This window comes from Ictidomys tridecemlineatus (assembly GCF_052094955.1).
Source record: "Ictidomys tridecemlineatus isolate mIctTri1 chromosome 12 unlocalized genomic scaffold, mIctTri1.hap1 SUPER_12_unloc_4, whole genome shotgun sequence".
NCBI classification, from domain to species: Eukaryota; Metazoa; Chordata; class Mammalia; order Rodentia; family Sciuridae; genus Ictidomys; species Ictidomys tridecemlineatus.
The window spans coordinates 947,426-1,091,604 of record NW_027520962.1 but is presented as its reverse complement, the minus strand read 5'-3'; the positions used below and the strand labels follow the sequence as shown (position 1 = coordinate 1,091,604).

Sequence of the window (144,179 nt, the reverse complement as noted above, 5' to 3'; positions counted from 1 at the left end):
CTTTTCCCTTTAAGTCATGACTTCTAGCATTGTGCTTTTCTGTTAAGTGTGTCACTCTGTCTAGTAACAACTCTGCCATCTCTTATGCACAAAGATATTTTCAATTGGTGCCACCAGACCTGCTCCTGCTGGGGAATTGCTTGAGCCAGTGAAACTTGACTTCTAAAAAATCTTCTTGCTTTGGCTATATGTGATTCAGTGGACTCCTGAAATGAAGCTTCAGCTGATGTTCCTAAAGTTGATGTGGATTCCCTCATTTTTTTTTCTCTTTTTCAATATCCTAAGCCTGTACTTCTCAAAGTGTGGTTCATGAGCATCAGCCATCTCTAAGGCTATTTGTGGGGGTCCATGAGATAAAAAATATTTTCTCTTTAAAGCTAAAACATATTTGTCTTTTTCATGGTGTTGACATGTGTAGTGAAGGTGTGAAAGCAATGGAAAACTAAACTCACACCCTCGTGCAAATCAACACAGAGCCACTAAACTATAGCAGCAGAGTCCCTATTTTTTACCATAATGCATTCACAGAAAAGAAAAATAAAGGCAGTTTCACTAAAGAATGTCCTTACTACACTGTAAAATATATTAATTTCTTTAAATAGCAACCCTCTGATGATGCATTTTTTAAAAAAGATAAACCATTGGGAAACACAAAGTACTTCTATTCCATACTTAATTGTAACAGTTGTCTGAATAGAAAAGCTGTTGTGTGACTGAATTGTGAACTAAGCTAGCTACTTTTTCCATAGAACATGATATTTACTTGAAAAAACAACTGACAAACTATGGTTGTGTGAACTTAGATATTTGACAGATATTTTCGTGTGAATGAACAAGAACATGTGTCATGTCAAGGTGAAAAACTCAAGTTTAATGCCAATAATAACTTTGAAACTTTTAAGCTAAAAAATAGAATTTTGGAAAACTTATATCAACCACAGTGATCTTGGCAGCCACTAAATATATAAAAATGCATTTTTCTAATTAAAATATGGTTTTTGATAATGTATAATGCTATATATAACATTTGGAAAATCTGCTAGCTCAATGAACTAGTATTTTTCCAAATGAGCAATATATGATTCCAAAAAATCATGCATGGGTTAAAATATCCATGCAAAGTACAACATAGATCAAAATATTTTAATGAGACAATGAGAAATTCATTAAAATTGAGCATACTTGCCTATCATAAATAATCTTTAAAAAATTAGCACTTTTTGAATTTTGTGTAATTTCAAATAAGATGCATGCTTCAAACCATACATAAAAACAATCCAAAATGTCTTATAGAGATTAATGTAAAATATAATTTCATCAAATTTCTAGAAGAAAACATAGGAGAAAATCTTCACAACCTTTACATAAAGATTTCTTTAATAAGACATCCTTAAAAAACATGATAATTTGAACTTTGCCAAAACTTAAATATCTGCTCTTCTCCAAACATGAGAAAGTGAACAAATGAGAAATATTTTCAAATTAGCCAGACTATATCATGAATTCTCAAAACTCAAAAATAATAAAACAAATGCCAAGATAAAAAGTGAACAAAAGATTTTATCAGATGCTTCATCAGAGAAAATATACATGGAACAAATAAGCATATGAAAGGTATACAAAATTATTAATCATTAGGTAAACAAAAATTAAAACAGCACCCTTATTAAATGGTTAAAGTTTTTCTAAAAAAAGAAAAATCAATAATGCTAAGTACCAGCAAATATGAAAAGGAAATAAAACTCAAACATCAGAATGTAAATTAGTATGTTCACTTTGAAACAATTTGGCAGTTTCTTATAAAGTTTAATATACTGTCACCATATGACCCAGCAATCCTATTTATAGGGTATTTACTTTAGTAAAACTAAAAGCTTATGGTCATACAAAAGTCTGTATGTAAATGTTTATAAGAGCTTTTTTTGTAATCACCAAAAGCTGGAAACAACCCAAATTTACTTTGACTGATGACTGGATGAGCTGTAATACTTCCTTTCAATTGAATGTAACTCAGCAATAAACAGGGACAAACTGCAACAATACAGATGACTCTCAAATGTATTATGCTTAGTGAAAGAAGCCATACTAAACATTCTGTGGTTCCATTTTTATGATTTCACTTCTGAGAAATTCTGGAAAAGGCAAAACCACAGAGATGGAAAGCAGATCTGTGATTTCCAGGAGGTAGAGGGGAAAGAAGAGTTGAAAGGGGAAGAGAGAAATTTTAGGGGTAAATGGTACTTGTCTTTTTATTAACTTGAGTACTTCATGCACTTGTCAAAACTTACAGAAGTATACAATAAAAAAGAAAAATTAGGGCTGGGGTTGTAGCTCAGTGGTAGAGTGATTGTCTTGCATGCATAAGGCACTAGGTTCAATACTCAGTGCCCCACAAAAATAGATTAGTAATAAAGGTATTGTGTCCATTTACAAACTGAAAACATTTTTAAAAAGAAAACAAAAAAATTGCTGCATGTAAATTATGCCTTAAGAATAATTTTGGAAAGAACAAAATATTTTGAAAGGAATGGATAAGAACCAAATTCTTCTTTTATTACTGGTAAACCAGGTACCAGAGAGTTAAGTGTCAATCTGTGAGCAAGTTATTAAAGTCACAGGTTGTGCCCAGCCAGAGCAGGCCTCATGCTCAGGGCCAGGTCTCCCTCCGTGCCTAAACTCCTAGCATAATTGAGACCAGTCAGAACACATGCCCTCTGCAGGTAGGCTACAAAGAGAAACTAGCTGCATGTTCTTGATCTTCTCCTAGTCCTCCAATAAGACAGCTTATTTCACCTCTATTAGAGGCATAGAGGTGAGGAAAGAGGATGGGTTGGTTTGGGGGGGTGGGGGAAACTCTCATGCAGAAAACAGAAATGGGAAGAAAACTCTGTTCCCATTGCCAATCAACTTTTCTTTTAGGAAAAAAAAAGTTAAGCATATTGGAACCTGATAAGCATAGGTAGCAGGACCTTTAAAACAAAGCGCATTTTTGCAGCAAGTGACTAATCCTTATAATAACACCACCTTTTAGAAAACTCCTTTTCCTTTAAGAAATCACTAATAGAGCATGCTCCACTGCCTATAAATGTTCCAAATAAATTATGTAGGTTCTATTGCAGTACCCACTTGACTACATGTCATTTAAATTCCTATAATTTCTCATAGGTACAAATTATATAGCAGCCAAGCTGGATCAAGTCTGTTTAATTATTGGTGCATGCTGTTTAACATAGCATCATGGAAAGATAATCAGTTAAAAATTACCTCTGATTAAAATGATGATGTGTACATATAGCTATAAGTATAAATTTCCTGTAACTTAGTTTTCTTACCCATCACTTCTCTCTGCTCTCAAGAATTTGCCTTTTCAAAGATTTTCATAATTTAAGAAAAACTCTTATTTAAAAAAATAGTCATGAACAATTAGAACCTGGAGATATTAATATAAGAATGTAAAAATCTGAGGCTAATATTAATAATTTGTTTAGTGATTACATTGACTTATTCGCTGAACATATTTATGTTTTCTTTGAATTCACTATTTTTGAACTTCGGCCACCATTTTAAATGATATGTCAGGTTCTATAAATGATCCTGTAGGACAGGTCAGGTTGATAAATGAAATTCACTTTCAATTACATATACTAATAATTGGGTGAGCTATGGTAAGTTATTTGTGACTTTAGGCCCATATATTCTTCTCAAGAAAGTGAGCCCAGAGATACTCAGAGGTGCTACCAATTTGGGTTTGTAATGGAGCTCTTGATTCTATTACATGCATCACAGAGTTTCTGGTGTACCCCCAACTGAAAGCTCCTTTGAAATAAGCCTCAGGGACCATAGAGAGATTGATCATTTATCTGAAATAATGTTATTTCTGTGGTTTAGTCTGTTTGTGCAACCTCTGGAAAATATTTCCTGTCTTAACTTAGAATAAAAAAAAATATTGTTCACAATTGGGAGAATCTACATCAGGGACCTATTTTGGATATTTTCCCATTATGACAAATAATGTATTATACTTTTTAATATACTCTTTATAATGATGTTATTCTTTATTCATCTGTAATACAGAATAAATACATGTCTCTGGTATATTATCATTTAAAGCCAAAGGGCAAAATATAAACTCATGAGCCAGAGAAATATATATTTATGTAGTTAAATATAGCATGCTAATCTTTTTAAACTCAATTTGAAAGGAACAGAAACTGTTGGTGCAAAAGACATATATGCATTATTAACAGAATATAGGTCATTTTGCAGAGTGTTTCCTTTTCACTTGTTAAGGGAGAACAAACACAGAAGCACTAGGTTTTATTCAGAATCAAATTTCATTTTTCTGCTGCTATTTGAGAATTCAATAAGTGAATTTTCCAGATAACTGAACTATAATTTCAACATTTTTCAAAGCCACTCGTTTGCCTCCTCCTCTCATAGGAAGTATTCTAATGTGTATTGAATATTGTATGATCTTCCTAAGTAAAAACTTTCAATACAATTTAAGCTTTTCTTGATTATCTGAGGACATTGTTAATACCATATTTTCTCAATTATAAGATTTCATAGTAGGAAACACCACTGTTCCAAAAACAATTCTTCCAGAAAAAACAAATAGGGCAATTTTCAATATGCTAATTGATAAGTTATGTACATCTCAACTGCAGAACTGTAGAGGTGGGTAGGGGGAATTATATTGGAGAATGTAGAAACCATGTTGATAAGTTCCTCAGGTGCAGCAATATGCCTTTGGGCTCTCTCCTTACTGCTTTCAGATTTTCAGTTGTCACTTTCACCCACATTACCTACAGTGTAAACTTCTGTCTATTCCCTTCCATTTTGCTGCTGCCCTGAGCTGCTAGCTGTTAGATGGGAAACCCAAATGGCAAACTAGTCAATAATTATGTGCTAAATAATAGCAGTCAGATTCCTCCCTGAGGCTCTAAGGCCATACCTCTGTGCTGAAGTTTTTTGACAACTGCTTCTGTGCTTAGAGGTTTTGCTTTACATCTAGTGTCAGAACTGTGTTCCCACAAACTAGAATTGCTAGGAACTTGCATTTTGGGTGAATGCTGTGCTACCTGCATTAGGAATTTTGAGATGTATTTCATGTATAGACAACTACCTGAAATTTCTACAATTCTGCATTCTTATAGCAGGAAAGAAATACATGAAATGTTGATACCTCTATGGCCTTGTTTCAGAATTGAGTCCATCAGGAAACACATTGGGATCTCAGGGACAAGAGCAGATGGGCAACAGGGCCTTAGGAGCAGGATGGACACTACCCTCATCTTGCCATCAAAGCCAGTGGTCTTGAGGCACCTGGCAATATGAGTGCCCCATGTCTGCAGCAAATGTTAATGGTGGTATTTCTGGAGGGATACGGAAGAGTGAGAAATTAAGTCAGAGGAAATATTCATGTCTTGGGTGATTCTTAGTCATAAAGAGACCACAGGCGTGGAGTCAGGACTTCAGTCAGTGAAGAAAGAAAGACGCAACACTTGGCAGTCCAAGGAAAGTCCATAACAAAGATGACTAGGATCTTAATACTCCAGAAAAGAAACTGAGTTTCAGAAGTGCCTGAAGGGAAACTTCTGAATGGCCCAGGATTTCTAGGTGGATCTACAGGATAGGAGTAGAGACTAAAGTCACTCAAGAGGTATACAGTACTGAGTTTCTCCCTTGTATCTCCCAACAACCATGATCAATTCCAGCCTTCACCAACAGGTGGGGCTTAGAAACCCTGATTTACTTTTCTGAGGAACTTGATAGAGATGAGCCTGATGATGAAGGACATTGAAGGCCAACTTCCCTGTGGGAATGTAGGAAATCCTAGAGAAGTCAAGCAGAGACAAACACATCTTGTTTTCAAAGTCCATCATGTCCCCCATTGGACTGTACCATCATTATAAGGAAAACCATGGATATAGACAAAGGTCTGTTTATAAGTCAATTTTTTGTAGCAGTAGATTGTTCTGGCCTGGACTAAGGAACTCAGAGAGGAAGGAAGACATAAATATATATGTGATAGGAAAAGAACCCATCTGACCAAGTGCAAGGAGTAGAGAAAAAAAAATTCTGAAGCGTATAAAATATAATGTGGAAAAGATAACAAGAAGATGAAAGAAGGAGAATCTCTGACAGCAGCCCATCTGCTCTTCAGGGTAGACACTAGGTCCACCAACCCCAGGCCTTTTCTCTCCCTGAGATTGATTTATCTGCTCCCTTTCCATCTCAGTGCTTGTCACTGCCAGCTGCTCATTGCTCCTACAATTGTCACCTTCTTTCTGTTACCAAATCCATTTAAAAGAGATTTTTTGATTCTGTTGGTTTTGATGCAGTTGTTGAAGAAAGGAATGGAGGAAGGGAAGAAAAAAATAGAAAACCAGATAAGTAATATATATTTCCCTCTTTTTTCCTATTCTCTATTATCATTGTATATCCCATAGTTATTTCACATATTCTATAAGGCACTCTGCCAAGCTCAGAGGCAAAAAAAAAAAAAAAAGGAAAACGATGGCAGTGTTATCATAGAATTTACAATGTAGGAGAGACATGCATAGAATCAGAATGAGCACACAATAGTTGTTACCATTGAAGTACATTCCTGGTATGAGGGAAATCTAAAGAAAAAGCATTGATCAGAGTTGGGAAATCAGTCACATGTTCTTCACACAAAAAAAGGAAGATCTTGGGTGAAAACCAAACCTTCAGACCCCACCACCATCACCACAACTACCCGAGCAAGCAACAGCAGGAGTCGCAATGTATCTTAGGTCAAGTTCCTTGAGAGTAGAGTCTATGAGAAGGATAGAATGCTGGGATTTGGAAGAAGGAGGGTACTTCAAGAAAGACCTGTCCTTGAGGGAACCAAGTAGAAGGATGAGACAATTACTGAGCAAGGATGGGGTCTCTGGTAAGGTTCTAATCACTGAGAAATTGCAGCTTAGAATTTTAGTGAACTCCCTGAGGTTGCATTGTTAGTAAAGATTAAAACTAAGGTTAGGCCATGATGAATCAAAAATCCATACACTTTCTACCGCACCAACCTTTATGCTACAGAAAACAGATGCAGGAAAAAAGACTGTCCTTCTCAACTTTGATGAGGATGGAAAAAGGCTACACTAATGAGAATGTCCTTGAATATAGAGTTAAACTAAACTTGGAGTCTGGTAGAGGTTATAGTCATTAGCCTCGAGGACAAAAGAAATAGCAGCAATAATATTTTAGGAGCTAGCCAATTTTCAGAATTTTTGATAATTGTTTTTATATGATCGTGTACTCATACACATTATATTTTCTTCACTAGTATCTTTTAAAAGAAAGAAAATGTTTCAGTGAAGGTTTTCATTAAAACTTGACTTTGTGTCATTGGGAAAATGCAGGAATTGAGGAACTTTTAACCCTAGAAATATATAAGCTACTACTTAAACCATAGTAAAGTCAGTTTTGCATAATTATTTTGATTTCCTAACAATGAACCCTTGCAAGGGCATACACTAACTCTGAGGAAAACCAGAGTTTGTCAGAGCTGTAAAGCTTTGAGGACCTCTACTTTAAAAAATTTAAAAAAGATCTTTCTGACTGTCTTTGTTCACTCAGAGCTAAGAACAAAAGAGACAATGAAAATTCATCAATAAATGGACATAAATGATGCTACCCATATCCTCCCTTCACAATACGGTTCTCTTATGATGCAGTGGTTTTAAGCGTATACCTGGAACTTCCATATTACAGCTGTGTATATTGTGGTGTGTTGCTCTCCCTTGTAAAATGGGAGCATAATATTACAGGTAAAAGTTTTTGTCAAGACACTTTAAGGTCATGAGAGTAGTGAGAACTCAGAAAATGCTGAGGTCACTTGCTCTGAAGTTTTGGTGAGGTATTTCTCTACCAAAGACCAAAAGACAAGTCCTTCTAAAGATCTTCAATTCTTAAAAGCCTATCAGCAAACCATTAGAATTTTCCTTCTGCTAACATCCTCCCACTGTTGTGCATTTTCCACATCCGTGGCCTGTTGGATGCCCAGTTAGGTATCAATACACAAGAGGCAGCAGAGAAATACTTTAACCTGGAGCTATGGATTGAAAGGTCTCCTGCAGTGAAAGTCATGAATTTAAGTTACAAAATCTATTTAAATGTAAATAGAGGTAAAATAATGTTAAGGACAAAACCCAGAGTAAATTGGCATTTAGAAAGGAGAAAGAGAAGGGTGTGGGGAGGATCTTAAGAATGGCCAATATAGGTAGACCAAAATTCAGATTGCAACCATAGACATAAAGAGGAAAGACCAAAAAAGGGGAGAGAATATCAGCATTGTAAAATGGTGCAGAAAGTTCAATTAGAATGGAAATATGGATTAGGTCATACAGAGAATGTCGGTTAATGTATCTAGAAATAGTTCCATGTCCTAATAGGTTTTCATACCTGATTTAGCTATTGGGATCTGTGGAAAAGAGAAAATGAGAGCTCACTTTTTCCAAAGTTTGGTTGTGAAAGGAATGAGAGAGAGAGAGAGGAGTGTACCTAGAGGAAAATGTGGATTTGAGTTTGTTGTTATTACTAATAGTAATGATATTTTAATGAGTGGAGGAACTTAAGTAAGTATACTTATGCATAGATGAGGAAAAAGAGGAGCAAGAAAGAGGAGATGGAATGGGCATAGGGATAGAGGAGAGGAGAGAGAGGACTGAATTTGAGGGCTTTTCAGAGGTGCTGCATGGTGGGCTTCAGAGAAAGAGGGAGGGGTTACTTTAGGAAAGTGAGCAATTCCTCCCCAGGAGGGAGGGAAGGTGAACAGACAGGCACAAGGAATGATGTGAAGTTGTTTCTGGGAGAAAATTGAAGTCATTTCTCCTAAAGAGCTCACTGACTGGAGTCAGAATTATCTACTGAGAGCAGGGGAAAGGTGGTTGTGCAGTTTGTTTGAAGAATAATCTAATAGTTTCAAGTTAAAGCAGAATAAAAGAGCTGTCTAGGTTTGTGTAAGATTCTTTGCCTGCCATAAGGACTCTAGTAGGATTAGAAATTAGTGGTGACTTCTTTAACAGAGTTGGTTCATGTACACTATGAATCTTTCTACTGCAGATACCCTGGGGTGATTATTCAGATACCCTTCCTAGATTCTGACCTGGGGCTTTGCCACTTTGCCTAGACCTTTGATTAATCCCAGAAACAGGTCTGCCTGCTCTTTAATAGTGCTTCAATGGAACTCTAGACCCATTCTCTGGCTATATACACAGAATCTGGACGTTCTGTCTTTATTAGGCTCATATCACAGGACCTGAGGTATAATGCACTTGACATTCTGATAACTGCTGAGTCTAGTCCAAAGTCAGGAGAACACTGATGTCCCAGATTGAAGATAGTCAGACAGAGAGTCAACTTTCCTTCACATAGCCATTTGTCCTATCAGGCCTTCAACAGCTTGGATGTGGCCCACCCTCATTGGGATAGGCAATGTACTTTTATTCAGTCTTCTGATCCAAATGTCAGTCTCATCTGGAAACAACCTCAAAGACACATCCAGAAATGTTTTATCTGGGTACCCTGTGACCTGGTCAAGTTGGCACATAAAATTAACCATCAAACCATCCCAAAATAAGAAGGTAAAAATGAAAATAATTTATCTTCCTAATTAAATATTTTTGTAGCTGGTGATGACTGAAGCCTCATTTAATCAAGCCAAGTGATTAAATTGCATGTTAAGGAAGCCCTGTGTTATTTGGGATATACCTACCATAAAATGCTATTTATTTTCTGAGATTCAAATATAAATGGGCATCTTCTATTTTGTTTCAAAAATCTTTTGTCCTCTGCTATACTAGAATAAGTTATAATTTGAGCTAGGAAATCAGACATATTGATTTCATTCTTTTGACAACTCAAAGATGAAAAATATACTGTTTATTTGTTTCAAAGGAAATAAATTGGGAAAAACCACCAATAATGAATGTGTTAATGTATTAATATTTAAAAATGAGAGTATAAGATGATTTAATTCTCTACCTCTAAGCCGCCCCCAAAATTATAACGGATTTTGATAACCAGACTTATAGTTCAGAGTGAAATCACAGAACTCAAATTCCAGCTTCCTCTAACCCTGAACAAATGGTTCAAGCTCATAAAATCATAGGTTTCAGAGCTGTAAAGGATATTAGGGATCATTTGATTAAAACTCCTCTCTGCTTTTAAATGAAAAATTGCTGGTTTTAAAGAAGAGAAGTTATTTGGAGGATCTTTCAGTTCTGCTGCCTGACATTCAATAAAGCAGAACATCTAAGTCTTACTCTCAAACAGCCATAACCGTGCTGTCAAGTATGACTTTTTAAACCTGTCAAGCAGTCATTAGTTCTCCCTTCTTAAAACATCTAACTTTGAAGCTGTCTAACCTTTTCCTGAGAAAATTCAAAGCATACATTCATTTCATGAAAAATTACCTAGATAGAGTGATTTCTTTTTAAACTGTACATCTGAGCAACTGCAGTTGAAACCATTTTAATTATTACGTTTCTAAGAAAAACTATTTGTGAATCTGGCATATTAGAATGTCTGTTTATTAATTAGAGTCCCCCAAATGAAGAATATTTAAAATTATAATAATCAGCTTTCTCTTTCATAAAGGATTAAGAACATAAAGGTTTTTGGTTTTATCCTGAAGCATCAAAGTATCAGCTCTACATCACTTTCTGAATTAATAAATGACCAAAGTCCTATAAGTTTAAAAGTCAAGAGGCTAATTACTAGGCTTGATTGACATCTCTCTTCTTCTTGATTAGTACCCCCTTTTTGGGATATGAAGTTCTTGATGCAGTGGGAAAGGAGTAATGGCTGAAGGATGCAATGGATCCTAAAGCTTCTGCTTGCATGAAAAAAAAGCACATATCACTTCCTTCACATTCCATTTCCCATAGCAATTCACAGGGAAAGCTTACATCATGGGATTGGAAACATACTTCTTCCATGGGGAGTGCACTGAAAAGGAGGCTACAGGGAGGAGTCTAATAGAGAAGTCCAGTTCACATTTTGGAGGGAAAAAAATACACTATTTAACAAAGAAAAGAAAACTAAAACCCTAAGAAATTACTTTGTTAAACCATATGAACAACTTAACAAAACTGCTAACAAAGCCATGCTTAGCACACAGCCTCCTAACTATGCATTCACTGAATTTCTATTTTTTATGGGTGTCCTCTTATGGGTATGCCCTATGTATATATGTTCCTAAACACCATAACTTCTCAAATCCCTTTTCTGAATTTCTTCCAACCTGGTTTATTAGTATAGGAAGAAAATGAATCAAATATTTCTAGAACCACTTTAAGGGGACTAATATTCAAATTCATGGATCATTAAAGGAAATGAGTTGCATTAATCCATTTTTACATACAATCCAATATCCCACTCTAGTTTTTTAAGGACCTAAAAATCTCATCACAGGAAGTGCAAACAACTTCTTGTCAAGTGATCTTGGCTTGGAAAATCTAAGGATTGCTTTATGTCTTTGGCTCCTCACCAAAACCCCTACAGTCATAGAAGTTTCATTTTTTTTTTCTAATATCAGTGATGAAAAAAAAATGAGAGAAGGAAAGGAGATGATGAAGAATGAGCAAAAGTAAGGGTAAATCAAGTAAAATAGGTTTGTATGTGAATGATCTCTGATTTTGAACCATGGAGATTATGAAAATAAAAATCCGTTTACAACTGAAGTGATTGTGGATTTTGCAAAACATTTTACATTGGAGCAAGACATCATCATTGAAATAATCTCTTCCCTGAGCCTCACTATGAGAAGCCACAGAAATCCCCTGCTGAAAAAGAGCACTTGGTACTGCAACTCTAAATAGAATGTAGTTTCAAACTCTGTGTGTAGAGAGGAGAGACACAGCCATGAACTTTGTACCTGTGGTACCTTTCAAGACTGAGCAACTATTAAGATGGTGGCTACTTCTTTGGGTGAGAGCTTAGAATAAGATAGTATATTTGAAGTGCCCTTTGTTATAAAAAGTGCTCCTTGCTCTTCTTTGAATATCATTGACTTGCTAAGAAATGGCCCCCAATGTGTCAAGGAACTTTCTTTTATAACCCAAAGGAAGCCTTTTTGTGAATGGCAGAGCACATCTACCTCCCCTGTTCTTTTAGTCCTGCAGAACCAAGAATGGAGATTAGTGACATCCTTAGGGTATGAGGAAATAGAACAAAAGGCTCTGGAGCTCTGAGGTGTGCTCTGTTTGTTTCAGAAGCTCTTTTTTTTTTTTAAGAGAGAGAGAGAGAGAGGAAGAGAGAATTTTAATATTTACTTATTTTAGTTTTCGGCAAACACAGCATCTTTTGTTAGAGTCTGTAAACAAGTCAGGCATTTTGCCAAAGGGAGTGGTTTGTGAAGTAACTCCAGTGAGCCATTGAATGTGGAGATTCCTTATTGGTTGACTGCTGTATCTAGTTTATGTTAATTAAGATAAGTTGTGTGGAATGTATATATATATATATATATATACCCCTCCTGTCCTACAATAAACGGCTCCCACTCCTGCTGTATCGAAGTACACAAGTTGTTCCTCACCCCCCGCCCCCCGCCCGACCCCCGGTTATTTTGCCCAGCGAGCCAGCTGCAGCAATCTCTGTTTATATGTTGTGCTGAGGATCAAAGCCTGGCCGCATGCATGCAAAGCGAGTGCACCAGGCTTGAGCCACATCCCCAGCCCCTCAGAAGCTCTTTCTAAATCAAAAGTTAGGCAGAGCATCACATAGCCTGTCAAAGGGTTTAGCAGCACAGTTTCTCCAATCTCTGCTGGTTAAGGCTTGCAGGGTTCACAAATGTACTTCATCATCTTTGGGAACTTATGCAAAAGCAGGCCTGGATGACTGCATAAGAACCATGTTACAGAGAACAGAAAAGAGAGTTAACATTGACTTCAGAAAACCAATAGCTGCAATATGGCTACACACCACCACTTTTATTAGGGTTGTTGTAATAGTGATTGCTTATGGACATTCATAAATATATTGAGCATTAAGAGACAAACATCCACCTAGGGTTAGGGTTAGACCTATATGCAGCTTTTTCAAGTGGAAATAACTATTTCCAGGGCAGCTCATAAAACCATCTGATACCAACAGCATATACATGTGCACTTGTAAGCAGTTGATTTGATTAAACCAAATTTTATTTTTGCAAAAAAAATTAATTTTGATCAAAATTTATACCATATTAAACATTGTGTGACAGTAAGCTGTCCCAGAACCCTACTAAAAACATGTATAGTCAGGAATCTCTATTCATGATTCATTATTTATATTTTCGTTTTTGTTTTTTCCTTTAAAAGAAGATCCTTTGCTTTGATGGTATTTCAGTATTTAAGGAATCTATGAATAGCAACAGAGATAACTCAAAGGGTTAACTGTATCTGACACATATTTGGATTTTTTAATTGCAGAACATTTTGATTAACTCTATTATTATTTATCACAGAAAAAATGTCATGTAATCCTCCTGTAGATTATAACTCAATTATACTTTTTTGGAAAGCAAATGTTTTCATGGTTAAAATTGCCTTAGAGTGGAAGAGTAGGAGGTATTATCTCTATTGTGACTGAAAATATTTAGTGTACAACAGCATAATGCACTTTAACAGGACTTTTGTATTTTTTTCTTAAATGAATCAATCAAGGAGAACCATCAGACAAAGTAATGATCTAAATAAAATATTCCAAATGCCATTACTACTGGCATATGAATCACACATTGAAAGCATTGACTTCCTACTGCAGATATTTTTTAAATCCCCACTGAGTTCCATTTTGAAGGACCAAGTCATTATCATATAGGTAGGAAGGATAATAGGTACTCAGTTTACATTAGAGGGAAGAGAAGAAATTTAAGTCGCTCTGATCAATTCAAGCTCTTTACAGAATACTCTGTCAATAGACACACTATGAGGCAGCTCTAGTTGCATGTTAATCCTTCCATTTTTAAAAGGTTACCTGGCATGTTAGCTTCATGACTTCCATTAAAGCCCTTAGGAGTTGTACCATTACCATGCTTTGGAAAGAATGCCCTCTAATGCTATTGATTTTGATCTTTTGAACTCAAGCACTGTTGTCCCTGTCCATGGACAACTACCCTGCCAAGTTCTAACAGAATTCTGTGTTACTGAAGTGCAGGATTAGTGTGTAAGCTTCTTTTTCAAATTAATCAGCTTGTCTGAGACAAATGTTTTATCTTAATACTGTTAGGAATGTCCCATGTCACGCTTATTTCCCATAATTAATGTACATAGATCAGAAATGCCAACCATAGGTTTTGCTAAAGTAAATGGAAAGCCAAGCCCCCAAACAAAGGGGGCCGTTGGGACATGGTCAAGTTTATTGCAGGAAGTGCAGTGTATCTGAACAGTGGTGACTTGACTAGGACATGGGAGTGGCAGGGCAAGTCAGGAAGCCAAGGGACCACAAAGAACGTTGCTGCACAGTCTAGGATATAGGCAACAGACATGTAGGAAAAATTAAGGAGTTCAATTGATGCCTAGTTTGTAGAAATGTCATAGAACAAGCCTATAAAGCAAATAAGGGGAAACTGTGTCATTAACTCTCATATGAAGGGCATTGATGGGCTATATAGCAAACTGGAGAACCCAACTAATGAGAACAGCAGTGACTTGAGTCCAGATACTTGTTCCTAAGCTGTGAGTCTTTCTAATTTTAAAAATGTACACTTGGGTATTTATATGAACTCTTTATTTTTAGGTACTAGTATCATTGTATAGGCATCAAAGGACATATCAAGGCTAACTCTGTCCTTAAATGACCCTTTGGAGTCCTCTACCTTGGAAACTAGCACATGATTCTGGCTTGAATGAATGTATGTATGCTGGATGGATGAAGAAAATAAGTGAGTGAATTAAGTAGAGAGGCTCTAAGGTGTTATGTGGCCTCAATTATTTATAATTGTAAGCTGAGCTAATATCATTACATGCTTCATGATAACTACATTTGAGAAAAATATTCCTATTTGATAGTATGAAGACTTGAATAGTTTTGAAGCTTTATTTACATACAAAATCATGCTTTTATAAAAAAATATTTTATTCCTGGTCCATTTACTCAATTTTGTATTTGCAACCTGTATAAGTGACAATTATTTAGCAGGTAACACCAAGGTTCTCATAGAAATATATATACTTTTTTAATTCACAAGTTATTTTAGAAGGACTTTGTGCATTGAAACAAAAGAATACTTAAATGAGTGCTCTGTATAAAAATAAACATGAATTATGTATGGAAGGTCAAAAAAAGAGAAAGGAAAACAAGATAGTACAAGGTAGAAGGAAAGAAAGGCTAACAAAGAGCCCAATTACTGTACCTGCAATAGAAAAGTTTTTGTTGTTGTATTGGTTTTTAGGTGTTTGTTTTATTTTTTTGTTTTTGTTTTCATCTTTAATTATTTGTTTTGCTTTTAATCTCCTGTTTTAGAAACTTCTTATTGATCCAGATTTCTTTTTCTAATACACCAGTTTAAGGTTAAAAATGTCCTTGTGTGCATTTCTTTATATACCTCCCCCATGCATGTAGAACTTTTATTCTCTACAAGCTCAATGAAAACATACTTCCTCACTTTACATGGCCTCCTCATGTATAATTTTACTGCTAATTGCCTGATCCAAAATCAGTAAAACTAAAAAGAATCTCCAACTGCCGTCGTCATACTTCATTGAAGCATCTTATCTAGTGACAAAAAGGCAACTTGAACAATTAATATAATAGGTCATGGATGTCTGTCATATGATGGGCATTGATGGGCTATATATCTCAGGCTTTGAAGTTGAAATTCATAGATTATTTATAATAATGCCACTTTATTTTACCGTCATAATTTAGTCAATACATTGAACTTGTTAAGAGATGTTTCTCCATACACCTCAGCAGAAAAGGAGAGTCACAAAATTAAATAAGGAATCCAAAACCACATAGCTTTTGTTCCATAAGAATTAATAACCTCATGCATACTGATATTTTTCCTCCTTCTTGATACTGAAAATCAGTCTATATGGTGACAAGTCATGTCTGTCTTTACAGCCAAATAAAACTCTTATCAAAATATGAATATGCTCATATTAATACTGTCATTTGAAACCATGTTTTTGATAGTCAACTTTAATATTAATATTCCTTAAATTTCTGTATCTCTATTTTCATCATATTAAATTAATAATTTTTAATTCTCTTCAGAAAAATAAATTGAGAATTTCTTGCTTCAACTGTCAGGATCTCATGTATGTAAAATTAAGGAATTACCTCATTCCTTTAACTCATATTCTGTACCTATATAGCAGCTCAAAAATATTAAAGTTATAAAATGATAGAACATTGGAATAATTAAACTACATTGCACTTTACTCTTCTTCATTGAACTGTGCTACAAACTAGAATTTTCCATTTCTCTTCCTCTCTGTTATGTTTAAATAGAGTAACCATTTAATTTAGTGTCCAAACTGATGCACTTTGTGAATGTAAAGAACAAGAAAATGGGACTACAGAGCTCACCAGGTTGTCCTGGGAAAACTCAGATTTCAGTCAGATTAGACCACATGAGTGTGGTCCTTTCCTGTAACCTATGCTGAAAAGGATCAATCCGAGTTAGTTCTCAGTGATGCTGGTCTTGGGAGGTGAACTGTCACAAAACTGTAACATCACAGCTTAGTACTTTCTCAAAACTATCTCATATATTTGGGTTTTGTTGCCATTGGAAAACAGCAATGTCACTATTATATCTCTGAGATATAGCAAGTATGAAAGGACACATTTTTTCTTTGAGCATCAAGATGAAAACATCTCTCTGAGGCTAGAACAGAGCAAAGAGTTAAGCAGTACTTCCCATCATTCTCTCTAGCCAAAACCTGTTGTCTGATTCCCCAAATCCACTCCATAACCACTGATAAGTCCTATGAACATGAAGTTTCAACCAAATCCATAATGGTTCATGTACATACTATATTTTGAGAGTCAGTGATTTACATTAAGTATAAATACTAACATAATGTAATTTCTAACTGCTACTTTCTTAGCCCTTTCCTTGGCTCATTTACTATTTTAACAGGTGCAAAAACCCTCTACTAATTTGCATTTTATTTACAAGTTTAGGCTAAATTAAAGTACTTTCAAGGCTTTAAAAAGTATTTTCTTGGGCTGGAGTTGTGGCACTTGCCCGCCATATGTGAGGCTCGATCCTCAGCACCACATAAAAATAAAGTATTGTGTCCATCTACAACTAAATACATTATATTTAAAAAATTATTTCTCTCCCAGCATCATTGGCTCTGTCTCTCCCTCCCTTCTGTTCTATCCCCCTTCTGTTTATTGTTCTTTCTCCTCTTAAGAAAAGATAAATTTACTAGCACTTTCCTTACATGCTTGATCATTTTTTCTCATTATCTCCACTAGAAAAATATAAAATGTGTTTTCAATAAATTGAACAGTGACAATACATACTCATTTCACCAATTAAAAAGTTTTCCTCCAAGCATTTTATCTGAATTGAACATGCAAAATCCACACTCCCTCACTTACTTTATTCTTTGCATGCTGTGCTGTAAGAAATCTGTCGGTTACAGATTTCAGGGCTTCAGGCTCAATGGCCTTACCACCTGGCTTTGACAGAATTCCTTACAACAAAGCATCATAAGACTTGAGAGCAAGATCTCTGCTGATTCATCACTGTATTCCAAATAGCTCCTAGCAAAATGTCTCACATGGGGAAGACACCCATTAATATTTGTCAAATGAATGAACACAAAAAAAGAAAAACCTGAGCTTCCGATTGTCACACTGGCTCATCAGTGAATCAAACAGATGAAGAAACCCTTTCATGGCATAAATGAGAAAAACAGCTTTGCTCTGTATAACAATATAACATTGTATTTAGGAACTAAGTTGGATTCTTGTAAGTGTTATGATTTTGAAAGTGAAAAAGAATGTTTTGTGGAAATCAATCATTTGAAATACTGCCAGGAAACTTTCTGAACTAGTTATTGTTACTTTTATTACCCAAATCCATGAGAAGTTAGGTGGTATACCTAGAGATATCTGAGGGACATGATTAGCAAGCATTTGTTGAAGTTTTACTGTTTACATGGTGCTATTTGAAAATGGCATAACAAATTTAAAAGATATAAAATGCATAAGCATTTCCTTCCCCTGTAGCATACTACCTTGATGGAAGGCAAGATTCAGAGCACAATTAGAGAACAATTTAAGACTCTGTACAACAAAGTGCTAAATTGAATGTAATTAAGCACATTTTCCATTAAAATTCCAAACAATGAGAAATCAGAAGGGAAAAGATTGATGTTGGCTGCCAGCAAAATGAAGCATGCCAAAATTAATTGAAGATGGAATACATAGGATTTCAAATTCTATTATGAGTGATATCATGGGGTATGTCCCCAATAGATTTTCAGCTTGAATTTTCCCTTGTAAAATGGTCATAATATATAATTTTATATCAGAATTTTTTTGTAGGCCATTTTGAAGAACTCTTACTTTATAAATTTAAGACAGACAACCACAGTTACTTCAAAAAGGAAAACAAAACAAAACAAAAATAACATTTTCTATTGTGCAGCATGATTTCCTTGAAAATATTTGTTTGCTGACAATGTTTACATAGTATAGAAATTCGGTTTACAGACATTGGTTAATGAGGGTTAATTTACAGCTATTAGAAAACAGGGACACGGTCTTTTTAAGGGAGTTGCTTCAGAAAGGAGCACATGGCCACCTGTGACTCCAGTGGTTTTATTGCTGTGTTGTGTTTGTAATGTCAGTGTCTTTTCTTGAGAGGAACTCTTAGGAAATGAAGACTTTTGAAAGCTCAGGTTTTGTTCAAAGGTTAGAATCATACATTTTCTTTCATATGCTGAAGCTACAGAGGAAAAAAACAGGAGAAGAAAGGAAGAGGGATCTCATGAAAGTCTGAGGGAGATCAGTAGAGGAAAGTGAACAAAGGTGAGAGGTGGGAAGGGAGGAGGGGAGTGCTGGGGAGTGACATTAGCTAAATTACATTATTATATTGTGTTCACATACAAATATGTAACACAAATCCCATCAGTATCTATAGCTATCATGCACCAATAGAAAAATGTGGAGAAAAAAAGGAAAGAAAACAAAAAGATGCAACATGTTCTATATTTCTGAGGAAACAAATTCATGCTATCTTAAAGTTAAAAAACAAAATTAAAAAAAAAAAGATTAGTGTTTGGACTTTAGCAAAGAATTTTTTTGAAGGAAGGTCTCAAGTTTAGGTAATTGCTACTTTTCATTTAGCTTATGTACATATTTAAATTTTCAATTTGGCCTCTATTTTAAAGCCTCACAAAGTGATAATACCTCTTTGCACCTCCCAAAACTTTATATTCATAAATACTTCTTGGAAATACCTTGATCTCAGAGCAAAGGAAAGCTTTTCATGTCTGTCTTTTCCCAAGAGTCTTCAGTTTTGTTGTTTTTTTTGTTTTTGTTTTGTTTTTTAATGTGGATCACATTATCTGCCCAAAGGAGAGTTGAATTATACAGGTGAAAAGAGCAGAAGTGAAAGTTTGAGTAAGTTGAGAATCACCCCTCTATTTGTGTTTGCCTTTAGTTACTAGAATGTCAGTACTATAGTCCCTGACGCTGCATATTTTTTAAAATGCAACTTCTGCTAGAGTTTTTCATGAAGTACTAAACAGCTTCATAAAATTGACCAACATCCTCTTTTATTGTACATTCATTAGTGATATCCAGAGGGAAGAGAACTTTTCACTAAAGAAAACAAAGTCCACAATCTCTAACATTTAACCTAGGTGATAGTGCTTAATGATAATAATAGAAATCATATTGACTTTTTAAAAAAATGCTTCTTTAAAAGCAGACCTTAGAGACATGGAGAAGTAAAATGAAAAAATAACTTGATAATTTCATCTTCACTAAATAACATCCATGCTCACTCAAAGATTTGGCAAATCAGTGAACCTATCATGAAGCGCTCTGCTCACATCACCAGCCCCATTCTTGCTCCTTCCAAAGAAGGAGTTAGAATCCATGTTTATGATTTTGTACTATATTTCAAGGAAAGACCATAATCAATCTGCTAATGATTAAATATTTATGTAATTGTACCACACAAATAGGAAATTAATAATTTCTAATGGTATTTTGAGGTCATTCATAAATGTAAGTTTGAACTCTCAGCAACACAGAGAAGTGACATCATGGAATGGAAAATTTAGGGTTTCTTGGAGTTAGAGTTGATACTAGAAAACAAATTAAGTGGTATATAGAAGGAGAAATTGGAATTCTATAAAAACCTGTCATCAAGCTTATCATTTATATTGGTTTTGGAATAATTCAATTAGTCTATGTGAAGGTACCAGACTTAATGCTCATTTGAAATACTGATGCAGTGTGATTTAACTATATATTATTGAAAGATTAGACAAATTTAACAGAGTTGATTTGAGAAAAGAAAAATTTATGAATCAAAAATAAGGGGGATATTTTTGAAAATAGGTTCAGAGAACTTTTATAGGCTAAAAACAAAATCAAGTAGCAAAATCACTTGATTGGCTACAACTAGCATCTGCCTTGATTTGGGAATGGTGTTGCATGATGATTTAGTTACCAGTGATTGGCTAAAACCCAGCTACTTGTGATTGGCTGAAATTTGTTAGAATCTTAAGTGTTAAGTGACAGTTTGTTCACATATAGTTAGGCTATAATTTCTCAAGTGGAAACTGAGAGCAAAGACACAGTCTCAGGCTAATGGACTCTTATTTAAAAATATTTATGATCTTTGGCTTAATACTACCCACTGTATTGAAGAAAAATCTTTCTAATACATACACATGCAAATATATATGTACATGTGAAATATGCCTGTCTGTTTATATGTTTCTATTGGTATATATAAAGTAGATCTATTAATAGATACAGATCTCTTGCTAACAAACAAATTAAAAAGAGCTAGTTGTGATATTTCCTTTTCCATATCAGATGAATCAACTTTGGGCTTTCTTGGATCTCTTTCAATGCTGCAGATTTTCTTCTATAATTAGTCTTTAAGAGATTTTATGTTTTGGATATGAGGTGTGCCCCTGAAGCTCAGGTGTGAGACAATACAGGAATTTCAGAGGTGAAATAATTAGATTATGAGATCTGCAACCTAATCAGTAGATGAGATTAACCCATTTGATGGATTAATAATTATAAAGGATTACTGTACTGGGTGAAAACTGTAGGCAGATAGAGAATGGTTGGAGGAAGCAGATCACTGGGGGCATGCTCAGAGGCTCATATGCAGTCCCCTGGCTCCCCCTCCTCTCTCTCAGCTTCCCATCCTTAGTGAGTTGAGTCACTTGCTACATCCTTCCTCCATCATGTTCTGCCTCACCTCAGGCTCTGACATACTAAACCAAAATAAATGTTTTCTCTTCTAGTTTGTCCTTGTCAGGTATTTTGGTCACAGTCATGAAAAGCTGTGCCTTGTTACACACATAAGGGTAAAGATTGCTATTTATTCCTGGTAACTTCTACCCCCAGCACTTAATATGTAATTGGCATAATCAGGGACTTCATAACTGGTTCATAAATTGAAAGATACTGTCTTCCACATCATTCTCTTTATGAAGATGGAGATGATGGGTGTTAATGTATGTGCAGAGGAGGGAAGTATATCTGTATGGAGTAGAAAAAGCCCCTGAAGACAATAATTCAAATATCTACTAAAACTAGACAAGCAGTGTGGTCATGAAGGGGGATAGTGGTGAAAGCAGGAGTGTGCCATCCCACAAAGCACACAAATTATTACAACAATTTCCTATGGAACATGGGCTGGCTCTTCTTAAATCTTCCATTTCCAAAGCAAGAAATACAAATATTTATGAGGAAACTTCCAATTTTTAAATACCGGCAAACAATTTGGAATATGTTTTAAAACACTGTACCTGACATTCACCCTACCACTCCACCCCCCCCAAAAAAAAAGGTTTCCTGTAAATCACATTCAGCCCAGGGCTGACAGATATTTAGACCTCACTCAGAGAAATGGAAAAGCTGAGGAAGAGGGTCAAGATGTTAATTAGGCAGCACTGTTGGCCACAGGCAGGTTCCTATAGGGTTTATTTCTTCACCTCACTGTCACCTCGATTCTGAGTGGTAGTTTTAATGACAGTTGAGTGAGAAAATATGTGTCCATGCAGTCTTGTCAATCTGTGGTAAATGATAACAATCTGCAGCATCTAATCTGTTGTGTTGTGGTTCTTTGGTTGAAACAATGGGCTTGGGAGTATTTGTTAGTGGTTTAAGAGCTTGGAAACCTCAATGTAAGTGAACATAGAAATTGTTCAGGAAAGGGATATACGGGTGAGGCAGGAAACCAAAATGCCACCTCTGATTTCAGTTATTGTCTGGGATGCGAACTATGCGCCTAGTTACCTGACCAATATTTCCTCTCAATTTCAATGATCTGATGAAAAATAAATAAACACTGTTTCTAACAGCTCTAAACTAACACAAAAATCCTCTTACAGCCATATTTGGAGAGTAAAATGAAAAAGAAAAGGGAAAGGAAGTCAGCCAAGATGCTCATTACAAAGCTTGAGGCTAAAGTCAGTTTTACTTCATTTTTTCATCACTCACTCTTAAATAGTTTTACAGGATGGTTTGAAAGAATCTGGGAGGAAGAGAAACCAAAGCTTCTCCAGATGTTAGAAATTGTATAATAGAATATCTGTAAACTCATTCAGTTGTAGAATCCCTAGAAGTCATGATATGTGGGAAATTTTAAAAGGCATCTGGAAGCTGTAGCATGGAGGAGTGGGTGGGAAGCACGGAGATGATGAACATGTCCCCTGCTTGGTCCCCCACCTCTGCCCACCATCTCCTTTGTGCTTCTCACTAACATGCGCACAGTATTCAGGAGGCTCACATTCTTTCTTTGCTTTTCTTTTTGTTTTGTTTTTTAATAAACATACTACTCATCGTTTGAACTCACAGATTTTACATCCACGTTTATGAGGTCATTTTCCACCTGGAGAGTCTTTTATTCATCTTTAAAAATTCTTCTTCAAAATGAACTTAAAAGAGCCAGATATGGGGGTGGCCTAGAGCTTAGACACTGAGACCAAGCCTCCTGTGTATGTCTCTATTTCCCAACTCTCACTACATGCATGACTCTGGGTCTCATTTTCCTTATCTTGAATTAAGGTAGAAATCTACCTTAAAGTAAGTAATCTACTTTAAAGATAGATTTGAATTTTGAAATAATAATCAGTAGATACAGAGTGCATGGAAGGGTTCTAGTCATATAGTAGCACAGTGTAATATTAACTGTTGTTATTATACCTCATGTTTTAACCGCTCCTCTGTGAATCTAGACATGAGCCCTAGAAAAATCCTAGCATTTTTTTTCATTTTAAAATATTTGTTCTAAATAGTTATACATGACAGTAGACTAAATTTTGACATATAATACATAATGGAGTATAATTTCTTGTTCTTCTGGTTGTGCATGCTGTAGGATTTCACTGGCCGTGTAATCCTATATGCACATAGGATCATATCTGATTAATTCTATTATCCTTCTTACCCCCACATTCCCACCCCTCCCTTTACTCCCCTCTGTCTAATCCAAAATACCTCTATTCTTCCCTAGCACCCCCATCATGAATTAGCATCCACATATCACAGAAAATTTGGGGCCTTAGTTTCTTTGGAATTGGTTTATTTCACTTAGCATATTTTCTAGTTCCATCCATTTACTGGAAAATGCCATAATCTGATTCTTCCTTAAGGTGGAGTAACATTATATTGTTACATTTTCTTAATCATTCATCTGTTTAAGGACATCTAGGTTGGTTCCACAGTTTAGCTATTATGAATTGAGCTGCTAGATACATTGATGTGTACAGTTTAGGAGTATGTGATCTGGATCATAGCATCTTTAGGCACCTGTTCTTTAAAACAAATTTCTATATTTGACTTTTTACTCACAAATGCCTGAGCACTGTATTATGATATTTATTTACATATACTCATAAGCTCTAGGCTACTCAATGGTTCAAACAAGATCATACTCTTTTCTTGTATTATCTAGAACTTACTCTAGTGCCATGCATTATGCTCAAAAAATATCAATCTAATGGTTGAATGAACAAAATGCATATGAGAAGTTGGTTTTTGTACTACTTTGTACCTTGCATCTCAATTAAATATGCATTAAATATTGACTTATTGTGGTTTGAACTTATTGTCATGGTAAAAGGTGAGCTAGTATCTTTCCCAGACTGATAGTTTATTCTGGGTAAATATTGTTTCTATGTTACCACTTCACATCACTTCTCTTAGTGAGCCCTGAGTTTTCTGATTTTAAATTACAGCATTATCACATACTTTTCTCTGTACTCATAAAATTTCTGTTTGATACTAGTTCTTTTGGATCTCCCAAGAACAATTTTGTCCTGTTTGGGTTTATGTTCAGGAGGGATCAGATAATAACTTTACCAACTACATTTCTGTGAGGTCTTTAAATTTGACCACAAATTTAAAATAAACAATGAATAAGGGGCTGGGGTTGTGGTTCAGCCATAGAGTGCTTGCCTATCACATGTGAGCTGGTGGGTTCCATCCTCAGCACCACATAAAAATAAATAATTAAAATAAAGGTATTGTGTCCAACTACAACTAAAAAAAATGAAAAAAAAAGAGAATGAATAAAATTCTAAGTGGCACTTCTACTGGCTTTTTTAAAGGCATTTGACCACAAAAAGAATATTTATAATGCAGAAGAGCTGACTCACAACAAGTTCTACCACAACCTTGTATGTCATCATTGTTCTATTTTAATAGTGTAAGAATTGGGAAAAGAATTTCCTTACCACTATTGAATTCCTAACTTCAATCTGAAAAATAAATTACGTATTCACAATAAATAAAAATTCACTAGGGAAAATTAAGGAAGCGCGGTTTTGTGCTAGAAAAGTTTCAACTAAACACCTTTTATTATTATATGTTTTATCATTATTGCTATTGGAAATAGCTCATTTAACTATTACCCAACTTCTACTTCTTCTAAAATATTTTTCTTCAGATTTTTATTGCCTTTATTAGTTTGGTCTTCTTTGGTGACCCTAGAGTATCAGGATTAAAAGGCTGCAAATTTAGCCTAGAATATTAGTTGAAGGAATGGAAATCATTTACCTGGGAAAAGAATAAGATTAAGAAAATTAATAAGGGGCTAGGGAAGTAGATCAGTGGTAGAGCATTTTTGTAGTATGCACAGGGCCCTGGGTTCCATCTGCAGCACTGGAAAAAAAGGAATAAAAAAATAAAGTAAAAATTTAAAAGTTAATAGGATTAAAACAAAGTGAGAGTTAAACAGTTAAGCACTTACTTTAAATTGTAGACACATATAAGTAACATATAGATTTACCTGGGTCTTTATAACATATGTACTTATTTCCAGATTGCTTGAATATGACTGTCCATTGAGGTAGGCATTCAGGTGAGTCCACACCTGCCTTTCTCTCCTAACTAGGAAACTAGACTCATAATGTGACTAAGACTAAAGATATAGATAATTTTGAACACTTTGCTGTCAGTACTATTTAGAAGATAAATTATTTCTTTTATCAACTTTAAATTATACAGTGTGTGTAGGCATCCACTGAATTTCAATCTCACTTGTAGCTGAGAAACAAATAGTGAAATTTCCACAAGGATTCCAGTTTCCTTCACTTCTTAGAATTACCATTCATTCTTAAACTTCATATGAAGGTCATGTCATTTATATTTTTAAATATCCAACTGCTCCACATAGTGTGTATATATATTTGGGTTTGATTATACAAATTGTGGTAAGTTTCATTTGAATTCCTGTATTTGCAGTAGAAGGTGGTCTTAGTTATATAATCAGAGTTTTCATGTCACAATTGCTAGAGAAAAAATCTAGAATCAGATAACACAGATTACTTTTTAATAATTAAAAGAGAAAGTCTCCCTTTTTAGTATTTGTGATACAGTGGTAATTTATTTTTAGATAAATTAAATTCACATATAAGTCATACTGAATAGCATTCACTTATTTCTTTTTATATGCTTGCCTGATGGTAGAAGTAATAAAAACAGAAATATTCAAACAATGAAGTTACCAGCCTGAAAATTACAAAAGAATTCCATGTGAAGATTGAATTCTTGAAGTCTTGTACCCCTAAGGCAGCAGAGAATAGGGGAGGCTGAAAGTCAGTGGGCCCTGACTTTAGTTACCACTATGTATAAGTTACATATTGTATGGTTTAAAAATCTCTGGAGCAGCACTTTCTTCCCCTATGATATGAAGCTTTTGAGTCAGATGATCTTTAAGGTCACTTTTAAGCTTTATGAATATATGGATTAAAAATTTTAAATACAAAGCCCAGGAAAGATAAAATGACAATACCTAAAAGTAAGTAGAAATATTAAAGAGAGTAGAGCTTCAAATCATTTCCAACCACGTGTCTCTAATGATGATTACTGATGTGATTATTATCTGTTATTTGAATGGGAGAGTCTGGATGAACATTTGACTTTTGGGCACTCCAACTATGAAAGTGAGGGTCATAAGATCACTGATGGGAATTACACTGTCAAACTGGCATGTTCAAGAGCCAAGAACTGAAAAGACACCTAAAAAAAAAAAAAAAAGCAGGTGGGTCTTATATCAGCAGGATTACAATGTACCTCTTTGAATGTTTCAACATATCCAAAGCATGAATGGGTTGAAAAATAGTGGAATTTATCAATCTCAGAAGAATAGAAAAATGAGAGTTTGTTCCAGAATGGGGGCAGAACCCATGCAAGTATAGTCCAGTGGGAAGTGAGGCTGAGTGCTTTTGGTATTTCCATGTCAATAACAATACCATTGTGAGATGAATACATCACAGTATCTTAACTGAGGCTATTAGACTTTTCATTCATCCAACTCCCCTTGTTCTGGCTTCCTGCTTACCAAGCTACCTTCTTATCATAATCTCGCATTTCATGCATGTCTGCCTACTGGGGGAAAGTGAACTTCAGCTATGTACTTTGAATATTTTCTGTCCTATCACACTGATTTCTTATGGAAAATTAAAATAGGTTTCTGATTATGAATTGGCTTCCCATAAGCCTGATCACAGGGAGATCATGCCAGTGTGACTATTCTAGTCCATAAAGGTATTATTTTTTATTATAAATTAATAAATAAATACCCTGATCTCATAGCCATTTTGTTAACATAAAACCATACTCAGGACATGAAAAGTCAAGGATGCCAAGAAATGCCTGTTCTTCAAAGCAGAGGGTTGAGGTGGTTAAGGCACTACCTCGTGAGGTCTTACCTTGACCCATCTGGCTTGTCTTCAAATGACATTGTGTTCCTCAACCTCTTTCAAAATATGGAGAGAAATTCGACCAAGTGAATCTTCTTTTGTAGGTTGTAGACAGTTAATTTGGGAGTAGATGAATATCCAAATATGAAAGTACCTTAAATATCTTTCCATTGTACTGACCCAGCATGTATAAGGTCTTCAAGAAGAATTGCTAAACAATGAATATTTAACTTCTGGTTCTTTCTCATTCCCCACAAATATGGAAGATTCAAAAAAAACAAAGACTTGATGTCCAGTACTTAGTACACTGCCTTAAAAAAAAGATGCCACTAAATACATGTTAAATAAATGGGCTTATTCATACTTACTATCACCTCAATCATTCATCATTGTAATTTTAAGCAGGTAACCACAATTTATATTCTATTAAAAAGATCAGGGATATTTCAGCTTGAGAAAATTTCTTCCCATTTTACTTTTTTCATTTTTTTAATTTATTTTTTTTATTATTGGTTGTTCAAAACATTACAAAGCTCTTGACATATCATATTTCATACATTTGATTCAAGTGGGTTATGAACTCTCATTTTTACCCCTTATACAGATTGCAGAATCACATTGGATACACATCCACATTTTTACATATTGCCATATTAGTGACTGTTGTATTCCGCTACTTTTCCTATCCTCTACTATCCCCTTTCCCCTCCCCTCCCATCTTCTCTGTCTACCCCATCTACTGTAATTCATTTCTCTCCCTTGTTTTTTTCCCCTTTCCCCTCACATCCTCTTATATGTAATTTTGTATAACAATGAGGATCTCCTTCCATTTCCATGCAATTTCCCTTTTCTCTCCCTTTCCCTCCCACCTCTCGTCCCTGTTTAATGTTAATCTTTTTCTCATGCTCTTCGTCCCTGCTCTGTTCTTGTTTGCTCTCCTTATATCAAAGAAGACAAAAATAATGATCTAACCATTTGCTTTATCATAGCTTCAGGACATACTTCATTACTCAACTATTTAACTTTACACCTTAAATTTCTCCATCTCTGCGTCTTGTCTCCTCTGATTTATATGCTCAAGTATCTTCCAAATTCGCAATGTAATTCCTTGCATTATTAGTCTTTCTCTCTCTTCCAAACAAACTTTAGTTTCTCAAACACAGCCACTCCCCAGTCTGGAGTGCTGACCTTATTCACCCTACACTCTCCTTTTTACTTACTGTTTTGATAAAAGGCCTGAGTTCATCTTCGCCCTTTCATTTCCACTGAAGTCAGACCTACATTTCTATTAGCTTCCTGGAAATCAGATGATACCATGCAGACAACTCCTGTACAATTAACTTGTCTATAACAGATAGAAGAACTTTTTGGTTTTTAATCTTCTGTTTGTTACATTTTCCACTTTAGTAAAGAATGACAACATTTTATCATTTGCTTGGTTTAGAAAACTTGAATATTCCTCCTCCCTAAAGCACCTTGATGTCAAGCATAGCCACTGTTACATATACCATGGTATTAAAAAGCATTTCTTCAATCTGTCTTCAAAGAATTGAACTGAGCAGGTGAACTTTCTTTAGAATTCCATTTTAATTATCTATTGAATATTTACTTTTACCCCTTTACTAGTTTTTTTTTAAAGTTTTCATTGTCTATATAAATGAATTTGGCAATTTACAGTGTAATACTTCACATAAAATCTTGGTATCTCACCACCATGTAGATCTATTACCTATACATCATGTTTTATGAAACGGTTATCATATATATTTTAATTACTTACATTATAAACTCCAAAGCACAATGGTTACATTTTAACACTAAAGTCATAAACAAATTAAAGAAATTAGGAGGAAAATATAGTGCTTTACATTTACCCAGGTGTTCATCATTTGAATGTTCTTAATTCCTTCCTAAAGATCTGAATTTCCATTTTTCTGTACTTAATTTCATCTTTAAAATCTTCCTATGCTATTCCACATAGGACATATCTTCACTTCCCCTCTATTCTAAAAGAATGTTTTCACTGAATACAGAATTCTGAATTATGGCTCTTTTCCTCTTAGTACTTTAAAAGCATGATTTCAGTGCCTGCTGTCTCCACTGTTCTTGATACAGTATGCCAGAGAAATGTCTTTAGGTTCACATTTTAGTTGCTTGTCTGTAATGTCCTTTGATTTGATTTTCCTCATATTTATCCTACTCAAATTTGTAATTTTATACCTTTCCTCAGATTTGGGGTAATTTTAGCCATTATTTCTGCAAATATTTTATCTGATCCAATCTCTCTTTTCTCTCATTTTATGAGTATAATTACATAGATATTAGACCTTTTGATATTGATTCCCAAGATTCTGGGCATTTTCTATTTTAATTCTTTCTATTCTTCAGATTGAATACGTTGTTCTCTCTTCATGTGTACTGATTCATCTCTCTGTCACCTTCAATCTGCTATTGAGCATATCCAGTGATAATTTTTAGTACTAGAATTCTGATTTTGTTCTTTTTTATACTTTTTACCTCTTTGTAAAAATATGCTATCTTTTCGCTCATTAAGAGTATGAGTGTGTTTGTGTTTGTTTGTGTGTGTTCATCCCCATGCTTTAATATGATATACGATGCTTTAAAATCCTATTAGTTCGAAAATATGTTAACACATGGTTGATTGTTTTTCACTTGAGAGTATTCAAGTTTTCTTGACTCCTAATATATGGATTTATTATGAGCTGTACCTGAACATCATCATTTTTACGTTGTGACAACAGGATTCTGTTATCTTTCTCTGAAGAGTGTTTGCTTTTTATTTTTTTTATCTGTTAGTTTTAGTAAGCATTGAATTTGGTTGAATTCAAACTACAAAACAAACTCTTAAAGGGTTGTTGAAATCACCATTTGATTCTTTAATTTTTGTTTGGAATCTTTCATATGTGTGTGTGGTTCAGGGGACATCCAGAGATTTAGGAAGATTCATAAAGACAATTTGAGTTTCTTCCTCTCTATCTTCTTTGCTGCATTTGTGCTTACTTCCCAATACTTGTTGTTGCCCTGAACTTTGTGCTCTTGTTCTTCTGTCCAGGAGACTATGGGGTTTAATTAGAACTATACACACTACAAGCAGTATGCTATTTCCTCTAGTTGTTAACTCCTCTCCACTTCCTGCCTGTACTCCACTTCCTGCCTATGCTCCACTTCTTGCCTGTGCTCCTCTACCTTTCATTCTGCATTTCACTTAGATATAAGGTAGGTCATTATGTGCAGGAACATTAGTCTGACACTAGCTTACTTGATCATATAAGAAACTGGAATGTGTTTTCATTAATTGAATGTATTAAATACAGATGTCCTATTTTTTGCAGTACGTACTCATTACTTCAATAATCTAGTCTCTGCTGTCACTTTCTGGGTAAAACTCTTCTTTTTTATGTATTTATTTAGGCATCTTCCTTCTCCTCCTGAAAAGAACTGACCAGGATGTATTTAGTTGAGTATATTTGTTTACAGATCTGATTATGCTACTTCTTAAAGAGAATGGCTTGACATAGATATGCTTTTCCTCACTAGAGTTCAACAGCTCTCCCTTTCTCAAAGAATAAAGTTCCAGATTGTGGTGTCATGAAAGGACATGATCTTGGGAGGCAGATAAATCTGAGTTTGATCTCAAGATATGTCATGGACCACCTTTATAGCCTTAGTCAAGATGTTTATGGATACTAGGTTTGTCACTTATTAAATAGGGAGAATAATATTTGTCTCAAAGAATAATTGGGGGAATTGATAAGTAAGTTACAAATGAAGTAGCTCTCCAGTACCTGGTAATTAATTAGTTAGTGCTCAATAACTGGTTATTATTTTAAAATATAAAATCAAAATCTTTTCCTCCCTTATTCAAGATCTTCCTGGATCTGGTTTCAAATTAATTTCTCATCTATTCTCATGTTTTTCCTATTCATCCACACTATTCAAGTCACTCAGTTTCATAAAAAAATATGTCTCATATTTTCCCAGTATGAAGGTGTTGTTTAAGCCATTCTCTCCTTCTCTCATTTCTGCTTGATGAATTTCTAAGTATCCCTCAAGGACGTCTTAAATATCATATCTGCACTGAATCTTTCCAAGACCTTCTAGCCATATAAGTCTCTTTAGCATAATTTGACCTAATCAGGTTCTAGTCCATATTATATTACTTCATAGGCTTATGTTAACTTACTTATTTGCTGAATTATCAACTTCTTCAGTAAAAGTAATCATTCATACCCAAGATTCATACCCAAGATATTTGCTACATTGAAAGAATAGGATATATACTATAAAAATCATAACTGGATTTATGAGTCTAAAACATTTGTGTGGTCATACAGATAGTTACTATGATAGCACTATACAATTCAATTATCATAAATTAGAAGATTGATTAGAAGTGGCATACTAATAAAAATGGATTTGACAAAAGATTGATTTTTGGCACATTTACAATTATCTGTGGATGATTTAAATAATAAGTTGAATCAGACATCCAGCTGGTGGAATTCTGAGAGATACTAAGGCATGCATAAGGAACAGTTAAAGACAACTTCACAGTGTAGGAGGCAGAGGGTGAAATATATTTCTAAGAGTTGCACAGTTGAATACAAAAGTGGTATTTTATTAAAATAATGAATGTAGTGAATAATAGAGCACAATTCTGTGCAAATTTATATCAGCAATAGCATCAATTTTAAAATTACTAATTTCTCCCTAATTTTTATTTAAAGGTTCTGGTACTAAGGTCATTAATATCTTATTTTAGATTGTTTAAGTAAAGAACATATTCTTTTTTAAAAATGTCCTATAAATTCCTCTCTCATGACCATATTTATATACTTAGAGATTTATGCCTATATATTTTGCTTTATTAGGTTGTTTTTCAATAAAAGAGACAAGGCATTAAATCCAAAATCCTTTTAGTAATGTATCTAAATCTAGAAAAGAAATATATATATATATATATATCCAAAAGACAAATATATTCATCAGGAAAAATGTGGTGGCTATAAAGAACAAATTCATAAATTATTTTAATGCCTTGGTGGATAGGGAAAAGAAACCATTAATGGAAACCATATTTTGAGACAGTGGCATGTAGACTCACTAAATATAGCAACAGAGATAAAAGTGGTTCATGTGTTACCTTCATAAACCACTTCTTTTATATAGTGTGCCTTGATATAGTTGATATCTTAATCATGTTCTAGACCAGGTATTTCTATGAAAATGAATTTTTGAAACAAAATACTGGTTTATTTTCAATGAATTTAATAGAAAGACAAACTATCTAAGTTCTTTTTACAAAATTTTTCTTTTAAAAAAGAAAAACTATTCTCCTAAAAGTTTCTGGAAAGGTTTTCACTTTAATCATCACATTTAAGAAAGAGAATTACATAACATAATTAGAACATGTCATGAAAACCAAATTATTTTCAATTTTGATTCATTATTGGAGAATCAAAGAGACATACTTGTGCACAAAGGAAAACACACACTTGAACAGTGCACACCCACATTGCCTGAGTTTTGCAAGGATCCTCAGCCTGAGCCATGTTAGCATTATAATTCCATTTCTATTAAAAAGGAAGAGGGAGTTTTCTACCAATATTTTTTTTCTTCTTTAGATGTAGGTAAATAAATGTTGATATTTAAAGATTGTGGGTAAAGAAATGGTTTTAACTACTTCTGAAAAATAATTGCTGCAAATGAGGTATCATATTCTTAAAGCTTCAAGTATCATTGTCATAAAACTGTGAAATAATTTTAACAGATGTTTTCTAAATAAACTTTGATAGATTCGAAAATCATTCAGTTCTTCCAAATAGTAATTGCACTTCAATTGCGGAGGGAAAAATCCAAAATTCTTAAAGTAAGTAATTGTATGCTGAAACTGGAATGCATCTATGTTTGGCAAATCCTGTCCTTTTACTGAGGCCAGTTCTCGAAAAAGTGCTACTGCTTTGGTGATGAAAGCATTGGAGGTTCTAAGATGGCAAACGAAAATCTGACAAATGGCCTGGCTAGGGAAACAGTCTGTACCGGCACTTTTTCTGCATTGAATTGTACCTTCCAAACTTACAGTGTGAAAAATAATTGGTATGGAAAATGTGTAATGATTGTCAGTGTTACATATTCTTTTTTACAAGAGAAAAAAAATGTCTTTCTGCTAGAACTAGGAATCAGTGTGACATCATTGAGAACACATGGCTATAGAGGTAGACTTTATTTAAAATTCTACTTGTGCCATTTATTTGCAACATAGTTTTACATTTCTTAAAAACACTAGGCCCAGGATCCTAACTGGCTTATTGTGAGGGTTAATAAGACAGTGCCTGCTTCCAATCAGGCACTCAAATAATGTTAAATTAGAAAATGGTATTTTAAGGCTGTGTGGTTCGTTATAGATGCCTACAAATATTGGAATTATTTTCCTCTGATGTGACTTTGTGGAAAGGAATACATAATACCAGAGAACCAGATGATTCTCCAGGTTTCTGATTTTTCTGTGATACATGAGAGACACCTTTTGGATAAGTGTTACTTTAGAGTTTGTTGAATTATCTTTCTTCTTCAGATCATTCATGCAAAACTCATGTATATATAATCCATTTTTTAAAAAATCTAATGTTTCATCTTTATTTTTGGTTTATAAACCTCATCTACTTTTAATGACAAATAATTAATGTGTTCTCATTCACTCATTTAAAGCTGTTGAGAGCCTTTCAATACAGAGCACTCAACATTATAAAATCTTCACTTCAGAATGAATTTTTCACATTTGTCTTTAGAGTCCATATAATATACTGGCATAAATGTCAGTTACTACCAAAGTCTTAGGTTTTACTTCTTGGTAGTAGTTGGCTAGAAAGTGGCTCTCCGTGAACAAATACAAATTTAAAATGTTCAACTATTACTACAGTAGCTCAACTACTGAAAGCATGCATAAAGACAAGTAGAAAAGGAAATTAAAAAGCAGTTGAGGACTTAGAATATTTATTTTTCTTGTTTTTACTTATATCTTGTTAAGATATATGAGTTTTAATAGAACAAATTGATTGACAACTATAAATAATACTGTGTTAAGACAGAACTGTAAATAAATGTTAAAGTAATAGCCTCTTCCCTTAAGAGATCTCTAATTTTAATAATATTAATAAAATGAGAAAGAAAACTAATAAGCAGGTATATTTAGAAAATGCTTTCATTTTATACTTTCAGTATAATATGAATAGAGAATAAGCCAAAATATGTGTAGTTACATAGCAGTGTGGGGTGATTGTTCTAGTTAATCTCTTCCTAAACTTGGCTTTCAAGAGTCAGGAATCTTGCAGAAGCCATTAAAGATCATTTGTGGGATCTCTCTGTTTTGTAGATGAGAACACTGAGTACACAGCTAAGTCATTTCAGGGACAGGATTAACAGCATGGTCTCCTGAGCTGTTAGTCAGTCCTTACTTTGAATTTCCATATGTTACTAACTTAATCAACAACTTCTTTTATCCATCACATAGAAAGAAAAATATATCTTTAAAAAATTTTTTAAGTCTTTTCTTTAAAAAAATAAATAATGACAATAAAACTCATATTAACTGTAGGAAAAGTTGGAAAGTGCACAAAATTGGCTTTTAGAAGCTTCACATTTCCTCCTTCAGGTTTCTTTTTACCCCAACACCCCAGTGACCATTCTTCCTCTTGTTTCCTTCCAGATGCTGCAATAAACATCTGTATTCAGGTTTCTCTTTTGTATGCTGACTTCATTTCCTTCAGATATATTACAGCAGTGGCATTGCTGGATCATATGGTAGTTTCAATTTTTTTTTTTTTTTGAGGAACCACCGGGATGGCTTCCTAGTGGCTGTTCTAATTTACATTCCCACCAACAGTTTTATAAGGGTGTCATTTTTCTACATACTCATAAGCATTTGTTATTTTTTGGTTTTTTTTTTTTTTTTTTTTTTTTGAAATAGCCATTCTAACTGGGGTGAGATGGAATCTCCTTGCTGTTTTCATTTACATTTCCCTGATGGCTAACTAAAGTAAAGATTTTTTCATATGCTTACTGGCCACTTGTATTTCTTCTTTTGAAAAGTGTCTATTCAGATAATTTGCTCTTTTCTACTGGATTGCTTTTTATTAATTTCTTGAGCTATTTATATATTCTGCATATTTGTTCTGTTAGATATTTTCTGCCATTCTGTAGATTGTATCTTAACCCTGCTGTATTCTTGCTGTGTGGAAGCTTTTTAATTCTTTTGATCCATGTTGAGCCTATTTTAATATCAAGTGAGAGACAGGTGTCCAGTTTTTTACCTTCTACATGTGGATATCCAGTTTTCCCAGAATCATTTGTTGAAGAGGCGATCCTTTCTCCAATGTATATTTGTGGCACATTTTTTGAGAATCAGTTGATTGAGAATGCAGGAGCTTATTTTTGACTCTTCTATTCTGTTCCATTAGTCATTTATGTATTTTTAATGCCAATACTCTGCTGTTTTTGATACTATGGGTCTGTAGTATATTTTGAAATCAGAATCATGGTGTTTCCAGTATTGTTCTTTTTTGTTCAGGTTGTTTTGGGTATTCAGGTATTTTGTTCTTCCATATGAACTTTAAGATTGTTCTATTGCTGTAAAGAATGTCATAGGTACTTTGGTGAGGACTGCATTGAATTTATAGTTTGTTTTGGAAAATACAACCATTTTAACCGTGAACACAGACACTCTTCCCATCTTTTAGTTTTCTGCAATTTCTTTTCAGTGCTTTGTAATTTTCATTGCACAGGACTTTCCTATACTTGGTTGGGTTTATTCTTTGAGAGTTTATTCTTTTAGCAGCTACTATGAATGAGATTGCATTCCTGATTTTGCTCAGTCATTATTAGTGGATAGAAAAATTGTTGGGTTTGTATCCTACTACAAATTTTTCTGGTTTTTCTAAACTCTGCTAATCCAAAGATCAACACTAATTTCAATATTCGAGTTTCCAAGATGGAAAACTAGGAAAATGTGTTTTTAAAGACTCTAATGTTTTTAAAGACTCTAATGTGAATTCACTTTGATTTTTATAATCTTATGTACCCTTTCCTTGAGTGTACCATCAGTTTCACCTGTTGGATAAGTTAACAATACTGTGTAAGAGTGAAAAACATAGTGTTTTGGATCTGTAGACATGGGTTCGAGTCTTCTTATTATCTTGAGACAGTACATCATTTTTCTGTGCCTCAGATTTATTATTCATAAATCATGAATAATGACAGGTGCTCTCTTTTTAGTTTTAGAATGAATTCATGAGCCAGTAGCTGTAAAGATATTATTAGTACATCCCAGAATACATTGAGCATTTCAATAATGGCAGCTTTTTTTTAGTTTTATTTATTTTTTTAAATGCACGACAGTGGAATGCATTACAATTATTATTACACAGATAGAGTACAATTTTTCATATCTTTGTATATAGAGTATGTTCACACCAATTCATGGCTTTATACATGTACTTTGGTTTTTGCATTACAATTCTTATTACAGATATATACCATAATTATCTCTGTTTGTATATAAATTATGTTGACACCCAATTCGAGTTCTTCATACATGCACATTGGATAATGATGTCCAGCAATAGTAATCATTTTCCTATTGCTTTCTTCCTTCCATCTGTAACCAGGATATGAATGATTGACTACATGATTGGCTGGTTTTGAAATTTAAGCATAAAACACATGATGGTAGAACACTTTCCAAGCATGCTCAATATCCTGGTTCAATCACCAGCACCACTAACTAGATGAATAAATAAGTGTGAAACACACAAATAATTTGCAGCTTTTTGCAGTTTGTACTTTCCTAAATGATATTAGTCATGTCTTATGTCACCAGCAATTATTGAAATACTTTTATAATGAGGTATTTTGCCCAATTTCTTTCACCCTCATATTGGCAATAGTTTATGAAGAAGATGTATATGACGGGGGAGGAAACTCAGATGAGAAAGAGACAGTGAAGAAAACCAATCATAGCCAAGCTCCAACTCCAAAATTATTCAGTCCAACTAGATTATACTGCTACACATGGGCGATGTTGACAGGGTTTGTAAGTGGCCCTCTGATTCAGAATTGTGCCTCTTAAAATTTCTTTGGGAAAATAAAACTGGTCTTGAAATATATGTGTTCCCAAATTCACATCTTATTCCCTCTGGGAGTTCTTACTTCTGTTACCACCTTCACTTTCGTTCATCTTCCATGGCCACAAATTGCAGCAAGTGGTTTGCTTCAGAAGCAAGTTTCATTGAGTGCCACATAAAATACCTTTTCATAGCTCAAAAAGCTTATTCCCACAGATGTCATGGCAAAGGGACCAATTGCTCTAAGATTGCTACTTAACTGTATTTCCAAAACCCTAATAATATTGTAACATTTTAAAGCAACTTTTCTCTCTAGCTGATTTCTTTGGTATTTCCTTTTTACTTCATGTTTTGTTCAGTGAGAGCATTATTCATATTGGCACCATTTTCATATAATTAATAATGTACATTTTTAACTGACAAATTATTTTTTATAAACCATAAACAATAGCTACTGTCCTATAGAATTCCTGGACAAAATCAGTACATAACTCCTTTGAGTTATGATGTGCTGTCTCAAGATAATAAGAAGACTGGAACCCATGTCTACAGATCCAAAGAACTGTTTTTCACTCTTACACAGTATTGTTAACTTATCCAACAGGTGAAACTGGGGTGGTATACTCAAGGGAAGGGTACATAAGATTATAAAAATCAAATTCATATATCATTTAACACCTCTTATGACACTCATTATATTGCCAAAAGAAGAAATACCTTATGAAGATTCACTCAGGTGAGATAACAGTGTTTTCTTACATTCCACCATAAATCCAATCAGCCTAGGGCAAGAATACTGGGCTATGAGAGGTTGGAATGAGCTTCCAAGCCACAGGAACATCCTAGCTGACCATGCCCAAGCAACAACAGAGTCAGCAAGAATGTCTGAGGTCAGATGTATAGTTTGCCTTATAAAATTTCTAATTTGCAAGCTCATTTCTTGACTTAGCTCCTGTTTTGTTTTGTGTTTTGAACAAACACTTAAATGGAAGTCAACTTCTAGTCTGGAAGATAACAACAGAACAACAGGACTATTCCAAGGATAGGTTTCTAGGGGTTTGTAGCCTCCTTGGTGTCCTTGGATCAAATTGGAAGGAACAACTTGTGCTTACACACAGCCTTATAGCCACATATATGCATCTGTCTTATTCTAGGAATACCAGATGGTTCCCAGAGGTGTTGGATCTCAGAGACAAAGTCAATGTCCTATTTATCATCACTCAAATATAAAATAAGCTACTATATTTTATCACAGTTACTTTAACATGGACAAATGGAAGTATATTTAATTATCATGGAAGGATGTTCACTTTTTCCTTTTAAAAACATTAGTCTAACATTTTATTTGCATAGAAAATATCTGAACAGACTTGTGATTTCCAAATTTTTATTACTCAACAATGATAATTTACTCCTATTATTAAAATCTCTACGAGGAAGTGCACAGAGCAGTAATGTGGTTTTTAATCTTGTTCCCAAGAAGCAGTCAACCAAAAACTGGCACTGGAAAATCCACCACCCAGTGTTTGTTGAGAACACTCTGTGAGCCAGAAACTACACTCATAACAGCACGTTCCCCTAGCTCCTTTCATAGTGTGGTCACAATTCTGTTTAGTGTCTCTTCAGTTGCAGTACCAGGATTGAGCACATTTCTGCCAGCTAAGACTGGCAAGTCTGGAATTCAGTGAGGCAATTCACCTCCCATCTTCTAAATAAAGTAATTATTTTTTTCAGGACTATATTGCTTGTTTAGAATCCTTCATACTATTACAAAATTTTATCATCAGATCATTGTAGTTCTTCAGGAATTTTTAAATGTCATAAAGGACAGGACATAAGGTGAGATACCTAAGCATTCCTGTGGAAACTGCCTTCCCCTTTCTGCATTAGTGCTCTTTTCAGAGCCTCTGTATTTAATCAGGTAGAGATCCAGTATATAGTCTCTGCACTATATTCTCATGAAGTCATCTCATTTAGTTTCTTGAAATATACCTGTGTAATACATGTTGAAATCCCAAGTGCATTATGTATTCTACATTTTCCTTATGTCCAACTCTTGCATCTCTAAAAAAATTTAAATTTTATTTTAAAAAGTTGATTTATTTTAGTATCTTTCGCCTATCCAAGGAACATACTTAGTGCATTATTTCTGTAACTTGAATTATAATACAAATAATCTACTCTCCTGATCCCTCCTGATTCCTTAGGAGTAATTTGGCCTAATACCCCAATTGTCATCACTAGAACAGCACACTCATGCCAATGAAATATTCTGATCATTTTTATCCTTATCTATTAATGTTAGCATAGCAACTTGTGCTAATGTATTTTTGTAAATGTCTTACTTTTCATCCAACTAATTTTGCTATAGTTTTGTTGTTAACTGTGAGAAAAAATATAATGTTTCTTGTACCATTTGCTTCTAAAGGAGTTATGTACTGATTTTGTCCAGGAATTCTACAGGACAGTATTGATTGTTTTACATTTCATAGAAGATTTTGAAATTGTGCTTTCTGTTTCAAATGATTCATCATAAGTAAATCAGGATTCCCTTTGCATATTACTGAAATAAAATAAAAACTTAGCTTTACTATTAAAATAAATAGGTGTTGTGACTAGTTGATTTTTATGTTTCCCAATTATTTTCAATTAAAAGTTTTGATCAAGACTCCCTTTTGTTCCCTACCACTAAAACTGAAGGCATATTGTGGCAGAGTCATTTCTTTGACCACCTACCAGTGGGCGCATGTATAGAATATTTTAACTACTACTTGATAGTTTTTAAAATTAATTTGATATTTAATATCCGAAAGAAGTGATAGCCATGATGACATTTAAATTTTATTAGCCATCATTCGCCTTTCCTGAATATTTTCTGCTCTGCCAACTGTACTAATATGTTAGATTCATTTGAAATTGAGTAACTTTTTGGTAAGTTTGAAGAAATGAAGAAATCTACCAGTCTCCAGAGATCAAGTTATAATGGGAGTGGTTGGTTAAGCCAGTGTTAGCATTTGGTTCAGTCCATTGCCCAATCTTAAGTAGATAGTACAAGTTTGCATGTACGTCTAGTTGTATTTAATCTTTCAAAAGGTGTTGAATACAGTCATGCTTGGTGATGCAACACAATACCTAAAGGCTGGTATTAAGATATGTTTCTTATCCTCTGAAAAGCTTTTCTGACCCAGTAGGCTGTGAACATTCACAATAGCCCTAAAGGCAATCTGCCATGAGTTATTGTAAATTGATAGCTGCACCTGGATTATTTGTAGCAAAGAAAATTTGCAACATGCTCCACAGTAGTCCAGCTTGTGGAATAGAATGGGATAAGAATCATTTGATGGACAACCAAGATGATATACAAGTCTCATAATAAAATATTTCATAAAAAAAGAATTTTATTAATAACACTGATATGATCACAATAAAATCCCCTTGCTGAAGCAATCTCAAATTATGTAAATGGAATAAGATGAAAAAGAGCAAGTAAAAATTATCTGCAACTTAAAAGTGTACTTTGTGAGTGCATAATATCCTTCTGTTCAAATTTCTTCTACAAAAAGCATGGACTCAGAGCAGATGAATTATGAATTTAGAACAAAAATGGATTATTTAATTTAAATGAAACATAGAACTAATTTATTTAGAATATGAGATGTGTAGAAAAAGAAGTAGTGTTTGCCAGGTCCTCTCTCCAGCCTCACTCAAAAAAGAAAGTTGAATAATGATTCCATACTGTAACAACATCAAAATTATTATAGACCTCAACACTAGTTTAAAGGTTCAAACTTAAAATAAGTCTTTGTACTTAAAAAAAGTATATCTACTCTATTTAAATATATTTATAATTTAGAAATTATGTTACTGAAAATTTTAACAAAAATAATCATACCCTAAAATATAGTATTTTCTATTACGTCTTTTTTTATGTGAGATAATTGTATATCACGTGCAACTATATGAAATAATACAAGGTATCTTGTGTACCCTTTACCTGGCTTTCCCAAATAGTAACAAACTGCAAAACAGAATACTATCACTATTGGGATATTGATATTGATATGATTCAGTTAAGATACAGAACAGTTCTATCAGTGCAAGGATCCTGCATCTTGCTCTTTTATGGCCATATCTACTCCCTTCTAACTCTTATCTCTCCATAGTCCCTAGCAACCATTAATCATGTTCTCCATATCTATAATTTTATAATATCAAGAATATCATATAATTGAAATTAAATGATATACAAAACTTTAGGACTGTCTTTTTCCAATTACTACAACTCTATGAAAAGTCATTCAAGTTGTTACCTATATCAGAAGTCCCTTCCATATTATTGCTAAGTAGTTTTTTATGGTACAGATGTACCACAGTTTTTTAAATTACTTACACACGGGTTGTGTTCAGTTCTATCTATTGTTAATAAAGCTGTTATAAACATTAGTGTACAAATTTTATGTGCACGTCTTTATTTCTCTCAGATGAATGCCCAGGACTGCAATTATTGGATCATGTGGTAGTTATGTTTAGTTTCTTAAGAAAATTTCTGTTTTGCAGAATGGCTATACAAAAATGTTTCCATTTCTGCTTTCAAGAGTTTTATCCTTGGTTTTCCAAAGTTTGACTATAATGTATCTTGGTGTAAATTTCTTTAGGTTTTTCCTGTTTCGAATCACTCAGTGTCTTGAATTCATGAGCTTATCTCTTTTTCAAATAAGGAAATGTTTAGACACTATTTCGTAGAGCACCTTTTTTAAGCATCAGAATCTGTTTTTTATTTTTTATTCTAATTTGTTATATATGACAGCAAAAATGCATTACAATTCTTATTACACATATAGAGCACAATTTTTCATATCTCTGGTTGTATGCAAAGTATATTCATACCATTCATGTCTCCATACATGTACTTAGGGTAATGATGTCCATCTCATTCCACTGTCTTTTCTACCCTCATGGCCCTTCCCTTTCATTCCAACCCCTTTGCCCTATTTAGAATTTGTCTAATTCTCCCATGCTCCCCCTCAGAACCCCACTATGAATCAGCCTACTTATACCAGAGAAAATATTTGGCATTTGGTTTTCTGAATTTGCCTATCTTCACTTAGCATTATATTCTCCAACTCCATCCATTTACCTGCAAATGCCATCATTTTATTCTTCATAGAGCACTCTTTCAGAGCTATTCTATTTATTTCCTTTTGGAACTCAAGTTACAAATGGTAGATCTTCCATTATTATCTGCTGTCTCCTAAGTTCCCTATATGTTTTCTCTGTTGCCCAGATTAGGTCATTTCTATTGTTTTATCTTCAGATTTGCAGATTCTTTCCTCTATCTCCCCCATTTATTAGTGGAATTTTTAAATTTTGATCATTATTTTTTATTTTTTTAGAGAGAGAGAGAGAGACAGACAGAGAGAGAGAGAAAAATTTTTAATATTTATTGTTTAGTTTTCAGCAGACACAGCATCTTTATTTTATTTGTATGTGGTGCTGAGGATTGAACCCAGGGCCTTGCACATGCCAGGCAAGCGCACAACCGCTTGAGCCACATCCCCAGCTCCCATTAATTTTTCGTTCTTCCTTATACATTCTATTTATTTGCTGAGACAGTTTTTTCATTCATTTCAAGTGTCTTTATAATTACTTGTTGAAGAATTTTTATGATAGCCAATTTAAAATATTTGTCTTATAATTCTAATATCTCTGTCACCACTGTGTTAGTTTCTATTGATTATATTTTCATTCACTTTGAGATTCTTCTTATTCTCATATTGGTGGGTAATTTTTCTTTGAGACATGGAAATTTGGGGCAGAATGTTATGAGACTTTTGATCTCAATTAAACTTTCTGCCTTAGATGATTTCTCTGCTACTGCTTTGGCAGGAGAAGGAGAGATATTGACTCCTTCTTGACAAGTAGGGAGAGAAGTTGAGGCTCCTCAATTAGCCTCCATTGAGTCTCAAGGCGGGAAATTCTTTTCATTAAGGCTGAGAAACAATGATGTTCCTCCTTTACACAAACCCCTCACTGATATCACCATGGCTGGATGGGATAAGAGTACCTTGTTATTGCTTCCAGGTGGATTTCACTGATGCTACAGGGAAAGAAGATTGGTCTCATTACAGCATTGGTCTCATTATGGAATTGGTGAAAGTTGTGACTCTTTACCAAGCTCCACTGACACCACCTGGGTAGGGACAAGAAGGATGCCTCATCACTCCTGGGTGAAGCTAGAAGTCTAGATCCCCTATGGGTTTTTGCTGACCCTGGGGTGTGGAGATGAGGAGGTGACTAAATTTGGAGTATCTATTCCTACTCAGTACTGTTCATAAATAACCAAGCAGTTCTGGGTGCAAGCAGGAAATTTGATTCACTGGACGATAAGTGGAGATGGGAAGTTCATGCTGTAAATACACCTTCTCTCTGAGCAGGTCTAGGATCTGTGTTTGTACTAGAACTGGGTTATAAAGGGATGAAAAGTACATACAAGCTGTCCTCAGAGCTTTTCACAGGAAGGAAAAGAGATTTCCAGTGACCAGGTGCTGCCTCTTCCCTGATTTGGGCATGGCTGGATATGTCACAGCACTGGTGGGCATGTTTGATTTGCCATTATAATGAGCTAAAGGTCATTTGGTAATATGGCATCTGCACCAGATGGAGCCAGTCTGGACTCCCTCACCCTTCAGATATTGGGAATATATAATAAATGGATTCGAGAGCTGGGAGCATGAGGTCGTCAACACACAGCCACACATTGCTTACTACAGCAAGCAATGCAGCTAGCAGAACAACAGACTATTGGTAATTTGGGGATTCAGGCTGGTGAAAAGGGGATCTTCCTGCTCCCTAACTGGAATGAAAGTCCAAGATTCCTGTGTGAGTTCACAGAAACCACAAAATCCTGACCAAGAAGGATGTTTGAGTGCCCTACTCTTCATTGTAGCTGAGCAAAGGGACCATAATTTTGCTTGGTTTTCCAGTGGTACTGGCTAAAGAAGAGGTAAAGTTTCTTTGTTTGTTTGTTTGTTGCTTTGTTTTTTTTTTTTGTTTTTAATTTTCTATCTTTCTAGGCTGCCTCTTTCCTGATATTTTGGATAGACAGAACAGGCTTTGGTTGAAACTTAAAAAAAGCTCTGCCAAGGAATAATACCAGTGGAATATTTTGTTTTTCATTTATTGAATAATTAATTGTTTGCATAGTATTATGCCACGTGTACCTTCCATAATTTTTCTAGTTATGTTTTAAAATAAAAGCAAAATTAAAACCATTTCACTTTAATTGTAGGAGTTCAGACCTCCCAATGACCATACTATTACATTCTCTCAATAGTTACTATTCTCTGCCTCGTACCCATTACTTTCTTAAATAGCCTTACCTAAACAAATCTATATCTTCCAGCTCTTTCTGGAGCTCTTCTTAGACAATATCCTGTCCACCTCCCCTTTGCCCTCTCTGTTCCATCTCAAAGACTTACAGTCTCTTGAGATCCATCTCAAAAGTACCAACTTACAATCTACTCTGTGAAAGGATTGCTGGTTCTTGGAGAGAACAACACTCAAATTCATTAATTCATTAAAGATTGACTTAGTATTACTCAAGATACTAGCCTGAGAAGGGCCAGGAAGGAGGAAGTGCAGGGGACTAGCATCCTTTGTTGGCAGCAAGAGGAAATGAGTGAAGAAACAGGGGAGAGAAACCACCTTGTATTTGTCAACAAACTACCAACATCTCATTACTGGCACCAGTTCTGACTAGGAGTGGTGGGAAATGGGGAATGAAAAGAAGCTGAGCATCACTTCAGGAAGAATTTGTATTCTGTGAAAAATACGCTTTTTTTCAGGGAGTGCTCATTGAAAATATTATGGAGGAAAATGGCATACTTAGATTTGCAATTCAATACACACTCAGAGCTCACTGATGATGGGCCTAATCTGCTTTCCTAGGTTCAATTTCCAGTTTTCTAACATGAAGTCCACAAACTTTCATTAGAAAGTTTCATCAGAAACTTTCATTCTTTCCTGAACATAGCCCACATCTTTCCTGCTTGATGATCTTACTCTGGAAAAGCAAGTTCCAGTTTACCTCGTCTGAAAAAACACACATGACATTCTTCCAAGGGCAGTGATGGGATTAATGAACTGACTCCTGAACCCATCCAGTTTATCTTTTCTCACTTGGTAGACATACAATCTTTTCCTTCCCTCTTGATGATTTACCTAATTATGTGTGGCCCTGAATTATGTGTGGCCCTGATGCAAGATGGCAAACTCCTTAAGACTAGGACTGAATCTAAAGCAGTACTCTAGTGGGGGGGGGCATTTTTGTCCATTAAGGGACATATGGTGATACGTGGAGATATTTTTTATCATCTCTGTCTTGATCATATGGTGTTACTGGCTATACATACTAAAACACAGCAGCCTCTTCAAAGAACTGCCCAACCCAAAGTGCCAATGGTGCCAAGGTTTAGAAATCTTCGTTTATTTCATCTTTGTCACTCAGCTAACCATTAGCATTGCACATGACAGAAAGCATTCAAATTTGTTAGAAATGAAATACCTTTGTATTGGTAGAATTTATAAGTTACTGTTGGAAAGTTGAAACTAAATTAGAAATGCACATGGTGTAGGAAAAAACATAAGACAGAAGAGTTTATGAATCTTGATTAATTTGGGGAACACAAATTTCCACTTCTATTTAGAGGTGACCAATTTAAAAGCTAAAGTTCTCTTAATCAGCAAGCTTTTGTAATGAAATGCAGCGGGACTTACTTTTATATCAAAGGAGCTCCCCTGGTAGTTAAAGAATGCAACTGAATACAATTAAAAGATCACTGATAAGCAGAGTGCAGTTCCTTAGCTGTATTCAGGGAGAGAACACTTAATAATCTAGAGACTAGCGACACTTTAATGAGGAGTTTAAACTTATTGGCCCTGCATCTCAGAATTTATCAATACTTATTACCTAGATTGTCATTACAAAGTAATGAGTAAGAATCAAAAAAAATGTTTGTGATTAGGGAAAAATTACAAATAATCCAACAAGTACTTAAAACTGAAAAGAAGAAAGAACCTATTGATTAACTGGTAACACTAAGCCACATATAGTAAGAATTTAATGTGGAGAAAGGAGCAGAGTTACAGGTAGTACTCAAGGGATTCAACCAAATCCATAGCCTGTTTACCAAACCACAGCCAGATCCAAGACCCAATGACAAAGTACCCATGAGACTGTTCCACTGAATGTATTGGGCAGTGGTAGATAAAAGATTAAGAAATATTCCTGTAGTCTCTATGAAAATGCTCAAAAATCACTGGGCAGTTTTGATTAGCACAACTAAATCTTTACTAAAGCAAAATAGAAGACCCTACTTTCAACTAATATCCTGTATTCTAAAAATATTTTTGACCATAAAAATGAAGATTCTGATTATTCTATTATATAAAGGAGTAGTTCTTGCCTTTACCATGTTATTGCCAATAGCAACACATAATTTACAAAGCAACATGCAAATGTGATAAACTTTCTAATGTATTTTTCAAAAAGAAAGCTAATTCTGTTCATATAGCATCATTGGTTCTCTTCTTTAGATCACTATTTTGTGTGCTGGTTCTGACATCCCATGAGGGGTATCAGGACAGGAAGCATACATGTCCTCTCTTCCAAAATCCAAAAAAAAAGGAAAGACATGTTGTAGGCCTTTTTCTCCAGCTATTTCTCCCAAGTCCAGTCAAAGCTGCTTCCTCTTCTCTCCCAGGATGACCACCTCTATTTTATCCCACACCAGTTCCCTTCGGTAGACAGTAATAATCTTCCAAAACATGCTTTCTCTCTCAAATCCAAATTGAAGATTTTTCTAACATACTTTTAATGACCCTCTTTGGCTCCAAATATTTCTAAACACTTGCTTCAAATGTTCTTCTCACATCCTGCAGATCATCTCTGTCAGCTAATGTAAAACATCTTCATTAAGCTTATCATGACAGCTACTTTTCCCCCTGTGCTTGAACTCCCTGATTGAAGACTACAGCCTTTCCTAATGTCCTATTCTCCAACTAAATATGATGATGTGGGGTCAGTACTCAGCAGATAATACCTAGCTAAAATGTCATCATAAGTAATCATCACCTCTGAAGATATTTCTTTAAAAATTTGCCCTTGGGCTGGGGATGTGGCTCAAGCAGTAGCGCGCTCGCCTTGCATGCGTGCTGCCCGGTTTCGATCCTCAGCGCCACATACAAACAAAGATGTTGTGTCCGCCAAAAGCTAAAAAATAAATATTAAAATATTCTCTCTCTCTCTCTCTCTCTCTCTCTCTCTCTCTCTCTCTCTCTTTCTCTCTCTCTCTCTTTAAAAAAATTTCCCAAACTGAATCACTTTTCTTTAAAACTGTTTTCTTCCTTTCTTTCTTTTTACTTATTAGAAAATTATATCATTAGTTTATTTCTATTGGAGCTCAGAATTAGATTAAAGATATTCCTCATATGATAGAATATGTGTTTTAGTGTTTTAGTCAGCTTTCTCACTGCTGCAACTAAAGGTCCTGGCTAGAACTATTTTAGGGAAGAAAACTTTATTTGGGGGCTCATGGTTTCAGAGGTCTTAGTCCATAGAAGGCTAGCTCCATTCCTCAGGGCTCAGGTTGAGACAGAACAACATGATGGAAGAGTGTGACAGAGGGAGTGGCTCACATGATGGTTAGAAAGCAGAGACAGAGGTCTTCACTTGCTAGACATACCTTATAGCCATGGACCTAATGAAGCACTTCTTCCAGCCACACCCCACCTGCCTCCAGTCACCATCCAGTTAATCCCATCAAGGATTGATTTGCTGACTGGGTTAAGGCTATAACTCAATCATTTCTCCTTCAAACCTTGAATTGTCTCACATTTAAGCTTTCAGGGGCATCTCACATCCAAACCATAATATATCTGTCCCTTACCCCCAAAACCTCACACTCATCTGACAATGAAAAATATATTTAGCCCATTCCCAAGAGTCCTCATAGTATCAAAAGTTCTGAGAGTGCTTAAAGTTTAAGTACATAGTCCTTTCTGAGGCTCAAGGCAATCTCATATTGTAAGCTCTTATAAAATTAAAAGCAGTTCATAAGTGTCCAATATATAATGGTAAAGAGTAAACATTTCCATTGACAAAATTAGAGGCATAGAAAAAAGGGGATAGGACCAAAGCAAGACCAAAATCCAACTGGGTAAACAAGTCCTGTAGCTCCATATCCAGCATCTGAGGCACATGGCATCCTAATGTTCCCTCCAAAGGACTTGTGGAGCTCCTCCCCTATGGGCTTGTTTGTTACAGCCCAAGTGGCCTTTCTGTTGGCGTCTCTCTGCTTGACTTCTACAGCTTTCCTAAGACCATGTCCCAAATAACTGGCATTTCTTACTCTTCAGGGTCTCCACTGCTGCTTCAGCTTCCTCCTCACATCTTCACACCTTGACTTCCCAGGGGGTGCCTACACAAACTCTGACCCTGCTGCACTTTGCCTGGCCTCTCAGGCCTTCCTTTGAAATCTTGGTGGAAGCTTCCATGGGCCCCTAAATCCAACATCCTGCATTTCTGCAGAACTAGCACCATGTGGTTGATGCCAAGGTCTGCTGCTATCTTGAGCAGTAGCCAAACCTCCAGGAGCCCTGGATGTAGCAGCCTCTGAGTATCTGGGTGGCTGAGCATGTTGAAAAAACTTTGTAGGCCCCCTTGTGCAAGAAGCATGTCCCACTGGTCTCAAGAGAATTTTCACCTTTACTCCCTTGAGCTTGAGATAGATGTGGCCTTGCCCTCAAGCCATCTTTCTTATTTTCTTCAGGAAAAATCTTCAGGATTTCTTTAGTGGCAGTAATGTCTTTAACAATGGCAACTTCCCTAGGCCCAGTTTTACTCCTGGCTTTCAAGTCCAAGTTTTTCAAATCTTTCTGCTCTTCTCTGTGCTTCTGAATATCACAATAAACTTTACCAAAAGCTTCCAGCAATACCCATGGCACTTCCTGAATGTTATGCTTCCTATACATTTCTTCTACCAGATTAAAATCAGCTCCACAGAAAGTCTCAGGACAAGAGCAAAATTCAGACAACATCTCAATCAGTATACAACATAAATGGCCTTTAGTCCAAATTCCAATAGAGTCCTCCTTTTCTGAACCCTCTCAAGTCCTGTCTTCACTGTCCACAGTCCCATTGGCATTCTGGTCTTCTGAGCTCCTGCCAGAATTGGCCATTAAGCTCTCCTTACAACAATCTAAAGCATTTCTAGCTTGTAATGCAAAGCATCTCAAAATTCCTCCCACCAATTCCAAAATGCTCCAAAAGTTTCTGAACCACATGTTCAAGTCAGTCAGAGCAACAACCCCACTCCTTGTACCAATTTCTGTTTTAGTTAGCTTTTCTCGCTGCAATGACTAAAGAACCTGACTAGAACAATTTAGGGAAGAATAGTTTATGTAGGGGCTCATGGTTTCAGAGATCTTTGTCCATAGAAGGCTGTCTCCATTCCTTAGGGCTCTGGTGAGACAGAACATCATGGCTGAAAAGTGTGGCAGAGGGATATAGCTCGATATATGGTCAGGTAGCAGAGGGAGAGGTCTTCATTTGCCAGATACAAATATACATACCCCATAGCTATGCAACCCATGAACTACTTCCTCCTGCCACACCCCACCAGACTCCAGTTACCAGTTAATTCTATCAGAGATTAATTCGATGATTAGGTTAAGGATATAACTCAATCTTTTCTTCCCTAAACCTTCCTATATTGTCTCACATGTGAGCTTTTTTTTGGGGGAGGGGACACCAATTCAAACCATAATAATATGAAACAACTCTATTTGATGGGATAGATACCAAATGACATTGCTGCACTTCCTTAAGGCACCAATATCAGTAAGCAAGGGCTTTTCTCACAACTGGGGTCTTTTTACAACATATTTTGGAAGGGATTATAACATACATGCAATCCCAAATTCAGTGCACTGTTATGATACTCATTCCTTACAGGTGTCCATCTCATCCCTTTAACATATCATCTTCATATGTTCAATATGCCCTGGTTCCTGTTACAGGTCTAAATAAGAGTTTTTCTTGCTTACAAAAAGTATATGCAACATACCATGGAATCTCCTTAATATTTTTCTCTTAAGTATTTTTCTGGTGGTCAGGAGGAAAGATCAGTTTCAGAATCTTGGGCCCTGATCTAAAGAAAAGTAAAGCAGAAACTGACTGGCACAAATGTACATGTTAAATCAATTAATGAATGGACATATTTTTTTTTACTTGAAGCTTTAGATTGCCTGGAAATGAACAAATCTTATACATAAACACCAGTGGAAAAATAGAGCAATATATTTATTTGTAAGGCAGATAGACATCCCTGGAATCAAGAATTCACACTGCAGTCAAGATTCAGTCTGATGAACCATTTTGGAACCCTGAATGTGGTTGTTAATTGCTGGTCTTTGAACCATTCCCTTGAGTGCTGTGGTCCTGTCTGATGCTTTTGCCTGATGTCTAAAGCATGTCTGTTTTGTTTCAGCTGGCAGGGTTCATCTACGCCTGCTATGTTGTGAAATGTATAACTGAAGAGGAGGACAGCTGTAAGTACTAAAGCTCATTCTGTTTCTTTCAAGTTCAAAGCTTCTTTACTGCTTCTGACCTAATCTTCCTGGTCTTGAGATAATACCCCTCAACACACCATTAGAAAAGGGAATGAGCTTTTGCTGCCTATCAGGCTAAAATATTTTTATAAAGAAATCAGCATATTGAACAAATGGAGAATCTCTTATTTTGCAAACATAAATTTTTCTTTTCATTGAAAGGTATTTTAAAAATCTATTCTTGGGCTGGGGTTGTGACTCAGTGGTAGAGAACTTGCCTAGCATGTATGAGGCACTGGGTTTGATTCTCAGTGCAATAGATAGATAGATAGATAAATAGATAGATAGATAGATAGATAGATAGATAGATAGATAGATAGATAGATAGATAAATAGATAGATAGATAGATAGATAGATAGATAGATAGATAGATAGATAGATAGAAAGAAAGATAGGTAGATAGATAGATGATAGATAAAATAAAGTCCATCAACAACTACAAAATAATTTTTTTAAATCTACTCTTATAACAATTCTAGAGAGAGTATAGAAGGGAGAGTGGGAATGGAAGTGAATTTTAATGTGGTTAATTTGACTGTCTTCTGTTTAATAAACAACTTATTAGATATTAATAACTTGTTAGTTTCACCCAGGACTACAATTCTCAACAATCAATAATTTTCAATAGTTACTAAGATTCTTAGAAGAATTGACTTCAGATTAATTTAGAGAATTGTCTCTGGGAATTCTAATGTTCAAATATCCTTTTCATTTCTACAATTTGATACAAATGACTAGAACTTTATGTCAGAATCTCATCATTGAACCTGATTGCTTAATCCTGAGTTAAGGTAGTAGTCTGCTCACACAAACCTCATATTGGCTCCACTGTTCTCTCCTCTTCCAAACATGGTAAGTGGTAAGTAACACTAAGGATTTGAATTAGAAGGACCTGAGAAAGGTATTTCTAGGCTCTCTGGGTCCTATCATGGGTAATTGCTAATGCCGCCATATGCATTCTGAGGAAAAATCAGAGTTGGGAGTAGGAAAGGAAGGGAGGTGGGAAGATGAGAATCCACTTCTTTCTTAAATGATGATTTGAGGGGAAACATCCAAAGAGAATTTACTTCTTCTTCACTTTCCAATCATACTGAAAGGAAGAGGGAGTATGAGATGATTAACTTACGGGAGGCAATTTTCAATCATTCTCAGGTAGGATTCTTATACTGTACATAGTTTATAATATTTTGTGTGCAAAAGGAAATGATGATCCTTTCATTAAATAAGCACTTGTAAAATTATCCTTGATGTAAGAAGTGTTACCTAAAATCTTAGGAGATTTTAAGATGGGTAACAAACTCTTACCTCTAAGAACTTGTCATTTAGTGGGAAAAGCAAACCTGTGAACAAATAAATATAATAAAACTCCCGATTGGTAGGGGAAGAAATGAAAGATACCAAGATTTTTTTTTCCATAAATGAGGAACACTCTTGAACTTCATCTTGAAAGAGAGTTATATGTTGGGTAGTGATGTATAAATAAGGTTGCCCAGGAAAACAGTAGAAAAACACTTAGTACATCACAGAGAAAATAATGTGAACAAATTGTATCCTGTGCTAGATGTGGACACCAGAGAAAATTAGAAAGCAAACATGGATGGGATAATAGAAAAGCAATTATGAAAGATTAAGGAATTTGAACTTTGCTTCATATAGTACAATGGCAAATCTATCAGCATGGATAAGAGACTGGGAGGGAGAAATGTTAAGAAAAGGAAAACTTCTTAAGACATAATTAATTTGATTGATATGTGAGATGATGATGATCTGAACTAAAACAAATATTGAAGATGGAGAGGAACTACATCATGATACAAATGACACAAGCTAAGATGATGTGATTGGTAGGGTATGGTAGGGGACTATGGTACGGGAAAAGATGGAGAGTGGTAGATTCTTAGATGGGTGTCTGGTGTGAATGAATAGGTAGATGGAAATGTCACTTGCAGGAAGTTGAGTGGGGATAAGATAATTAGTTCAACTTGGGCAGGTTGTATTTGCAGTGCCTAAGAGAAGCCATTTAGTTTGCTTAAAGATTAGAAAGTAAAAGTTACATGGATTTTAAAATATATGGGCTCCACAAACTATGTTAAGTTCATTCAGATTTTACTCTTCAGTGTCTATATACTAATTCCTAAGAGAGGAAAAGTCTGCAGGTGAGTGTTCAGCTGGAAATTGAGCTTTCCCTGGACTATAATGTTTAACTACATTTCACAATGATGTGGTTCATTTCTTTGGAAAACAATTACTGACTCACCATGTTCCCCCCATACAGATAATCAGCATCTCTCCAGAATTCCTGAACAGCACCTCTCAAAGGGGATCCCAGAAATTCCAGTTGCACAAGATATATTCCCCCACCAAAAAAAAAAAAATTCCAAAGCCAAGAAAGATCAACACTAAAAATTTAGAAGGTTCTTTTATTTCATTTATTTATATACATTTGTGAGAGTAGTGCATTAAAGATATCTTCCAGGGGCTGGGGTTATGGCTCAGCGGTAAAATGCTCACCTAGCATGTGTGAGGCACTGGGTTCAATCCTCAGTACCACATAAAAATAAATAAATAAAATAAAGGTATGTGTTCAACTACAACATATATATATTTTTTTAAAAGAGAGAGAGAGAGAGAGAGAGAGAAGAAGTCTTCCAGTTGGGCCTGGTAGAACATACCTGTAATCCCAGAGACTCTGGAGGCTGAAGCAGGAGGATCATAAGTTCAAAGCCAGCCTCAGCAATTTAGCAAGGTCGGTCCTAAGTAACTTGTGAGACCTTGTCTCAAAATAAAAAAATAAAAAGGGTTGGAATGTTGCTCATTGGTTAAGCAACCCTGGGTTCAATCCCTAGTACTAAAAAAAAAAAAAGTTAAACTATTTTCTAATTCAGTTTTGTTTTTACTGTTCGTTATTACTTTAGGTGAGGCAGAGGAGTAAGGATAGACACAGATAAAAGAGAGAAACCAGAAGGAGTTTCATAGTTTTATTATACCTACAGTTACCTGGAGAGAACACAGATAGGGCCACCCAGGGGAAGCAGCAAGGTCAGCCCCGACTCAGAGAGTGAGAGTAGAACTTTTATCTTGGTTCCTGCACGAAGGGATGGGCACAGCATGGTAGGCAGATGAAGGATCCACCAACTGTTTTTGAAAGTGGTGGCCCTGTGAAACTCATGTTCCCTGTGACTATTAAAGCATAGAGTTTAGAGCTGTCTAAAGTCTCCAGATGATTTAGAGCAAGCCAGGGATACTTGGAAATAGTTATCTTTTGGTAGATGTTACAGCTTCAATTTACAGAAATTAAAAGCCTGGTGAATACAAGTCTCCCCCGTATTTAAACATAGAGCTCTTTCATTAAAAATCTTAATATTCCACAAAATTAGAATTCCTGGGAATGCATCTTAGAGGATTTCTCCCTAAGTCAAATTTTAGCCAAAACCATGTAAATCCAGGGAGATAAGACACCATCAATATACTTTGTAATATCAATTTTATTGCTCAAGTACCTAAGAAACTTTGCAAAAATTTCCAAAAAAGTAATCTGTATGTCTTTTTACATATTTTGGCAACAATTGCTTATCTCTCTTTACTAATCAACAACAACAACAACAACAACAAAAAAAAAACTTCACATAGACAAGTTTCCCAATGTTAGTCTTACTGATTTGCAGGCAAGATATGAAGTCATTTTGTTGTTTATTTGTTTGGGTTTTTTTTTAATTTTTATATCCAAGTAGACTAACACACATTTTCAATGTTCATTGGACTAGTGAACAACCTGGAAGAGATGCTCAATTAGGGCTTTTCTATGTCCTCTAACTTTTGATGACTAATAGTATGTTAATTTACTTGTAGTCATTCATAAAGGGACAGACAATCAGGAGTATTTGTTGAGTACCCTGCTTTAGGTTATATTTACCATATATTGTTCTGGTCAAGTTCTCTATTCTGGGTTCACCTCCAGACATTGCCTAGACATCTGACTTCTGATGCTCTAAAAAAATTTGAAATTTCTTTCTAACTTTTGGTAGTTACACTACCTTGACCCATAAAATTCTTAGTGAAAGTAAAAATAAAATAGTGCTCTCAGAAAGCAACTCCTGCAGTATGAGAGATGTTTCATATATGTGTAAATGCTCAGGGACCTTATTCTCTGTGTCTACTCTTATCTGCTGGGCTTTTGCAATAAGGCATCCTGATAGGAGTGTACTGGCAAGAGTAGGTGCCAGCTACCTGCTCTCTAAAGGAGTTAAGTTTCCCTTCCTAAGCACCTCATGAGGAGCAGAGCGTAGCTTGGGTTGTGTGCCTTGTGCTGAGAGTGGGCTGCAGAGATAAGGGCCAGTTATGACAGGTGTATAAATAATAGCCTTGAAGCCAGTCTGAGGCTAACCTGCTTTGTCCTTAGTTCTGATATCCAGGCTCACAGCAGCAAATGCACCCAGGAAGCCTCAGAGAAAGAGAAAACTTCAAGGAGCCATGGAGCAAAGATTCAAGTTTAGACTTGAAATAGCAATAAATCACTGTTGAAATTGGAGAGAGAGTTAGACCACAGACACACAGATGCCTGAGAATACTTTCTTCTCCTTTTAAACAGTGTCTCATTTAATTTCCTAGATCCCAGTTTAATTTCTGTTTATGTAGATACCATCTTAGTCCACATCAGCTACTATAATAAAACACCATGAACAAGATGGCTAATAAACAAAAGAAACTTTTTGCTCACAGTTCTGGAGACTGAAGTCCAAGATCAAGGTGCCTGCACATTTGGTGGGGTCTGGTGAGGTCTTGTTTTCTGGATCACAGATCATACTTCCTTGCCATGTCCTCACATTTTGGAAGGGGAGCTCTCCGGGGCCTCTTTTCTGAGGACACTAAACCTATTCATGAACCCTTATGATTTAATCACCTCCCAAAGCACCATCATGTTGCTGATTAGGTTTCAACATATGAATCTTAGGGAAATGCAAACATTTAGTAGACACTTTAAGGTAATTTCTTTTTCCCATGAAAAGGACTGGACCTTGACATTTTCATCTTTGACCCTTGAGTTATCTAAACTAGAGCTGTAGCCTGGCAAGCTAGTTGAGTGTGCAAAATCACGGAACACCACTGCCATCTGCTGTGCCTGCCAGAATACCACACCCACCCTCAAAGCACAGATTCCAAATAGAAAGATAGGGATATCACCTCCACCACTGCCTGGCTAGTGATCAGTAGAGCTGCCATAACTGCACACTCTAGTCTGAGGAATTTGAACAACAGCAACTCAGTTTTAGCCTTGTGAAATTATGTAATTTTAATCACCTCTCCAAAATTGTTTCAATCTTTAAATACAGTCATACCAGGAACTAGGTCTCCAATTTATGAATTGAGGCAGGGGATACATATTGCAGTTCATAAAACCACATCCAAGCACATAGCCTACCCCCCCACACACACATACCATGTGCTTCCTGGACATTTGAAAATATCTGTAGAGCTAGCCTCCCCTTGCTGATGTATCAAATGCCAATGGGTCAGGGCTTCAGAACTGTAATGCTGTCTCAGTGCCTGCATGCCCACTGCCCACTGAGAATAGTTACTTACAGGATCCCCCAGCTAACACCTCCTGCTATGGGATGTTCTGCCTTCAGATGAGTAGTTACCAGAAAGAGACCCCTGCTCTGGCAGGGGTGCTGTAACCAGTGAATCTTATTTGAGCAGGGCAACCCTGCAACACACTTTTATAAATTTGTTTATGACAAGACAGCAATCGATCTTGGGAGGAAAAGCTTACTCCAGGACACCAGGCAGCCATGCTCTACTGTGTTTGTGGCAGAGATCTTCACTGCACCAATCTGTCACTAGGCGTGATGAGTTTTCTTTGTAGCTCCCAGTCTTTTCTATTCCTCTCTACTTATTCTCTTTTATTACAGTATTTGAAAAAAAGAAATTTTCAGAGATTCCTGGTCTGGTATGTTTTTTAATCATATATGTAATTCTTCTGTCTCACTTCATCCCCAGCTCTTCTGTGCACCAGTGGGATATCCACTTCAGTGACAGAATTGAGAATTTGTCTTTATGCTTTGTTAGCATTGTTAACAATTAAAAAAAATCCATACAGCAATGGAAAATGTCCCTAATTCATGAAAGGAAAAAAATTCATTGTCATATTATTTCTCGACTTTTGTTATGTTTCCTTAGCAAATTTTTTCTTAATAGTTAAACTCAAGATTGGTCCTCTTGCAAATGAATTCAGTTTTCTAAGTACAGTCTGTCTTCCATACCCATGGTTGCAACCAACCAGAGATCAGAAATATTTGGCAAAATTTTTCCATCTATGCTGCATTCCCCAAATAACACAGAATAAAAAGCATTTATGTAGTATTTACGTTTTATTAGATATTATAAGTAATCTAGAGATGACAAAGTATACAGGAGGTTATTGTAGATTATATACAAATACTGTCACACTTTATCTAAGGGACTTGAGCATCCATGGATTTTGGCATCCACAGGAGGGTCCTGGAGCCAATGTTCTAGAGCTACTGAGAGGGGACTGTAATCACTATCTTTTCTAAAAAAGATTCAACATATTTGCAAATGTTACTAACTATTGAAATCATCTAGGAAAAGACATGAAATTTCATTTAAAAATATATACTCGGGAAATAGTTTTCAAAGCAATATTTTAAAAAAAAATGAATTCCGGATGTTTAGACTTAGAATTAGACAGGTACATGTAACCACACACCAAGCACAAATAAATGAAAACCTGTCTTGGGGTTATCTGAAATCAAGTGGCCTAGGGATCAAAGTCAAAGGCAATTTATAGAATCTCTCATTTGGAAAAAAAAAACACAGAAAATTACTCACTTCTCTTGGGATAAGAATTTTATGTTACTTTTGTCTGATTTTTCTTCTGAAACCTGCTGGCCAACACATCTACTTATTGAACTATGTTCTGTATGTTTTGATCATTTCTCCAGTTTCAGAATCACTAAATTTGAATGCTGTTCTTTGAACAGTCACTCACCACTGCCTAGGGAAAGGGTGAACAGGAGATCAAGGAGATCTGTACCTCCCTGTAAAAATAACCTTTCTTCCTGGTTACAGAGTAATGTAGGTTTAATGCAGAAAGTACGGAAAATAAAGATAGAACAAGGGGGAGAAAAGAAAATGAAGATGATCCAGTTCAGTCCTGATTCTCAGTTAACACATTAGCTAGCGTATGTCTCCTGGTTTTGATTAGCTGCCTTCCTTGTTGCCTCCCTATTTATCACCTGTCATTCCTCCTATCAGGCTGTTAGGACTACTACATTCTGTTTGGTAACCCGAGCTTGCTTTCTGGTTATTTATAAATCACTCTTCATTCTCATGGCCCTGTCAACAGGTAGATTGTAAAAATAATGTGTTTATTTCACTTATTGAGTCTCATACTAGTCTTATACTCAAACAACCAAATGAAGGAGTAACATGTATTGTTTTATGTTATTGTTTTATATCTCTTTAAAACAACTATTTTAGGAATTTCAAGGTGACTGAGTGAAACAGTTTCATCCATATCCACTAGTTTCCCATCAAACTCAAACTTGCCTTTTCTTTCCTCATCTCTGAACAAGATCACATATTGGTCCAGACTTTAAATGCCACTAACCTCTAGCTACTCTCTGCAGAAACCTAGTGGGATCACAATGCAAGGAGATGTCACCTTTTCCACTCGGCTATCACAAGGATTGAAGTTCTGCATTTAATTTTATATCCTTTGGTTCTGCATAACATTTCTTTTGAACTACGAATTCTTCAGGGTTTAAAATGATAGAAAACTATGGCCTTCTACTCTTGTTTCAAAGCCTTAATTTTATAGACCCATAAAGATTAAGTCACTTTCCCAAAGTCACTGAGCTTATTTGTGAACTTCTGACATCCCATAGTACATCTGACTCCTCAGAATAAATAAGTATTAGAGGTGCCATTAGGATACACACATGTCATTCTCTGCTGTATCTTCAGTAACGAGCACATCTCAACCTGGAGGAAGACACAGTAAGATTCTGGGCCACATGTGAATTAATCACTTGGCTCTCCACAAACATTTCTTGGACTGTATGGAAACTGACAAGAAAATGTGACTTCTCCTTAGATCTCAGCTTATTCTAAACTAAATGAACAACCTATTAGAGCAAAGCATCTTTTTTTTTTTTTTCATTTTCTGCATAAATGGAAGAAAAGAGGGAGAAATATGTGCTGTAGATGGCTACACATGCATATCCCTGCTGCCAATCACACGCAAGTTCCTATCAGTGATAATGGTGTTCTCTAAAGAGAAACATCATTTTTATATTGTCTCCAAAATTAGCTAGCACTGGTCTCTTTTTCAGCCTTCTATCAAATTGCTCCCTCTTGTGGTCCCTTAAAACACATGAGTTCTATGTCTAAATTTGTCCATTCAATTTGAGGATGGTTCTTCAACAATCATTTCTTTTTTCTCTTTTCTCATAATATCTCCTCCATGATACCATATTGCTTTCACTCACACAAACACACACATAAACATACGCATGCATACCATGTTCATCTTTAAATAAATCTAATCTTTCCAAGTCAAAAATATTAAGGAAAAGAAACTGATTTATTCTCTGTTGATTTAGAATAATCAGGGCTTGGCTTCTAAAGCACTGGTACCGAGGTGACACTATTCAGATAAGCAAAGGGGGACTCTTAACTGAGCTGTATAAAAGAGGTATTTTATGCAGAAGATACCTGTCAGGGTGAACTGAAATTATCCTGTAGATGCGAAATATTCACGACGTTTTGATCAGCCTCAATAGAAAAGAAAGCCAGAGTCTGTGATGGAAAGAGAAGGGGTGCCATTTACAGGAATGATTGATAGAAAAATCTTCCATTTTGATCATTTCACTTCTTCCAGTTGTGCAGACACCACCCACCCGTGGTGGCTGTTCTGTGCTTGTCACCTCACCAACTCCCTCTACACTCACAGAGATAACGACACAAGGAAGAAAGTAGCCAAGCTACAGAAAAATGGGATTTTTTTTTAGCACCATAATGTTGATAAACATGCTCACAAAATAAAGTCACTAAGATCTCCTCTTCAAAGAAAAAAAAAATGCAAACAAGACAAAGGTAGCCCAGGAAATAGAATGCTCTCTAAAAGCCCTCCAGATAAGAAACAGGCTGAGAAGATGACCTCAGTCTTTTGATGAATGATGTTGGTGGGTGTCCACTTCGTTACACCAGGTGTGTTTAGTTTGGGATTTGGCATCTAAGAGAAAAGAAAGCTGGGCTTGGCTATCTCCTTCTTAATATCTGGAGGACAGAGAAACACAATCTCCAAATACTGTCCTCAGGCAGGCAGAATGAAAACACCTTAGCCTTACATGCAGGAGCTGAAAGGGAGATTTGTCAACAGCAAGCCAGCACAAACCCTCAATCCTGTGTGACATTTAAGTGAGGTCACTCCAGCAGAGGATACACAGAAAGGCCTCTGCGATGATTGGTTGGCATCGTGTGGCAGGGAATGAAAGAGAAACAAACTTAAAACTCACAGGAGGTGTGATTTGTTTAAATAATAGAAAGTAATTAGGGTGAAGACAAAAATCAGTGATGGCATTTTATAATTACGATTAATTTAAAGGTTAATTTCCTTTGGTGCGAAAATCTTATTTAAAACATTTACCAGGAAAGGAAATTAGGATGTTACTATCAAGAGGCATACAACACTTCTGGGAATCCATGCCTATTATCACATGAAAATTAGGTTAGGTCCAGAGTAGGAATTTCAATTCATTTTTATGTATCATAGGTGGTAGCCAGACCTCAGAGCCAGCAGGGTTGGCTAGGGCAGGAAGTGTAAAATTTGCATTTGTTTGTTTGTTTGTTTATAGGATTAATTTCAAATGTTCCCAACAAAGGAGCCTAGTTTATACATGAACAATCCTGACACAAGAAGAAAATTGGATATGGATTGCTGCCTTTGTAACTAATGAAGTTGATGTCAAAGGAATCCCCAAGAGTGGGGCTGCAAAGGGAAGCACCCAGGCCCACATTCATACTCCATCATCACTGAGTTAAATTGGATGGGGGACAGTACTTCTGAGGGCCCCAACCCTGTCAAATCCTACTCTCCCTTCCCAGTCTGACATTTTTTTCAATTACTCTTTTTCCACTGGGAATTGTCATGCCTCAGGTTCCAAATGTCATATGCACTCATTCATGTGTATCCATGCAGGATTGCTTTCAGGACACCCCTGGCCCCAGGGCTACCAAAGTCTATGGATGTTCATGTCCCTTATATAAAATGGCATAGCATTTGCCTATAACCTACACAATCCTCTAGTATATTTTAAATAATCTTTAGAATACTTATAATACCTAATAAAATGTAAATGCTATGTAAATAGTTGCTGTATTATATTATTTAGCAAATAATGACCAAAAAAAAAACAAATCTTGGGGGCTGGAATTGTGGCTCAGTGCTAGAGTGCTCGCCTAGCATGCATGAGGCACTGGGTTCGATCCTCAGCACCACATAAAAACAAAATAATGTGTCCACCTAAAACTAAAGATACATAAATAAATAAATATTTTGAAAAATCTCTACATGTTCAGTAGAGACACAACTTTTTCTCCCCAAGTTTTCATTCCATGATTGGTAATATCCATGAATGTAGAACTCTTGGATCTGGAGGACTGACTGTATACATATCTTCTATTCAGCAGCTCAACTCCCAGAAAATTTGCATAGTAAAATCAATGCATGATAGTAACAGCCAGATGGCAATAACTCCTTTGCACGATTTTTCCCCATTCACTGTGTTTTTACAGATATGCTCATTTTAAACAGTTTATTGCTACCATTGATATGTAAACCAATCCTAGAAATATAGAATTTGCAGAATCATAGATCTATGAACAATCTTAGCAATCTCTTACTTTTTATGTTGATGATCAGGAAACTTGAGTTGTCTTGCAGAAAGTCAAACAACCATTAGAGGCAGAAGTGGCCTGAATTATTATAAGCCTCCCAATTATTAGTATATTTTCGTATGTACTTTGCTTGAATATCCAGATAGATTCTTCCAACAAATATTTATTGAGCAGCTACTCTGTGGCAGTCATCAGGGATGAAGCAGAGAACCACATAGATACACTCTTTGCCTTAATAATGACTGTGGTGTAGCACACAATTCCAATAGAAAGAGGAATGAAAAAAAAAAAGAAACCACAGAAATGCAGACAAAGAAAGTAGGGTACCATAAGAATGCACTGCAAGAGAATCTCATGTAGTTTAGAAGAAGAGGACATTCCTTCCTGAGGAAGTGACACTTCAGATAAAACTGAAGGACAAGTCAGAAAGATATATAGGTTTTTAATAAACTAGGCACATCTTTTTAAGAGAAAACTACATTTTTACTGTTTGTGCCCATGTTGACTAGATGTACACCATATTTCACACAAGTACAATTTTAAATGTTTTTAATGAGTTCAAAATAACAAATCTAGTTTCAATCCGCTCATGTATCAATAAAATGCTAAGAGTAATCATAGGACATTCTCATTCCTGAAACTGCTACTCTTGTTCTACTAAGATGATTATGATTCATTTAGGCTCAGGCGTTTTGTGATTTTTCTACTCTGGAGGCTGAAAAAAATGATAAAAAGATAATGTCAGCAAAAATTACAAGGTGAGGAATATTTCTCTAATGAGTGATTATAGCATGCATGTTTATTTTTTTATTCCCCTAAATATACATATGTTAATGCGTCCATGATCTTAACTAAAACTGCTACATTTAAATGGTTTGTGCATTCTAAATATATCCTGGATGTCAGCTGAGAAGACATGCCAAGTCCTGTCTAACTAGCTCACCTATAACTGTAATAACTGCTGTTCCCTCCAATTTTGTCTGAAAGTCATGTCATATATAATTGGAAGCAATTCTACCAGGGTAGAGCAATACAGAGAATCCAATCCATCCCAGTGGTGTGACACAAAGTGAGCCCAGACATATTGAAGGTGAAGTTGACTTAGTTGCTTCATCCTGTTCTGCATGCTTCTCTACATTTATGGAAAGTATCAAAGATATCTGGATATGCAATCTTCCAACTCTTGCTTTACAATTTCTTCAGCTTCTCAGCTCTACCCCACCTCATACCACTCACTTCATCCACCCGCTTCAAGTTCTTCATCATGGAAGGATATACTGGGATCACCTTCAGTATGGTGGTAGAAGGTTTATCTAAGACCACCTGTTCTTGAAATTCTCCAACCAGCTGTAGACTCCCATCTTTTCCTTTCATTCTTCTGCCTCCTTCCTGAAAGAGGTGTCTTCACCGCTATTTGGAAGCTTCCTTGCACCAGAACCCTGGGCTTTCTCCTGCTTCCCATCTTTCTACCCTTCATCTGTCCCCAGGGTTGGCAAAAGTGGTGGTACTCCCATAACCCTACCTCCATGCTTGGCTTTTCAACATCCATGCCTGAGGAGGCTCAGATTCCATTTCTCTACTTCTCATCCTGGGTAGTTTCCCAATGCTGGAAAGTCACTATGCCCCACTGCCTATGTGTACTTGCTTCACCCAGCTGGACGCTGGTCCTACTTAACAGTGCTTTCTACTCTTTGGCCCACAGTGTGCCACACTCTCCATGGGACCTGTTCCTAACCTTTCCAGCCTCCATAAACCAAATACTCAAATCTGAGAAAGTCAGTGCTATCAAACAAAAACTCCTTCAATTTCTCCTCCAGAACTCAATACTTCTCTACATTGATGATTATTCTTTTGCCTCTTTAAAACTGTGCCCAAATCTGAGAAGAACAGGTAAGATTTTCCCCTGCAAAGTAATTCATCCACTGAACTTGACCTTCTGCCTGCCTAATCCAGGATGCAGGTCTTTCCGTGTCCTTATTCTCAACTACTCCTTTGGACAGCTTCCTTTGCTGATATATTTGTTAGGCTTCAAGGACCCAAACACCAGATTGGTCCTCCCTCTCTGTGTCCTTTCTGATAATGTGCAAGGTGATTTCCAAAAATATTTGAAATATGGAAACTCAGTTCTATGTATTTGGGTTTTAGTATAAAATATCTTTCTGTTTTTTTCTTTGTTTTTGTTTTTACATTAGGCCACATGGGGTATTTTATTGCTTGTCAGACTATATAGTTAACCAACTAAGTAGTGTCTAAAGGATCTCCATAGACCTGCTCAGTTCTTCTCAGCTTCTGTTGATGGCTTCCTCTCTTACATTCCTAGCAGTACAGAGTTCTTACATTTAATTTTTTTTTCTCCATCTAGTCTCCTGGACTACATAATTCTAATCACATTAGTAAATAGCCTAAATATACATTTTAAAGCATAATTCCAACCAACCCTCTTGTATAAATCCTTTTTCCAAAAAAGATGGGACCCTGAATCTAAACATAATGTTTTTTTTAATATTTTTTAGTTGTTGCTAGACCTTTATTTTATTTATACCTGGTGCTGAGAATTAAACTCAGTGCCTCACCCATGCCAGGCAAGTGTGCTACCACTGAGCCACAGCTTCAGCCCCCATAATATGTTTTTATTAGTTCTTTTTATATACATATGACAATAGAGTTTAATTTGATTTATTATACATATATGGAGTATAACTTATTCTAATTAGGATTCCATTCTTCCAGTTGTACATGATGGGGAATTTCCCTGGTTGTGTATTCATATATGAGCATTGAACATAGTTATGTCTGATTCACTCTACTGTCTTTCCTATTCCCATCCCTCCTCCCTTCCCTTCATTCCCCTTTGTCTAATTCAATGAACTTCTATTCTTCCCTCCCAACTCCTTATTGTGTGTTAGCACCCATATATCAGAGAGAACATTCGGCCTTTGGCTTTGGGGGATTGGCTTATTTCACTTATCATGATAGTCTTCAGATCCATTGATTTACCAGCAAATGACATAATTTTATTTTTCTTTATAGATGAGTGATATTTCTTTGCGCATATATACCACATTTTCTCTATTCATTTAGTGGCTCCATAGCTTAGCTATTGTGAGTTGAGCTGCTACAAATACTGATGGCTGTATCACTGTAATATGCTGATTTTAAGTTCTTTAGGTTTAAACCAAAGAGCGGGATAGCTGAGTCAAATGGTGCTTCATTCCAAGTTTTCTGAGGAATCTCCATACTGCTTTCCATAATGGTTTCACCAATTTGCAGTCCCACCAATAATGTATGAGTGAAGTTTTTCCCCACGTTCTCGCCAACATTTATTGTTACATATATTCTTGATAACTGACTCCAAAGCCTCCAATTTTTTGCTACCTCATAGCTTCCCTGTGATATATCCAATGATAGCATTCTATTATTAGAAGACAATCTAATATTAAGATTCTGTCCTCAACAAAAAACTCTCATGTATTTCTTACAATCCCTAGGTATTGCTTTTCCTGAGAATTGGCAGAGACAAGAACAACCTGACAAAATCTTTTTTTTTTTCTAGTGGAAATTATATTTCCTTTTTACTAGGTCTTTGGAACTAAAAGCTTAAAGCGTTTTTTCAAAGATATTTTAACTAAATAAATATTTTATTTACTATGACACCTTGGTACTGCTTTGGGCCTTCATTTTTTTCAACATGTGCATATGTATTACCAAGTTTACAATAATAAGGATCTGATTCTGAGACAACTAAGAGGGAAACATGGAAAATAAGATCCTAAGACCTTGAAAAACATATCTGACAAGATGGTTAGGAAGTGAAGCTTCTGCCGGATTTAGCTAATCAGACTCATTTCATTCAACGTGTACTTTATCTGCTAGAAACCCTTAGTAGCCTCACACTTTAGTGATCTTTCAGACAACTACAAGATTAAGTGCTCCTACAAAGGACTGTGTTTTCCTAATGGTGGGGGTAGGGAGAACTCACTCTCCAGTGGGAGATTTTAGTCCAGGCTGAAAACCCCAAGCTCACCCAGTCAGCTTTAACTGCTGCCACCACGTCTGTGTGGGAAGAAGGCTATTTTTTTCCATTTGGCCTACGGTTAGTTGTATTTTAAATTCCTTTTGTGCAAGTTGAGTAAGTACCATTAAAATTCATACCTGCAGAGGTAATGGATAGACACTCTATTTTCATAGGCCCACACAAATTCTTTAACGTCCTTCAATGAGTTCTTCTAAATATTTAGGCTTAGTTTTCTGTGAACTGCCTTTTCAATTTTTCCCTCGTGGTTTTTTTCAGCCCTGTCTCTAAAAGAGTGTTGACTAGTGGCTTTGTCATTAGTAACCAAGGGACAATTTTATATTACAATACCTCGCTGCCAACATGTATTTAAAAAAGCAGCTTTAGGTTTGCTGAATTCTGTGTTCATGATTTAAAGGTTTAAATAAAACAGAGATTCACCACAGGGAATATATTTTATTAAAGAATATTTATTCATGAAACATTTTTCTCTTATTCTATTATTTCTGAATTCTACGATTACTAACATGATTAAGTTGTAGCAATTTAACTGATATGGCATTTTACTAATTTAAAATAATTGGATTTCCCTGTGCCTCCATAGGTCAGTAGATATGAACATACCCAGATTGCAGATAGGAAAACTAAGGCTAAGAGAAAACCCTGTAGCCACACTTGCAAAGAAAATTATAACATTCCTGAGTTGTCTTTTGTAAATGATTGATATGTCTGATACCTTGATTGTGGTGATGGTTTCATAGGTATGCAAATACCAAACTCCTCAAACTGTATATATAAAGTATGTGTGGATTTTGTATATCAATTACAACTCAAAAAAGCTATTTTTTTTAAATCCTGAGTTGTCTTTGAAGGGTCAAAGATAAACTCCTACAATGAGGAAATGATTGAACAAATGCAAGCTCTATTACCTTGTCACTCTCTGCCTAGTTGTGAGTCTCTGATTAGGATGCCACAAACTATCCAGAAAGAGAATCATGTATTTCCTACCAATGATTAACATTTGTGATGCTGTATGGCATTCATTAATAAATGACCATCTCAACCTAGCCATGTTAATGCTAAAGCACATCCTAGCCTCTTTTCTTCCACCATCCTTGACCAGAAAAGTTGCAGAGGTGGCTTCTTACCATTGATATCCAAAAAGATTCTATTGTTTATCTCAAAGCACTTAACTGACAACTAACAGTCCAAATCTTCTATGAAATATTTTCGCTTTTCTTACATCATTCAAGACCTTGTGGAAGAAAGGATAAAAACACTCAATCCAATTTCATCTGGAAATTTTGCTAGCATCTTCCATGCACTGATCAAGTACCTTATTTTCCTTTGCAGCATAAAGGGTCTATGGAGTTCATTCAGTAAATATGAATTGAGTGTCATCCATGAGCCAAATATTGTTCTGAGTTCCCAGGCTATTGTCGTAAACAATAAACAACAAAGAACAGTAAATCACGTGCAGCTTACATTATAGTGGCAGAGGCAATCGACAAACAAATAGATTTATAATATGTCAGGTAGAGATAGGTTGCAATGAAGCAAATAAAGCTAAGTGAGAAAACAGAAATTCATCTCTAAAATCTAAGCAAGTCCCCAATTCACCTTGCACCAATTACATTTATTTTTTCCCTTTTCCTGGACTTTGCCAATTGGGTGCCACTTATAACTTAAAAACTGCATTTCCAAAAGGAAGCCAGACTATCGCGACCCCCCTTGCCCGCAAGGAAGACGCGACTCAGGAATCTTCTTTCAGCAGTTTATTCAGGCCCTTGATATTCTTCTAATAATTCTTCTACTCCTACCTCGGATGCCCCTCCCAGCCTTAATAAAGCACCGCGAACCCCAATGCAAAGCTGCCACGTGTACCCTTCTCACAGGGTGCTAGAAAATGACACGCCAACTTTCTCTGATAAGGAGCTGGGAACACGCCAACTCTCTTTGATATGGAGTTGTCCTTCACAGACCACAATGGAGCCAGCGCCATCATGTAATGGCGACCACAGTCCGCAGGAACGGCTCACCACACCAGACACCAGCTTCTTCCTGACATTCTTTTTTGTTCTGTTGAAAGAGGCAACATTACCCTAACAAAAAAACCTTCTGAGAATCAACCTTGACTCTTTCCTTCCCCTCCCCTTCTTCATGTTCAAACACTATATGTTTCATGTGTTCTACCTCGTTGTCTATTTATTTTGCATTCATTGACATCTTTTCTTTCTCATCCTCCTAATTCTAACTCAGGACTTTAGCAACTCCCCTTTCACATTTTCTATTGAGCATTGAAGTGTAACACAGACAATATGACACATTGAAATAAAGAAAACATCCCTTATTACTTTGCAAAAACCTCACTGTAATAAGAGTGATGCAAGATGGTGCTGATAATAAACAAACAATTTTCAGAAGGAAGGACTACTTGAGTGCTTATGTGGTGGCTTGCATCATTTATTAGACAAAAGCCAATGAACTAAGCCTTTAGTTGCACCTGCCTCATCGCCTTGCGAGACATATTGCAGAACTCACAACACGTCATTCGTAACTGTCACTGGTGGATACACCCCAGTGGCAACTGGGCCAGTCACTGTTCACATCACAATATTTCTAGAATATTAGATTGGAGATAAGGAGGAGACAAAAAGAGCAAAAAATTCCAGGAACACAAATAATGATGCTGGAGAATAAATAATAAAAGAAGACCCTATAATCTGTAGAGAACACAAAAGAAATACTCAAAACTTTTGGCAAATAATGTGGAAAGAAAATAAAATTCTAAAGATTTTAGATTTAATCCAATGCGTGACTTGAAACCTTGGATCATCTTTGAAAACGTTCCAGGAATTTACTAGAATGGCAAGAGTGAAAGCAGAATATACTTGGAAGGAAAGAAAATACCTGACTCTGTCCTGTCCTCTGCTGTTTACTACCTCCAGCAATAAACCTGTATTCATTTGTAAAATGAAGATAATTATTCCTACCCACCTGACAGTAATATTGTAAAGATAAATGATATCTCTTGAAAGAGCTTTAGGCACTATTAAACACTTCACAATTGTTGGGAATGTATTTTATTTTTCTTTTCAGAAATTAAAGAGATCTTTTTTTGATAAAAGATACTCTTTTTCAAAATAATGCAGAGGTGGGCTATGACCCCACACGTAACTCTTTTCATAATTACCTGGAGAAGGATCTATCAGCTGTTTCATAATCCCTATTGCTCAGAAAAATTTTACAGTAAGCAGTAGCTCCTATAAAGCCTGAAGAAACATTTAAAATAAATTGAGAACAGATCAAAGTGGTATTAAAGATATATTTAAAACGTAAGCCAACCCCAGTATTTCAATTTTTTGAGAGTAATAAGGCCATTTCATCCACCTCTGCTCACCACCCATGTGGCATCCTAAAGCATTCCATAAGGCACTGAAAGACCCTTTGTAAAAGGGTTCAGAGATCAGGTTTACCTAGCTGATTCACTTTGGTCTTAATGGTGGTCAACTGGTTACAGCTGATTTCTATTCCTCCCTAAAGTCACTTAGAAAGATATCCAAACAATTACTGAGAACCAAATGCACATGGAAATTGGTCATGCACAATTTCCTAGGCTGTGAACTCTGGCATGTATTTCATGTAAACTATAGAAAATATGCCCTGTGCTACTGGCTTAAATTTGAATGTCCCCTCCAGGGTTAAATAGTGAAAATCACCCTGGTTATATTCAGAGCATCTTCTTTTTCTCATCTTCATGGTGGATCTCTGACTGTTGGAACATTTTCCATGATCCAGTCCAACTGAACACTCAGAAGAATCTGGAAAATTGGGCTCCTTCCATTGGAGTTTGTGTTCTCCTCCCCAACTGGGTAGCTATGAGCCAGTTCTACCCACATTCCCAACATACAGGTCATGGCAACTAAAGAGCAAGCCCCAGAGGATTCAAACTACATTAAAGTTTAGGCACTATTAGTGTTCAGGATATTCATGTTCAGGACACACCCTAAGTCCTTCCTGACCTCCCCCTGTGTCTTAGGGAGGTCTGCATTGTGTCTTACTCAGCTTTAGTCCCCACTTTTGGTCCTACTTCCATCTTTTGAACTTGAAGATTTATCTTATTTCCTCAGGTACTCCATCCCTAGGGGTACTCCAAAATCTTTGGTTCATAATCACCGTCTGGCTTATCTGCAGTCTCTGGGAACAAGCTAATGAAATATCTCAAAACAACAACAATAACAATAACACAATAAATCTGGATCTCAATTTCATTGAGACCTTATTGCTTATTTCTGTCCTTCATCTACTGTGGCCCACTCTATTTTCTAGCACCAAAGTCATGAAGCTTTAACCCTGGGAATAATTCTCAGGAATCTTGTTCATAATGAAGTCCGTTGTTTGGCAAGAGCTCACCCTAAAAATGGGAATTCAGGCAATAAAGCACTAGTCTTAAAAAAAATTTCTCAAAGTACAAACTGTCAATAGTGTTGCCATTTAATTATTGTACAGCTCTTCTGATATTGTCTATATAAGCTAAAATTCAAGTGCGAACAATGTAGAAAACAATAGAAATTCACTTTCAAAATTTTTCTTCTATAAAATTAAATACATGGTAAAGTTCCAAAGCTGTCACCAATTTAGAATTTGTAACCTGCCTAAGATAACACAACCATCAGGTAGACCAAATAGTACTTAAACTCATATCCTCCTAATATCAGGATCTCTCCACTTCTGATAAGGAAAAAGAGGCTATCTACTTCACAAAAAGTGTTTCTCACCACTTCCTCGCCAACACTTATTGTTGCTTGTATTCTTAATAGCTTCCACTCTGACTGGAGTGGTAGGACTGCAAATTGGTGCAGATAATCTGGAAAGCAGTATGGAAATTCCTTGGAAAACTGGGAATGGAACCTCCATTTGACCCAGCTATCCCACTCTTCAGTCTATACCCAAAGGACTTAAAAACAGCATACTACAGTGACACAGCCACATCAATGTTTATAGCAGCATAATTCACCATAGCTAAATTATGGAACCAACCCAGATGCCCTTCAGTAGATGAATGGATAGGGAAACTTTGGTATATATACACAATGGAACATTACTCAGCACTAAAAGAGAGTAAAATCATGCATGTGCAGGTAAATGGATGAAGTTGGAGAATATAATGCTAAGTGAAGCAAGCCAACCCCAGAAAAACAAAGGCCAAATGTTTTCTTTGATATGTAGATGCATAATGGCAATTGTGTGGGGGGAGGTCAAGGGATGAATGGAGGAACTTCAGGTAGAACAAAGGGAAGAGGGAAAAGAGAGGACAAGGGGGTAGGAATGATGGTGGAATGAGTTAGATATCATTACCCTAAGTACATGTATAAGACAATAATGGTGTGAAAATACTTTGTATACAATCAGTGTCTTGAAAAATTGGGCTCTATATGTGTAATATGAAATGAATTGCATTCTGCCATTGTGTATAACAAATCAGAATAAATTTTTTAAAAAAGTATTTCTCATGATTAAAAGAAACCAACAAGTAGTAAGGTACAGTGGTTCATGCCTATAATCCCAACAACTCAGGAGGCTGAGGCAAGAGAATTCCAAGTTTGAGGTCAGTCTCAGCATCTTAGTGAGGCCCTCAGCAACTTTGAGAGACTCTGTCTCAAAAGTTAAAAAAAAAAAAAAAAAAGGCTAAGGATATGGCTCAGTGGTAAAAAAAAAAAAAAAAAACCACCTCTGGGTTCAATCACCAGTACCAAAAAAATATAGAAATAAATAAAAAACTTAGAGAAAACTTAAATGTATATTATCTTGTGATATATATATATATATATATATATATATATATATATATATATATATATATATATGATTTCAACTCTATGACACTTGTGATAGATAAAATTATGGAGACAGTGAAAAATAGTGATTACCAAAGGATTATGGGGAGGGAGACATGGTTAGATAGAACACAGAGTATATTTTTCTTTTGTTTTCTTTTTAAAGAGAGAGAGAGAGAGAGAGAGAGAGAGAGAGAGAGAGAGAGAGAGAGAGAATTTTTAATTTTTTTAGTTCTCGGCAGACACAACATCTTTGTATGTGGTGCTGAGGATCGAACCCGGGGACGCACGCATGCCAGTCAAGCATGCTTCCACTTGAGCCACATCCCCAGCCCCAACACAGAGTATTTTTAAGGCAAGAAGTCTATTTTGATAGTATAATAGTGGATACATGCCACACACTTGCCAAAACCAATAGAATTTGCAACACCAAGAGTAAAGACCAATGTCAACGATGGGCTTGGGATGATAATCATGTGTCAACATAGATTCATCACTTGTAACTCCATCTCTGATAGATATGTTGATAGTAACAGAGGCCATGCATATATAAGGCAGGACCTTGAGGAATCTCTGTATTTTTGCTAAATTTTGCAAAAGCACAAATTAAATTAACCTAAAATGCTCTAAAAAATATGATCTTTTTTTTTTAATGGGAAAAGGCTTCCTCAAAGCACAGATATCACAGACTTTATGTTACATTGCCCCTTGCTTTAGTTTCCATATGGAGCACCCTAGGATATTGACAAGAGAACACAAACTAGACAAAGTAAGCCAATAGGATACAATACTAGAAAAAGTCGAGGTGTCTTAGTGCATCCTTATTCAACCTCTATTTCCCTGTGCCTTTCTTTCCTGTAATCTAGCTCATCAGCCTCCTGTTGTTTTGCCTTTTATCTTCACATACAACCTCTATATCCAGAAATAAAAATGAAAAAATTACAAACTTTTTCATGTCACTGTTACTATTTACTGTCTCCATTACCATTTCTGTCAAAACTTTGAGGTATAAGACAATCATTTATTATGCTCATAGATTCTGTATGTTAATAACTCAGGCCCAGAGGAATGGATTATGTCTCTTTGCTGATGTCAGGAACCTGAGCTGGGAAGACTTCAAAACAGAACTGACTCAACATTTGGGGTCTGGAATCACTTAGAGGCATTTTCTCTCCTATGTCCGGATGTTGATGCTGGCTATAGGTTGGAACCTCACTAGCCTGTCGGCTTCAGCACCTATCGATGGTTCTGCATTGCTCTGTCCATGTGGGCTAGTTTGCCTTTCCTCATGCAATGGTGGCTGTGTTGCCCAAAAGAGCGAGAGGAGTGTATGACACCTTTATGATCTGCCACTGGAAGTCACATAGTATCATTTCTACTATTTTCAAATGACCACAAAGGTGTGCCCATGTTCAAGAGGAAAGGACCACAAGCTCCAACCACTGGATGGGACGGGTTTAAAGATCAGGCTGTGAAAACATGTGGGATAGGAGATACTGTTGCAGCCATTTTGTAAAACATCATGTCCCACAGTAACTCTGGTTATATCTCATTGTATCTTAAATATCTGGGTCTGTATGGCCTTTGAATACTTCACTCTTATTGTTTCAGATTGTAAAACACATGATGGCAGGGAAATCCGTGTTGAGTTAACTTCCGTGGACTCCACCACAGCACCTTGTACTCAACAATCAGAGTACATATTACTGCTCCTGTGCAACTAATGTTAGATACATGCCCTTGGGCAATCATTATTTTTATGACATAACATTTATAACATAATACATAAAATCTCCATATTAGCCAAAAAGGCATATGGCATTTTAAAATTGCTGGAAAAAAAAGTTCATAATTTCTTCTCCCAAGTGAATACAGTCTTATAAGACAATAATTGCATTTCACACCATTCGAGGAGTGGAAATGACTACCTTGAAGAATTTTTTATTTTTACTTTTTGTCCACAATTATTTTTAGTTTAACAGATTATTAAAAGTCTTATGTTGTTCAATCTAATGTATGAAATATGATATGTCAAGAGCTTTGTAATGTTGTGAACAACCAATATAAAAAATAAAAAATTTAAAAAAAAAACAAACAAAAAAATAAAATAAAATAAAATTGTTTTTTGATAATGGTAAAAAAATAAATAAATAAAAATTAAAAAAATAAATAAATAAAAGTCTTATGTTGTAATCTGTGTGAACCTTAACCAGGAGTGGGTTCTTCTGTGAAATTAACTAATGAAGGAAATTGTTCCTTTTCAGTTGATTTCATAGGTGGCTTTGACTCTTATGGCTACCAAGGGCCCCAGAAGACGTCTCACTTACAACTTCAGCCTATGTACATGTAAGTACCTTGCTTTGGAGGTATTTTCCTGGGATACCAAAAAATGATCAAGAAAATGTATCATGGCACAAAACAGATGGCATGAAGCTCTTCTTCAGTTATATATTTTCACTATTAATATTGTTTTGAATGGAATAATTCTGATACTTTATTTATAATTTTTTTTTAAATTTACCTTAACAGAAATGCCATCTCTGCCATTAGTCCTACATAAATATCACCTACATGACTCAAAATTTTGTATATTATATTCCAAGAATTGAATTACCACAAAGTTATATATTCTGAAAATGATATAACATTGTACACTATTGTATAAAAACTATATATAAACCATATTTTCTGCTTTTCCGAGGTTAGTCCCAGTTTACGTTGGTTGTCCTGGTATAATTATCAGCTTTCCATATTACTCTCAAAAGAGTTCTCATTTAAATGCTTAATTATAATTCACCATGGTTATACATAGTATTCAAAAGGAAATTTTAAAAACAGAACAATGCTCCTTCTCTATCATTTTTCTAATGTGAAAGTGCAAATGAAACTAGGACAATAACACTGAAACTTATCAAACCCTGAACTCTAGCACTCAAAAGAGCAGACATATAATCAGAGCCTGATTTTTATATCTGTGTTTAGGCAAATTCCCTTGGATAACAACTGATAACAAATTCTATATATCAGCATCAAGTGATATGCTGAATTGCAAGCGAAGATCAAAATAGAAAGTAAGATTCCAATTCATTTTAAAATGTGAACTTCTCTCTTTGAAGATATGTGTTTGTTGTCCTTGTCCTCCACCATTAAATCATTTACCTTTTAATATCTTTAGTGTATAGGATAATCAATGGATTTGGGAGGTATTTCTCCTCCAAAGAGATTAATCTGTAGATAATCCTTTTAAGCTTCTCTTTAAAAAGAGAATGATCCATGCATTGTGCCTGCCTTTTTTATTTGTGTCCTGGTAGCTCTCTGCAAGCATTTGCTATCATCACTTATAGAAGAGACTTTATTGATTCAGAAGTTAGAGGATACTATATGTCATTCAAAGCATTGCGTCTCTAAGCCTTTCTTTACATGCCCACCACCACTGCCCTAACTCCAGCTTCTTCCTTATTTCAGAACCTCCATCCCATCCTCCACATGGCTGCCAAATTAATCTTCCCAAAGTACTATTCTGAGAATTTCACCTCTCTGCCCAAAAGCCATCAGTTACTCCCTGTTACCTACTGAACAGAATCCAAACTTCTTGCCATAGCCTGCAAGTCTAACCTGACCTGGCCTCAATATTTTATTTAAATATCTTCTCTTCAAGTGCTAATAATGTCTGAGTCCCAACCACCTGCAGATGATGCTGGGAGTTGGTAGGGTAAATGTAATGGTGAATGAAAACTGGCCTAGCCTCCTTATGCTTTGAATCCAGTGAATTCATAAATAGACTGGTATCTTCCTTCAAGTCATTTTTTCCCAACCAAATTCAACTCTTGCCTTCTCCAAAAAAAGGACACAGTTATTTCCAATTGTCCTGCTGTTCTTTTGACACCAGATATTATATTTTTTTCAAATTTTGCTCTTTGAAACCTCGCTGTCTTTAAATTTTATTTTAAAATATACTTTCTATATAAAATATTTCTTAACATTATTTTCCTCTAATACTCTCTTTTTTATTTTTTTGCAATATACTCTTTATACTGTATCTACCCAAACCTCTCAGAAAAATCTGATAGCTACAACAAAAAATAAAATTAGACCAGGTGAGGTTGTGTATACCTGTGATCCCAGAAACTTGAAAGGCTGAAACAAGAGTACTGTAAATTCAAGGCCAGCCTTGAAATCTTAGAGAGACCCTGTCTCAAAATAAAAAATAAAATGGACTAGGGATGTTGCCCCATGGTAAAGTAACCCTCCATGAAATTCCAAGAACAAAAATACAAAATTATACATCTTTTGAATTCTTTGCCATTCTTCTCAATATTTTAGAGTAAACATCTGTAAGGTGTGCTATTTTAAAAGGGCAAAGCAATTAGGAGTAGTATACTGCCTGAGATTAAATTCATTATAACCTTGATCATATAACTTTGTTTGAAAAACTTTAATCTCACCAAGCCTAAGTTTCCTCACCTGAAAAATAGAAATGACAACACATGTACTTCATTTAATTGTTTGGAAATTATATGAAAAAATCCAGGTAAAACATAGGAGACATAGGATATGTCTCATAGTAAGTGCTTAATAAACAGTATTTATTAACAGTGAAAATAATTCTTATGTCAACCAACATCATCATGAAAAGCCTTGTCAAATCAGATATCTCATTTCCCAAAGGATATCCTCTGTATATGACATATGACATATAATATTAGCTCATGTAACAAATAACAGTGTATTTGAACTTAAAAGAGTAGATCAAATATCTACAAGGCATGCATTGCTTGATATTGACTATATTATATAACATTGCATTGTGTTGGTCAATATAAATGATCAGTAAAGATCACCAAGCCATAATAAATTAGATGTAACTCATCTAACTTTAAGCTATCTATAATAATAACATGAGAAGGCTAATTATATATAATGCTAATTATACATAATCAGCATATTGTTTCAAACCAGGCATTTATAATTCTAATGTTGATATTTAAACAGGGACTTTATAAAAATGAATATCTTTGTCAATGATTAAATTCCTTGAAGACAAAATTTTTCATGATTTTGTTAAATAAAATAGTTTAAAAGCCAAGTGGAAGTAATAAAAATACTGCCCATGAATAGTAAAATTATATGAGACCCTTCAAATTTTGTTGCTTAGGAACTAATTTACATGTTTAATGGAATTCAAATTTAAGAAGTCAGGAATACTTAAGGTACATAAAATATTAAAGTCAAAATCCTACTATCACCTCTTCCACAAAGCATCCCATAGGAAACCTTGGATCCTAGAATACAAAGATTTTATTTTATAGATGAGGAAACTGATCAAGAGAAAGGAAAACAACCGTCACACAACTTGTTGGTGGTACAGCCAGGATTATCAACCTCTTTTCCTATCCCCTTAATTCAGTCCTCAACAAATTTTAAGGTGGGCTGTGAATTCGACTTCATGTTACATTCCCTGATTTTATTTTCTTGTTGGTGTAGCTTACACTGACTTAACGGCCCTATTTCCATAAAAGTCTGCACCTTCCCCTTTCTGTACATTCCCTCTATTCCCTTTTGATTTTACACTATGCTATGTTGAATGAAGGGCCTTTTAAACTTTGTAACCCTCAAAACCATTCATCTGAGAGCAATTGCCTATTCAAATCCTGTGAAAAATCAAAACTGATTCACCTACAAACCTTGTTCCCTGCTGAGAGGCAGAGACCTGAGTATCTCCTCTGTCTTTGTCATTTGGAGTGTGCCTTCTCCTGTCAACTTGCCAGAAATATGTCTTGTAAAGTAAGAGTAATTTAACATCATGGGCCAGTTTGTGCACCCTAACAATATTATAGAGCAACTGGAAATAAAAGCTGTCCTTTTGAAAGAAAGCAAATGCTAAAAAGTAATGTGAAGTTTTAGCTGTGGGATTTTCATTCTACCCCACAAACCTTCTGTGGCCAGGACCCTGGAGAAAGCTGTGAAGTCACTGCCAATACTGCCTGCCGGTCACAGCCCTGTTTCAGTACCCATAGCCAAAGAATGCACAGTCCTTGTTATTTTTAGTTAGGTTTTGTGAATGTTCTTGCTTTGCAATTTTTCAGATTATCTATAATCCATCTAAAAGGAAAGGTTTTTATGTTTTCTCTTACACTTTGATAAACCTCTTTGAAACCAACTGGTAACTATGAAATTACAGCAAAAAGAATTTCCATGTCCACAGATTAATTTTCTAGCAATGTAACTGCATGGACTGCCACAGTAGCAAGCATAGATCTGATCCTGCTCCCGCCCAGTGAGATAATCCTGTGGAGTATTAGGCAGCATGTGAAAACAGTGCATTATATTGGGCAGCCCAATTGTACAGTAATACATCTTCATTTCATTCGTCCCCAGAAATAGATTTTTGAATGACCACAAGTGGGTCTCTCTATCCAGGCAGTTGCACTAAGGAAAAAGAAAAGGAGAAGAAATTTATCTAGCTAAAACCCAATTGGGGCTTCTTCTCTTTTCTTTCCTTCTTTTTTGTCTGCACTTGTGCTTGGAGAGGTGAGAAAAGGTGGTAAGGGACAGGCACCTAGCACTCTCCCCTTTGATTAAAAACATCTTTTCTCTCTCTCAGGTCAAAATAATACAGATGACTTCAGTTTGTCAGCCCATGGACCTCTCAAAGAACTTGTTTCGCAATGGCCTCCTGCATTTGATGAAGAGCAAGAAGCAGATGAATTTAAATATATATACATATTAACAGGACACACACACACACACACACACACACACACACCACACAACCACGCACAAACCAATTCCACTTGACCTCCTTTCTAAATGAAACAGACAAATATGCAGGACACGCCCATCCTGGATTTCCTGAAAGCAGGCTCCTTTCTTCCAGGCCTTTAAAGTTCAAAAGGAGACGCGTTGGTGCCCCCTGCTGGCCATTACTAACTCCTCGGCAGCCCAGCCAGTCAACCTCTGTGAGCTGCGAAGTCATGGGGCACATTAGTTTGAGAGCCCCCTTTTCTGCACTCCATACATCTTGATAGCACCACAGCTACTTAGACAATGTAATTGCAAAAAAGACAAACAAAAACATGCCACGATGACCTTGTAACCGAAGTTTGAAATGGCAGGTCGTTTGCCCTAAAGGCTGTACCGTACATACTTGCCTTAACCCACCTGCGTTGTGTGCCCGAGAATCTCAGTGCAGACATCCCTGAGTCAATTCCTTTAGGCTAACACACTGCTATTCATTCCGAATGAGTTCGAGTCTGTGTGTTTCGTGTCGAGAAACAAGACTGAATAACTCAGCAGCTCCAGTGTGTCTGTGTAAGAAAACTGCCAGCTGTCAGCAAAGTGCATTATGTAACGTTGAGCCTCCCTGATGGCCAAAAAGAGACAAGTACCAATAACAAGAACAATAATAGTCATCTTTATAATTATTAGGTATGGTCTTCTGATGGGGTTGGGGGTGGGACAAAGTAAAATTTATTAATCTACTAACTCATTAATCTATTGGGAGCAGAAAGCAAAAATGGCTTAACTCACTGATTTTATTTATTGCACTCTAGGTGCTTTTATAAGTATCTACAAATGTCTTTTACTAACACAGAAAACAGCTGTGGATTTCTATCAACCGAGGCCAACTGACTATGTATTAGCTATGTTTACTCTTTTATATCTAATTCAAACGGAAGACCCGATGTAGGTGAAATTTCTTTTCTAACTTCGGCATACAAGATTATTTTTTGGGTGGGTGGGGGGGAACAATAGTTACCTTGGTGAAATATTTGAGATCTCTTTGTGGTATTTGGGGGATCTGTTGTGTGTTAGAGTGTATTTCAATCCTCCTGTATTATCGTGGCAGAAAAACTGTGCTGTTACGTAGTTGGCAAACAAGATGCCTTTGGAAACTTAATAGTAGGTCAATGTGTCTATGGAATATTCTGAACTCCTAGGAAATTTTGTTTTATATTATCAAGCATTATTTGGTTTTCATTAGTGGAAAATATAATTAGCTCAGGCTTATCAGTAACTCAGATGAGTCATGATTTTCTCAGATCCACTTGAGACACTAAAATCAAATTTTGTTGAACTAACACCATCTTTAATTATGGTGAAATCCAGACTGGAAATTTATAAATTGTCATGGAGCAACTTTTCTCTTTGATTTTTGTGAAGTTTCAGTTATTGGGTAAACCTCCTTTGGACCTTAGCTCATTCAGATAAAAATGGTCCCATAACTGTGTTGCATGAATGTTTGTAATGTACACAGGCATATACATTTGAAAATAATAAAGGAACAAAAGTTTACCATTGGAACATAAACCACAAACATACATTCCAGCACATGTGCTTGGATTTTTCTCAGTGGCTTGCATATGTTTGTCCATATGTACATGTATAAAATATACAATTGCAAACATGTCAGTGAAACCTCATATGATGCTTTTATAGTGACATGCATGTTTAATGTACAAGAAAAATATTTACCAATGTACTGTCTTTTGACTCCTAAAATATACATACTATACATGCCAGAAACTATTCTAATGTGACTATTGATGTAACTATTAAAATGAGGTTTCACTGTACATTCATGCTGTGAAGAGATTCAACCTTATAGTACATGTATATGGATACAGACAATGAGCCCTCATATTCCCGTTTTAAGTTACAGCCAGCTTATAACCAAATCACTACTATCACCACCACCAAAATTTTCAAAAACAGTTGTTGACTACTAAAAAGTAATCAGTGGACAGGCCTTTTTTAGGAGCAGTAAGCACAGTGGTGTGATTCTATTTGGGAAAACATCTAAGTTGTACAGCTGTATCCTCCTCAAAAATCCGGTGAAGAATGCTATTTTTCTAGGCTGAGCTTTTGTTATAAACCTAATATTCTGAAGGCAAGAGTTACAATCCTGATGTGTCTTTTTTTTTCATTTGTTAATTCTGAATGTATTTTTAACAGAGTGATTTTTTTGACTTACTAGTGTAATTTGCATTTTAAAAATAAATGGAAAAACAATTAAGTTTCTGAGCCATCCCTGAAAACCCCTGTTACTTCTCACAGTGTATTTGATTATGTCATTGACAGGGGAAACCCTATCAAATTTACATGAAGGCACTGTCATCTCTGCAGTGCACGGATGTGTCAGCAATGAAAAGAAACTGCCTGGTTGGGGCACCATCCAGCTCAGTCACAGGTGACACGTACTTGCATTACCTCCTGACACTGAGGCCTTGACTTTGAAAGACGGTCTGCAATGGACCTACTGTCTTTTGGAAACCTTCCAGATTTAGAGTTGGTATCAAACTAATAATTGATGAAGGTGTTAAGACCCTGTGTTAAAAAATATATATATTTGATTAAATTATAGGTAGAGTTTTGGGGGGTTTTTCATTAAATATATTTTATTTTCAATAAAATAATTTCAACTACTTATTTATTGCCCCTTCAATGACATAATCAACTGTGTTATTAGAAAATTGATATTCCCCTCAACAGAAGACAAATGTAATGCCATGCTATGGGGTAGGAGAGACAAATAGAAAGGATGAAGCCCTGGCAACTGATTTTGTAGCCCTTCATCTCAGCCAAGGTTCACAATAGGCACTAAGAGGAGAGAGAGCCACTGGCTCACCTGCTTCAGGCTTAGGGGCCACTGAGGCTGTGGGCGTCCCCCTCCGCTGCATGCAGACACATTGCAGCCCCTACAAGTCAAAGTACTCAAGTGGGTTCAAAACAAGGACAGCTTTGAGGCAGTATATCAAGGAGCTGAAGATCAACTCTCAATCCTTGATTTGTCAGTTGCATGGGGAGAACCTTGTAAATGATCAAGCCTGATCTTACTTTTGTTCCCTGTGTGAAAAGACTGCTGTGACGGTGTTCATTAAAGTTGACGTGGATGACCGCCATGCCGTCAAAGGCACACAACATCTCAGTTGCCTAGAAAAAGACAAAATCAATGGGTCAATCATAAATATACATATGTATTTACCTTAAAGAAAAGATTCCTTCTTCTGCAGGTCTCAGTTAAATAAATCATGAGCGTGGTTCATAACAGGCAGAACTAAGGTATGCATTTGGTAAGTACTGAAAAAAAAAAAGAAAGAAAGAAAGAAAGAAAGACCCTCTGATACAGTGAAGCCCATCCACTTTGTTTCACTGTGATATCATGAATGAATGGCTCCTTTTCTTTCAGAAATATAAACCCATTTTTAAAATAGGCCATGTTTAGAATAAACCTTTGAGAATCCAAAATCTATTCATTATACAGACAGTAAGATAAGGCCTGGAGACATTAAGAAATTACACAAGGTGAGCATGTATTTTAAAAATGCAAAATTAACTCACATTCCACAGCAAATTCTTGTGTGCAATCTGATCAGAAAAGAATAAATCAAATCTCAGGCATTATCAATTGACCCTGGACTTTGTAAATTGAAACACACCATGAAAAGGAAGACCTAAAGACATTTTTAAATCATAAAATGCTTTTGAATTATTAAGTGTTATGTTCAATATAGTTTCAATATTAAAATATATTTTATTATATGTTCTTTTGAAAACCATCAATCTCTACCCACATGTAAACATGTGGATATATGATTTTATGTATTTATCAATTCTATTTAGTTACAGAGAAGATTTTCTGTTAATTTCTTTTACAGTACATTTAAAAATAACTAATATTAGGATTATTTAAACAGTTTCATTTTGGATGCTTTCTCTGTTTGTCAAGAAAATTCTTCCTTCAGACATTTTATCTATCTTTCCTAAAATTTCAACACTCAAGACATATCCTCAAGAAGCCTTGGCATTAAGATTCTTACATTTCAAAATATAAACCCCAAAATTATTTTCATCTCATGTAAATCTTTGCTTAGGATTTTTGTCCAATTCTCTTTTCATTTTATTACATCTACCTTTCACCCACAACCAAAAAAAAAAAAAAAAAGAACAAAATCCATAATCGACCTTATATGTAATTTACAACAAATTAGAATATTGAAACAATCGTTCTTTTGATAGCGACGGGAGAAAAATATCAGAAACATCAATTCTACGCCTTTTTATTCAGCAAAAATTTAAACCAGATTAATACTTTCAAGGATTATATTTGCAACTGAAATCTGCGTTAAGTATTATGAGTTATGGTTGCCAGTGACAACACAGAAAATAAAGGTGAGTCTGTATTAAAATGGATGAAAGCAGGTATTTTTATATTCTCTAGAATGAGAACAAAGATCATTTTAAAAAATCTTTAAACATTATGGAATTTAGAAGCAATGAGAAAATTTTGATGGGGGATAATGAAAAGTGATATTGGTAAGTTAAATTCATAGAGGAAATAAATCCCTTTACAAGCCACAGGTTGATGATCTTGCACAGGCTAAATTGTTACTAAAATTAATGTCAAGCTTTTCTTTGAGAGTGCCTTAATAATGTGGCACCTTAATAATAAAACAGTTATATTTTTAACTACTTCTTCTACCCTCATATGAATTTAAGCTATAACAACAAAGGAATTAAACAACTCCCAGAAAAAGATGGCAAATTGGTGCTGTCACCCCAAGAATGATGGATTGATTCAATTAATCAGTAAGTCATTCCTAAGAGTCCTTCAGGGAGTTATTTACCAGAGGCATACCCCGTTTATTCCTTTCCAGGCGCCTGTCATTTTTCTTCATTACTCTTCTAGCTTTACTCATTATATCATTGGGGGATATGCTGATCTCCATGTGCAGAAGGTTTTGCACACAGCTGTCCAGACATAGATCTTCCAAACTTCAAAATAGAGGCCACCAAAACACCTGAGCCTCTTGTCATTGTTATTTCAAGCTGACCAAGACCATCTCAGGTTGGAGTCTGACAAATGGACACTGACTTACAAGTAGTCATCGATGGGGAAGTATCAAATTGACTAAAGGCTGAAAAAAAGAATCTTTCATTCATAAAGATGTCACCACCTTGTGTTCCATTCTGTGGGACCAGCCTTACTATGGATGACCTCCCATCTCCAAAAACAGACAGGTAGAGATGGACCACTCTGAGAAGCTGGGACCTATGCTCACAGCTCATGGTAAAACAGGACACATTCAAGGATCATGTAGTTTTAGATACCAACAAAAATTCTTCAACGTGAAATGTTTCTGCTTGTAATGGGCCAAATCATCTGTCAGTTTAGTTCATAGACACAAAGGATTCTACCACACATCTGCTAGAATGACTATTATCAAAAAAGAAAGAAAGAAAGAAAGAAAGAAAGGAAGAAAGAAAGAAAGAAAGAAAGAAAGAAAGAAAGAAAGAAAGAAAGAAAGAAAAAGAAAACAAGATTGGTGAGGTATGTGCCAAAATATGGAAACCTTGTACACTGGTGGTGGGAATGTAGATGATGAGTACAACCATTGTGGGAACATTTTTAAATCAAAAATAGAACTAATAATATGTGTCCAGTGATCCCACTTGTGGGTACATATGCACAGGAAAAGAAATCAGTGTGTTAAACTGTACTCTCATTTGTAATATAGATTAGATGTGGAATCAAAGTGTCCATCAAACAGAAAGAAGTATGAAGAAAATGTGATAGGTAGATAAATATAGATATATGAATAATATTGAGCTTTAAAAGAAAAGGAAATCCTGTCATTTATGACAACACGGACAAACCTGAAGGACATTATGTTAAATGAAATAAGCCAGGCAAAGCAAAGATAAATACTGCAAAATCTCACGTGTAGAACCTAAAAAAGAAGTTATAAAATCAGAGAGTGGAATGGAGGTTATCAGGGTCTGGGAGGTAGGGAGAATTTACAGATATTGGTTAAAGTATACAAAATTCCAGTTAGGAAAAATACGTTCAGGAGACTGTGACACAACATGGTGACTGCAGTCAGCTAATAATTATAATATCAATGACTATAATAACAACGTGCTCTATACTTAAAAATTGGTAAGAAAATAAATTTTAAATGTTCTTACTGCATAAATATAATAAGTATGTGTGGTAATGGATATATTAATTGTTTTGAATTAGCCATTGAATAATACATACCTACAGCTAAAAATTTATATTGCTGTATACCATAAATATACACAATTCTTGTCAATTAAAAGACCTCACTCTGCACAAAAATCAACTCAAAGTGGATCAAGGACTTAGGCACTAGAACAGAGACCTTGCACTTACTAGAAGAAAAAGTAGGCCTAAATCCTCACCATGCCAGCTTAGGAACTGACTTCCTTAACAAACTCCTAAAGCACAAAATGTGAATTCAAGGATCAATAAATAGGATGGAATCAAACTGAAAAGCTTTTTCACAGCAATAACATGAAACAATCAATAACATGAAGAGAGAGCTTACATAATGGAAGAAAATCATAAATAGAGCATTAATCTCCAAGATGTATAAAGAACTCAAAGAACTTAACACACACAAAAGAAACCCAAATAACCCAATCAATAAATGGGCTAAGGATCTGAAGAGACACTTCACGGAAGAAAAAATGTGATTGATTAACAAATATATGAAAAAATGTTCAATATATCTAGCAATTAGGTAAATGCAAATCAAAATTCCACTGATATTCCACCTCACTCTAGTAAAAATGACAATTATCACAAATACAAGAATGAAATTATAGCTCTGCTGGTAAATGGAGGGATCTGGAGAATATCATGTTAAGTAAATTAAGTTGATCCCAAAGAACCAAAGGCCAGATGTTTTCTATGACATGCAAATGCCAATTCACAATAAGGGCTGGGGTTTGGGGGGATAAATAGAGGTACGATGGATTAGACAGAGTGGAGTGAAGGGAGGGGAGGGTTTATGGGGGTAGGAATGATAATAGAATGAATTAGACATAATTACCCTATGTGCATATATGATTACATGACCTGTGTAACTCTACATCCTGTACAACTGGAAGAATGAGAAGTTATTCTCCATTTATGTATGATGCATTCTACTTTCATGTATAACTATTTAGAACAAATACAAAATTAAAATCAATTAATTTTAAATAATAATATATCCAAGAAGAAAAAAACTGGAGAGGAAATTCATGCTAAATCTTGCTATCAAGGATGGTTACAGAGTTTACATGACCCAGGGAAAATTAAAAATGTGAGTTTCCCTCATTCAAAAATTAAGAAAAAAGTACTGATAAAGGTGGTCAAATACAACACATTTCTCTTTAACAATATTTTATTACTTATAAAGTATAATTATGGTATAATACTAATACATGAATCACAACACAGAATTATAAATTATAAAAAGAATGTTGAAGTGTAATAATTTTATTAATAGTATTAATTTAATTAATACTCTATTAATAGAATATCTTGATTGATCATAAGAATTTTTTCTGATTTATTTTTCTAAAACTTTATTAATAAGTCATCAAAATGTATACTTTTAGCAAGTTAATTTTCAATCAGTGTAACAGAAGTTGATTTAAATCACTCCTGGCAAATTCACCTCAATTAATTTTTTTTATTATTTTGACTTTTGAGAAGTATCTTTCTGTGGATGTAACTATTACTGGAGTTGTTAAAATGTTTTATAGACTTTGACAATATTGGGACATATTTCTAGTAAATTATTTTTAAAATAATTATGTAGATAATTTTGAATATAAATTTTAGTCATCTATACCTGAAGATTCATGGCACAATTCTCCTAAAAGGATTTAATTTTTCATAAATATTAGTCATTAAAATTCAGATTTAAAAATTGCTTTATAATTATCACTACTTTGTATTTGTATTAAGTCACTTAAAATTAAAGTTAAAATTTTAATTTTTAATATTTAAATTATTTTTAAGTTTTTAATCATCTGTATTTTAATGAAATTTCATTAGAATTCTGATTTTAAATTTAAATTTAATTTCAAATAAAAACCTTTTCTGTGGTATATTAGTGTTTTTCCTGAGATTTCTCATAATTTGTTGACTCACTGAAAGTGTCTTCATGATTTTTTTTATAATTCAAAATACTTGTTTATATATTCTATCAATGATTCTTCAATTACAAGAAAAATAATTTGAATCTGAAAACCTGAGTAGCTGGAGAATATGCTGGCTGCTGAGGAATAGGGGTCGGGGAGGCAGTCAGCGTGCTCTAACGGACCATGTGCTGCTATGTATGCCTGAAGTACCTGAAATGCAAATTTAGGATGACTTTGCCCTCTGAATGCTTGTCTGGATTACGCATCTGATGAGAATGGTTTTCAACAAGTTGGAGTAAGCATGCAATCAGTGCTTTGGTCTGAAAAACCATATGAGTTCATCTGGAAGTATCATAAGGAAAATTGTTACTAACTTATCTCTAATTCAGTGTCTTGGAGTTCAATTTCAACTTAAAGCCGTGCAACAGAATGGAGTCTCAACCATCCAGGAAAGGAGGCAATGTTGTCTTTTGCTGATATTGCATGGGTAGCCACAGAAGAAGGAGAGTAGAGTACTCAGTAAGACTAAGGACAGAGGTAAAATCAAAGCCACCCCTTCAAAATGACCTTCCTTTCTTTGAGAAGCCCCCAAGTAGGCATATTTCCTTACCAAACTTATGTCCAGAAGAGCCTCCACCGAAGACTGCAACCCTAACCAATGAGGAAGCCCTGCAGAGAAGATCCATGCACTTGACAATGAACTTGCTATATTCAGACCTCGGATTAGCAAAAAGTGACCCTGCAAGAGCAACAGAATCTCACTGCAGTAGGTGACTTGGATTCTACCACATCTATTATCACAGCCCCAGCACCACCACCACCTCCCATCCACCACTCCACTAGAGCTCCAGCAAAGTAAATCTGATATTGATCTGATTAAAGAGTGAAGAGAGCAAAAAGCCAATGCTGGAAAGATTTTGGCTAAGAATAATCCCAAGAAATCAGATGTGCCAAATATGCTAGAGATCCTTAAAAAGATGAATAGTGTAAAACTTCAGTCAGTCAAGAGTCAGAGGAAGATGTATAGCCCAAGCCAGTGGGTGCTACTGGCCCTGCTGCCCACATAGCAGAAGCTCTGAAAAAGAAGTGTACTTATGGATATTGAAGCAAGGTGAATTTGAAAATGGAGCTACAAGGTCTGAATCAGAGGCCACCTCAGAGACAGCAGTGTTGGGACCACACATGTTGAAGGCTAAAGGAAAAGTAAAGGTTTTAGTTGAAATGTTTCAAACTCCTACTAGACAATGAACTGAGAAAGACTCCTGTTTCAACTGGTGGGTGAGGGCTGAATTTGGCTAGTAGACATCAACACTCTTTAGTAAATACCTGACTTTAGTATTCCATGGTCTCCCTTTTAACCTTGGGATTAAGCAATAATAGAAGCACCATAACTTTGTTTTTGCTTTTATGAGATGGTCAGTTCTGGATCTTTCCATAACCTACTGAATTCTCACATGTTTTTCACATCTAGCCAAGATGTGGAGGTTTCCAATCTCAAAAACATTTGTAAGATTTCAAAACATAGAAAGGACATTTTTTAATTTTACTATGCCTTTTAAAATTTCTTAACACTAATTTATCTGTATAAATGTTTTATATACAGATATTTGGATCTAAAACAGTTTAAAAATTGTTACTGAAAGACAAAAAAGAAAGAAAAATAATTTAATAATAATAATTTGTTTTCCTCATTAATAACTTATTTACTTATACATTATTTAATAATAATAATATTTTGTCTTCCTCACGAATAAGTTGTTTATCTGAAGTTTCATATGATGATGAAATTTTTTCTATCACTATAACTACATTGTGTAGGTTTAATTTCTATTTGTAAGGCTGTGGATATTTGTATTGCAGTGTTGCAGTAGTTTTTAGAACTAGAGACTCTGAACTCTTTCACCAATTCTAGTAACTCTCTGACATGCTTTATTGCCACATGCATGAGTTCGCTTTTACTTTGTAATAATTTACTGACGTAGTCTATTGCCTGAGCACCAGAGAATAATTGAGCAGGAGCTGCAGGACTTACTCTCCTGGGAAACTGACAGTCTTCTCATGTTTTCAAACAGTTTGGGTCCCTTTTATTCCCTGGATTCAGCTGCTGCTTGTGTTGTTGTTATTTCTGTCCCCACTGCCAGTCTGGTCTCCAGTTCCTCCCCAGTCACCTGCTCAGCCCACTGGCTCCCTGGACTGCCCAGAGGCCCATGTGTTCATGCCTGGTGACAAGGCCAATTGGTCTGCACACTGTATATACCCAGGACCCTGAGCAATGTCACTGGGATCACAAACATTTGCCTGTGTATCCTCTCTGCTCATTTCATGCTCAAAATAATATTGCATGAACAGGTCTATGAAGTACCAAATCTTCTGAGAATGGGGACCACGTGCAACTGCACATCATAGGTCCATGAAGCCAGTCCTGCTTGCTGGAGAGGCCAAGAGCAAATCTTTCCACACCTACTGCCACTTCATCCTTGTCCCCAATTTTTTACTAACATATTACACTTGTTAGTGAAAATAGTTCTGGGATGCTTTCCTAAGAATGATGAATGATTATGTTTCCAAAACGTCCAATATACTGGGTGCAGTGGCACATGCCTGTAATCCTACCTACTCCAGAGGCTGAGGCAGGAGGATTGCAAGTTCAAGATCATCCTGGGCAATTTAATAAAACTCTGCCTCAATACATATATACACATACAATACACACACACACACACACACACACACACACACACACATTAATGTGTTCAATCTCCAGTGCTGCCATCCCCATCTCAGAAGAAAAAAAAAATATATATATATATATAGAATACCTTGTATACTAAGGCTCAAAACTTTCAACTCTGGTTACATGAAAAATCAGTCATGTTTTTATTACACCTCTATTAAAGAGATTTTATTTGGATACCTGAAATTCATTATATTGCATAGATATTAACATTTCATACTTACAATATTTTTTTTTGGAGGGGAAGTACTGAGGATTGAATTCAGAGACATTCAACCACTGAGCCACATCCCTGGTCCTATTGTATTTTATTTAGAGACAGAGTCTCACTGAGCTGCTTAGCCCCTTGCTTTTGCTGAGGCTGGCTTTGAACTTGCCATCCTCTTTCCTCAGGCTTCCAAGCCACTGAGATTAGAGGTGTGCACCACCATGTGGCCATGTTTAAAATTTAACAAAGCAATTCTGGGTATGTAAATCTATGTAAATTGAAGAAAGAATTTAAAACAAACAAGGGTTATTCCTTAATAAAATTATACAATAAGACGTGTTAAGTTAATCATAGTATGTGCCCAATGCATTTGAAATAAGATGGATTTGTTTTTTAAAAGCATGAAGAAAAAAGTACAACTAATTATAAGGACTTGAATTGAGATGTCAAATGACTAAATTGATATTTGTGTAACTGAAGATTGCACTCCTTTCTTCATATTTTCTTTGTGGATATACTTTGGAAACATTAATGTGCAAAAGCCCCCTTATGTTTTTTCTCTTTTTTAATTTCCTGCAACGTAAGATAATACTATTAAGTATAAAATAAGTCCCATACAATATTCTGCATGGTTGCTACATCTAAATGGAAGACCCAAATTCTAAACCTAGTTATTCTGTCACCAACTCTTCAATTCCAATCTCTGATGAAATGTCCAGAAAGTAGTTCATCATGCACATATAAGTAGCTACATTTTTCTTTAGAATGTGAGACCCTATCTCTTTGAATAATGTCAATCTCACTCACTCAGAATTGATAATTCTACCCTATTCAAGGAATAACATCTGCTCATTCTACTCCCACTCTCTCCTCCCACAGAAACACTCAATTTGAACAAGAAATGGAATTTCTTGATAACAAGGGCCATTGTGCAGAGAGTAATACAAAAAGAGACTAGAATGATCCCTCCTCTGGCTTCACTGTGGTCCTACCATGACCACAAAACTCCCTCACAAACACCATTTCCCTGTCTGTTCAGAGAGAAATAAAAGCACAGTTAATTCTGGGAAAAACATGGTACTTATAATATACCATGTTTATAAATTATCTTCTCCATCAGTTCTACTTGTGCTTGACATTTAAAATTGAAACTAGCAGAGAAGTGCTGAGCTGTAACAGAAAGACACCTGGAGAAGAGCAAGCCAGTTCTTGTAAAGTATTTGTTTCCAGTGTCATTTATTCTTTTTTTAACTTTTTTTTAGTTGTTGATGGCCACAATATCTTTATTTTATTTTTTTTTTATTTTTTTTATTTTTTATTTTCTTTTTTTTATTGGTTGTTCAAAACATTACAAAGCTTTTGACATATCATGTTTCATACATTAGATTCAAGTTGGTTATGAACTCCCATTTTTACCCCAAATACAGATTGCAGAATCACATCTGTTACATATCCACATTTTTACATAATGCCCTATTAGTAACTGTTGTATTCTGCTACCTTTCCTATCGAACCCAGAACCTCACACATGATAAGTGAGCACTCTATGCTGAGCCACAAACCAGCCCCCACTTCTTTCTTTTGACACAGGACAGTGCTGAGTTTAGGCTGAAGATAAGTAGAAGTGCCACCGTGAGGCCCTCAGGCCACTGTTATTTCCACTGCATCATACGGTTGCTAATGATGTCATATCCAGTCCATTTCCAGTAATTTACCCCTGAAGACTGGATGTGACGAAAAGAAGAAAGTTTCTAAAATTGATCAGCTTCTGTCTATCTATCTACTTCTAAAATGTTTATGAGAGTTTGCTGTAATATTTGCATAATCCATCCATTGGGATTCACATCAGTTTAGAAAAATATAGATTTTTTTATAACACTGAATACTTGTCAGAGAATCATAACCTAATTGACTTTTAAAGAGTTCACTATAATACAAACACATGTTTAAAATGTAAGTACTACAGAAATGTATAAAATGATAAACAGGTCTTTCCCCTGCACTCATGCCTCGTTTTATGTACATTTTCCATGTACTTAGTTCTTTGTGTGGTACTTAAAAGTGACAGAAATGAAACCTGGCACATGCTATTCTTTGCTTTTGTTCACTTACTAAGTTACCTATACCCTTCTCCCTCACTTTAAAAAAAACAGATGCAGCGTATATTCCATTGCAAGGAGCACCATAATTTATCTAATTATTCTTCTATTGATAAACCTTAGGTAGATTCAAGGAGGGGGGTATCTAATTATTCTTCTATTGAAAAACCTTAGGTAGATTCAAGGAGGGGAGTGTTTTGTTTTGTTAGTAACAGAACTTTTTTGGAACATTTTTATCATAATTACTAACACATTAATTATACAAATTGACACTATGATTTTTTGTTCATGCATAAATCCTGCATGTAACATATCTATCCAACCTCCTCTATTTTTTTTTTTTGAACCAGGGATTTAACCCAAAGGTGATTAACCACTAACCCACATCCCCACCCCTTTTTATTATTTTTTATTTTGAGACAGGGTCTTGTTAAGTTGCTTAAGGTCTCACTAAGTTTCTGAGGCTGGCTTTGAACTTGTGGTCCTCCTGACTCAGCCTCCTGTGTTGCTGGGATTACAGGTGTGAACCCCAGCATCTGGGTCCTCTTTACTCTTAACCTCACCTTCCCCCCAGCACACTGTCCAGTCCCTGTAAGTTCTTCTTAATTATATTCTGTCCCCCATCCTTTTTCCCATCTTTAGTGACCACTATTCTGTTCTGTACTTCTTCAAGGTTGACTTATTGATTGCCTTAAATAAAGGAGAACATGGTATTAGTCTTTCAATGTCCGGCTTGTTTCACTCAACATACTGTTTCACAGTTACATCTATGCTTCTGGAAATAGGAGGATTTTATTCTTCTATGACTGATTAGTACTCCATTATGTCAATATACCACATTTTCTTTATTCTTCATCTGAGAAAAAACATCTGGGTTGATTCCACATTTTGGCTATCATGAATAGTCCTGCAATAAACATGGAAGTACAAATATCCTTTTGGCACAAAGATTTTAACTCCTTTGGGTATATACCCAATAGTGAAATTGCTGAGTCATATAGTAGTTCTATTTTTTAATTTTTTGATGAATTGCCATTTTATTTTTTACAATGGCCATACTAACGTACCTTCCTACTAGCAGTGAATAAAATTTCCTTTAACATCCTCACCACCATTTGTGTTTCGTTTTGTCTTGTCTTGTTTTTTTATGATGGCCATTCTAACTGGGGTAAGATGGTATCTCATTGTGGTTTTGATTTGCAGTTCTCTGATTGCTATTGACATTGAGACATTTCTCAAAAGAAGGTACATAAAGGGCAAAAAAATACATGGAAAATGCTCAGTAACACAGAATTTTTTAAATTTGTCACATTTATGAATACTGACTGTTTTAGTCAGCTTTTTGATGCTATGACTAAAGAACCCAACCAGAACAATTGTAGGGGATGAAGAAAAAGTTTATTTGAGGGCTCACAGTTTCGGAGGTCTTAGTCCACAGAAGGCCAGCTCCATTCCTTGGGGCTCATGGTGAGGCTGAACATGATGGCGGGAAAGTGTGGCAAAGGGAGGGAGCTCACACCAGGATCAGGAAGCAGAGATAGTCTCTACTCTCCATATATAAAATATATTACCCAACGCCATGCCCCAATTCCCACCTTCTCCAGCCACACCCTACCACTTCAATTACCACTTAGTATGTCCCTATTGAAGGACTAAATCACTGATTGGGTTAAGACTATTATAACCCAACCATTTCCCCTCTGAACCTTCTTGCCTTGTCTCACATGTGAGCTTTTGGGAGACACCTCACATCCGAACTGTAACATTCACATTAAATAATATATGCACGAAGTTCAAAATCAAAAATGTCCTTTACCCCTGGGCCTTAACACCTGGTTTCTCTTCTTCAGGTAAATTATAGTTATACATTGCATGGGTATCTTTCTTCAGAATGTCTATGAATTTATAGGTACTTATTTCTTAACCATAATAGGCCATTGTTCTGCACCTGGCTTTTCTTCACTTCACAAAATACACTGAAGATCTTTTGGTGGCAATGTTCACAGTCTTCAATGAGATCTATTTCATATCCTTTGATTATCACCAGCTCTCATTTTTAATGAGAATTTCTGGTTTTGCTTCTTATTTCTAAAATGAGAATTATATATTTGTCCATGATAATTTGAGTCATAAGTAAGATGACCAAAATTTATTAATAAGAAAAATCTATTCTGCAAACCACATTTGTCACCCATTCGGAGACTTTAACATATCCTCGTTCATGCCTGCTTGAAGTGCACTTTATAGCAATTTGAGCTTATTGACATTTATTTTATATTCAGTGAAGACTTAAATGGTTGTGTATTGCCCCCTATAAAACGGTAATAAACATTTCTTATTTTTAAAAATCCCCATCACATAGGATTTCATTTGTTTCTTGATGTTTCACAACAACTCTAATGTTTGATATAATATATCAGAATGGGAAGCATTTACATCTGATCAAAAAGCAAAGAGAACCACAAATAGTTCTATTCCAGGATGCAGCACACAGAAGAGAAAACGAATTACTGACACGTGCAGTAAACTGCAGGCAAGAAAAGAGTCAGGAGTCACTGTCTCCATCAATAAGAAGAAATTGATGACTAAGGGTCTGTGCAGGGTTTTTATGTTCAGTTACAATAGAATTTGTACATAAAAATCATGTTTAACACTCAAATGAATCTGTGATATATATTTTCCTCTAACTTTGAAAATGCAAAGTTAGAAGATAAGCTTTGAAATATATCATCATTTTTGTAAATGTCTCATTGCTTAAATAAATGCCCAATTCTCAAAAATAGGTATTTTTTTTTTGCTGAAATATTATCACATTATCCACCAGATATTTCGGTTGTAAATGTCCATTATCATTCGTGTGCAATGGATCTCAAATTTTCCAATTGAGATTATCAATGAATTTGAACATATCCTATCTTTCATAGCTATATAAATCAACTCTTACACATTAAAGACCTACAAGTACTATAAACTCTGATGAAATATGAAAGAATTTTAAGATTGAGATTTCTGCCTCACTAAACATAAGAAAAAATTAATATATGGTAAGTGTGCACTAAGCACTGTAGATATCATTGCCAATTGAAACCATTTATAGCTAACAACAAACAGTCTAAGTTTCGATGATTTATTTCTTGTGCAGTTACTGAGATTCTACTAAGCAAATAAGAATGAATGTTCTTAGTGATTCAAAAAACAAAATACATCTAATGACAGGCACTTACATTATGAAAAACTTACAAAATTCATAATCTGGTATTGTTGAGTGGTAGGAAGAATGAAGTAGTCCACTGCATAAAATGTAAAGTCTGTTTTGTCCTCATTCTTCTTTCCATCCTGTCTTGCCTCTAAGCCAACTGCAGAGAGAGAGAAAGAGAGAGGGACTTTCATTAAGCAACAGTTTTCCATCTTTTCTATTGTATTGTCTCAATTTTGAAATAGTTGAAGAATCATAAACCCCTATTCTAGTCTTATTTGTATAAAGCCAGAGGTTTTTCCCCCAAGTGTGTGTTTATTCACACACACCAAAGGATCAAAATTTTAAATTAAATGAAATGTTCCTCATTTTAAGTAATGAGAAAAAAAACACATTAGTTTTCATGTTGGATACACTTGAAAGTTAAAGCTCTGAGAGACTAAGTGGAATGTTTGGTTCATGTAGTAAAAGCAGTAACTTCAATTTTGTGTCACTGCCATTAGACCTGAGTGGGAGGCAGTAGATCAACGATGAAGGCTGGATCTTCAATAAATCGTGCTTCTCAGAGCTAAGTGCAGTTTTACACTCATCTGAATTAATGCAGGCATGTCACCTCTCAGGGTTGTTACTGAGATTCTCTTCGGAAGTCTTCACACACAAAGGCTGCCTGTCACCCATACCTCATGTTTTGGGGACATTCTGGCTGATGTAGAATTCTTTCTCACCAATTTCACCTCCATACCTTCCCTTCCTTTATCCTTCTTATTTCAAAAACCCCAAATAGTCTGAAGTGTCCATTAATCAGACCTTACCACCTTCCACCCATCCTTGTTGCTATGATCTGCGGTACTGTAGACCCCCTTCTTCTTTTCTTAGTGGGGATGCCAGCATCTCTCTTAATCCCATCTCTATCCTGATTCTTTTTTATTTATTGTTTGTTAATTATCTGACTTTGATTTTTTATATATATATATGACAGAGGAATGCATTACAATTTTATTTCACATATACAGCACAATTTTTCGTATCTCTGGTTGTATACATAGTATATTCACATCCATTCATCTCTTCATACCTGTACTTTGGATATTAATCATCATCACATTCCACCATCATTGATAAATTCAGTATCCACGTACATGATGCATCTGTCACCATGATTCCTTCCTTCAGTGACTTCAAGACCCTTAGTTCCCCTGTTCTGCACTACTGAGGTCATGTCCCACTTGTTTCTTTGGAACCCAGTGGCTCTTCATCTCTAATGCCCAGTCAAACTCACAGGCTCTGTCATTCGGCAGAGACTAGCTCTCAGACTCTGTAGCCTGGGCCATTTTTACTACAGCTCAGCCTTCATTTCCGGTGTTCCTTCTGGCCCCCTTCTAGAACTGCTTCCCCAAATCAATCTTCTTTTGCTTCCATCCAGGTACTTGATGCTTATATTGTCTCCCTTCCATTCTTTGCTAAGGTGTAACTATGACACGTTTCAGAGTGCAGGATGACTGTAGGGATGTCCTAGAATGTACACTGGACACACAAGATAAATTTATTAATATGCTATGTGAAAATAGGTAAGTCTCTACTCTTTGCATCAGTTTTCATATTTATAAAAAAAGAGGGGGAAAATTTTCTTCAATATTGTTTCAAGTTCCAACTATAAGTTACCTGGCACTTATACAAAAATATAAAAGGCGAATGAAGCTTCAAGCCCACAATCTATAATTCAAAGAAGAAGGCAAATTATCAATCATTTGTAAAGAATTTTAAATCATATTAAATGAAATTAAAGGGGCTGGGGATGTGGCTCAAGCGGTAGCGCGCTCGCCTGGCATGCGTGCGGCCCGGGTTCGATCCTCAGCACCACATACAAAACAAAGATGTTGTGTCCGCTGATAACTAAAAAAATAAATATTAAAGTTCTCTCTCTCTCTCTCTCTCTCTCTCACCCTCTCTTTAAAAAAATTCTAATAAAGAATGCACTGCAGGACTCCTCAATTTAAAAAAATAATAATAAATAAATAAATAAATGAAATTAAAGGTTTTACTGAAAGTGTTTAGACAAGTAAAGAGGCAAGAGAGCAAAGAAACAGTCAGCATTAAGTGATGTCATCAGTATTACTGTCTTAGAAAGGAAGAAAAGGTAATAAATGAATTGTATTTACCTTTTCTGAAGGTATTATTGTATTACCTTTTCTTCAGAAAGAATTGGTAGACTGGGGGAAAATAGAATTCTTTTCTTCAGAAAAGGCAACACATGGATTGGTAGAAGTACATTAGGAACAAGGCCTTTAGATTAACCAGTTCACTTCTCTAAACTTCACGACACCATAAAATTGACCCAGAAGACTCAGACCAATTGTCCCTGGAAGATTAAAGTCAATTCTAAAAACTATATATATATACACACACACACATACATACACATATATGTGTATACAAATACACTCACACACATATATAGTATATGCCAAAATTGTATTAAAATCAACAAAAATTACCATATTTTTGTGGCTCTGTTGCATATTATCCCTGGGGTTTACCTTTATCAAAAGCACCAGAGAAATTTTTTAAATTCTTTGAACATAAAAGCAAAATTTTCTGCCATCCAGCAGTGTACTGTCTGAAGGACGATAAAAATGGAATTACAAGAAACAGTTTTAAAACATCTCAGGAGTGTATATAATTAAATGACAAACTGAACCTATATAAAAATTTCAAGTGTTGTTTAAAAAAAACAAACAAACATCAAGTTAACAGTCTTTTGGAAGAATTCACCTCTTGAAAGATTAAGAGGAATTTGATTTGGAGACTAGTGAATGTGTTTCCTTAGGAGAGAGACTTCTCACACTCAATGACACTCTTTCTCCTCCACCAGTCTTAAGGAAGTCCTGACAGCAGTCAGAGCCCTTTCAACCTATCCAAATGCTGACTGAGGATCCCCTCCCAGAGTAGGGCTCTCACGTTTATTCCCACTCCAGCTCTTCTCAGGAGACCTCCTAGATGTTGTCAAGACTAGCATCTGTCCATTAAAGAAATGTGAAATTCCAGTTGTCCACTCTGATCATACTCTTGTCATTAGCGCCCTCTCATGATCCAAGACTGCCTCCCAGTGTGTGATTTCAGAGAGAAATCTTGATCCTTCCATGTGCCCCCAGCGTACAAATTCTTTCTCCCTAATTTCTCAAATATCATAGGCTCCCAGAATATTCCCACACTTTGAATTATTTAGCGTCCTTGGTTCCAGTTACTCTCATACAGCAAAACCTTTCCTCTACCTTGTGTGTGTGTGTGTGTGTGTCTATCTGTGTGTGTGTAGCACTGTGAATTCAACCTAAAAGTGCTCTACCACCGAACTACATACCAGCCCTCTTTCTTTCTTTCTTTCTTTCTTTCTTTCTTTCTTTCTTTCTTTCTTTCTTTCTTTCTTTCTTTCTTTCAGATAGGTTCTTCTAAAATTGTCACACCTGGCATCAAACTTGAGATCCTCATGCCTCAGCCTTCCAAGCTCCTGGGATAATAGGAATGTGCCACCAAACTCGGGTTTTCATTTATTTATATTAAATCATGCTACAGGTTTAAAAATAAAAAAAAAAATCTAAGATCTTGCTAATTTATACCACTGAAAGCACATTCTTCAATTTCAGATGGCTTGCAATATTTTCCACCAATTGTTAAAATTGAATGCTTTTCTCATTCTTGCATTCTTTTGGCTATGGGAACATGAGTGTTGAATTGCAGCAGGGTAGAGAAGTAAGTCATCCAAAAATCTAAGCTACCAGGTTTTTTGATGGTTCATTCACATGGAGTTTACAACCTGAGGACTTGGTGCAGGAAGATCATGGCCCAAAGGCCAGCAATTAACAAGATGATCAGTGATGAGGAAGAGTTTGAATGAGCCTCGCAGCTTCGCATAAATCTAGAGCTGAGCAACCCAAAATGATCTACAGATTTAATATAATCCCTGGCAAAATAGCAATGGCATTCCTCACATAACTAGAAAAAAACAATCCAGAAGTTCATATGGATCCACAAGGGAAAAAAAAATCAAATAGCCAAAGCTGTTAGAGCAAAAACAACAAAGCAGGAAGGATTATATTACCTAATTTCAAAAACACACTACAAAGATATGGTGATTTAAAAACCATAGTATTGGGATGAAAATGGACACACAGAACAGTGAGACCAAATTGAGAGCTGTTTTTTTTTTTCTTCTGTGCCCGAAAGTCCTAACAAGAACAATTAGTGAAGGAAAAGTTTATTTGGGGGCTCACAGCTTCAGAGATCCAGTCCAGAGATGACCAACTCCATTGCTCTGGGCCTGAGTGAGGCAGAACATAATAGCAGAAGGGTGTGGTAGAGAACAATCAGCTTGGGACACAGCACCTGGAAGCAGAGGAAGTGACTCCACTCACCAAGAACAATATATAAACTCCAAATGCCTCTATCCCAATGACCCACCTTCTCCAGCCATACCCTACCTGCCAACAGTTACCACCCAGGTAATCCCTACTAGAGGATCAAGGCACTGATTATGTTAAGGTTCTCATAATCTGATCATTTCACCTCTAAACTTTCCTGCATTGTCTCGCACGAGCTTTTGAGGGACACTCATGTCTAAACCATAACAAGAGCTTAAAAGTAAACCGATATATCTACTGCTGGTGGATCTTCGACAAAGGTGGTAAGAAAGTTCACTGGTGAAAGAGAAGTTTTTTAATAAATGGTGCAGGGAAAATTGGATATCCACATGCAGAAGACTGAAAAAAGACCCCTACCTCTCACCAAATATAAAAATCAACTCAGAATATGTTCAAGAACTATATGATTAGACACCAATTACTCTCAGACCAAAGAATTTTCTCTACCCAAAACTATGAAACTACTTGGAAAAAACATGAACATCAATCACTTCAGGACATGGACCGGGCTAGGATCTTCTATATGACACCTCAAAAGTACAAAAAGCAAAAGTAAACGTAGACAAATGAAGCTTCAACAACTAAAGCCTTATGCACAGTGAAGAATATCATCAATAGGAGTGAAGAACAATCTACATTGAAGAAAATATTTACAAAAATACCTGACTGATGTTTATATCCTAAATATATAAAGAATTCCAAAAACCTAATAACTATAAAAAAATAAATAAGCCAGCTAAAAATGGGCAATAGTCCTAAGTAGATATTTCTCCAAAACATACAAATGGCCACCAGGTCTATGAAAAGCTACTTAGTGTCATTAATTATCAAGGAAAAGCAAATCAACACCATAGTGATACATTACCTTGCCCCAGTAAGAAAGGCTAGTATCAAAGAAACTAAAGATAGTAAGTACTGGTGAGTGTAGGAAAGAGGAATCCTTATATAATGCTGTTAAGAATTAAATTAGTATAACCATGGGAAGCAGTTTAGAGATTCCTCAAAAAATTAAAAATAGAACTACTATACAATCCAGCAACCCCACTTCTGGGTTTAGAGACAAAGGAAATAAAATCAGCTGCATCCCCTTGTTCAATGCAGCACGTTTTATGGGAACTGAGAAAGGGAAACAAATTATGTTTGATGATGAGTGGAGAAAGAAAATGCAGTGGGTATACACAGTTGAATACTGTGCAGCTACAAAAAAAAAAAAGAAAGGATAAAATCCTGTCATTTGTGAAAACATGGATGTGAAGTAAACCAGACACACAAAGAAACAAGCACTACATGATCTCACTCACATGTGGAATATAAAAGAGTTGATGTCACAGATGTTGAGATTAGAATGGTGGTTACTAGAGGCCAGTGGGACTAGAGAGAAGAAAGAGGTTAGGAAAGATTGATTAATAGGTACAAAGTTCTAGTCAGATGGTAGAAAGAGGTTCTGGTATTCTATTATGCAATGTATTGACCACAGATAATGTACTGTTTACTTTTTTAAAAAGCTACAAGAAAGGATTTTGAATGTTTTTGTCATAAAAAAATGATAAATAATGGGGATATAGGTAAGTTTACTCTGATTTGTGCATTGTGCAGTGTATACATGTGTCTGAACATAATATGGTACTCCATAAATATGTACAGTTTTTAGGCATCCGTCAAAGTTAAATTAAAAGAATAAACTAGAGGGCTGGGGTTATGTCTCAATGAAATAGCCCTTGCCTAGCATATGTGAGGCCCTCAGCACCACATAAAAATAAATAAAAAAAATAGAAGAATTGTGTCTATCTAGAATGAAAATTTTTTTTTTCAAAAAAAGAATAAACTACAGCTGAAGTTGGTAAAATCAAGATCCATTAAATGCACTTCTGGGGAAAAAAAAACAAAGAGTGTTTAACCACATCACAATTTAAGGCAAAGGCGATACGGGAGAATCATAAGCACCTTCAAGGCAGGAGCTTGCCACCCAGCTCTCAGTCTTCCTCCAGACTCTGCCTTTCCCTGGTGGCATCTTTCATGATGTAAACATCTATGTGAATAACCTCTCCCACCCACCATCCTCTTGGTTCTCAGATAGCTTCACCTTTCACTTCTTTTTAGCCATTCAGCCCATGGACAACCCTGGAACCTACCTGAGGTAAACACAGGTGAACCACCTAGGTTTCCTTTCTCAGGACTTTCTGAAACAGTCGTTTGTCCAGCTCCTGAAAGTGTTGGTGACTGACAGCTCTTGACTAAGACCATCCCTGGGACATCTTTTTGGCTCAAGTGAGCCAGCTCATCCAAGATCACACCACCCTCCTATCATCCAAGCCCACATCCAACAACTACTCAATATCAGAACAAAATACCCCAGACCCCTGGTCTTAGTGTGGAAGGACCATCCAACCCCAACTGCCTATACATAAACTGAGTCTTTAGTTTTGATTCTAACATAGTTACACTTCTCTCTCTGCATAATCATGCCTCCTTCACTGTCCCTCAGGTATTATTTCCCAGAGTTCTCCCAAATACGTGGTCTATACTCCAATATTTTTTTCAGATACTGCATTTCAGAGGATCTCACCTAAAACAATATCAACAGCAAACAGTTGCAGAGCTGAAATGCAATTTTAGTCAGAGTCCTTCTAACTACAGACCTCTACCCACTGACTGCTCCCAGATGTTCACCTGCACTGGTATTTACACTAATCACTTGTTATTTGGCTATGCTTCCTCACTGACCATCATATTCTTTCTATCTCCATTATCCCAGTGAAAGTCCAAGTTCCAGAATTTCATTCCTCTTTTTGCAAATATCTGATATTTACTCCATATTGTTTTTCTACTAAATCTATTTGAGATTCAAGCATGTACCTTCTCTAGGCTCATACCAAAGCTATTGACAGGACTACTGTAAAATCCTATGGTCATCAATTGCACTGAGCTCCAATGCCCTTTTGCTTAGGCTAGCTTTTTCTTTTCATGCTCCACAATAACCATTTCAAATATACTGCATATGTCTCAAAAAAGCTTCTACCTTGCTACTCCCTTCTCATTCTCAGAAAATGTTCTCTTTCTACCATTTTAAAATGAAGTATAGTTAACGTGCACCATACAAATAGTCTATAGCTCAACTATTTATACATTGATCATGCCTGTGTGATAGGCATCTAAATCAAGATATACTTTGTCAGCACACATAGGCTCCCTCAGGTACCACACTGTTACCATATCCCTTCCTCATCCCCTCAAATAAACTGCTCTAATCTCTAATCAGCATAAATTCATGTCGCCTGGGATTAGACTTCATGTAAATAAAATCACATAGTGTATACTTTTATATGGGCATTGTTTTACTCTGATTATTGCCAGGGATGGTATTAGGTTCTTTTTCTTACTATTTAAGACACCATTATGTGAATATACCACAATATACTCATCCATTCTTCTACAGAAGATATTTGGATAATTTCCTGATTTAAACTGACATTTGTGGATATATTTTGAGGAGTTGATTGCTCAGTTATTGAAAATAGATTATAGATGGATGATAGATGATAGATAATAGAATGTGATTGATAGACTGACAAATATTGGAGATATAAACCCAAATGTAAATAAGTTTTTTCAAAAACTTTTTGGCAATATCTATCCATCTTTTCATCTATCTGTCTCTTTAAAAGATGCTGACAAATGGTTTTCAACTTTTGTACTCATTTACCCTCCACTCAGCAAAGGTGCTCCATATCCTCCCAGCAGCTATGATTGTCCATAAATTCTATTTATTATAGCCATTGTGATGGACATGGTGCTGTGTCTTATTATGGTTGTTTTAGCATTTTCCTGATGACTAGTGTTATATGGGTCCATTTTCATGAGCATAATGGCAATTTGGATATATATGTGAAGTCTTTTCTTCATTTTTATTGAGCTTTTATCTTGGAAAATATCTTGCCCCAGTCTGTCTTCTTGTCCTATACATACTGTCTTGTGATGAAAAAATTCTTAATTTAAATGAAGTCCAATTTTATCAACCTTCCCTTTCACGATAGTTGCCTTTTAATCTGACCCAATATCATACAAATACTGTCTTAAATTTTCTTCCACAACTTCCTTTTTTTCTTTAACATTTATGAAGCATTTTGAATTTATTTTTTGCTATCTATTGTGAGGAATGAGTTAGAATATTTTTTTCAAATTAATATTCAATTGATACCATTCAAAGTATTGAAAATGCCTTTTTCTACTAATTTCGGTTTGCAATTTTTTTAAAAATCTGGTGACTATATTTTAAATTTTTTTTTAGTTGTTGATACATCTTTATTTTATTTATTCATATGTGGTGCTGAGAATCCAACCCAGTGCTTCACACATGCCAGGCAAGTGTGCTACTGCTAAGTCACAGCCCCAGCCCCTGGTGACTATTTTTGTGTGGGTCTGTTGAGACTCTTTCATCTCCTCCATTGGTCGATTTGTGTATCCTTGTAACAATTCTATATTATTCTAAATGTCACAGGTTTGAAATACAACTTGATATTTGATAGTATGTATTTTATAGATCTGTTGTTAATGTAAGGTACCTAAGCTAACCCAGGTCCTTTCCATTTTCATATAAAATTTAAAGGCAGCATATCAGTTCCTAAGAAAAGATAAAAACAAAACCCACTGTTTTAGTCAGTTTTTTCACTGCTATGACTAAAGGACCCAACCAGAACAATTATAGAGGAGGAACAGATTATTTGGGGTCTCGTGGTTTCAGAGGTCTCTGCTCATAAACAGTTGGCTCCATTCTTTGGGGCTCAAGATGAAACAGGACATCATAGCAAAAGAGCACGGCAGAGGGAAGCAGCTCACTTGGTGATCAGGAAGCAGAGAGAGAGAGACATCTCCACTTGCCAGACACAAATGTACACCCCAAAGCCAAGCCCTCAATTCACACCTCCTCTAGATACACCCTACAACTTCAATTACCCACTCAGTTAATTCCTATCAGATGATTAATCACTGATTGAGTTAAGACTCTCACAACCCAATCATTTCTTTTCTGAACCTTCTTGCATTGTCTCACATGTGAGCTTTGAGAGGACTCCATATCTAAATCATAACACCCACTTATTTATTAGCTGGGATTATGTTCAATTTATACATAATCAATACTCCATAATTCCTGCTCAATTTAATTATTAATCTATTTATAGATTATTATTTTTCTATTCATACAACCATATCTTCTGCAATGTAATGATCTTATTAATTTTTTCAATAAGAATGTATTTTACTAACTTTTAAAATAAACTCTATTATAATATTGAATAGAAATTTTGATAGTGGACATTTTTGTGTTTTAATTTCAAGGGAAAAGCTATGGAAATTTCAACATTGAATAAGATGTCGTCTGTACCATTTTGTAGGGTTTCTTCATCATATTTAATTATTTTGTTTCAATTATGATTATCTGAAAGTTCATATCATCAAATACTGAACTTTACCAAACTGTTTGAACTTCATCCAGTATAAATGACCTTTACTGTGGTTCCATATGAAAATAACCTAGAGAATTAGTATGAGTCTGGGTCCAATCAGGAGACAGAAATCACACAGTAAAATAGACAGGCAACATTCAGTATAAAATGTTAACAGAGCTGGGCACAGTGGTGCATGCCTGTAATCCCAGCAGCTCAGGATGCTGAGGCAGGAGGATCTCCAAGTTCAAAGCCAGCCTCAGCAAAAGTGAAGTGTTAAGCAACTCAGTGAGACCCCGTATCTAAATAAAATACAAAATAGGGATGAGGATGTGGCTCAGTGGCTAAGTGCCTCTGAGTTCAATTACAGTACCCCCAACCCCCCTCCAAAAAAAAGTTAACAGTGGCTTTAATAGTGACAGATTGGGTATGTTATAGAAAAAAGAGCAGATATGGGAGGCAGCCACTATTCTTAGAACTAAAGAAGGAAGAAGAGGCTACTTTTTCCCAAGTTTGATGCACAGACCTCATTGGAGAGGGCATGACTGGCTCACTAGATGGCCAAGAAGTTCCCACCACATGAACAGAATTCACTGAAGAACTCCTTCTGAAGGGCCTAAGGAAGCTGCAGTCGTCATGTTTCAGAACTGACTGTAAAACTTCCCTGCAAGCAATCATAGAAACCATCCAAGAGAATAATGTACCCCCCCACACACACACATGCTCTCCTCCACAAAGCCATCTGATGATGGCATACTGGGAGAAACCAGTCATGGAGACTCCACAGGGGCACCCCTCTCTTTAACAATGTCACTTCACCAGGAAGCCATTTGAGAATTCTATCAGCAGCTACTATCCACAAGAAGCCAGGCTATGTTGTTGTGCACCAAGAAGTCAGAAAAAGGAAACGTGTTGCTACAGGAACATAATGATAGGAGCACAGTATAATCAGCAAGAGAACCTTCCTTTTTCTTCCAGGTCCCTTGAGCACTCTGTACTGCAAAACTTAATATACTACTTAAAGGTCCCAATTTCTTAAGGCAAGGCGATTAATAAAGGCTGGATTTGGAGACAAGAGGAAATAAATTGATTAATAGCCAGAGCTCACAGCTTTTAACCACATGTTTACCAGCTTCTTTCCTTCTCTGTACTCCACACCTTGCTCTCTCCACTTCTGTTTGATGAAATCATCTTCCAAATAAACCACCCACACTTTAGCCCTTACTTCAGGGATACTTCCAGAGAAAGCCACAGTAAGAAAATGGTCTATATGTGTTCTTGTGGCAATAGCCATATTATTTATTCAAATATAATTATATAGTTTTTACTTCAGCATCAACAAATCACTCTCTTGTGCATCATTCTTCCCTTCTCTGCTATATTATGTTCATTAATATATAAACATTATACCTTTTATTTACATAATTAATGTTCTCTTTTCCCTACTTTTCCCTCTACTTAATGAATGATTTTATTCCTCCCCTTTGGAGAAAAAGTCCTTGAGAGACATATTAGTCAGGGTTCTCTAGAAGAGTAGACCCAACAGGATGGATGATTATAAAAAGAGGATTTATTAGATTAGCTTATACAACCAGAAGCTGGATAGTCCACAGTGGTCATCTGTAGGCTGAGAGTGGAGGAACCAGTAGCTGCACAATCCAAGGGGGATCAAATGTGCTATACCAGTCGGAGACTGAAGGCTTCTAGAAACTCCCTGGAGAATCACTGGCAGAGTCCTCTTTGGAAGAGTGAAGGAGCGAGAGTCTGATGTTCTAAGGTGATCACAGCAGCAATCAAGAACATGTTCAAGAAGGACTGAGCTTGCATCTGCATCTGTTCCCTTACTCTTTCAACTTGTATTCCATCCAAGCCTTCAATCTATTGGATGATGCTGCCCACACTTAGGCAAGGCCTCTACTTCACTTCATCTTGCTATACCACATGCCAGTCATTCCTAGAAACACCCTCACTGACACACTCAGAAGCCTCTTAATCTTTGGCATCTCTTAATCCAATTAAGTCGACAATTCAAATTAACCATTAGAAGTTCATACCTTGTCAACTTGATATCCAAACATGACTCTTTATATATTTAATCTTCAAATAAAAACAATAACAAGGACATAATTCTTTCGACCTAACACAACAGAACTATCCTTGATACAAGTGAAAAATATTAATTCTTCCTCCAGTATAGAAGGGAAAACAAAAATATCACTTAAAGTACTGATATTAAGTCAGTTTGATGAATGATGAATAACAGGAGGGTAACAAACATGTCTTCTTAGTGCATGTGTAAATATGCATAAACATATTCTTAACAGAATAGGGAAGAAGTATTAATGGCAATCACAATGCTCATTGCTATAACTGGTCATGTGGCCATAGTTGGTATTTTTGGCTTCTTTCTACTACCCATTTTGTATTTCCTCTACCTTCAACAAGCACCTCAGCAGGTCTTGGCTCTTTGCCTGGAGCTGTGTCCCACACCTACATTCTTGAAGAGTCTGAGACATTTATCATCCTGCCTGGATTGGGTTGCTGTAGTTTCCCATCATTTATAATAACAGGACAGGGTAATACCAAGAGACACCCTTAGGATCTCCTGCACTCCAAGAGTATGCTTTCTTACTTCCATTGTGGAATAATAGTCCAATATCCCCTTAGTAATTTGAATCGCTCACCCCCACCAGCACCATAACTCCCTTCTTAGCCTATTGACTTAGAGATATGAGAAGACCAAAGTGAACAGGGGAAAGTCTTAACTTCCAGTTTAATAAAACCATTGTTATACCTCCTGGCAGAAGAATTCCTCCTCTGAAACTAAGACTCCTAGGCGAGCAAAGCATAAGGTTTCAGGACAGGAAGTAAAAACTTCTATGAGTAACTAGGGGTATTGGTAAGGGGTAGTATTCCTGTTTGTACCCCCTGATTCCTGGAGCCATGAATTCTAGCACTAGGAGAGAGAGTAACATATAGTGGATGCTAATTTAGAGTAGAGACAGCCTTCTGAAGAACCTTGCCCCAGCCCTGGAAGGTATTGCCACCTAGCTGGCTCTGTAACTGCATCTTCAAAAGTCCATTTTATCGTCCTAGGAAAACAGCTGCTTCAGAATGCTGGTGAACACAGTATGACCAGTGAAGCCCATAAGCATGATCCCACTGCCTCACTTATTTGGCTGTGGAGTTTCCTGGCCAGAAGCAATGCTGTATAGAATAACATGATGATGGATGCAGCATTCGGTAAGTGCATGAATGGTGACTTTGGCTGAAGCATTACATGCAGGAAAGGCAAATCCATACCCAGAAGTATCTATTCAGGTAAAGACAAACCTCTGCACTTTCCATGATGGAAATGGTCCAATATAATCAGCTTGCCACCAGGCTGCAGGCTGATCTCCCCAGGAATAATGCCATATCAGGGGCTTAGGGTTGGTCTCTGCCACTGGCAAATTTGGCACTCAACAGTGACCTTAGCTAGATTACCCTTGGTGAGTGGAAGTCTATGCTGTTGAGCCCATCCACAACTACCACTCCTGCCATCATGACCACTTTGTTCATGAGGCCATTGGGCAATGACAGGAGTGGCTGGGGAAAGAGACTGACTTCTATCCACACATGAAGTCATCCTATCTACTTGATTATTAAAGTCCTCTGCTGAGTTCACCTTTTGCTGAGCAATTACCTGAGATATAAATATCTTCAAAAATCCTTTGCCCATTCCATATACCTCTTTCCCAGATGTCCTTGTCACCAATTTTCTAATTATGTTCTTTTCAGGTCCCTGGCCAGTCAGCCAAACCGTTGGCTATAGCCCATGAATTAGTATACAGTCACAAGTATGGCCATTTTCCTTCCAGGCAAAATGCACAACCAGATGCACTGCCCAAAGTTCTGCCCATTGCAAAGATTTCCCTTCACCACTCTCCTTCAGGGTTCTTCCAGAAAAAGGCAGTAGTGCTATAGCTGTCCACTTTCATGTATTGTGCAGAACCATCTGCAAACCAGGCCCTAGTTTTCTCTTTCTCTGTTAATTGACCATAAGGTACACCCCAGGAAGCCATAGGGTCATGCTGAAGGACAGTAGGTATTGTAACAGGAGTAGGAACCATGGGCATTTGGGCCAATTCTTCAGGTAACCTATTTCTGCCTTCAGGTCCTTCCAAGGTGCCGCAGTCCGGCTGCAGCAAAATAACCCGGGGGGTGGGGGGTGACGAACAACTTGTGTAGATTGATACAGCAGGAGTAGGAGCCATTTATTGTAGGACAGGAGGGGTATATATACATTCCACACAGCTTATCTTAATTAGCATAAACTAGATAAATTAGTCAACCAATAAGGAATCTCCACACTCAATGGCTTGCTGGCGTTACTTCACAAACCACTCCTTCTGGCAATATGCCAGGCGCCCTCCACACTTGTTTACAGACTCTAACATTTGCTAGGCACCATCCTGACTTGTTTACAGACTCTAACACTAAGGCCCCATTACATATGAACCACTTCCATTTGATGATAGAGTGCTGCTGTGTAAGTCGAACTTTATGGATTGGTGGGTCAGTTAGCACCCAGTTCATGATGGGCAGTTCAGGTAACATAGTAACTTGGTGGCCCATGGTCAAGCTTTCAATTTTCACTAAGGCCCAGCAGCAATAGACACTTTCTCAAAGGGACAGTAGTTTTCTAAAGATGATGGCAGGGCCTCGCTTCAAAATCCCAATGTCCTTCTCTGTGATTGACCTATGGGAGCCTTCCAAAGGCTCCAGACAGCATCCCTATCTGCCACTGACATCTCAAACACTATTGGGTCTGCTGGATCATGTGGCCCAAATGGCAGAGCAACCTGCACAGCACCTGAATCTGCTGCAGAGTCTTCTCATGTTCGGGACACCACACAAAACAAGAAGCTTTTCTAGTCACTCAGTAGACGAGTAGAGGTTACATCCAAATGAGGAATGTGCTGCCTCCAAAATCCAAACGGGCCCACCAAGCATTCTGCTTCTTTGTTGTTTTTAGGAAAGGCCAGATGCAACAACTTATCCTTTACCTTAGAAAGGATATCTCAGCAGGCTCCATACAACTGGACTTCTAAAAACTTTCCTGAAGTTGAAGACCCTTGAATTTTAGTGGTATTTATTTCCCATCACAAATGCTCCACTAGCAAGCCCGGGGTGGTTGCTGCCTCTTGTTTAGTTAGTCCAATAAACATACTGTCATCAAATTAATGGACCAGTGTAATACCTTGTGGAGGAGAAAGGTGATCAAGATCTCTGTGAACTAAATTGTGACACAGGGATGGAGAGTTGACAAACCCCTGAGGAAGGACAGTCAAGGTATATTGCTGGCCTTGCAAGCTGAAAGCAGATTCCTTCTGGTGATCCTTATGGACAGGGATGGAGGAAAAAAAGCATTTGCAGATCAATAGCTGCATACCAGTTATCAGATGTATTAATATGCTCAAGTAAAGAAACCACATCTGCTGCAGCAGTTGCAATTGGGCTCACTACCTGATTCAGCTTATTACCATAACCATTGTACTTCAAGACCCAACCGTCTTCTGCACAGGCTAAATAGGAGAGTTGATTAATAGGGGGATGTTCTGGGAACATCACCACCCCTATATCCTTCAAGTCCTTGATGGTGGCCCTAATCTCTGCAATTCATCTAGGAATGCAGTATTGCTTTTGATTTACCATTTTCCCAGGTAGAGGCAACTCCAGAGGCTTCTATTTGGTCTTTCCCACAATAATAGCCCTCACTTGATGGGTTAGAGAACCAAAGTGGGAGTTTTGCCAAGTGCTAAGTATATTTATCCTGATTATACATTCTAGGACTGGGGAAATAACCACAGGATGAGGTTGGGGAGCCACTGGAACCACTATGAGTCAGAACTTGGCCCAACTCCATTGATCACCTCCATAAGCCCCTACTTTTACTAGTGGGCCAGAGTGACATTTTCAGAATCAATGTCAATGTAAAGCCTGGGTCTGGTAGTCCCCAAAAGTTCTGATCATTGTCTTTTACCCAATGCACAGTTACCCTGATAGAAGGCCTTGGGTCCCTTTGAAGAAGAATGAGAGAAAGATTAACAGTAAAGCTTTTTGGTACTGTATGTGGGTCCTTCCACAAGGGAACAAAGCCGCCCCTTCATTCAAGGGGTTCTGGATCTGTAAACTGACTCAAATCTGGGAAGTGGTTGAGGGACCAGGGTTCTGTTATGTTCTAAGGCAGACTTTTGTACATTTGCCCTAGAATTTTTCTGCTTATATAAATAAGTATTTTGTGGGTTTCCCATCTATTTGGCTTCTAGAAACACTGTGATTGATTAGCCAACACCAGAGATCTGCACGAGTCAGAACATTTTGTTCATTTCTTCCCCTTTGCTGTCCATTATGGGAACTATGACTACCCTCTCTTTGGGGATTTAGTGCTGCCTCTTGGCTCCTCTCTCCCTGGGTTCCAATTATTCCCGTTGCATTTAAGTCTCCCAAGTGATTGATTGTAGTTTGCATGGTAAGGTCTGGCACATAGAGAAGAGCAATGACAAAGTTCCGCAAGGATGCTGATCCTCCCCTCACAGATTTGTTTCTTATGGTTTTGGTGAAGGAAACATCTTCTGGATCCTCCCAGAATGGAGGAGAAGGTCAGACATAACAGATCTACTCTAGCATTCCAGTCTCTCTGAGCCTCTGAATTCCTTCATCCTAGTAAACCAAAGGAGATCAGGCATTTCCAGCTCACTCACCCTAGGCCATCTTTGGACCCATACTTGAGCCAACCATCCAAACAAACTATTAGTACCTTATTTTTTTTAACACTGCAAACTACTATATTATATCTAGAATCAGTTTAATAGGCCCATATCAATAAATTCAGCCTGATCTAATTTTATATTCTTTCCACCATTATCCCACACCCTTAAAATCCATCCCCACACATGTTCCCCAAATTTCTGTTTGTATAAATTAGAAAACTCAAAAAGTTCCTTTGGAGTATAATATATTTCCTTGTGGATCATCTCACCTCTAGGAGCCTGCTTAGACTTGAATCTAGATATAGGCATAGAAGCAAAAATGGGTAGTAAGGGTGGGTCCTGTGTAGTATCAACATTTTAATGCTGATCAATAAATCATGAAATGTCATTGCTATTTCCACAGCCAAAGCAGGATTTGTTCCCTCCAACGGAGGTGGAGAAGCCAATGTGACAGAGAATGGGGATAGGAATGCATCAGCCATAGATAAGGGTGAGGACTCAACAACTTCTGGCAAAATAAATGCATCATAATGTAGGAGTTTAATGTCCCCAGCCCCCTCAGGCTCCTCCCATACACCATCATCCCAATTAACAGGATCCCATTATTTTCCAAGCAGCGGCCTCCCTTTAACCACAGATACCTTTTGAGACTGAGAGCTAAGATTGCATCCTAATTCAGTCAATTGCAAGTTGAGGGTTTGTGTTTGGTTTTCAGCAACCTCAGCCCTATGACTACAAGAGGGAAGATTCTCCTTCACAACACACTGATCAGCTTTCAGATCAGTTATGAGGATCTGCAGCTGAGAAACTAAATTTCTGAGCTCATCCTTCTCCTTTGTTACTTTGTCTATGGAAGCCAGAAGCAACCAACCAATATTGTCGTATTTCTTAGACTTCCAGAAGTATTCAAAAGTATCATGTATAGAGTCATTAAACTCCTTGATTTTTACAAGTGCCATACTGGGAGCATCATCAAATGTATCATTTTATAAAGTTTTAAAAAGTTTAAAGTTCACACCATAGATTACCAGTGTTCTCCATAGTACCAGTAGGAAAGACTTTAGCAACTTTAGGCCTAACCAATTTAGACAGCCAACTCCAGAAACCACAAAACAAACTAAGGAAATTCATCCTTAAAATTCTGTTTCTCCAGAACCACTCCTGGTACCAATTTCTGTAGTAGTCAGAGTTCTCTAGAAAAACAGAACCAATAGGAGGTAAAATTATAAAAAGGAGATATAATAGATTATCTTATGCAACCAGAAGCTAGATAGTTCACAATGGCTGTCTGCAGGTTGGAAAGCTGAGAAACCAGTAGCTGCACAATCTAAGATGCTAAAGCCTCAGAACAAGAGGGATCAACTCTCCGACCCAGTCTGAAACTGAAGGCTTCTGGAAACTCCCTGGAGAATCACTGGCAGAGTCTCTGATCCAAGCCATCAATACCTCTGGATAGGTACAAAGGATGCTATCTTATACCATCTAGATTTTCCTTTAGGATATAAGGAAGAATATCCCCAGATTCTGGGAATACTTCCAGCAAACAGAAACTCAACTGCCAGCCCTCTCTGGGAATTTCATTCTTGGGGTACCGTCCATATTGAGAGAGAACCACAATTTTTATAAACATGCAAGAAAACATACTTTTTCTTTTTTTCCAAGAGTCTTTGATTGTTACAGATTTTATTTTAAATATAAGACCAATACATTAAATAAATAAGCAGAGAAAACCATGCTGTGGCCACCAGGTAAAACAACTTTCATGTATCCTTTAATTTAATTCACACATTTTTATGGGTTGCCTATGACGAATAATGAACTGTGCTAGGTACTATAAGGGACAAAAGGTGGGTAGGGTTTAGGCCTTCATCAGCAAGTTAAGAGACCAAGAAGAGAAATAACAGATGCATAAATATATTTAATGTGTAATAGAAATATGTCACAAAAGAAATAAAGATATGTTTTTGTAAATGAGGGAGAAATTATTCTTGGCCGGCTTGAAGTAACATGGAGGTTTAAAGGAGAATTCAGAGCCCTTTTGTTGGGAGAACATGTATGAACTGTGTCTTGTAGATCCATCTAAGTAGAAATCATAAAGGCAATTCCAAAAGAATGGAAAAGGCATTAAAAGTAAAGAGAGAAAGAGAGAGCACAACATAAACAGAAGCCTAGTAGTAAAAAAAAATAAAAATAAATAAATAAAAATAAAAAGCTGCTTGTAATATGAAAAACTCCTTTTTAATAGAGATACAAGGTAAAAGACTGAATGTAGATAAGACCAGAAAGTTAAATAACCAGACATTAGCAGGAACTAAAAGGAGTTGGAATAGAATGGATTCATATGTGTACAGATGGGAGCTTACATAGTTTTTAAAGCCCCTATCAAAGTAAAAGAATCCAAAGTTAAATATTTTTAAAAAATGGAAATGTATCTTGAAGAAGAAAAAAAAATTCACAACAAATCAAAATCTTTTAACATCAGACAAATATTACAAAAATCACAAGAAACTATTGTAATGCTCAGAATACTTTTATCATCTGACACACTCCATCTACTAACTAGTATGTTCAATCGTGTCTCCATATGACAAAAAAAAAAAAAAATTAACTTAGTTTTTCCTCGGGTGCAGCTGATCCAAATTTGTTAGTATTGATAGCATATAAAAGTTTCTATCAGCTTCACAAGAATCATAATTGATGGTCGTAAAATTTTTGGAATACTGTCAAATTTAGGAAAGCCTTAAAATTGTGAGATTTGGGGGAATTTCCAATTATCCTGTGCAGTGACTAACTGTACATATCACTTGGATTGACAAAAGACTTGTCACTGATGTTCTCTTGTAGTGCTATACTGTTAGTTTTATGTTATCTTTGTTAAAAGAAGTATTGTTTGTCAAAAACTTAAATATTTTCCCAGTGTGCTTTATGATTTATTTCTCATAATTTATCAGACTATCCAAAAATTCAAGACCTATTCATTATTTTTATTTGCAGTGTATTTCTTCTTCTTATGGAATTCCGAAGAAGCAAACTCATGTGATAAAAACAATTAATATATGGTGCTATCTTAAACCAACAAAGTAACACTTTGAATAATCCCTAACTAAATATTGTGTACTTCTACAGTTTTGGTAATATTATTTCAATAATCAATGCCACTAGTAGAACATCCTTAAATTTTTTATTTTTAAAAACACAACTAAAGAAAGCAGCATTGTAAGTGTTCAACAAATCATTAATATGATCTCATGATGAGTAACAGAATGTATCATGATGTGTTTTAGTGCCATCTAGTGTTTAAAAAGTATAAGTGAACTTTTAATTTAAAAACTTCTGATAAAATAAACAATTTAATTTTTATTTTTGTCAATATTTTTCTTGGGTTCTACATTTCAGTGATTCTAAGACTTTATATGAAAACTTAGCAATGAAATAACTGTACAGCCATAAGGGCTTCTAGGAATTTCTAAATTATCAGGCAATAAGAAGAATTCAGCCATTCCCTTACAATTCTGACAGGAAATTTCAGTCCAGACTTAAAGATACCACTAAGACAAAAAGCTCAGTTCTGACTGAAATGTCCAACCAGATATTTTTCACAGCATCTTAAGTCTAGAAATATAGATTTGATTCAAATCAAGTTCAATCTAAGCTATACATGATATTTTTTAAAATAATGATTTATTTTATGACTAACTTTACAGCTCTGTTAAAAGAAAAAAAATCTTATTTAAAAGATCAGTTGATTTATTATTATCCTTACCAAGGTAGACAGTTAAGTTCTTTTATTTTATCAAAATAATATAACTTGGGGCTGGGATTGTGGCTCAGTGGTAGAGCACTCGCCTAGCACGGGAGGGACCAGAGTTCGATCCTCAGCACCACATAAAAAGAAAGGCATTGTGTTGTGTCCATCTACACCTAAATATAATCTAATTTATTTTGTTTTACTTTTTTAGTTCTATAAAACAATGCTACATGAGCAAAAACAAAAACTTATTTAAGCTATTTTAGTGTAATGTGTGAAGCATAAAACTAAAAATGAGAAAAAATTTCTATAAAGTCAACATGAAAAAATAACAAGAGAGACTTGTTTTTTATCTTTCTACTATTAATTTATTGACAGTATAAAACAACTGAACTTATTATATTAAACTCATATTGCCCTTTTATCGGAGACTTTCGAGTGAGAAACAAGTTTAGATTTTTTCAAAACCTGATTCTAACTACAAATATCACAAGATCCAGAAAATACTATAAAGTAGAATGATTTTTTTTTAAACTCAGAGTAGCAGACTACACTCCAATCACTCACAAAGGTGTTTTGAAAACCCAGCAGTGTCACACAGTGATGGTTATCATGGTACACTGGCACAATGGTTTATTTTATTTATCAACTTGACTAGGCTAAAAGATACCCAGATAGCCAGTAAAAACATTTGTGGGTATGTCTATAAGGATGTTTCCAGAAGAGATAAGCATTTGTGTAAACTGGGTTTAAAAAAAAAATCACTCTCACCAGTGTGGTTTGGCACCATGCAACCATTAAGGGCCCAAATGGTACAAACATGAGTAGGTTTGATCTTTATTTGGAGTTGGGACATCTATGGTCTCTCTTCTGGGACATCAGAAGATTTTATTGAGACTTTAGGCTTGAACTAGGGTTACACGACTAGCTTTCTCAGGCTTCTAGTTTGCAATGATGTAGTTTATGGCATTTCTTAGCCTCTGTATTGATGTGAACCAGTGCTTCATGATACAGTTCTTTCTATGTATCTATGCATATCCTATGGGCTCTGTTTCTGCGGAGACGCCCAGCTAATACAACTAGTGCTTCTAATATAGGTGGAAGCTTGCTGTTCGGTCATTTGCAGATTCATTCAAATAATTCATCACCTCTCAGTTTGCCACCCTAGATTAATCAATCTTTTCCAGATCTACACTATGCTAGGCATTGTAGGACTAAATCTTCATGGCCCACCAGAAATTCATGGAAATATGAAATTAGTTATTTCCACTAAATTATCTATCAATCAATAGATTGGCAGTACTGAAACCCAGTCAAACCCAGGTGGAAAGAAGGGAACATAGGCAGGTGAGTAGTTCTGGCTGGAAAGCCCCTTGATTAAACTGAAAATTGGGTAACAAGAGTAGCAGTGGTGGGCTGGGGATGTGGCTCAAGCGGTAGCACGCTCGCCTGGCATGCATGCGGCCCGGGTTTGATCCTCAGCACCACATACAAACAAAGATGTTGTGTCCGTCAAAAACCAAAAAGAATAAATAAATATTAAAAATTCTCTCTCTCTCTCTCTCTCTCTCTCTCTCTCTCTCTCTCTCTCTTAAAAAAAAAAAAAGAGTAGCAGTGGTGTGTGTGGGTGTATGTGAGAATCCATGTACATTAAGTGACAAGCAACACCAAGAAGCCTCTCTGACTAATAATCCAGTAGAGTACGTTTTTCTGTGAATTCATCTCTGGTCCATAACTGTAACTGATATTTCACATGGCAGGCTCTCTATTACTCCGCTATACCCTGGAGCTGCTTGATAAAAGCCGATGAATGATTTCTCCCTTTAAAAAGAGTCAGTGCAAATGAGAAAAAATTTTTATGTATCTAGAGAGGAAGCAATTTTTTACCTTATTAGTTTCTGATTAATCCAGGTGCTATTAAATTCCACCTGCTGATTAGAGTTGCAATGTTAAAAAAAAAAGCTCTGAGAAATATTTCCTGAATTATTCATCTTTAATCTGAAATTTATTCTGGTTACAATAGTGCATGGTTGAATCTTGGCTGATAATTCCTGTTTATAATCTATTAGAATATTAGTTCTCCAGCTGAATATAGAGACAATAAACAAACAAAAAATGAGTCATAAATTGTCATAAATTTCACTTGCTGCTTGGTTTTGCTCATAATTTTTTACTCTAAACACCACATTAAAAACTGATGCAAATAGGATATAATGCTATTTATTACATAATAAAAAGGTTAGAACATTTTAATTGCACATTATATTGTTTTCAAAAATAAATTTATGGGAAAGTCAAATATTAGTTGTAGCTTTTATTTGTAAAATATTATTTTTATTTAACCATTTATTCTATCCTGTCCACATAGAATCACAAATAAGTGGTCTCAGACAGAGGAAATCAAGTTATTTTAAAGAATCACCTAAGTCTAAATTACAACTACTGTCATTGATCTCTTCCAACATGTCACAATTTTATCTTCATAGAAATTCTTTCTAATAAATACCTATCATATTCTCCATATTTCTAGTAAATAATTCAAGCTTACTTTCTAAGCCCCTGTGTTTGAAGAATATCAATATTAAAGCTCTACTCCCTTTCATATACATGAAAAGTAAGCTTTAAAATGTTTCATGAAAAGCTGGGAATGGAACCACCATTGACCTAGCTATTCCTCTTCTCGGACTATACCAAAAGGATCTTAAAACAGCATACTACATGGACACAGTCACATCAATGTTTATAGCAGTACAATTCACAATAGCTAAACTGTGGAGATAACCTAGAGGTCCTTCGGTGGATGAATGTATTAAAAAAGTGTGGCATTTATACACAATGGAATATAACTCAGCACTAAAAAAGAATAAGATCGTGGCACTTGCAGGGAAACGGATGACATTAGAGCAGATTATGCTAAGTGAAGTCAGCCAATCCCTAAAAAACAAATGCCGAATGTCTTCTCCAATATAAGGGGGGGTGACTCAAAGTGGGTTAGGGAGGGAGAGCATGGGAGGAAGATTACCTCTAGATAGGGAATAGGGGTGGGAGGGAAAGGGAGAGAGAAGGGGAATAGAAAGGATGGTGGAAGGAGAAGGTCATCATTATACAAAATACATGTATGAAGATGTGAATTTCATGTCAACATACCTTATATACAAACAGAGATATGATAAAATGTGGTATAAAGGTGTATTAAGAATTGTAATGCAAAAAAATAATAATAATAAGAGCTCATGTATAATGGCATAATTTGGCATAAACATACTTTATATACAGAGTTACAAAAATTGTGCTGTGAATGGACAATTATGAATGTAATGCATTCCACTGTTGTCATGTATGTAAGAAATAATAATAATAATAAACCCTCACAAATCAGGTCACAATACACCCCTGCTAAATTTCTTACAATATCTTTTCACTCTACAGACTATTGAAGCCATTCTTCTCATTAGCTTCTGCCTATGTTCTGTCTTCCTTCAGAAACTTCTTCCTCATCCTATGTCAGTAAGATGTAGTAGCAAATGCCTTCAGATAAGAGGCAGGTTAATCTTCTGTTGTGTAATTCAGGATAAACCAGTTTCCTTTTTCTCTTTCCTAAACTCATTTTTTTAAATTTATTTTATTTTTAGAGCCTTTGCAAGTGCTTCAGTATCTTCCAGCCTTAATTATACTTGGTGAACTCAAATGTCACCTTCTCAGGTCTTTCTTAACTCCCCTCTGTCTATTGCTGGTCACATCCCTTCCACTTGTTCCATATCCTGGGAGCATGTATCAATTAGTTTTCAGAATATAATAGTCTAATGTGTTTATTATGAATCATCCACACAAAAGTTTTGCCCCTTATAGCATAAAACTTATCTCTCTTATTTACTACTGTTTTTCCAGAACTTTAGCGGTACTTGAAATATAGTATGTAGGTTTTTTAAGCATGCGTTTAATAAAGAAATATGTTTATTGGTCAAAAAATAAATAAAAATAAAAATAAAATGTTTTATGAAGCCCTCCTCTGTAAGATAAGTAATCCTTCCCCAACCTGGTCTTCACTATAAACCTTCTAAGGCGTCCAAGGCCAGCCTCTTCAACTTAGCAAGGCCCTAAGCAACTTTGCAAGACCCAGTCTCAAAATAAAAAATAAAAAGGGCTGAAGTGACACTCCATAATAAAGTGACCTGAGTTCAATCCCCTGTGCAAACACAATAAAATAAAGTAAAATAAACCTTCTAAGTACTTTATTTATGTAAACGGCACATGTTAATTTGCTTGTTCATTCATTTGATATTGAAATCCTTTCTTGATTTCAAAATAGCTGGAAGTATTTTACAGATTTAAAGGACTTTTTTTTTTTTGCCAGAATAAAGCATAAAGAAAAGCAAGTACAAGTGAAACGAAGAGTACCATAAGCAGAAGAGCAAATGCCTTAGGATAAGAGGCAGGTTAATCTTCTGTTGTGTAATCCAGGATAAACCAGTTTCCTTTCTTCAAGTTGTAAGATTCCCACAATGGTGAGAATTGTTAACCATGCATGGAACACAACACTAAGCAGCCCACACAAATCCTCCACATACTTGTGCCCACACCAGCTCAGCCAACTCTCCAGGAGCAGACTCTTATTCTCTAGTACCTCCATCACCAAGGTGAGTTCACCCAGGCCTGCTGGCTCAAGAGACCTAAGAACACATTGGGGAGGATTCTATAAAGAAACAGAGAATCATCAAGGCTTGAGTAATGGGTCCAAGCCCCACAGGTCAGTGTCAGAGGGCAAGAAGTGTGTTATTTTCACTTTGGAGAAACAGCATATATGTGACAGATGACATTTTATGAATCCAGTGAGCAGCAAGAGATGAGCACGGAAGCCTGGTTAGCAAATCAGATTGGCTTATTTGGAGTGGTGAACCACCCTCTGGTCTGTAGGCTCCACCTTAAAATTGTGCCCAAAATATGGCAATTCTTCACATCTCTGCCTCCATCACCCTAGAGCAAGCAGCTAGATTCCCTCTCCTAGATCACTTTCCTAACCTTCTTCTCACTAGCTTTACAAGCTTCCTGTCTTGGCCCCTATCGAATTCTCCACTTAGTAAGTAGAAGGATGCATTTACAATATAAATTGGATCATGTCACTTCTTCTACCTTAAATCTCTTTAATAACTTCCTCATATGCTTGGAATGAAATCAACTTACCTGACCATGACTTGAAACCTGACCATGACTTGAAAGACAGTCTCAAGGCTAGCCGCAGGATACATATCTAGCCTCATTTCCTACCACCATCTCTCCAGTTCATAGCATCCCCCTTTTTCTTTCTCAAATACATTAAAATACTCCCACCTCAGCCTCTTATGGTTGCTGCATAGGAGAAATAAGCACTCTGAGAAAAGCAGAAGCAGAATATGTCTCTGAAAAGAGAATAGGGCTTCTCCTTCTCTCACTCCCTCTGATTCCATATGTGTTTGTAACACACACAAAAGGAACCTAAGGATACTGATAGGGGAAAGGAGAGCAAAGATGAAGCAGTACATCAGGAATAGAGAAAGGAAGAAAAAGAAAAGATGGGCCTTGGTCATGACTTCGTATTCATATTAATTTGCTATTTCTGTCATAACAAAGTACCACTTACTGAGCTGTGTAAAACAACACTATTTTATCATTTCATAGGCCGTAAGTCAGAATGCCTCTAGACTTAGGTAGTTCTCTGGGACCTACCAAGTTCAAATCAAAGTGTTGTCAAGACTTCATTTGCTTCTGAAGCTCTGGAGATGAATCTGTAGATATTCGCTCCATGCAATTGTTGGACGCGGGTACCCGTTTCATGGCTAGCTGTTGGCCACGGGTTGTTCTTAGCTTCTGGAGGCTGCCCCCATTCTTTGACTCATGGCAACATTGGATCACATTTTATTCATGGTTCAGATGTCTCTGACTTCTCCTTTGGCCGTCTCTCTCTGAGTGATACTTCTGTGGCTTTCACGGACTCCTACAATGAAAGTGGACCAATCTAGATAATTAAAGGTAATCTCTGTTTTAGGGTCAGCTGATATGTAACGTTAACCACTTTTAGAAAGCTCCTTTCAGGATAGTATCCAGATTAGTGTTTGGTTTAATAATGAGAGATTAGGAAACTTGGGCAGACATCTTCAGAAATCTGCCTACTATGACATCAAATGCCAGCTGAGTGTTTTTCATACATTAGGAAGTTTAATTTTCCTAAAACTAATATAACCAGGCAATAGGTCCTGTTATCACTAAAAACAATAGGAGCAAAAAAAAATATTTAATATTTTTTTTTATTTTCAAACCAAATGAGTATACCTATCAGACTATTTTAATATACCTGTAACTGGATTTTACTGTGTAAAGTTTATACACACACACACACACACACACACACACACACACACTAAACTCCATGGAATACGTCTATTGCATATGCAAGGGACAAGTATAACAGAGGTTTCTTTGGATCTCCTGTTATCTAAAATCTCAACTTGCCTTCCCTCTATGCTCATTTGAATAGTGTGGCCAAAAATTCTAATGCTGAATCAGTGATCATGGCATTGCCATGGCAACCCAGCGGGGGTCTCCAGCAGGAAGCCACCTTCACTTAACTGCAGCATAAACAATTCACCTGATTATGGGCTATTAAGAGGCAACACACAAGAGCATGTGAATAGAAAAAGAAAAGAAGGGTTTTGGTAATGTACTTTGAAATACATTCTGGTAATCTCTAATAAGCCAAGATGAAAAGAGAAGATGCTGAGAAAAATGGCGAAGAATCCTTCCCGTAGATTTTGCAAAAAATTGGACAGGTTCACAGCTAGCTGACTTTGTGGAAGTGCTTCTGTGAGATTTCAGGATAGTTTTTTCACCGAATTTTGCAATATTTCTCTCTCCTTTTCCCTCATTTCACACACACACACACATCCACACATACATAATCCTTTTCTCACCACATTAAAAAAAACACAAAAGTGAGAAAGTTTATGTTATTTTAAGCTGGGGAAGAAGAATATATATATATATATATATATATATATATATATATATATATATATATACACACACACACACACATACACACACACACACACACACACACACACACAATATTTCTGATATTGGGTTCCTGATACAGGAACAAAGCCCAGGAAGAGAATGACTTTTACAAAACAAAACTCACAAATATTTCTTTAAGCCCATAAATTTATAACACTGTCCTGAGAGATGCCCTGCTAAATGTCAGAGCAGATAGCCCCTCACATCTGACTTGAGACTTTCTAGGCAGACCTCTCACGGAATATCTGCCCTTGCCTAAGCTGTCAACTGATGCAGACATTTCTGCCTAGAAGAAATGTGTTAAGTCACATTAAAGTTAATGAGTTTTATCTAGCATAGTTTCTTGCTACCAAAATGTTTATAGCTTACCACCTTCCTTTTTAAAAAGGAGGGAGAACTCTTTCTTCAGGCACACACACTTCTCACATATCTCCTAGGCTGCCTTTTCTTAAATTCTTCTCCCAAGGGTAACTGTGCAGCCCCCACCTCAACTTTATCCCACCCCAACCCTCCACTAATCACCCTGTGTTCATACACCTGTGCACAGCTTTCCTGAGGATGAATTTCAACCATCTATACATGACCCCATCATTAAAGTTTTAATACAAAGGATACTTTGTTCTCTGACAATGACACCATTTTACCAGGAACTCATCAGTAAAATTATTATTCAACAAGGTCAACACTTTGATCTGATAGAGACTTACAGAAAGGACAGAATATTAAGCAAAGACAATACAGCCTTTCAATATGAGCCTTTGATGTGACCCAGCAAAGCACTCTGTGGTGATCAATCTACAAAGTAACCAAATGCAGCCATTTAAAGAGCTGTTAGCATTCATGAGTAGTTGCATCAGGGAGACCTATGTTTCATTTTGAAAATGGAATTATATTTTATGGAGAACGCTTAACTGCAGTTATGACTTAGCCTATAAAGTCTGCAAGATAAGCAATAAATCATATCTCTCAAAGAGTAAAGGAAGGTAAAGAATGTCCTGAAGAAATTGTAAAGATGTTACAGATGGACACCATCTTCTCAGCTTTAGGGTCAGGCACAATTTTCTTCTAGTTGCAGTACTGGACAATTTAGAAACTGGTTACCTTGGAAAAGTTGTTTAACTTCTCTGGCCATGGTTCTCACCAGTGTGATATACAGGTGATTAGAAAAACATAGACTAGATTAGTCAAATTGAGATACTTTGAACAGTGAAACAGGGGTCATTATTAATAACTACACCCGGACAACAGGAGTGACCCAAGACCACTGGGGCAGGCCAAATACATATGATTTTTCTGTCAAGATAATGAAAAATCAATGCCTCCACAACAACATTAAATGCTGACACAGATGGGGAGCAACAGGAATTTGTATTTGTTGCTGAAGGGGATGCTAAAAGGGTATGACTACTTCAAAAGGCCGTTTGGGAGTTTCTTTAAAAATCAAACACATGAAAGGCAATATGTCAATCAATGGAAGGGTAACTGATGTGATACAGCAATCTGTATATGGGGTAAAGTTGGGAGTTCATAACCCGCTTGAATCAAACTGTGAAATATGATGTATTAAGAACTGTGTAATGTTTTGAACGACCAACAATAAAAAAAAAAAATCAAACACATGCAGGGTTGCAGCCAGAACACAAGTGTTTCGGAAACCATCACTAAATCAAAGCCAAAATGGAAAAGGAAAAAAAAATTGTATTGACATTGTTGTCTTTTTTTTTTATATAATCCACCATAGCCATGTATTTATTACTGTTGTAATTCACAAAGCACTTTATAGAAATAATTTCTATAAAAGGAAAGAACAAAATAAAATTAAAATAGTGTTAACATCTTAAATTTCTTTTATAAATTTTATCAGCTACTCAAATGTACAAATATTATATAGAATTTTCTAAAAGTACGTCATTGGACATGTTGAATCAGGCAAGTCCACAACTACTGGCCATCTGATCTACAAATGTGGTGGGATCAACAACAACAACAACAACAACAAAAAACATTGACAAAATTGAACAGGAGTCTGCTAAGGTGGTAAAGGGCACCTCAGTATGCCTAAGTGTTGCAGAAACTGAAAGCTGAACATGAGCATGGTATCACCGTTGACATATCCCTGTGGGAATTTGAGACCAGTAAGTATAATGTGACTAGAACTCATGCCCACAGCCATGGAGATTTCACCAGAAACCTGATTACAGACACATCTCAGGACAATTGCGCTGCCCTGATGGTCACTGCTGGTGTTGGTAAATTTGAAGCTGGTATCCCCAAGAATGGGCAGATCCCTGAACATGCCTTTCTGACTTACACACTGAGTGTGAAAAAACTTATTGTTGGTGTTAATAAAATGAATTCCACTGAGTGACCCTAGAGTCAAAAGAAATATGAAGAAATGGTTAAGGAAGTCAGCATCCACGTTAAGAAAACTGGCTACAATTCTGACACAGTGCAGTTTGTGCCAATTTCTGGTTGGAATGGTGACAGTATGCTGGAGCCAAGGCTAATATGCCTTGGTTCAAGGGATGGAAAGTCACCCATAAAGAGGGAAGTACCAGGGAAATCATGGTGCTTGAAGCTTTGGATTCATCCTACCATCAATCCATCCAACTGACAAGCCTTTGCATATGTCCTTCCAGGATGTCTACAAAATCAATGAAATTACTAATGTGCCTGTGGGCCCAGTGGAACCTTTGCTCCACTCCATGTCACAACTGAAGTCAAGTCAGTTGAAAGGCACCATGAGGCTTTGAGTGAAGCTCTTCCTGGGGTCAATGTGGGCTTTAATGTCAAGAACGTGTCTATCAAATATGCTGATCATGGCAATCTTGCTGGTGACATAAAAAATGACCCACCAATGGAAGCAGCTAGTCTTCATTGCTCGGTGATTATCCTGAACCTGCCAAGCCATCAGTGCCCCTGTCGTGGATTGTTAAACAGCTCATAATGCTTGCAAGTTGCAGAGCTGAAAGAAAAAAATTGATCATCATTCTGGTCAGAAGCTGGAAGATGGTTCTAAATTCTTGAATTCATGTGAAACTGACATTGTTGATTTGATTCCAGGCAGGTTATGACAGTCCAGAAAGCTCAGAAAGCTAAAGAAATATTACCCCCAATGCCTGCCACCCCAGACTTAATCCATTATGAAAGAACAATCTCAAAACTTGTTGTCCCAATTGGCCATTCAGGTTTAATAGTAAAAGACTGGTAACAATGCATCATGAAAACTTCAGAGGAAAGGAGAATGTTTTATGGACCACTGGGGCATTTTTGGTGTGTGTGTGTGTGTGTGGCAGTTTTCAGTTTTTTTAAATCAGTACTTTTTAATGGAAACAAATTGACTGAAAATCTGTCACAGAATTTTGAGAGCCATTAAAACTAAAGTTTAGAGAAAAAAAAAAAAGCTAAACCTACTCTTACCATACTATCCAGCATTGTGCCACTTGTTATTTACTCAAAAGTGGTGGAAACTTATGTCCACACAAAAATCTGCACATGAGTGTTTCTGACAGCTTTATTTAAAATGGCCTAAACTTGGAAACTACTAAGATGTTCTCTGGAACTGATAAACTCTTATATCCAGGCAATGGAATATTATTCAACATTTAAAGAAATGAGATATCAAGCAATGAAAATACATGAGGCCAATTTAAATGCACACTATTAAGTGGGAAAGAAAACATTCTGAAGAGGCTACATACTGTAGGAGTTCAAATATAGAAATTTCTGGAAAATGCAAAACTATGAAGACAATAAAAAGATTGGTAGCTGCCAGGAATTAAGGATGAAGGTAAGATGGATACATGGAGTACATTTTTTTTTAGTGCTGTGAAACTACTCTGTATCACATAATAATGATGGTTACAATCATATATTTGTCTAAATCCACAAAGCACCAGGAGTGAACCCTAATGTAACCCATGGACTGGTATAATGCTGTGTCCATGTAGCTTCATCAGTTGAAACAGGTTTGTGGATAAGAAGGAAGTTGTGGATGGGGGCAGGGCAGTGGTACATGGGGATCCTCTATCCCAAATTTTGCTGTTAATCTGAAACTTCTCTTACAATTAAGACTGCTATATATCCAGAGGACTTAAAATCAGCATACTTTAATGACGCAGCCATATCAATGTTTATAGTAGCTCAATTCACAATAGCAAAGCTATGGAACCAACCAAGGTTCCCTTCAACAGATGAATGGATAAAGATAATGTGAAATAAATACACATGAAATATTATTCAGCCATGAAGAAGAATGAAATTATGGTATTTGCCAGTAAATGAATAGAACTGGAGACTGTTAGGCTAAGTGAAATAAGCCAGTCCCAAAAAGCCAAAGGCCAAATGTTCTCTCTGATATGTGAATGCTAACCCACTATAAGTGGGGGAAGGGATGGAAGTTCATTTGATTAGACAAAGGGGGATAATGGAAAAGGAGAGGGAATCAGAATAGAAAAGACAGTAGAATGAATTGGACATAACCCTTCTATGTTCATATATACATGTACATACAGTGAAACTCCACATGGTATACAACCAAAAGGGGATCCTAACTAGAATAAATTATATTCGATGTATGTATAATATGTCAAAATACACTTTATTGTCATGTATATCTAAAAAGAACAAGTTTTTTTTAAGAGAGAGGGAGAGAGAGAGGGGGAGAGAGAGAGAGAGAGAGAGAGAGAGAGAGAGAGAGAGAGAGAGAGAGAGAGAGAGAGAAAGAGAATTTTTTAACATTTATTTTTTAGTTTTCAGTGGACACAACATCTTTATTTTATTTTTATGTGGTGCTGAGGATTGAACCCAGTGCCTCACATATGCCAGGCGAGCGTGTTACTGCTTGAGCCTCATCCCCAGCCCCATAAAAGAGCAAGTTTGAAATTGTCAAAAATAAATAAAATATTCTTTGGTCTTTTATTTTAATATAATCTATCAGCCTATGTCTTTTGATTGGTAAGTTTAGGCCATTAACATTTAAGGTTATTATTGAGACATGAAAAATTGTATTACTGGTCATTTTTGTTTATTTTTGGTATTTAGTTTGACTTAGTTTCTCCTCTAATTAGCTTTTACTTTATTGTAGTTCTTCCCTTTGCAGATTTTTATCATTTTTCATTTCCTCTTTGTGAAATATTTTGCCAAGAATGTTCTGTAGTGCAGGCTTTCTTGCTGTAAATTCTTTTAGCTTTTGTTTATCATGGAAGGTTTTATTTCATTTTCAAATTTGAAGCTTAATTTTGCTGGATATAAGACTCTTGGTTGGCATCCACTATCTTTCAGAGCTTGGTATATGTTGTTTCAGGATCTCCTGGCTTTGAGAGTCTGGGTTGAAAAATCTGCTGAGATCTGAATTGGTCTTCCTTTATAGGTAATCTGATTTTTCTCTCTTGCAGCCTTTAAAATTCTATACTTATTCTGTAAGATATGCATTTTCATTATAATGTATCTTGGTGTAGATCTGTTGTAATTCTGTACATTTGGTGTCCTATAGGCCTCATGAATTTGATTTTCCAATTCATTCTTCATGCTTGGGAAATTTTCTCATATTATTTCATTGAGGAGATTGAGCATTCCTTTGGTTTAATTTTCTGAACCTTCTTCTATCCCAATGAATCTTAAATTTGGTCTTTTCACGGTATCCCATAATTCTTGGATATTTTGTTCATGGTTTCTTACCATCTTTACTGTGAGGTCAACTTTATTTTCAAAATTGTATATTTTGTCTTCATTGTCTGAGGTCCTGTTTCCAAGTGATCTAGTCTGTTGGTGATGCTATCTATTGAGTTTTTTAAATTGTCTTATTGTTTCTTTTGTTTCAAGGATTTCTGGCTTTTTTTTTTTTTTTTTTTTTAGTATCTCTATCTCTTTCATGAAGTAATCTCTTGCAATCTATATTTGGTCTCTTACCTTTTTGTTGGTTTGATTGATGGTCACTAGTATTTGTTCTCTTATCTCTTTGTTGGAGTGATTGATTTTTGCCTGAATCTGCTCATTTAGGTCATTCTTTAATTCCCAAAACATTTTAGTTATGTATATTCTGAACTCCTTCTCTGACATTTCACCTACTGCACTATCTATAGATTCTGTTGTTGTAGTATCTTGGTTTGTTTGGGACACTTTCCTCCCTTGTTTATTTATGATATCTATGTGTCTTCATCTCTTACAGTGTAGATCTGAGGTATTACAGTTTCTGCTCTATTGTCTTATAATGTCCCTATAGGTTACCAATATCTCACTTTTAAGGGAGAGATTAATATTCCAGCACTCAATGTACCCACGTGCAGCCATATATCAGTTAGCTTCTATTTTTACATTTACAGTTTTGTCACTATAATCAGAAATGATGAGTTCAGTTATCTTCTTACCATCTTCAATAGGTGAGAAGATACCATATAGTCAATAAGCTTGTCTAATGATTTTATAGTTTCTAATGTTATAACATGGGCCTGGGGGTGTTGGCTGAGATGTTTAGGAGGTAGGATGTGAGAATAGGGAGGTATTTGATTTTATGACTAGTGAGAGGGTAATCATAAGAAGTTGACTGTTAGTAGAAACAAGAGATAGGCAACCCCATGCAAGACTCCCTGTTACCTCAGCAACAGGATAAATTTTAGCACCCCTAGTAGAGAAACTTTTGGAGCAGCCAGGCCAAAAGGGACTTTAGTTATGTCCTACCAGTTTCTTATTGTTGTCCCTTGATAGAAGTGGTGATATCTGTTTCATGTTTGTGTCAGCCTCCAGCCTGTACCCTGATGTTAGTTTACGAAGCCATGCTTGGATAAATAAGGAACCCCAGTTCAGGGTGGCTCTCTGTGCAGGCATCTTATAGGAAAAGGCATCCACAAAATGAAGGTGAAAGTTTGGGATAACATATACCATTCACATGGTCTACATAAACAAGACGGGGTTTCCATCCTCATATCAAGTAAAGTAGACTTCAAGCCAACATTAATCAAAAAGGATAAAGATAGACATTTCATACTGCTAAAGGGAACCATACATCAACAAGACACATAACAGTTATAAATATATATGCCCCAAACAATGGAGCATCTACATTCGCAGAGCAATAGTAACAAAAACAGCATGGTATTGGCACCAAAACAGACTGGTGGACAGAATAGAGGACACAGAGACTAACCCATATAACTACAGTTATCTTATATTAGAGAAAAGATGGCCTCTTCAACAAATGATGCTGGGAAAACTGGAAATCCACATGTAACAAAATGAAATTACACCTCTATCTCTCAAAATGCACAAAACTCAAAGTGAATCAAGAACCTAGGATTTAAACCAGAGACCTTGTGCCTAATGGAAGAAAATGTAGGCCCAAAATCTCCATCATGTCAGATTCGGCCCCAACTTCTTTATTAATACCCCTATAGTGCAAGAATTAAAACCAAGAATCAATAAATGGGATGAATTCAAACTAAAAAGCTTCTTCTCAAAAAAAGAAACAATCAGTGAGGTGAATAAAGAGCCTACAGAATGGGAGCAAATCTTTACCACAAGCACATCAGAAACAGCACTAATCTCTAGGATATATAAAGCACTCAAAAAACATTAACATCAAAAAAACACAAATAATCCAATCAATAAATGGGTCAAGGAACTGAACGGACATGTCTCAGAAGAGGGTATACAATCAATCAACAACATATGAAAAAATGTTCAACATCTCTAGCAATTAGAGAAATGCAAATCAAAACTACTCTATGACTTCATCTCACTCCAGTCAGAATAACAGCTACTACGAAGACAAACAACTATAAGTGTTGGCATGGATGTGGGGGAAAAGGCACACTCATATATTGCTGTTGGAACTGCAGATTTGTGCAGCCAATATGGAAAGCAGTATGGAGATTCCTTGGAAAACTTAGAATGGAACCACCATTTGACCCAGCTATCCCACTTCTCAGTTTATACCCAAAGGACTTAAAAACAGCATACTACAGGGACACAGCCATATTAATGTGTATAGCAGCACAATTCACAATAGCTAAATTGTGGAACCAACCCAAATGCCCTTCAGTAGATGAATGGACAGGGAAATTTTGGTATATATACATGATGCAACATTACTCTGCATTAAAAGAGAATAAAATCATGGCATTTGCAGGAAAATGGATGGAGGTGGAGAATATAAGTGGAGTAAGCCAATCCCAAAAAAAACAAAGGCTGTATATTTTCTTTGATATGAGGATGCTGGCTCATAATGGCAATGGGCAGGGAGCATGGGAGAAATGGAGGAATTTTAAATATGGCAAATGGGAGGGAGGTTAAAGGAGGGGACATGGGGTAGGAATGATGGCAGAATGAGATAGACATCATTACCCTAAGTACATGTATGAAGACACAAATGGTGTGAAAATACTTTGTGTACAATCAGTGACTTGAAAAATTGTGCTCTATATGTGTAATATGAAATGGATTGCATTCTGCCATCAGATATAATAAATTAGAATAAATAAATAATTTAATAAAAAAGAAAGTAAATAAATAAACAAATAGATAAAATAAAGACTGCTAATTTTTTTTAAAAGGAAGAAAACAGTGATGCCTAACCGGTTGTTGTGGCAATTAATAAAAATAAAATACATAAAACACTTAGCATGTAGCTGGCGTTGTGTAAAACCTAACATCTATCTTCTTCTCCTATGACTTTTGAAAAAGGATAAGAGCACAAGTTTTAGTAAACATAACTATGTCGTGAAGAGATTATCTAACAGTATTATAACTGTCTCCCAATTAGGATATTAGAAATTAGATCATATTTAAATTAGTTTTGAAATGCATACAATTCACAAATCTCACCTTCCTTGTTAGATGAGTAATTGAATAAATGAGTCAAAAACTCTTCTCTGTCTCTTTTGTCACTCTTCTGCTTGTCTCTATCATTTTTCATGTAGGGGAGGACAGACTTTGGGATTTGGAAGACTGGATGCCTGGCTCTACCAATTATGTAACTTTGAGAAAATAATGGTGCTTCAGATTTTTCATCTGTCAAACCAGCAACCATTGAGATCTTCGAGAAGATGGCCAAGGGGTTCCTAGCACTTCAAATGACATATGATTTTGACTCCTACACATAAGCATTTTAGAAGCTTCTGCTACACCCAATGGTTCCTAGTCAACCACACTGTACTTCAGATAAACTGTTAATTACTAGCTATTAAAATTAGATAGATTTCATAAAATTAATAATGAATATAGGAATTCTGACCCAATCTTCAAATCTGGGGATAGGAATAAGAATTTCTCATACCTACTGGTAAACAGAAGAGGGAGCTCTAAGACTGGAATTCAAACTCATGTTTTCATGCTAAACTTATCATATTTCACTATAAGCAAACTCTAAACCAAAAACATCTAAGGTACATAATAAATCCAGAAAGACAGCAAAAAATATAAATTCTGAACCATTATCCAAGGATTTAAATATGGGGTAATTTATTTTTTTTCCAAATGAAATGCAAACTTTAATGATATTAACATAAAATGCTTTCTTTCAATACACGTTTATTTTAAAATATCCATTTATATGTCGAAATACACACAAAATTGTACAAAGTTTCCTAATGTATGACAACATGAAATATCTATTTTTTGGCACCGGAGAGTGAATGAACCCAGAGGTACTTTTCCACTAAGCTACATCACCTGTCTTTTTTTTTAAATTTTAAGACAGGGTTTTCCTAAGGTGCTTAGGGCCTTGCAAAGTTGCTGAAGCTGGCCACAAACTTGAAATCCTACTGCCTCAATCTCCCAAATCACTGGGATTACAGGCATGCTCCTCCATGCCCACCTAATAATGTGTACTTTTTGGTGTTCAAAAAAAAAAATGGGGGGAAGGGTATCGGGGATTGAACTCAGAGGCACTCGACTACTGAATAACATCCCCAGCCCTATTTTGTATTTTACTTAGAGACAGGGTCTCACTGAGTTGCTTAGCACCTCGCTTTTGCTGAGGCTGGCTTTGAACATGTGAACCCCCTGCCTCAGGCTCCTGAGTCGCTGGGATTACAGGCATGTGCTACCAGGCCCGGCTAACAATTTTTGATAATTTGTAGAGGATGGAGTTGTTTTTCCTTTTGTTACATCCTTCTTCTAGCCTGATTTCTCCTTATTGCTAAAATTTAGGGACACAAAAAATTTCTAAGGCCACCAAGTGGCCAAGTTCTATGATTCTCAGTCTTTTATCCACTTATGGTCAGGCTCTGACTCCTGCTGTTTGTTTCTAATAGCATCTATCATCTAACTATAATTTCATCAGTTCAGACCGCATAGCCTAAGTGGTCGTAATTTATCAGAGATGAAACAGGAACTACGCAAAACATAATTATTTTGTGACTCATTTTTAACATTGTTACATATACAACAGAAAGAGTAAAAAGAGATTAGTGCACAGATAGCTTCAAACCACCTGAAGTATCAAAAAAAGAAAAAAATCAGACTCCATTCAATCAATAACAGGGCTTAATCACATTTTTCTACAATAAAGTAAAAAAAATGGGTAATTGGGGTTTTTAAAATGGCTCTGTCACTAATGATCTCTCTGACACAGATTTTACTTATCTCAACTCTGAAATGAGAATAGCCACTGTTCCACAAGGCTCTGAGGCAGGTTGAATGAGAGAACATATGTGTAAGTTCCTTTCTCAGTGCCTGTGACACAGCTGCTAAATATAAGTGACTTTCTTCCTTTCTAATTTTACACGACCTCTATCGTTGAAGGCTGTGCTTTGACACCAACTGCGTACAGAAAACTAACAGTCAAAATACTCCATATTAAAGCTTTCTCATTAATAGACTTGATGGTTGATTATAAAATGACAGCAGCAAGAAAACGTCAACTTCTAATGAAACCTAACATTTTTTTTAACACTGTCTACTAGGCATTGAATATTACATTATCGTGAGCATGCTGTCATTAACGTATATCAAACACTATTGTGTCTCTCCACAATGTCAGCATTTATTGAAAAACAATACATTCACAGGTTATACCACTTTCATCAATGGCAATTCACTGAATACGTGTGGGTCACCTGTTAGTCATCAGCCAGGAGATAGAGAGAGATATAAGACAGAAAGGCTAAGAAAGGGTTGAGGCAGCCACAGGGTTTCAGGAGGGTGAACTGAGTGCAAAGGCAGAGAGCAGATATAGACACAGAGAGTCACTACAGAGCGTCAGATAAAAGTATGAGCTCCCCAAGGAATTGTTCAGGGCATGGAGCTGTCAATATACAAGTACTGGTTCTAGGCCAAGGTCTGGAAGGTGGTAGCTTCTCAGTGTATGTCACTGTGGTGATTTTCCTAGGAAAGGCTCCTGACAAGTGACCAGGTAAGGAGGTCAGGGTGCTGCTCTGTCCAGTCTCAGGGTGTCTCTCCTTTTATGGGTCTCTAACGAGAGTTTGCAGAATTTGGAGATCTGGAGTGCTTGATAAGCTCATGGGCCTGATTTTCCAATATGAGTTTGCTATGCTTAATTCAATAAGTTCACAGTGGTCATTCTTATTAGGAGGATTAACTTATTTATCAGTTTATGCCTTATGATTGTGACAGACAAAGGATGGTTGATTATTTGTTCAAACAGGATGTGGCGACACACCACCTCGGCCCTTAAACTGAAAATGAAGTAGCTTATGGCAAGCTACTGCCTCACAAAATGGAGGAACTCAGATTTAGACAGCCTGAATGCACTGTTCTATGCATCATGAGCAACTCAGCAGAGCCCAGAATGCTGTCCTTACACAGGCTAGAGTTAGGCAATCTTCATTCTTTTGAGGTGGGTCATTTTATGGTCACCTTTCATTCATGAAAGCAGGGAGACACTTCTTAACTACCTCAAAACCAAGGAATTAGTGGTCCACAAAGCAGGTGTCTTTGACCATGAAAGTGAGGATTCTGAATTATTTCCCTTCACTGCTCAAGTATCTTCTGAAATAGAAAATTTTCCAAATTGTTATTTGCAGTATGGTTTAAATACTCGGTAAACAAATTGATTGAACCTGTTGTAATTGTACTGGCTTGTATAATCTAAGCATCACAGTCTCCATCTCTTTGATTTGAATCAGAGATTACAATAGTATTATTATAATGTTGTCCTAGGAAATAGAAAACGTAGTAAATAAAACAAATTAAGAATAGTTGTAAATTTATTGACTTGGACACAATATATTAATAAATAAATAAATTGGGGCATCCCCTTAATTCACTATTGATTAAAGCTCAACGGATACTATCTGTGCAAATACACCTCCTTTGAACTATATTTAAATGGAAATTAGGTTGAGTGGTTCTCACCTTCCTAAAATCAATAATTAACTCTAGTGATGAGCCCTTTGTTCTATCTATAACAGTGACTTCCCTAGAGAAGCTAACTTAGTTCATTTATCCTTGAGCAAAATTTCTCTTTAGTGAGCTATGTGTCAGGGTAAAATGTTCACTTGTTGCAGTATATATACAGAGTTTTATGTAACTGAACCATTAGGCTACTACTCTTTATCACATGGCCTACTAAGAATTTGTACAAAACAAAAGCTTTTAATATCAGTCTATTTGCATTAGTTGTCTGTCAATCAATCTTTCTGACCTGTAGGTGTGAATTTTGCTTTTCCACAGGATGAAAGTTTATACCATTTTCAGGCTTCGGTTTGCTTTTCTGAAAAGCAATTCCCCTTCAAAGTGTTGCTTTTGCCTGAGGCCTGGGATCATAAACACAATTGAACAGGACACACTTAAGTATTCAGCAGATACCTCAAACTCCCCTTTCTCCTAAGATAGAAACCTCAGACTCATTACCAAATCCCACCTCCACAAATCCCTCACACCTTCCATAACTGAATCCAGAGGATTCCATCAGTCTCTTGAGTATGGTTTTCTTCCTGTTCTTTAATTTCATCCTTTATCATCTCTTTACTGATAATTTATATTTTCTATCTCCTCATCTTTCCATACTACATCCAGGTCAATTTTCTCATACCTTTCTGGTCAATTCTCTCCTGAGCTATGCCTAATCTGCTATTTTAATCCACTCATGGAATTCATTTTATTCAATATACTTTTATGTCTATACTTTTCAACAGTTTGTCTATTCAATCCTTCTTTTATTTTCCAATGTTCTGGATTATTTTATTGTCCTCTTAGCATTTCCTTGAAAATTTTGAACATCCTAAGTTAAAAGTTTTTCAATGTCTTCTATATCAAATTGTTGGATATAAATCTCTTAATTATTGCATCTGCTGACATTATTTTGTAGTCCTTCATTTTCTCATGTGGCTTGAAATTCTTGATCATGAGCTTCTTTTTAGTAGTATTTGCAGAGATCCAGTGAATAGGATTAGTACCCCCATGAAGGAGAGAGCTAGTTCCTCTCTTCCAGCATGAGGAGAAAGAGCTAGAAAAGTTACCATCTGAACCAGTCAACAGGAGCACACATCAAATCTGCCAGCATGTTGACTTTGGACTTCCCTTGCTCCCAAACTGTGAGAAATAAACATCTTTTGTTTATAAGCATCCAGTATAAGACATTTTGTTATAGCATTTCATAAGTGCTAACAGTGTTATTTTCATAAACTAGGAGTTTCAAGGAGATCTGTATTGTAGAAGCATTTCTACAGAGTAGTTTCTCACTTTTCTTTGGTTTGTTTGGTACTACAGGTTTCACCAGCTCAAGATCAATTTTTTAATTGAAAACTTTATTGAGAAAATTGTAGATTCACATATAGTTGCAAGAAATAATAGTGAGAGATCCTGTGTACTGTTTGCTCAGTTTCTCTTAAAATTGGCATCTTGCAAAATGATAGAACAGTATCATAATAACAAAGATACTGACATTTCTAATTTACTTAGTTAATATTTTCCCTATTATTATATTCATTTCTGAGTGTGTTTTATATATCATTTGCATATATGTCCAAATTTAGTTTTACAGTTTTAGCTTTGATGTTTGTTTTCATTTTGAGTTGTTAAGTAATATAAGATTTAGGTAAAGATTCATTCATTAGCCTATGAATATTCAATTTTTCAGAATACTGTTTCTACCATTGTTGAAAAAGCTATCCTTCTGCCACTGAATTGTTTTCGTGCCTTTGTCAAAAATAGTTGAGCGTATTTGTGTGAGTCAATTTCTGGTTTTTACTCTATTAATCCATGTTCATCTCCTAGCCAACTTCACTGTCTTGAATAATATAAATGGTAAAACTTTTCATTAAGTTGGGTTATTCCCCCCACATTTTTCTTTGAAAGGTTTATTTCGGCTGTTCTAGGTCTTGTGCCTTTCCATATAAATTTTAGAATAAACTTGTCTATGTCTAAAAATATGTCACAAAGATTTTTATAATAAATCTGTACCTCAATTTGAGTATATTGGCATTTTTACTCTGTTAAGCCTTTCAATTCATTAACAAGATAGGTCTATTTGTTTAGGTTTTCCTTGATTGCTTTCATCAGCATTTTTTAAAACAGATGCTATACACATTTCATTCAGTACATACTTAAGTTTTTAATTTTCTTTTTAATGTTTATAAATATTGTATTTTTAATTTCTGCTACTGAGTCATTCTTGTTCATATAAAGAAATACCATTGATTTTTGTGTGGTGTTCTTGTATCCTACAACCTTGCTAAACTCATTAATTGTAGAGGTATTTTTTTTTAAGATTCCTTGACATTTTTTAATGTAGACAATCTTTTTTTTTTAAATAGAGTGTTTATTTTCTCATTTCTAATCCATATGTATTTTATTTCTTTTTCTTGTCTTATTGCTGTGTCTAAAATTCTAGTATTTTGTTGAGTTAAGGGGAAAGATAACAGAATCTTTGCCTTATTCTATATCTTATTCAGTATTTCAGATTAAGTATAAAATTAGTTGTGGGTTTATTTATTTATTCATTCTTTAACAAGTTGAGGTGATCAAAATCAAAATTTAAAATAAAAGTGACTGGGGGTGTATCTCAGTGGTAAGGTTCTATCGCCAGGACCAATAAAATAGAATAAACAAATAAATAGATATCCTTCGAATCATATTCAGTCTCAGGCTGGCAAGCAGAAGTGTGAGGACAAAATGTTACTACTTGTGTAAACATGTGGTGTTTTGTGGGGAACTAAGTTCTTATGGAACTCTTTATGTAAAACATTTCTCAAAGTGTTTCATTAAAAGAGAAGACCCCTGCATTAATATTAAGAAAGAGAAAAGAGACTGTGGTCTCGGGAAAATGTAAACTACTCTATGCCACATATGTCTCTTGGAGATGTATAATGCACCATCAAATCTTAAAGATCCCACTTTGATTCTTTAAAAACCAATATTTTAAATAGTTTACACTGAAGCTTTTTAAAAACACAATGCTTATTAATACTCTATAGAGTATATGTTCTTTAAAATGCTTCTTAAGAATAACAAAAAAAGTATCTAAACTGCCTCTGAAGAAAAATTCTAATCATTTTTGAAGGATTTGACATTAATTTTCAAGATTATAAATTATGTATCATTTTCCCCAATTAGCTCACTCCATTGGCTTACTATCTCCCTTGCTGCCACTTTAAATATTCCAAGTTCAACCCAAGAGGCTTCATTGTCCTCCCATTCCTGTTATTCCACAGAAGAACTAAATGTTTCCACCATGACAAGGTGCCTTCTTCAAGTTATCCAAAATACAAGTCCTATGCTGTGACAGAGAATGGGACACCAAGAAGAGTCCCCTTGAGGTTGAACTATTTATCAAGTCAGTGATACATAAAGTGGTTAAAAATGGAAATGCTAGCGTAAATATTTCAGAGACAGAAATGCTTACTCCTTTTTAATCAGAATTCACACCTCAGCTCTTTTCTCTTCCACTAAACTCTATGGCACAGTCACATCCCTCCTCAGCAAACACCTGGTTCATAAACTGATGTTTGACATTAAAATATTATGGGCTATGTGTGGTGGTGCATGACTGAAATCCCAGCCAGGGAGGCTGACACAGAAAGATGGCAAATTCAAGGCCAGCCTCAGCAACTTATCGAGGCCTTAAGCAACTTAGCAAGATTCTCAAAATAAAAACTAAAAGGACTGGCCATGTGGCTCAGTGCTTAAGCACCTCTGGGTTCCCCAAAACAAACAAAAGAAATTTTTAATGGGGCTGTTACCCAATCACAGAGATCATTAGGCAGGATCCTTAACCCACATGCTTTCAAAATCTATAGATGGAGAAGATGTATAAACAAGTAGTAACTGAACACAGTTATAAACATCATACTAGAGGCTTGTAGAGCTGTACACAGAGGCATAAAACATGATTGTATATTGGGGACTTTCTATGTGGATGAGATGGTAGGTTGTATTAAAATTGTCAGAAGAAACTAGAAAGCTAAATGGGGGTCCTTGAAGATGTCAAGAGCATCAGCACGCTGATAATCAGAGAACTGATATGAAGGGATTGCTCTTTTTCTTATTTCAACTGTTCATTAAATCAGACTTACTGTCTCTTCACATTCTTACATACACAGCAGAAACCAAAATAAGACCAAGTTGCTAATCCATGTCTCCAGACAGAAAACTTGATTAAAGTTCTCAAATAAGAATCGTGGCTCCCTTTTGCCTGTAAAAAAAAAAAAATACACTTCTTTCAACAATTTTTTTTTTGATGGTGGGGGAGGTGGCTACTAGTAAGGTACAGCTTTAGTCTACATACAGTTTTACTTTCTTAGTGCAAAGTCTGTTGCTAAGTAGAGGATGGATCTCTTCATCCCCTGAGACAAAGCAGACTTGTTAATATCAGAAAGACACAAGGTCTTTATTAGATAATTCCAATTGGTTTGAGACAAAATACAGACATGAGCACATAACTAGTCTAGTACCTTCAAAATCTCTCTCTTCTTTTTTGGCCAAGGTTGAACCTTAGAGCCTTAAACAGTCCTAAAGCAATTAAGACTCTACTGAGCAAAATTTGATGGTGTGTTCAAAAAAACCAGACAGTTACAGCCTGGTTATTATTGCAAACATACCGTAAAATCCCAAATGTAGCATATGGAATGTAGGAAGAAAAACTGGAGGAGACAACTAAAGTAGAGTTGATTTTCCTGGCTTGTTTTTAGCTCCTTACTGCTATACCCAAACAAACAAACCTCTTCTTATCTGTCAGTTCATCAGTCATGTGTGAAATGGGAGAGGAGTAGGGCCTTCCTTCAGGATGCATGCCAGGGCTTAAATGAGACAGAGTGCTGAAGAAAAGTACTCTGGAACACCAACTGCCTTGCAAGCTTAGGTTGTTCGTACTGAGTAACTGTGTCTGTGTGCCTCTGACCTTTTAAACACTGGCCTACAGAACCATTTCCCTTCTGCCGTCATCCCACCAACCAGTTATGCACAGCTCCTTGGAATGAAATGTACTGATTCCAGAACTTTCTGTCTGATTCATCATGACCTAAGGCCAAGGTATTTCTGGCATCCATAGTCAGGGACTATGAGAAAGGTTTAGTGATAGAGGACTTACAGGTCTATCGTTCTCTATTCTGAAGATCTTTTCTACACCCATGCTGTTGCCTTTCCCTGAGATCTACCTCTTCTGGACTTTGGGCATCCTACTGACCCTTTCTTTTGCATTCCTTTAGGCAATGTCTTATCTTCCTCACTGGGCAGAGCCTCCCTCAAACAAGGATTCTGGTTATTTTCTTCATTCCTGAGAAAGCCCATCTGTTTAGGTCTCTGAGCCTTCATTTTTTTGTGAATGATTTACCTACTGACCCCACCCAATCCCACATTTCTTCCTGTTTTTCGGATGGGTGACACCTTCTGACCACCCTGTCAATGGAAAAAAAGATAAACACCAAAGTCTGTTTCCTCCCAAGGCTGTCCCAGTCTCACAACCTGGACTGTTCTCAACGGCTCCAAGTCTGTGGAATCATCTCCCTTTCCTCTGCTGTCTCCCAAGAGCTTCTTTTCCCTCATCACACTTAATAATCAGTGGCCGGATTTGCTGCTCTTTCCTCTGTGTTATCTTGGAGATCTGCTTCTTCCTCTGGATGCAACAGACAGATTCCTGCATCTGATTCTCTCATCTTGGACTAAATTGTCTCTCATTTTCCTGCAAGGAGCGAGTCCTAATTTTCAAAGTTTTCAATTAAAAAGAAAATCGGTTCAATCAGCTGTTATATGCACTTCCTTGGTTGTGTTTTACTCCAAGCTCTATTTTCACTCTGTACTCAGTTCTTTGTTATAGGTACTTTGTTAGGAGATCTACCTCCAAAGCAGTCTGCAAACATGATCTGTCTTCTTCACACCCCTCTTCTTTACATTCTGTTTGGGGAAAGCTTTCTCTCTCAATACTTCACAACTAACTTGATCTGGAGTCTACAAACAGTATCACTCTCTGAAATTTCATGGCTGAAAGTGGCCTTGATCAGTGCTATTCAATACAACTTTGCCTGATGATGCCAATGTTCTCTATTTCTGCCCTTCAGTATGGCAGCTACTACACACCCATAGCTATTGGGTCCCAGAAATGTGGCTGGTGCATGAAAAGAACTGAACTTTTTTTTTTTTTTAAAGAGAGAGTGAGAGAGGAGAGAGAGAGAGAGAGAGAGAGAGAGAGAGAGAGAGAGAGAGAATTTTTAATATTTATTTTTTAGTTCTCGGCGGACACAACATCTTTGTTGGTATGTGGTGCTGAGGATCGAACCCGGGCCGCACGCATGCCAGGGAAGCGCGCTACCGCTTGAGCCACATCCCCAGCCCCTGAACTTTTAACTTTACTTAATATTAATTAATTTAAATGTAACTCACCACATCTGGCTAGTAGCTACTGTACCAAACAATACAGTCTCAATCTAGGACCTAACGTATCAAACCATACTATGAAAATCAAATTCATTAAATATAATGTTAAGCTTTTCAGGGGCAAAAGGAAATACATGAGACCTGGAAAAAAAAAACTAGTTTTACAAAATAAAACTCATAATCAAAATTAAAGAACATTTTGATTTAGCATAATTAAATATTAACATGTCATTTTTGTCAACTTAAAAATATTCAAATAAAAACTCAAGAAAGTTGCTTTATTTTTCCAAATAATTTGTCGGTTATGTCTTTCTTCTTCACAAGAATTTCCAAATACACATAATAATTGCCACAAAATTGAATCATGGCCAATTGTAAATTAAACAAGTTTCTCGTGGCCCAATTCTATCAGAAACAAAAGTATAAAAAATTCTTAATATTTTGAAGCAAAAAAAAATAAGTACTTAATGTGGTACACTTTTCATGTTTTACATGGTGTTGGGTGAGACCTCTACAAGAGTGCCTAGTCTATGCCCAATTTAATATCACATATTTTATACTTGCAATAGTATGTAAATAAAATTAATTCACCTGCCATACACCCAGTCTCTCCTACCCCTTTACTCAAGTCCACTCTTAGCATGGACAGGATAAGACAAAGGTGTAAATGGAGGCGCCTGCCCCATGTCCACCTTCCTTTCCACTTTGTTTCGTTCTGGGCCAAGAAAGACCTCACATTCAAGCCTAAGAACAGCTTAGTCTGGACTTCCTGCTTCATCTAACAGTTCTAGAAATGTGCACATCTGTAGCTCACTCTTTTTTTAAAATACAAACCCTGCCCTGGGAGCAGGGAGTTCTGAGACTGCTGTTTTGGAGAGTGCCTGACTCCTAACCCCAGGGACATTTTGCTTCGTGGGCAAGAGTGTAAGAAGAAGGTCCTTACTGATCTTTAAGGCATGTGGACTGGTTAGTATTATTATTACCTTTCTATATTTATATCACAGAATTTAGCACTATCTGAAATGTCATTGTTTTGTTTCATTGACTTATTATTATTATTATTATTTGGTGCTGAGGATCATACCCAGGGCCTTGTGCATGCAAGGCTGAGCTATAGCCCCAGCCCTAGTTATCAATTTTTTAAAAAAATATTGCAACTAAGAGACTACAAATAAACTCTGGTTCTCATAATACCTGGAATCACAATGCTCCTGATGCTAGAATAGCATCTGGTTTATAGCAGATAGTAAATAAATGTTTACTGAGAAAATAATTATTTTTCTCATGATTTTCCTAGAAATTGATAGTATTCCTATTGAAAAGATTATAGGCTTTGAAACTGCACAAATTAAAATTGAATTCCCTCGCATCCTATTATTAGCCATGATCTTGGTTAGTGGGCATAAAAACAAATCTAGCTCAGTGACGTTGCTTTAATTTCTTGTACCTTTCCTTCTTTTTCTGTTTTGTTTTTGTTTTTCTTCCTTATTATATTCTCTTTGTGAAACCCAGGTCTGTCACCTGTTGGTGGGTTATCAAACCAACTTAAGTGTTACAGTTCCCAAAGTGTAGACTATAAAGCCCTGGGGATACAAACACTTTCAAGGAGATCTATGAGGTTCAAGTTACTCACAGTGGTACTAACACATCATTTACCTTTGCCATGGTGTTGACATTTGCACTATAATACAAAAGGAACCATGTGTAAAATTGTTGTACCATTAAGGCCCATGATAAAGTTCAAGAGGTCAAGCAGAAATTAGAACTTTGGAAAACTTGTATCCATCACTGTGAGCCTGAGAGCTTCCCAATAACTTAATTACTTTTTTCACATGGTAACGTGGTAACCATGGTAACACTAAGACATGTGACTTTTTGATATTAGAAGTTTGAAACATTTGGAAAATAATTCAAGGGATAAATATTTCCCAAATGACCAACTCAGGGTATTCTCAAATCACATGTGGTTAAAAGATCCATTAGACATCTAGCCCCGGTGTACAAGGGAGGTAGGTAGGTACACATGTATTGTCCCAGCCACTTGGGAGGTGAGGCAGAAGGATCAACTGAGCCCTGGAATTTGAGACTAGCCTGGGCAACTTAGTGACTCCATATCAAAAACAAAGAAATGAAGTCCAAGATAAGCCAACGAATTATAATGAAAATACGCTAATGTAGACAGCCATCCTCCATGGGCTGTGTGTGGACTGTCATACATCACAACCCAGTGAATAGGAGAACTGGTGTCTGGGATCTTCCAGTTGACATTTCCTCTGGTTGACTACCCAGACACACTGTGAGTCCTATTCAGTTTGATCCAGGTCCCACAAAGCACTGGAAATGGAGTGACCTGCTGTAGCTGCACAGCCACTCCGAGATAGATGTGACCTGCCAAGATGCCATCCACCTGCTGCCTGCAAGAATCCACCCCTGTAACCTTACCCCTGCCTCTGATGTACCCCCTTAAATAAACCACAGGAGACGTTTTCTAACAGTCTGGTTCCAGCTTCTGTGTGGATTGGACCTATCAGGTGCTCCAATCCTTTAAATCTAATTCTGACTTCTCTCTTGTTCTTCACTGATTATTGTTGGCTTTAATTTCTCAGGTGGCTTATGCCTTCCTTGGCAGGAAGAAGAACCCCCCCTAACAAGGCTCTGGAAGCCTCCCCGTACACTAAAAGTTCATCGGCACAGTTTCAGATTCTATGAGGCAGAGAATATCAACAATTACCTTCAAAAAGCCTATTAAAATTCTCTTCCTTTTAAACTACAGACAGTCCTTGAGTAACAACGGTTTGATTTACAATGTTTTAACTTTTAGTTGGTACAAATAGGATCTCACTTGTGTGAAATCTAAGAGTTGAT

The 144,179-nt window shown here is 36.1% G+C and overlaps 1 long non-coding RNA gene and 3 pseudogenes across 1 annotated transcript; 3 read left to right on the top strand and 1 right to left on the bottom strand.

The window, feature by feature from the left end:
• Nucleotides 1-51,072: 51,072 nt before the first annotated feature.
• LOC144372324 (uncharacterized) lies at nucleotides 51,073-79,358 on the top strand. Its single transcript, XR_013432338.1, has 3 exons — nucleotides 51,073-51,127; nucleotides 74,222-74,303; nucleotides 78,562-79,358. It is a non-coding gene; the product is annotated as an uncharacterized LOC144372324 (long non-coding RNA).
• Nucleotides 79,359-86,930: 7,572 nt separating this feature from the next.
• LOC144372330 (mitochondrial fission regulator 1 pseudogene) lies at nucleotides 86,931-88,336 on the top strand (annotated as a pseudogene).
• Nucleotides 88,337-107,357: 19,021 nt separating this feature from the next.
• Nucleotides 107,358-112,707, bottom strand: LOC144372328 (uncharacterized; annotated as a pseudogene).
• A 7,599-nt stretch (nucleotides 112,708-120,306) lies between these two features.
• Nucleotides 120,307-125,620, top strand: LOC144372327 (elongation factor 1-alpha 1 pseudogene; annotated as a pseudogene).
• The last annotated feature ends 18,559 nt before the right edge of the window (nucleotides 125,621-144,179 follow it).